At 40.9% G+C, this 117,606-nt stretch overlaps 3 protein-coding genes across 6 annotated transcripts; 2 read left to right on the top strand and 1 right to left on the bottom strand.

Moving 5' to 3' along the window:
* Positions 1-592: 592 nt before the first annotated feature.
* SCG3 (secretogranin III) lies at positions 593-37,997 on the top strand. The gene is made up of 12 exons (XM_059915542.1): positions 593-683; positions 1,373-1,425; positions 1,918-1,963; positions 2,059-2,274; positions 6,994-7,136; positions 7,964-8,113; positions 10,975-11,152; positions 13,652-13,768; positions 17,864-17,947; positions 20,128-20,265; positions 33,284-33,364; positions 37,739-37,997. The coding sequence occupies exons 1-12, from the start codon at positions 593-595 to the stop codon at positions 37,855-37,857; spliced, it is 1,416 nt and encodes a 471-aa protein (XP_059771525.1). The 3' UTR covers positions 37,858-37,997.
* A 3,165-nt stretch (positions 37,998-41,162) lies between these two features.
* On the bottom strand, positions 41,163-53,207 carry LYSMD2 (LysM domain containing 2). 2 transcript variants are annotated; one of them, XM_059915540.1, is made up of 3 exons: positions 52,935-53,207; positions 42,622-42,950; positions 41,163-41,595 (listed from the first exon to the last, which is right to left on the bottom strand). In XM_059915540.1, the coding sequence occupies exons 1-3, from the start codon at positions 53,205-53,207 to the stop codon at positions 41,553-41,555; spliced, it is 645 nt and encodes a 214-aa protein (XP_059771523.1). In that variant the 3' UTR covers positions 41,163-41,552. The 2 variants fall into 2 exon arrangements, with proteins under 2 accessions (XP_059771523.1, XP_059771524.1); XM_059915541.1 differs by lacking the exon at positions 52,935-53,207 and adding an exon at positions 52,591-52,708.
* A 15,440-nt stretch (positions 53,208-68,647) lies between these two features.
* TMOD2 (tropomodulin 2) lies at positions 68,648-114,398 on the top strand. Of its 3 annotated transcripts, none has more exons than XM_059915537.1 (10): positions 68,648-68,730; positions 82,064-82,258; positions 83,750-83,906; positions 89,109-89,231; positions 91,318-91,404; positions 97,189-97,319; positions 98,889-98,996; positions 106,068-106,211; positions 111,518-111,662; positions 113,592-113,715. In XM_059915537.1, exons 2-10 carry the CDS (start codon positions 82,133-82,135, stop codon positions 113,624-113,626), a joined length of 1,056 nt encoding a protein of 351 aa, XP_059771520.1. In that variant the 5' UTR covers positions 68,648-68,730; positions 82,064-82,132; the 3' UTR covers positions 113,627-113,715. The 3 variants fall into 3 exon arrangements, with proteins under 3 accessions (XP_059771520.1, XP_059771522.1, XP_059771521.1); XM_059915538.1 differs by lacking the exon at positions 68,648-68,730 and adding an exon at positions 81,208-81,223; XM_059915539.1 differs by lacking the exon at positions 111,518-111,662 and having other exon boundaries at positions 113,592-114,398.
* The last annotated feature ends 3,208 nt before the right edge of the window (positions 114,399-117,606 follow it).

Below are 117,606 nucleotides of genomic sequence, written 5' to 3'. Positions count from 1 at the left end.
TGTAGCTTTCCTTGACAGGTGCACGGGCAGAGAAGGCATTTGGTCCCTGAGGTAACGTTTACTTGGGAGGTTACGACAACGATGTCCACGCTTACAGCAATCCAGGTGACCGTGAGCGCAGGAGCACCCCTAGGACTGCGGCACAGAAAATACGCTAGCTTGTCTGTCGTCCTCCCCGCTTCCACTCGCTGTGGGGATTGGAGCTGCGTCGGAGTCGCTGACGCCATCCCTTCCCGCCTCTGGCTCGCAGGGAGCATGCGCTTCCATCCTCACTTCCTCTCAAGGAGGGAGCGAGAACAAGGCAACGCCCTAGCAGACCCGCTGCCCGCTCCGCGTCACAGGAACTTCAGCACCCACGGGGCGGACAGCGCTCTCCTCCACCTGAAGACCTGAGTCCCGAGCGCCCAGAGTCTTTCGAATCCCTTTACTCCCGAGCCCCAGAGAGCTCCACCAGCTCCGAGTCCCCGCCACTCGCCCTCCCCGCGCCCGCCCTCCTCGCTCTTCCTGTTTTTACGCCTCCTTTTCATTCATAACAAAAGCTATAGCTCCGGGAGCCCGGCGCCAGGCTGTTTCTGAAGCCAAGCGTGGAACAATGGGGTTCCTTTGGACCGGCACTTGGATTGTGGTGTTGGTGCTCCACAGCAGCCCAATTCAAGCTTTCCCCAAACCGGCAGGCAGCCAAGGTACGTGGACGCTTTTCTTCCCACCTCCCTTTTATTTCGCCATGAAAAGGTACAGCTTGGTATAATCCGCGAGCTGTAAATCACCGTGCCTCATTTTCTGATCACGTCATATCCGTGCATGTTGACAGAGAAATCAGTTCGAATTTAGAGCCAGAAGACAGATTTTCCTCCCTCACTTTTTACATGATAGAACAATAACATAAGTTGTTTTGAAAGATCTTATTTTGAAATTGGGAGGGGGTGGCTTTCCCGCCTAATATATGGCTTGTTTTTTGGTTTTGGGTTTTTTGTGTTTTTTTTTCCTAGTCATCTTACAACCTTTCTCAGATATTCTATTCATAAAACGTGCAGTGTATGAAGAAAGCTTTTAATGTGCCAATAATACCAATCCAGACTATGCTCTGTCTAGTTGAAAACAGCTGGTAAACCAAGTGTTAGAACAATATGTTAGATTTCTGGTCTAAAAAAAAGAAGTGTAATTCTATTAACTCAGGAAATACACCAAGATAATAAGCAAGGCAACACTGATAATCATCATTATTGTATAATCTTGATGATCTTTGTTAATATATATTTTTGTTTCACAGTCATCAAAAAATATTTCTCCTTTTTTTTGAAGATTTTATTTAATGAGACATATTGTCTTTCCAATGAACAATTAAATTTGTATTTGTGTGTGTTTATTCCAGACAAACCCCTACATAATAGAGAATTAAGTGCAGAAAGACCTCTGAATGAGCAGGTAGGTCAGAAGTAAAATGATAAATGCTATTCCATTTTATTTTAGTTATTATTATTTAATGTAATTATGCTGTGAATTTTTAGCCATTTTGAATTCACAAACCTCAGGAGCTTAATAATAAACATTGAAATTATGAAGGGAAATATAATTTTGGTAATCTCTCTGTCCCAACAGTTAAATATAGAGTTCAGTATAATACAAAAAGCATAATAACCCAGTAAGCTCAACATCACATCCATTCTATTGTAAGATTTCTTTATCAGAGATTTATCTTTTACCAATATTATCAGAGTGGTAATTAATATTTATAGACCATCTGCCCTTTATTTTATCTCATTTAATCCTTATGACATACTTTGAGATAGAAATTATTAACTACATTTTACAAACAAGAAAGCTAAATCCCACGGAGATTAAATTATTGAGCTGTCATATTTGGTAAGTGGTGGAGTAATGATTTAAAACCAGGTCTATCTCCTGTTTCTTTCACAGATTGCTGAAGCAGAAGCAGACAAGATTAAAAAAACATACCCTTCAGGTAATAAGAAATTACACTGATGTTAATTTAAATAATGCAGGCTATGAGAAGCTTAACTAAAATGGATGTGCCTGGCTCGGGGGCTTTTCTTCCAGAAAACAAGCCAGGTGAGAGCAATTATTCCTTTGTTGATAACTTGAACCTGCTAAAGGCTATAACCGAAAAGGAAAAGAATGACAAAGAAAGACAGTCCGTAAAAAGTTCTCCAAATGATAATAAATTGAACCTGGAAGATGTTGATTCAACCAAGAATCGAAGACTGATTGATGATTATGATTCTACTAAGAGTGGACTGGATCATAAATTTCAAGGTAAATGAAGAAAAAGAAGTTTTGCTACCTATTTTCTCTAATTTGGAGTTTCCCATTATGGGTTAAGAGAAAGTCCTATATTTTAAAAATATCTCTTACACACTTACAATCCTTTATTAGTCATGTCCAAAATTGAGATAAAGCCCAAACTTACTGATAATGTGCAAAGCTCCAGCTCCACAGAAGCCCAGATTTTATTTTCTCTTTAAAGGTTCCTTTACTGATGCTTTGAAAAAAATTTAAATCTACTCTCTATATTTTATGTTATTGAATTCATTTTAACATTCCAATTTAACTATTAGTACAAGCAAAATATCATAATTCTCAAACAATTAAATCAACAAAATACCACCCCTCCCCAAGTGGAATATTCGTTACTCCCTTTTCAGTGTTCTCTTCCTAGCTATATCCTTTCTCCCTAGGTCATTCTAACCTTTCCACGGCTTCAGTTACCATCTATATCCTGATGTTTCATATCACTAGCCCAGACTTCTCTGAACTATAGACCTGTATCTAGCTAACTACTGACTTATCTTCCCTTGGAAGTCTCAGATGCACCTCAAACTTAACCTGTCTAAGATTAAATTCATAATTTCTGTACACCTTACAACTTAGCCCTCTTTCCTGTAGGAAAGGCACTACTCTACATCCAGTTTGTCAATACGAATCTATGAGTCAAACTATTTCTTTTTCTCCTTACCTCTCAAATTCTAAGCCATCAGTCTTAGCAATTTTATCTCCTATGTATCTCTCAAAATTTTTTTCTCTATCCCCAGTCACCTCCATCTTTTTCCAAGCTCCAATCATGTCTCACTTGAACTAGAGCAAAATCTTCCAATGGATCTTCTAGCATTCGCTCTGACCCTTTCCATCTTATTCTTCATGTAGCAGCCAGAGTGATCTTTTCAACACACAAACATGAGCATGCCACTGTTTTGCATAAAACTGTTAATAGATTCCCATTTCTCTTAGGATAAAACCCCAAATCCTTAACATGGCTTCTACAGTCCTACATGGGTTGTCTACTTTTCTAGGTTCATCCAGCACACATGATCTGATAGAAACCTTATTTCCTTCCGTCATGGCACTTATTGCAGTTTGTCATTTTACATCCTTGAGTATGACTACTTATGATTTATCTTTTTCTCCTAAACTAAACTGAAAACTCCATGAGAACAGAGATGGTGTAGTCCAAGTGTCTGGAGCTCGTGAATTTGTTGCATGAATTGATAAATGAACAAATGCACAAATAAAAGAATACATGAGGGAATAAATTAACTATTGTACCTAGGCACTGAGGTCTTCCTCAGTGTGTCTTCCATTCTGAGTACTGGTGCTTAGGAGTGACTACAGGTTTTCTTATGTGTCTTAATTCTTTTCCACGGACCACAAGAGAATTATACTGATTATCTCTGTCAGAAAACAACTGCCAATTAAATTTGACTTTTATAGGCTAGTGTAGCCTGAGGAGAATTCAGAAGTGTGTTTTATATGTATGGGGTGGGGGAGATGGTCTATATTTTGACACATTTCATATTGTTTACTATTCAGGGAAATTTTTTTGGTTTTTTTTGTGTGAGGGTTTTGTTTTTGTTTTTGTTATTGTTGTTTTGTTTTGGCTGTGCTGTGCGTGGCTTGCGGGATATTAGTTCCCCAACCAGGGATTGAACGTGGACCCATGGGAGTGGAAGCGATGAGTCCTAACCACTGGACCACAAGGGAATTCCCAGGGAAATTTTTTTTTGAATTCTACTTTTTAAACTAAAGTATTTGGGCTAGAAATAAATAGGCACTGGGCATAGCCCCATGAAAAATAGATTTAACCGCTTTGATTGAATCGACCATTTGATTTAATAAAATAAAAAAATAGTCTAAAGTTTGTTTGACTGCATTTTTTGGTCAGATGGGCTGTACATGCAGACAGAGGCAGATCTGTTTGTGATCTGTCACTAACTTGAGCAACTTATGTTTAAATTGTTCAACATTTTATTAACATGCAAATAGGTTCAGAACTACCAAGTGCTAGTTTTGATGGTTCTAGGTTTACCCTAGGGGTCATTTTAAGACCACTTGAGTATACAGAAAAGATTCTTGGAGAGAATGATATGAGTGAATTGCTGATTTTCTCTCATACCCTGGTAATCCTGGAACCAGAAGCTTTGGGACCACTCAGGTGACTAGAACCTCAGAGGTATGCAGACTTACATCCCAGAAGGGAGGGCAAGGGGTCTAACTTCTGCAGGGTGCTTTTATACATTTAGGAAACCTGTAAATGGGCTTGTGCTACAGGACCCACCAATTCTCATTCTCAGTGTTTTCTACAGTATGTATGATTCAGGATTTTTTTAAGTTTCTTTTAGGAAATAGTGCTTTGTGGCTCCTGTGTGCATTCACCAAACAAATATTCATTGAGCAATTACTATGTATCAGTCTATGAGCTAGACAGTAAGCTCTGTGCAGTTAGGGACCACATCTAAACTCTTTATCACTCTATTTCCAGTCCTGGCCCATATTAAGACTTTAATACAAATATATTGAATAAATGAAGGTCAAGTGCCATATTAGATGCCTGGAGATTCAAATGTAACTGAGCAGACGACAACTTTGAACAAGGCCCTTTTGCATCCACTTAGAGTTGTAAATGCTTTAAAAACTTATAAATGTTGAACTCATGTTTGGTTTCCCTCTGAGGTCTGTATAGGAGGGTGAAACACCCCTTCACAAGCAGTAGAGAAGCCATTCTGAGTAATTCTGTCCATTGTAGAGGAGCAGGGGAAATCACTGGAAGGCAAGGAGCATTGCCCAACTGCTCAACTATCAACCCCAGCTAGCTAAGCTCTGCTAGGGGAGCCTGAAGTTCCTGGCTCAGGAGAATACAGCAATGCAGAGGAGGAGGCTATTTCTTCAGAGTGTTGCTAATGTTCTTCCTGTTGTGAAGTAAATGAACTGAAAAACAGTCATCTCGTTTATTTTCCAGCTTCAGCAGGCAACCACTATTCTTCCTTTTTCAGATCCCGAGGGATAAGTAGGAAGGGAAATAAATGCTTCCACCTCTGCATAGACCCAGGGAAGTTTCTGCTCCACATATTCCCGAGAGTCTGACTTGCAACCCACAAATGGAAAAATCAGACCTAAGTGATAGTGAGTCTCTGCTCCTGAAAAACATGGGTGATGAACCCAGTTTTCAGTCAGCCAGGAGGGGAATTGATTTTACAGGGTTTTCTAAGGGACTTTTCTGCTCATTCGTCACTCTGCTACACAGGACTCAAAGGGCTCACAGCTCATGGGTTGGCCAACAATTCAGCAATCATATACTGTCAGAGAACTTCCAGCCCTCTGTGTGTACTCACCCTGCTCATTTTCCTAAGCTTCTTTCCAAACACCAAGAAGAGGATATTCTGCCTGAGGCTGCACATACTTCCAGCTTCACAGAGTCTAGAAAAAGTCTATGAATCCCCAGGAGCTATGGAAGAAAAGGAGAGAATCAGAATAGAAATATGTACTAGGTTCTTCTTTCTTTGAGTGAATATGATCAGAATTATTAGGGTAGGATTTGGCTAGGGATGCAATGTCTATTTTCTCTAGAAGATAATTGTAGTTCCTTTATTTCAGGTACAAATCTACGGTCCATCATAATAAAACTACGTTAACTTTCATACGATACTTTGCAATTTAAAAGGTGCTTTTACATCTTATTCCATGTGATCCTCACAATCCCATGAAATAGATACTCTTATTAACTTCCTTTACAGTGGTCTAAGGATATATAGATAACAAGAGGGATCACTGGAGCTAAATTTCTGATCTTTCCAAGCTGCCTAGAAGTGACAGGTTAAATGCCTTGTAAACTTGCATATATGAATATACTGTTCCATGTGGCATAGATTGGAAAAGACCAATTAATTCCTGGGAGTGCTCTGTGGACATAGTGCAAAGCTTCCTTGCCACCAACCCTACTGTATCCTTCCTTTCCCTCAGGAAGGCCCTTGCTTTCTTTAGTCTGGAGTAGTGCTGCCAAATGTATTCCCAGGAAAGCCAAGGATACATATCTGCAAGCTTCTCTGCTGAGATTTACATAGATTTACATATTGCTTTGTGCAAACCTGTGATCACATTTTAAAAGCTTAAATTCCAGGCACATAAAATAAGTTCCCTATTCTCTGGAGAAAGAGGCTTGTCACATTAAGCTGCCTTACATAAAGGTGCCCTGACACATACAAGTAAACAGTTATTCCAGGTAAGTCATAAAATCTTCAGTACATACTCTCTGATTCTGGGTGTAAGGCAGATTTCCCCACCCTCAGCCCAGGAATTTGCCTGCAAAGGGAGTATATGTGCAGATAATACCAATCTACTCTTGTGGGGAAATGGAATATCAAATTATATAATAAATAGAAGAGTGCTTTGAACAATACTGCATACTATCTAACAGTATTTTACTTTCTGTACTATTAGTGCTACAAACGGAGAGGCCTTTTGGGTTGTTTTCAGATCTTCCTCTTATAATCACATAAGAAGCTTTCAGAATTTCCATTATCATCCTAGGTTCTTAACTTGAAGTCAAATTTTATTTTAAACCAAGCGTTTACATGGACTAAGCACCACCTTAAACGTATTCCAAACATATTTGAGTGTACAAGATATAGATTATAAATCTAATGTAATCCAAGAAATAGGTCTGTGATCACCACAACGTGAAGTTGTGATTGCTCTGTCTAGATGATCCAGATGGCCTTCATCAACTAGATGGAACTTCTTTAACTGCTGAAGACATTGTCCAGAAAATTGCTACCAGGATTTATGAGGAAAATGACAGAGGAGTATTTGACAAGATCGTTTCTAAACTGCTGAATCTTGGCCTAGTAAGTCATATGCATGAGAATAAACCAAATCTTAGGTTGGAATATGCTGAGAAGCCAAGCCACTTCATTCAAAGAGCCAAATGTTTATAATGCATCTACTTTATACCAGTCACCATGGGTCTTGAGGACAAGTAAGACACCATTCTTTCCCTCTAGGAATTTATGGTTTATCAGAGGCACTAGACAAGTACACAAGTGCTCACGATGCAAGGTGCCTAAGAACCATCTGAGTGGTTCAGTGTGCCAGAGGATGGATTATATCCAGTTGTGCAATAAGGAAAAGCTTCAGAGGAGGAGGTGTTTGAAGTGAGCTTAGAAGGATGCTTAGGATTTAACCAGCAGAAGTTTAAAAAAAAAAATGTGTTAGATGAGAAGGAAGTAAGATGTGCAAAGCCACGCAATGATTGGGAAGCCCTAAGCAATCCAAACTGACCCCGCCCCAGCTTGGCTCCCAGATACTAACACAGACCTGGCAGGCTTTAGGAGAGCACTAAATTTGCAGGTTTCAAAGGTTACCTACTATGATCTGCAGCTGAGGACTGAGAAACAACCCTCAAGTTGTTTCTCAAATTAAGTATTCTGTGGGTTCCAACAGACAGGACTGATGCTTGCACAATGGGCCCAAAGACACTTCTTCCCAGGAGTGCTGAGCAGTCACTGTGAAGGCCAACATGTAGTAGAGGCATAATCAAGGGATGTTCAGAAGAGGGGCCAGAACATTCTCTTGTCTTCTAAAAATAGGTGTTCAACTGAAGAGTTTAGTCTAGATTTTTTTTTAAATCACCAAAATGGGAATAACAGTTATATGTTTTGACTCTCTATAACAGATCACAGAAAGCCAGGCACACACACTGGAAGATGAAGTTGCAGAGGTTTTACAAAAACTGATCTCTAAGGAAGCCAACAGTTATGAAGAGGAACTCAGTAAGCCAACAAACAGGACTGAGAGTCAGGCCGGAAAAATACCAGAGAAAGTGGTATGTATATGCAAATGTATATGCATCTATTATGTATGTGTATATGCATGTGCATGGATGTGTGTGTATACTTGTATTTGTATATAATTAATACAATCTGTGTATAATTAATACTTCAGTTTGTGCCAAATAAGAACTGGGGTATGTGACATTTTTAGCCCCCTTAAAATATATACATTAATGAAATACCAATGAGTTAAAAGATATAAATGAACTCCACTTTGAAAATAATATAAAGATGCATGTTATATTACATAGTAAAGATTATGCCTTATACCCCAGAGTAAAATAACACATAATATATTGTGAAACGGTTATTTCACATAATAATTCGTATAATCACAGTGTGCTGGATCCAAGTATTTCACAGCAGAAGTTGGTATCCAACTTCTGTTCACAGTGGATGTCATCATCTGCTCCCAAAACCCCAAAAAAGAAACTTGGGCTGATTTGATCCTTTTCCACACCAGCTTTTATATTCCTCAGAGCTAGTTGCCTCATGCTGCCTCTCTGTCTACCCTGTGTTCTTCCACTTGCTCCTTCCTCTTTCCATTGGCTCAGAGGCCTGTCTGTCATCCTTTACTTAGACTTGCCATTCATTCGTCCTTGTCCTTGCTGGACTCCCTGCCTCTTCATCTTTTCTTTGGCCTCAGCCAAACTACTAAAATCATTCTCTCCTCCTTGAATTCTTTTTAAACTTCTAGATGGAGCTAACTATAGGAGGATATAAGAGGATATCAAACTCCTCACCTCTCCTTTCATTTTCTCCACCAGAGCACCCATACCCCATGGCTCTCCAACATCCTATCCCAAATACAAGGAAAAAGGGTGTATAGACTTATGGTCCTATTTTAGGGAAGGCTAGAAAACAGACATTGCTATGGATTGTTTTTGTTTTGTTTTTTACTGCTAGCCAAAAATTCTCCTTTGCTCTCCCTACTTCCAATCCCCACAATCTGCCATTTTTAAAAACAGCTTTTGAAGATCCACCCACCCTAAAAAAAACTATCTAGATTTATCACAGAACTCATGGCTTTTACTCAAACTTACCAAACTGAACTAAAACTGACATAGCAATTTTCATGATCCTTCACTCCCATTATGTACTCCTTACTTCCCATCTCTAAAATGTCCATATGCTTGACCTGCTCACTCATATTATCTAAATGCATAAATGCAAACAAAATATTCTTTCAGTAAATGTTTATTGAGGTACCACCTATGTACCAAACACTGGGGATACAATGCTCATTTAAAAAGATATAATCCCTGCTCTCATGATGCTTAAGGTCTAAGGGAAGAGGTAGATGGTCTTCAAATAGTCATGTATTTTATTTTTTTAATAAATAAATTTATTTATTTATTTATTTTTGGCTGTGTTGGGTCTTCATTGCTGCGCGCGGGCTTTCTCTAGTTGCGGCGAGTGGGGGCTACTCTTTGTTGCAGTGTGCGGGCTTCTTGTTGCGGTGGCTTCTCTTGTTGCAGAGCTCGGGCTCTAGGCACGTGTGCTTCAGTAGTTGTGGCACGTGTGCTCAGTAGTTGTGGTTCACAGGCTCTAGAGCTCAGGCTCAGTAGTTGTAGCACACAGGGTTAGTTGCTCCACGGCATGTGGGATCTTCCTGGACCAGGGCTCAAACTCGTGTCCCCTGCATTGGCAGGCAGATTCTTAACCACTGCACCACCAGGAAAGCCCAGTCATGTTTTTTAATTGTGACTACATTAAGTGCTCTGAGAAAAGAAACATGGTTCTACTAGACCTCATAAAAAAGGAACCTGTCTTGGACTTAGGCTTGGGGAAGGCTTCCCGGAGGAGGTGACTTGAGCCAAAAACTGAAGGCTGAATAGGAGTTAACTTGTGAATATGATAGGCAATATGTAGAGAAGGATGTGTGGAGTACCCAAGTAACTGAAACAAGGACAGTGTGGCTGAAACACAGAGAGAGCAATGAGAGATGAGACTGGGGAGGTGGACCCAGGCCAGATCAGCAGGGTCTTATCAGCCATGTACAGATTCTGATCTTTATCATAAGAGCAATGGGAAAACACTGAAGGATTTTAAGCAAAGGAGTTACATGATCATATTTTAAAAAAGATAACTGGCTAGAATGTGGAAAATGCAGGGTTGGGAATAGATTGGAAGGTGGGTGGAGTACCACTTAAAAAGTAAGGAGTGAAGGTAGCTTGGACTAGAGTGGGGTAGTGGAGAAAGTGAGAAATGTACAAATTTGGGATAAATTTAGACAGTATGGCCAATAAGGCTACTGATGGATCGAATGCAGGGAGATGAAGAGGAAGAGGCAAGAAAGGCTCTTACATTTCTGTCCAGTTCACTCAATGGAGAATGGATCATTAAGATAGGGAACACTGGACACACATCAGGTTTAGGAAAAAGAGTCTTATGTACCCTTCCAGCTGGCGTTTAAAATGTCACCCAGGAATCACTAAGGTATGACTGCTCTGCTAGTATTAGACATTGTGACAGGCTTTCCTGTATCTTGGCACCATCCCTCTTGGTAGATTCTATAAACTCAAAGCTCCCCTCCTTGGTGAAAGGCAGTTTTATGAAGAAACACTCATGAGAACTGGTGGAGGGAAACTTGGCCAGAGCAGGAACCTGTCTATTCTCCCCTGAGCAGGAGCCAGGGTCTTCAGGTCAAGCACCTGTCTCTAAATCCCAATGACCTTCCCATGTAACTAGATGCCCACACGCCTGCAATAGAGTTTGATCCTGCAGGAGCTTACAAAGGAAGAGATAATCTTGCACTTCACATTCAAGGGCATCACAGAGGAAAGAATCATCCTGGATTGTCATCAATTCTAACAAAAATGTTTATTTTGTATTGATTTTTCCCCCACTGGAGACTCCAATGGCAGCAATTCAAGATGGTTTTGCTAATGGAGAAAATGACGAAACAGTATCTAACACCTTAACCTTGACGAATGGCTTGGAAAGGAGAACTAAAACCTACAGTGAAGACAACTTTGAGGAACTCCAGTATTTCCCAAACTTCTATGCACTACTGAAAAGTATTGATTCAGGTAAACATTGTTTTCTGACCATGTGGAACAGAAACAGTAATTCCAGGAAATGTGTGGGTGGGTTTTTTTTCTTCCTGTTTTCAATTTCTAAATTCAACCATCAATGACATATATTATGGCCTCGGGGAAAATAGTTCACATTGATTTTTTTCAGAAGAAGTGTACTAGCCATGGAAATATTTAGGAAAGGGTAATCAGGAAAGGTGGAATTTCTGGATAATTTAATCTTCATGTTAACAGAGGGTTCATTTATTTGTTCAATAAACAGGTATTGAACACATGCTGTGTTCCTGGGATTGTAGTGAACCTTGTACCCATATAGAGATGAATCAGAGAGCGTTCCTGGCCTGACCCAGTTCAGCCTCAACTTTTATTGCAAGTCTCTTTTCAAAAAGGCTTTATTTTCCTCTCTTAGTAAGAAGTGTATGGAACATAATTTATTATTTTTAAATGATTCAGAATTTTGCTTTTTAGATATTTTCAACTTGTCTTCAAATGAATTGAACTAAACATTGGACTAATGAAGGTCAGGAGCCCAAAACACGCTTGGGAAATGTTCTGCTTTTTTTTTTAAAAAGTCCTTAATGTGTTGCGCTCTTTTCTTTTATATGTGCACCAAAATAAGTTGACTGAAGATTTCAGTTCATGTCTATTTTTGGTTAATCTGCAAGGAGGATAATAATGTGCCAATTTTCTGTTGTTATTGTCCAGATAGCTGCCCTGAGCTGCCTTATAGCTTTTCTTCTTTCTGTTTAAAGATTCATCCCCAGATTGAACATTTGTAATAAAGATTTCTGTAATTGTAACATCTTTCCCCAAGAAGTGACCTTAGAGTAGACTTCATTTCTGGGGAGCATCCTTTGGTCCTTCAATTCCAGACATTGGCCAGATGGCACCAGCCCTCCTGCTGGTGTCTGCAGGGCTTGTACATCTTGAGGGTCTATTCCAATCCATCTTGCCCCACTGGTTGGCAGATACCCAGCTCAGAACCTCTGTCATCCTGGTGAGTCATTTCTTGTCAGTGAAGTGTATCAGCAAAATACCAAATATTTATATGGATGTGACCTTGAGCAAATAATGTGATTGCTGAAGTTATTATTTACCTGCCCTTCTCCAGGATTTCTCTCCCCCACCTCTTCTCCCACCTTCCTCTCTCCCAACTTTGTGACTTTTGTGGTATTTTTAAGATTCCACTGTATGGAATATTCTTTATTTTGTGTGTTTTTATCTTTCAGTTTCCTTGACTCCATTCCTTATTGCCTTTATTTTTATAGACTTTTAATTTAAATACGTACACTGAGGTCTTTGATAGTACCCATCTTTTTTACCCAAGGTCTGAACCAATTGAGAAATTTTAAAACAGACAGAAAACCAAAATATCTTTGCTACTGATACAGACCGGGTTGTAGAATGTAGCTTGGTGTGAGAGCCAGCAGTGGGCTTGTCTACTCCCTACCCTCAGTCTAGCTCTTGGAACAGCCAATCCTGGAAGAGTTTGAGTCTGCACAGCAGGCACATTTTTCAGGTCCCTGCCTTCCATTGTTGCAGGGGAACGGAAAGAAGAAAGATTCCAAATCCCCATCCGTCAAGAAAAGTAGACTAATGGCTGTTGGCTACCAACCTCATCTGTGAGGAGGATGAAAAAATGGGGGGAAAGGCTAGAAGTATGTAGAGAAAATCCTTCCTGGCAGCTGAAAGAATAGGGAAGCTGTCCTCTAGCAACTTAGTTTTTCTTTCCTTCAAAAATGGAAATAGATTTTTTTTTCTGATTTTAGAATTAATATAGCCACTGAACTATTATGGAATCATTGGCCATCTTGTTCTATCAAGATACAGAACAGTATGTCAAATATGAAGAGTTTCCCAGAAACCGTTAATAGTGGTTGCCTATAGGAAGTAGGAGCTGTGGGGAGGGAGAGGAAGAGAATATTGCTTTCACTGTTCACTTCTGTACCATTGGAATATTTTCACTATATGCGTTTATTCTTTCAAATGAAATAAATGTTAGAAAGCAATATATACTACTGTTAAAAAATCAACATTGCATTTAAAAAATAAAGAAACATGTGTGTTCCTATTTCAAATATTAAGCTTGATTAATGAAAACAGGTCATTCCTTCCCTCAAAAACATACGACCAGAGTAGAGAAAGGTTGTTGGGTTACCAATCTTCTAACTTTCCTTTTGAGTTTATATTATCTCCGGTTGCAAACTGTCTTTATCATCTACTCTATCAATAAAATATTTTAGATTAAGGTAAACCTTTTTGGAGAAGTTATAATTACCCATTTCTGAAAAAGTTCAGTATACCTGTACATTGTTCTGTATTCCCAATCAAGTCTTGGGCTTTTCAGAAATTAAATATATTTTAGCTGTAAATGGTTTAGCTATAAATGTAGGGAGAACTATTTCAATAAGACGCTGTATTTCATAAATTAACATTGAAAGATGAAGCTATACTCCACTAGTTTTTAAAAAATTATTTTGTCCTTTTATATAGAAAAAGAGGCAAAAGAGAAAGAAACCCTGATTACTATCATGAAAACGTTGATTGACTTTGTGAAGATGATGGTAAAATATGGCACCATATCTCCAGAAGAAGGTGTTTCCTACCTTGGTGAGAGTCCTACCTCTTTTGTTTTCACAGTGGTTGGTTTTCATTGTCCAAAATGAATGAGAGATTTGGGAACAATTATTTTACTAATTTGATAATTTATGCCAAAGTAGCCTGAATCATCTGGGTAATCAGAATTGCCCAGCTTGACAACACATACAAATAAAATTAACCAGACGTTTTCAACTCTTTATATTTATAGATCCAGTTCAAATACAAACATTTCACCTTTGTTATATTTTGTCGTATTCACATGTTCGAATAATCTCCTCAGAGATAATATTATTAAAATTTGACTTTTTTTTTTTTTTTCCCAATTGTGTTTGCATGGTTGGGACAAAAAGAGTCTTGATTTTAACCAGTGCGGCCTGTGTGTGGTGAGGAGGAAGGAGCACTGGACTAGGCATCAGAAGTTCTGCTTCCTGGTCCCAGCTCTGCCTCAGACCAGGTCTGTCATGCTGGGGAAGGCACTCACCTTTCTGGGCCTCAGTTTCTGTATCTGTGAAATAAAGGACTCTGTTACCTCTAACCGGGGCTGGTAAACTACTGGCCAGGGGCCAATCTGTCCCATCACCTATCTTTGTATAGCACACAAGCTAAAAATAGCCTTTATATTTTTTTAATGGTTGAAAAAAAAATCAAAATAATAGTGTTTTGTGACATGAGAAAACTACATAAAATTCAAATTTCAGCATCCATAATCAAGTTTTATTGGAACACAGCTGTGCTTCTTTGTTTTAGTGTTGTCTATGGCTACTTTTGTGCTACCATGACAACGCTGAGTAGCTGCATATGGCCTGCAAAGCCAAAAATACTTACTAACTGGCCCTTTATAGAAAAATACTGACTGGCCCTTTGATTCCTTGAACTTTATATATCAGCTGAAACAATCTTTGATTCTGCATGTAGGTTGTTAAAAGAAGAAAAGCCTTTTGTTTTCCTGCTTGGTTTAGTTAATCACCAAATACCGTTTATCTCAGAGGTCCTCTGGGCAAGATGAACTCATGGCCCCTTACTCTGATCACTGATGGGGGAGGGAGAATTAAATGGAAGAGAAAATCTCATAGGATAGTGTAATCCAGAGTTGTTCTGTATAAATGCCATTTTTTTCTACATGAAAACTAGTTTTACTGTTTTTTTTCTGATTATAAAAGAACATATTTATTTTAAAAAATCAGTCAATGCAAAAAGATATTAAAAGACAGTGAAAAATCACTCATAATACTAGCATCCAGGTAACATTCTGATTTATATCCTTCCAGATGTTTCTGTGTGTGTGTGTGTGCGCGTGTGCACGCACATACACATACATACCTATGTCATTTTTATCTTTTATCTTATTTAACAAAAAATGGGCTTAAGTTACACACGGTGCTTTGTGGACTACTTTACCCACTTAATAGTAGATCTAAAACATTGTTTCAAATCAATCATTGTTTCATATCAATACCCTGTGACTCATATTTCACACTTAAGTCATTTATCCTATGGAAATAAATCAGAGATGCCGCAAAGGCTTGTGTGCAAGCCAGATATTTCCACTATTATTTATAGCTGTGCTGTCCAGTGTGATAGTCACATGTTGCTATTTAAATTAACAGTAATTAAAATTAAGCAAAATTAAAAATCTGGTTTCTCAGTTGCTCTAGGCATATTTCAAGTGCTCACTTGCCACAGGTAGCTTGTGGCTACCATACTGAACAGCACAGAAGTGAGTATTTCCATCATTGCAGAAAGTTCTATTGGACAGCACTGGCTTATAGAAACAAAACAATAGAAATAAACTTGCTACCCCACAAGAGGAGACTATATAAATTATTAATTCTTGGGCTTCCCTGGTGGCGCAGTGGTTGTCTGCCTGCCAATGCAGGGGACACGGGTTCGAGCCCTGGTCCGGGAAGATCCCACATGCCGCGGAGCAACTGGGCCCGTGAGCCACAATTACTGAGCCTGTGCGTCTGGAGCCTGTGCTCCGCAACAAGAGAGCCCGCGATAGTGAGAGGCCCGCGCACCGCGATGAAGAGTGGCCCCCGCTTGCCACAGCTAGAGAAAGCCCTCGCACAGAAATGAAGACCCAACACAGCCAAAGATAAATAAAATAAAATAAATTTTAAAAAAACCCACAAACTTTAAAAGAAATAAAATAAATAAAAAATAAATAAATTATTAATTCTTATTTAGACTAAATTTTATTTTTTAATGTTTGCGTTTTTAATCATTGTATGTTTATAAATTGTGTTTTAATATTGTTTATAAACAATATTTTATAAACAAATTTTTAATAATTATAGTGTTTATAAACAATAAATAAATAAATATTGTTTATAAAGACTAATGATGGGGGAAATGTTCATGATATACTATTGAATGCTTAAAGCCATTTAGAATATGACCTTAATTTTGGTGTTAAAAAATGGATATGCATAAAGAAAGAAAGTTGGAAGAAAAAAAAAAGTTGGAAAGAAATATACCAAAACATTATCTGGGCATAGTAAGTGTTATTTTTTCCTTATAATTTTCTGTTCATTTTCGTATATAACTTTTACAATCAGAAAATGAGTTGTATGTAGAGAATTTTTCTGTACAAGCATGTTGGCTTTTGACTGTCACTGCCATGAAGGTACACCCTCAGAGCCTCGAGGGCTCAGGGGCAGCATGGGTAGAAGACAGAGGATTAACTAACCTCCTCTCCTCCATCTCAGCATGTGACAAACAATGATCAGTGATCTACCCTTCTGTTCTGCTCCCAACAATGTATGGTGACTACAAAGTTTGCCAGCTGTGGTCGCTATTTCAAAGAAGAAAGCAGAATGTGTCACACAATAGGATATAGTGATTTTCTTCTCAAAAAGGGATGGGGTAGGGTAGAAGGAAGAATTTTCTTGGGGAGAAGTAATACAAAGTAATAATGGAATCTTTATAGACTAATTGCAAAGAAATGCTTGTTTGCAAATAGCCCTGTCCTATTAGTAAGATGGATATGTGACTGGTTAAATAACTGAATACCAGGGTTGTGGATTCTAATTCATTGACTGCCTTGAGGTGGTCACAGTCTAGATTCCTGCCTGGTAACACCTACAAGATGTTACTCCAAAGAGCAGAATTAGGACAAAGACAAGAATACAGATTTCAGCTTAATATGAATAGAGAAATTCTTGCCCTTAAGACATCGAACATGATGGAGGTGTTAGCTAACCATGGTAATCATTTTGCAGAATATAAGTGTATCAGATCAGTATGTTGTACTGTATCTTAAACTTACACAATGTTCTATCAGTGAAAAAAATATTTTTTAAGACTAACAATAGAACTGGCTGCCTCATGAATTAGCAAGAGCCCTGAATGACAGAAATCCAACTGTTTGGCTTAAGCAACAAGGGAATTTATTTCCTTATGTAACTGAAAAGTCCAGGGGTGGGGGTAGTCTGGCTTCAGGTTTGTGAAGCCCACCACAGTGTGAGGAATCTATCCCTCCCCATCTCACTGACTTTTTGTATGTTGATTCATTCCAGATAAACTGCTCCATTCTGGAAACAAGATGGCTGGTACAGCCCCAATCTCACATCCGCCCAGTATAGTAATCCTAGTGGAAAGAGAGCCTCTTTCTCTTAGCATTGAATCTCACTGGCCTGGCTTGAGTCATGTGCTCCTACTTGAACCAATCACCATAGCCTGAGGGCTGGAGGAGCCAGGCCTGGGTTATTCAGCCACCAGTGGAGCAAATATGCTGAAAGTGGGAGAGGTCTGGGTTCTCCAGAGGAAAATCAAGGTGTAGTTACCAGAAGGTGTTGAGTAGGCCAAAACCACAGCTGTCCATTATAGGCCCCAATCCTGGATGTTTTCTAACAGTGGTCACAGAAATGTGGAAGGGACTTCTGCAATTAACTGAGTAGGAAGCTGAACTTGAGGATCTCAAATTGTATGCCTTTCCATCTTGAGAGTCAATGAAATATAATCCATATCAAAGCCCCTTACTGGCAGTGCTAATATTGTGGAATTGCTGTTGTGCTATTTCTGGTGAGATTTAAACATTTTTAGTAAAACTTTGAAATCGTCTTTTAGGACATAAAATTTTATTTCTTCTCCTCCCCCCTCCAGAAAACTTGGATGAAACAATTGCTCTTCAGACCAAGAACAAGCTAGAAAAAAATGTTACTGACAATAAGAGCAAGCTTTTCCCAGGTATGATTTATTTTAGTATTCTTCCCCCAGCTTTTAGCAAAATAACCCTTTTGAGTGGTAAATCATGAACTTCAATAAACACTGATAAAGAATTACAGATTTTGGGGCTTCCCTGGTGGCGCAGTGGTTGAGAATCCGCCTGCCAATGCAGGGGACACGGGTTCGAGCCCTGGTCCGGGAAGATCCCACATGCCGCGGAGCAACTGGGCCCGTGAGCCACAACTACTGAGCCTGCGCGTCTGGAGCCTGTGCTCTTCAACAAGAGAGGCCGCGACAGTGAGAGGCCCGCGCACTGCGATGAAGAGTGGCCCCCGCTTGCCACAACTAGAGAAAGCCCTCGCACAGAAACGAAGACCCAACACAGCCATAAATAAATAAATAAAAAAAAAAAAAAAAAAGAATTACAGATTTCAAAAAGTTTGAAAACCTGAAATCCAACCATGGGATTAAGTAGCTATAACCTTGGCTAGTCAGCACAGAAATTTAATCCCAAGAAGCATTGAAAAGAAATGAGGACTTTGGGCTTCCCTGGTGGCGCAGTGGTTGAGAATCTGCCTGCCAATGCAGGGCACATGGGTTCGAGCCCTGGTCTGGGAAGATCCCACATGCCGCGGAGCAACTAGGCCCGTGAGCCACAACTACTGAGCCTGCGCGTCTGGAGCCTGTGCTCTGCAACAAGAGAGGCCGCGACAGTGAGAGGCCTGCGCACCGCGATGAAGAGTGGCCCCCACTTGCCGCAACTAGAGAAAGCCCTCGCACAGAAACGAAGACCCAACACAGCCATAAATAAATAACTAAATAACTAAAATAAATAAACCCCCCCAAAAAAAAGTTAAAAAAAAATAAAAAAAAAAGAAATGAGGACTTTACTGAAGTGGTGGCTGGTGGGCAAAGGTGAGAGCTATATCACAAGTTGAGCAATCCTTCCTAAAATTCTCCTTTAGGCATCTGTTTTCTCTCCCCAGATCACCACTGTCCCTGACCCTCTGTCCCCTCCTGCTGCTGCCTCCCATGCTCTCCCCTCCCAGCTCTTCTCTCTCCTCTGGGACAGTCTGTGCCCCCGTGTGGTATGATTTATGCCCTTCTCTTGGTTTCTTCACTTCTGCATCTCTACCCATCACCCTGCTTAGCGTGGCGAACACCATGGAGCAGAGCTGTCTGTGCAAAGGAGAATTTCAAGGATGAGGAAGGCGCAAAAAGAGAAAAGATCACAAACTCTTACACTTTAATTTTATGTCCCTATCACAGAAATTATGTACCTATATTTGATAGAATATACAGCCCTTTAAAATGTTTTCAAGCAGTTTTTAATAACCTGGAAACATTCTTCCATAATGATGCTAATGACAAAAGCAAGGAACAAAACTGTGCCACAAGTATGAAAAAAATATGCATCAAAAAAGTATATATATATATACTACAACACTAGTACTGGATGTTTAATGAGACAGTAACTGATTTTTCTTTTTTCCTATTTTTCTGTACTAATAAACCTTTTATTGAAAAAAGAAAAAAGCTTATTAGACTGCTTGACATTCCCTATTTTACTGACTACAGGCATGCATTACCATTGTTTTCAAGGGGTTACCTACTTCAAGTTTTATGATTCTTTAATTCAATATAGGCTTTCTAGAAGGAAGTATAGTTATTTTTAAGTGAGAAGTGAGCAAGCGTTATTATTGACAGCAAGGGTCCAGCTTAGGTGCTACTCTGAGTAACAGACTGTTCTTCAGAAACAACATCAAGGAGAGATGGGGCAACTACAGAGTTATTTTCATTTGGAATCAAGACTCAAATTTACTTTGGAAACTGACCTATCCCACTTGAATGCCAACATTGATTAAAAGAAGGAGAATAATCTACACTCTAATAACACAGTGTGGCAGAACAGAAAAAACGCAACCAGAATCCAGAAAGCTGGGGTTGGGGGGTGTTGGCCCAGCTCTTCTGCTAACTCAACGGGTGGCCTTCGGCACATCTCTCCCCACTTTGGGCCTCAGTTTCCTCTTCTGTGAAATGGTGGGGAGGGAGGAGTCACACTAGATAATCACTAACATCTCTTTCAGCTCAAAAAATGATCTGACCTCAAACTATACCTTTTTAATAAAATTTATTTCTACACTAGGAATTAATTAATAGATAGGAAATAGGGTTATAATAGTGCACAATTCTGATTACAGTGCCATCAGAGAAGACTCATGAAGAAACAGACAGTACCAAGGAAGAAGCTGCTAAGATGGAAAAGGAATATGGAACCTTGACGGATTCCACAAAAGATGATGACTCCAGCCCCAGAGGAAAGACAGATGAGCCAAAAGGTATGGAATTGACAGCTCTACGTTGACAATGAAATTGGGGAAGCAAAAACTTTTACTTGAAGGGTCATCCAAAAGCCAAGCCCCACCAAATCAGAGAAATTAACATCATCTGTAAACAGAAGATTCCGCACGTGGTACCTTTATTTGAATAGCAATTTTTTTAATGGTCTTGAGTCTCCTGGAATGGCAAACTGGTTTCATCTTTTGATGGACTTTAACGTCCAATGGGCTTTTGCACTTTGGGAGGAACACTCATGACCATTTGTGCATTGTTCAATGTCCAATTTATGATCTTATGAATTTATTAAGCAATATTCATTTAAACATAATTGACACTCCTCTTAATAGTCACATACTACTTATTTAACAAAGTCATCAAAATTTATGGATTTAACAAAGCAAGTTTTCTTAATCATTTATACTGATTGCAATCTGACACTTTCAAAGACTTGATTAAAAATCATAAATCAAATATATTACATTTCCTTAAATAACCTAAATACCTTAAAAAGCAAAAAAGCGCACACTAAACTAGCCCAGTAATTATAAAACTTGTTTTTATCCTTATTCTTACACATTCCTGGGGTCAAATTTTTACTCAGCTCTAGTAAGTCTATATGATATAAATTCACATCTTCCAAGGTTTGAGAAACTTTACTATACCCAAAGAAAAAGACCCTATGAAGTTGCAAGTTCAAAGTCATTAACCCTCTGATTTCAGGTCAGGATGCGGGATCTGGTTGCACAGTCCAGTGTTTCAAGCCCCTTTAATTACAAAGTGTGCTGGTTACATCACAGAACATTTATGTCTGTATCTCAGATAGATATTCTTTTTCTGAAACTCAGTGTCTTTACCAGAAGCTGTGAACAGATGGCTTAAACCTACTTTATTTTTTTGTCATGATATATTGAACTCTTTGGTATAACTGGAACCCTATTTATATCTTTTCTGTATCTCATTAGTAGGGTCATCTAGAGGTTTCCTTCCCTCATAGCTGAGGGAATGGGTCATTGCTCTCTTGGGGGAGGGGGTAGCAAGTGCGACATTCAGCTAATTTATCATCTGGAAACACACCATTGGGCTCCCTTTTCATTGTTCATTACATATAATCATTAGTGGCAATGAACTGAGAGACTTTGCTTATTCCTTGCTGTAATATGATATGAGACCACAAAAGCTGATCATGTTCATGGTATAGCTCTTAATTTTGAAGAGACTGCTTGGCCCACATACAAGTTCCCAATTTCTCTTGCTCATACAGATAGAAACAGGTTCACATTCGTACTTGATAATAGACCCATGCTTAACAGTGTCTATGTATTAAGTAGAAAAGAAAGAAGCTAGCTATGTATTTAATATCTTGTAACTTAATAACAGCAATAAAAGTACAAACTATTTCTCTCATATTACTACCCTTTGTTAACACTTTATATTAAATTTCTCCATTTATGTAAGTTGTTCCAGTTAATGATGATAATGACGACAATGATGATTTTTCTGTTTAAATTGGTGTAGCTTGGGCAGTAACCCTGCTTCCAAGTTTCTCCTTTGTCCTTTTTGCCCTGTACCCAGTGGTTTTTAAAGCAGCTATGCTCTCTGGCAACAACAGGCTATTTGTTTTTTAACTGAACTACAGAAAAATGTTGTATTAGTTTTAGGTATACAGCAAAATATATATATATATATATTTTTATTCAGATTCTTTTCCATTATAGGTTATTACAAGATACTGAGTATAGTTCCCTGTGCTATACAGTAGGTCCGTGTTGTTTATTTATATATAGCAGTGTGTATCTGTTAATCCCAAACTCCTAAACAGGCTATTCTAGACCTACTCCGAATTTTCCTGTCCCAAAACTTGAAATCAATTCTCCTTCAAAGAGTTCTGGTTCCTTTACGTAGAAAATATAGAAAATCCAACCTGAGTTACATGAGCTCAAATGAGTGGTGATATTGGCCAAAGGTACTGCTTGTATTCCAGTTATTGGGGCTTTTTGACACAGGGCCAAAAAAGAAATTTTTTCTTAATATATCAAGTTCATGTCGATTTTTCCTATATCATGAAGTTTTAGATTATTACACCCTTCTTCTCTCTAGGATGGATTTCATAGACCACCACAATTTTCTCCTATATTGACATTACTGACGTATGAACTCTAATTGTTTGCTAGTAGCCTATGTTGGGAAAGGTTATGAGGTTGCATCTGGACTCAGGAGGAAAGAATGTTGCGATGATTAATTAATAATGTTTGTCATGGGCATGGAAACGAGGAATTGGTGATATATGTGTCGCCTTTGCTGACCAGTCATGCTGCCTGGATACTTCCAATCAACCCTAGGCTCACTTTGGATGAGTGGTAAACTTTTTTTAATATCTTTTTAAAATTACAGTAAAATATACATAACATGAAATTTACCATTGTAGCATTTTTAAGTGTACAGTTCAGTGGCATTAAGTACATTCATATCATTGTGCTACCATCACCACCATCCATTTCCAGAACTCTTTTCATCTTGCAAAATTGAAACTCTAAACTCATTAAATAGTAACTCCCCATTCCCCATCCCTCTTCAGCCCCTGGCAACCACCATTCTACTTTCCGTCTCTATGAGTTTGATTACTCTAGGTACTTCAGATAAGTGGAATCATGCAGCATTTGTTCTTTTGCGACCAGCTTATTTCACTTAACATAATGTCCTCAAGCTTCATCTATGCTGTAACGAGTGTCAGAATTTCCTTCCTTTTTCAGGCTGAGTAATAGCCCATTGAATGTATATACCACATTTTGTTTATCCATCTATTTGCCTATGGACACTTGTGTTGCTTCCACATTTTGGCTATTGTAAATAATACTCCTCTGAACAAATATCTCAAGACTAAAAAATATTCAATTTGGTCAGGGGGAATATTCCTAGAAGTAGAATTTCTAGATCATATGATAATTCTATTTTTAATTTTTTGAGAAACCACTGTTTTCCATAGTGGTTTCACCCTTTTACATTCCCACCAACAGTGTGCAAAAGTTCCAGTTTCTCCATATCCTCACCAACACTTTTATTTTCTGGTGGTTTTTTGTTTTGTTTTGTTTTTATGGTGGCCATCCTAATGGATGTGAGGTGGAGGATGAGTAGTAAACTTTTGAAAGATAGCTAAGCAGGAAAAGAGTGGTCCTGTGGCCTGAGATAGAGAGCTAGGAATTGGGCAGCACAAAGGACTACAGCTCAGTGTGCCTGGATCATCTCCTCCGGGAGCAACCCACGTGTGATGACCATCCTTCCCTAGAACAGAGCAAGCCATATCTATCTAGGTCAACTGACTCGCCGAGGCAGTATACTCATTGCTTAGGACGACACCTTATGTCGCTGTGCAAATATCCCTAGGAATGGGTGCTACCAGGTCTCTTACTTGTTTTAGGAAAGCATTATGTAAAAAAGGAATATGAAGGAGTTGATTCTTGGTAGCCCACTACTTCCTATTTAGGGTGTGAGTGTGTGGAGACTAATGATGAGGTTGGATTTCTCATTAGGATTTCCATCAGGTAATAACGGGGAGAGAGAAGAGTAAAACTCCATCCAGTTAGTGTTAATCTTTGTAATGGCTCTCCTGAAACATTAGGAAAAGTGTAGGGATTGGGGCTAAAATTAGTCCCCCCCCCCATTATTTAGAGACTTAATTTACTCATGCTACCCCTGATCATATTTACTCTGGGATAAGAAAAACTGATTCTAGTATGGTTTAGAAAACACCAAACTGAGCTTAAGCCAAGGGCCAACATTTCTTGGAAAAGATGTAATTAATGCCCAAAAGGACATATTATGACATGTATCTTTGTATTCACAGTTGCTTTATTTGCACTTTTCTCAAAGGCTATTTTGCGTCTCTATTATAAAACCCAGGGAGAAAACACCTGTTGTCTCTAGGCAGAAAAATAAAAGAATCTACGTGGGTGAAGGCAGGGTTGGCTGGGTTTCTTGAGACATTTATTCAGCAATAAATAAACATTTATTCCAATGGCATGTCTGGCACTGTGCTCAGAAAGCTACAGAAGGAATTTAAGGACCAATGCCTGCCTTGAAGGACTCAGGCAAGCTCTGAAATGACCTAAGAATAGAACTTAAGTCATATGTAGGCAAATACAACACAAGCCACATATGTCTCTCCCTTACTGATGAGTCAGCAGCGTGCAGAAGAGGCTCCCTTCAGAGAGAAAGCTGGAGGACTTTACAGAGCAGAGCAAGAGATGAGGTAATAGCTAAAACCACTTAAGGAAATAATTATAAGCAGGACACATTGGCAGGAATATCTGTAGGGAGTCTGTTTTGGTCTTGCGATGTGAAGTGATGGCCCCATCCAACAAAAGCAAATATTGATTAACCATGCCAAGCATATGCTGAGGCCTGTGAGGAAGAGGAATAACAACAACAACAAACTACATTTATGTCACTCTTCAACTTACAAAGCAAGTTTACATGCATCTCACTTCAGGCTAAATGTAAAAAATCCAATTTAATTACCAGTGATGAAAAATGACACGTTCACCTTTGAAAATATTTTTAGACTATTTAAACCCTTGCTTTCTACAGGGACTCACACTAAGAATAATATTTTAAGATATCGATTTCTAGTTGGTGCAGTTATTTGAATGATTTGATAATTATTCCTAAATATAGGGATATGCCAATGAAGTCAAATTTACTCCAATTTCAACCATATCTATAATGGTGCTTAATTTTTCAAATAAATTGCTCTCTGGAGACCGAAGAACTTTAAAGTTTTATTCCATGATCTAAGTGGGGCTCTTTTTGCCAGTTTGATGTTTACTCATTCACTTCTGCTCTATGAGTCACTGAAAATCTTCTTAAAAAATCATCCAAGGGGTGAAATAAGCATTACAATACCCATAAACTCATTCCAATGCTATCATTTGTCAAGTTTATGGCTAGATAATGGAATTAAGATGAAAAGGTCATCGCTAAGATAACTTTCCCCTAAATATCCTATCATCCCCCCCCTTTTTTTTTTAATCTTTAAAAAAATTTATTTATTTATTTATTTTTGTCTGTGTTGGGTCTTCGTTGCTGCATGCGGGCTTTCTCTAGTTGCAGCGAGCAGGGGCTACTCTTCATTGCAGTGTGTGGCTTCTCATAGCAGTGGCTTCTCTTGTGGAGCATGGGCTCCAGGCATGCGGACTCACTAGTTGTGGCTCGCGGACTCTAGAGCACAGGCTCAGTAGTTGGGGCACACAGACTTAGTTGCTCTTCGGCATGTGGGATCTTCCCAGACCAGGGCTTGAACCCGTGTCCCCTGCACTGACAGGTGGATTCTTAACCACTGCGCCACCAGGGAAGTCCCCCCGTATCTTCTTTACAGAAGCCAGAAAAGAGAAAACAGCTTATTTAATTAATAAATTGATAATAAGTTGACTAACTCACGGGGATGCTTTTATTTTTAAAGCAACACAGGAGGGGAAAATTCGTGTCTTTATTCAAGCCCCAAGGCATTCTGTTGGAAATGTCCAAAAATAGTGAGGCCGTCTTCTTCCCTATGAGTCAGCAAGTGTGCCAGGAGCTAAGGCAGGCCAGAGACCTACCACCAACACAGGATTTTCCAGGACAGCAAAGGAGAATTTCTCCCCATATACAGAAACCGCGGATCTTCTTTTCAGAATTAACTCCTTAATTTACAAATAAGTAAACCAAGCCTTAGAAAATGAACAGTCTCGCCCAAGAGCTCATAGGCAAAGAGTGGCAGAGCTGGGGCTTGAACTTCTGTCCCTTGACTCCCACCAGCACTCATCCCAGCATCCCATGCTGCATCTCGCAGGCACGTCAAATGGCATCATTTTGCACAAGTTCTTTTTTTTTTGGCAGCGCCATTCGGCTTGTGGGATCATTATTATTATTTTTTTTGGGGGGGGGCTGCGTTGGGTTTTTGTTGCTGCCCGTGGGCTTTCTCTAGTTGTGCGAGTGGGGGCTACTCATTGTTGCAGTGCACGAGCTTCTCATTGCTGTGGCTTCTCTTGTTGCAGAGCATGGGCTCTAGGCTCGCAGGCTTCAGCAGTTGTGGCACGTGGGCTCAGTAGTTGTGGCTCGCGGGCTCTAGAGCGCAGGCTCAGTAGTTGTGGTACACGGGTTTAGTTGCTCTGCGGCATGTGGGATCTTCCTGGACCAGGGCTGGAACCCGTGTCCCCTGCATTAGCAGGCGTATTCTTAACCACTGTGCCACCAGGGAAGCCCAGCTTGTGAGATCTTATTTCCCTGACCAGGGATTGAACCCAGGCCCTCGGCAATGAAAGCGCCAAGTCCTAACCACTGGACCACCAGGGAATTCCCACAAAAATTCTTTAATTGAATGGCTCTGGGGCCCACCTTGACATCCATGATACCAGTATCAGTTGCTTTGTTCAAACCTATAATCATATAATCTTTACTATATGGAATTTTAAGCATTATATCAAACAATTTTCATAAGCACTCTTTTCAAACATCTAATATCTTTAGTATATCCAATATTCAGTAGGTTAAAGCTATTGATTTCTACAGAGTTGTTTGTTTTGTCTTGGTTTGGTTTGGTTTTTTTGAGGGGGATGTTTGCAGATCAGGGGAGCATATCAGGATCAGGACAAATTCATGTGTAATAAAGGATATTTCTCTTGCAGGGCTGAGAACCAGAACAGCCAGAAAAATAGGGCTGCATCTTGACTCTGGCCCTCTTCCCATCTGCTTCAGCATATGTTTTAAGGCTTGTGCCATATTACCTCAGCCATGAGCTATTTTTTTCCAAAGGAAGCTGAAATTAATTTGAAAAAAATAGGCCAGTTTTCCAAAGTGGACTCTCATGGGCTTTTAATGCACACTGTGTAAATAGAAGATTTGCTTTACAGCTCACGAGAAGAGAAAATGTAAACAGGAACCAGCTGCTTGTCTCTAAGAGCAGAGGAACACCTGCTTTTATTCCCGTTGTTTCCAGTGCCCCAGCAAATGTGTGGAGGTCCCACCACTGGTGGCAGTGGTTCCCAAACTTTGCCCCACATTCGAATCATCTCAGGATTGCTTTAAAAAAATCCTGATACTTAGTCCCTCCTCCAGATATTCTGATCTATTTGGTATGAGGAGTTACCCGGGCATCAGAACTTTTAAAGCTCCCCCAAGTGATTCCAATGTGCAGCCAAGCTTGAGAACCACTGCCTGTTGGCCAGTTTGGTAATGACAACAACAGTCACTAAATCTCTAGTCGAAAAGGTGAATTTTTACCCAGTTCCACTCATTAGAGGTTCCAGATTCATTCTGGTTCAAGATCAGGCTCTGACCCTTACTCAGCTGTCTGCTTGGGCACATCACTTAGCCTCTCTGAGCCTGAGTTCCCTCATGAGTAAAATGGGAACAATAATGCTTATTCCATAGAGCTCTGTGAAGATTAAGTGACACATGGATATAGTATGTTTAGCACATTGGTAGGTGTTTTATTTATTTATTTATTTATTCATTTTTGGCTGCGTTGGGTCTTCGTTGCTGCGCACGGGCTTTCTCTAGTAGCAGTGAGCAGCAGCTACTCTTTGTTGCGGTGCACAGGCTTCTCATTGTGGTGGCTTCTTGTGGAGCATGGGCTCTGGGTGCTTGGGCTTCAGTAGTTGTGGCACGTGGGCTCAGTAGCTGTGGCTCGCGGGCTTAGCTGCTCTGCGGCATGTGGGATCTTCCTGGACCAGGGCTCGAACCCGTGTCCCCTGCATTGGCAGGAGGATTCTGCCAATGCAGAATCCACCTGCCAATGTGCCACCAGGGAAGCCCTCGTAGGTGTTTTAAATTGTTTCTGATGTAATTATCATTTAAATTCAGAATCCATTGAATTTCAAGTCTTGTAAATAAACAATTCATTTTTTGAGGAAGGAGGGAAGGAAGGAAGGAAGGAAGGAAGGAAGGAAGGAAGGAAGGAAGGAAGGAAGGAAGGAAGGAAGACTTATACCATTTATTCTTTTTAAAAATTGTAGTTTCCCTAGTTTGGATTCCATGCTCACCAAACAATCTTCTGATTATGATTGGCTTCTATATAAGAAGCCTTCATCCATTTACTCACTCAACAAATATTTACTTAGTGCCTATTGTGTATTAGGCTTTATTCTAGGCATGGGAGTACATCAGCAAACAAGAAATATTTCTAAGGGAGGAAGACAAATAATAAGCTTAATAAATAAACTATGTGATACGGTAGAAAGTGATACATACTATGGATAAAACTAAAGCAGAAAATGGGAATGAGGGTGATGGGGGCGGGGGGATTCTATTTTAAGTTAGAGAAACAGCACTAATCATGTATGTTATGATCCACAAGATAGTAGTCTTTTAATGGATTACAGTCTAGCTTTCTTTAAGCTGCAGTAAACTCAGTCTTTATTGTGGAATGATAATGTTAATATGGTGAATAAAATTATTTTTCATGCACTTCATACTTCTAAAAATTCAACACCATTTTTATAGGTAATTGGTCACTGAGCAGAAAGCAACCTGACAAGATGACGCTGAGTCCCCTACTTCCAATTGTCTTAGGTTGGGTTCCCTCCAAAGCAGACCTAGAGGAGGACTTGAGGTGGAGTTTTTAATTGGCAGGTGACCCCAGGAAGCTCTACTGGAGGATAGGTCCATGAAACAGGGAAGGGAAAGAAGCCACTGTGGTGTGTTAATGAGCAGACTTCAGCTGTGGGTGTGGGGCTCAGTCCCGTGAGGACCTCTGGGGACCATGTGGACCGAGCCCGAGGAGTGAGGAAGCTGGGGTGTGTATCTGCCAATCCTGTCCATCACTGGCTGAGGGCTCCTCTATTAGCATATCTAAAATACGGGAAGCATGAGGGTGGGGAATCAACAGTGTCTGCTACACTATGGCCAAAACCTCATATTTATACTTTACCCTCCTAATTCAGAATTTTTAATATAGTGCCTAAACAGAGTCTAAGCTGGGATATTCCTTTTCCCAAATAAGCTCTCCACAGGGTGTGGAGAAAAGGGAACCCCCCTACGTTGTTGGTGGGAGTGTAAACTGGTGCAGCCACTATGGAGAACAGTATGGACGTTCCTTAAAAAACTAAAAATAGAACTACCATATGATCCAGCAATCCCACTCCTGGGCATATATCTGGAAAAAACCATAATTCGAAAAGATACATGCACCCCAATGTTCATTGCAGCACTATTTTCAATAGCCAAGACATGGAAACAACCTAAATGTCCATCGACAGATAAATGGATAAAGAAGATATGGTACATCACTCAGCCATAAAAAGGAACAAAATTGACTTATTTGTAATGAGGTGGATGGAACTAGAGTCTGTCATACAGAGTGAAGTAAGTCAGAAAAAGAAAAACAAGTACCGTATGCTAACGCATATAATATGGAATCTAAAAAACGGTATTGATGAACCTAGTGGCAGGGCAGGAATAAAGACGCAGACATAGAGAATGGACTTGAAGACACGGGGAGGGGGAAGGGGAAGCTGGGACAAAGTGAGAGAGTAGCATTGACATATATACACTACCAAATGTAAAATGGATGGCTAGTGGGAAGCAGCTGCATAGCACAGGGAGATCAGCTTGATGCTTAGTGACGACTTAGAGGGATGGGATAGGGAGGGTAGGAGGGAGGCTCAAGAGTGAGAGGATTTGGGGATATATGTATACATATAGCTGATTCACTTTGTTGTACAGCAGAAACTAACAACATTGTAAAGCAATTATACTCCAATAAAGATGTTTAAAAAAAAGATGTGGTATGTAAATGGAATACTACTCAGCCATAAAAAAAATGAAATAATGCCATTTGCAGCAACATGGATGGACCTAGAGATTATCATACTAAGTGAAGTAAGTCAGAAAGAGAAAGACAAATATCATATATCACTTATATGTGAAATCTAAAATATGACACAAATGAACTTATCTATGAAACAGAAACAGACTTATAGACATAGAAAACAGACTTGTGGTTGCCAGTGGCAGGGGAGGGGATGGATTGGGAGTTTGGGATTAGCAGAGGCAAACTATTATATATAGGATGGATAAACAACAAGGTCCTACTGTACAGCTCAGGGAACTCTATTCAGTATCCTGTGATAAACCATAATAGAAAAGAATATGAAAAAGAATGTTTATATATGTGTGCATATATATAACTGAATCATTTTGCTGTACAGCACAAATTAACACAACATTGTAAATCAACTATACTTCAATAAAATAAATTTTAAAACTTAAAAAAAATTAAAAATAAGGGGACTTCCCTGGTGGCACAGTGGTTAAGAATCCTCCTGCCAATGCAGGGGACAGGGGTTCGAGCCCTGGTCCAGGAGGATTCCACATGCCGTGGAGCAGCTAAGCCCGTGCTCCACAGCTACTGAGCCTGCAGTCTACAGCCCGCGAGCCACAACTACTGAGATCACGTACCACAACTACTGAAATCCGTGCACCTAGAGCCCGTGCTCCGCAGCAAGAGAAGCCACAGCAATGAGAAGCCCACGCACCGCAACAAAGTGTAGCCCCTGCTCGCTGCAACTAGAGAAAGCCCGCGCGCAGCAGTGAAGACCCAATGCAGCCAAAAATAAAAATAAATAAATAAATTTATTTAAAAAAATAAGCTCTCCATATTAGGATATAATATCATAGGTAAGATTGTGGGAAGAATGCTTAAAGTTACTCAAAGAGCAAGACTTTCTTTATTTTTTTTAACATCTTTATTGGAGTATAATTGCTTTACAATGGTGTGTTAGTTTCTGCTTTATAGCAAAGTGAATCAGCTATACATATACATATATCACCATATCTCCTCCCTCTTGCGTCTCCCTCCCACCCTCCCCATCCCACCCTTCTAGATGGTCACAAAGCACCGAGCTGATCTCCCTGTGCTATGTGGCTGCTTTCCACTTGCTATCTATTTTACATTTGGTAGTGTATATATGTCAATGCTACTCTCTCACTTTGTCCCAGCTTACCCTTCCCCCTCCCCGTGTCCTCAAGTCCATTCTGTACGTCTGCGTCTGCCATCTGCGTCTTTAGAGCAAGACTATTTTCACACATCCCCAAAAGTTTCAGAAGCCCTAATTACCTCATGTGCTAATGACAAATCATTATTATCTATTCATTAAAGCAAGCCCTATGAGAACCACTAATTTGATTTAAATTCTTTAAAAATAACGAAGTTGCATTCTTTAGAAATAGTCTAAGATTTCTTTCCTTCTTCAAAATGCTTTTTTCTAACCGAATTAATTTGAAATAATGCTGTGTTTTTTGGTTTTGCTTTTTGTTTGTTTTGTTGTTGTTACCAAATCTGATGACCTTCTTAGCAAATGGGCAACAGACTATGAAAATCTCTACATTCATTGTGCTGCAATGTTATAACATCAGTCAGGAGGACATTGGTCTTTCACATGCTCTAACATTCTTAAAAGCAAAGAATTAAAATCATTTACACAGGCAATTGAACTGAATAGGGGCTGAAAATTGTGGCTCTCTCCTTTTGTCCACTTACCCCTTTTTGCAAAGGAGTTTCTTTGTGCTTCACTGGGGACCAGGTAACATGGAACCCCAGTGGTGACGTAAGAGCTCACAAGATCAGGAAGAAAGATGCTCAGGAAGTCACTTAAGTAAATGTTGTGGTGGAAATTGGAACATCAGCAAATCTTAAGGCAATGTTACTGTTCATGGACTGTAGTCAGATGTACCCAGATTCAAGCCTGGCTCTACTACTTACTAGCCTTGTGATCTTACTTCACAAGGCTAGTAAGTAGTAGCCTTACTTCCTCTCTCTAAGCCTCAGTTTCTTCACCTCTAAAATGGGGATTAAATAGGACTGCGTCAAAAGGTTGTTGTGAAGAATGAAAGAGAGAATGTATTTTGGAGCACAAAACACAGCCCCTGGCACATAGTAAGCACACAGTACAGGTAGCTCAACCAAGAGGTCTGGGCAGTAGACTAGGGGTAACAGGGTTCAAAGGGGGTTCAGAACAGGTGGTCACCACACTGAGCTCTGACAGCCATTGCTTCTGCAAAGGCCCTGGACTTTAAAGGCCTCTTTTCTTAGGCCATCCGGTACTCTCCAGATCACCTGATCTCTTGGTGCAGACACTCTGAGCATTAGGGACCCACCTGATTAAGGGGATGGTTGATTTCTTTGAGACAGAACAAAGGTACATCAGTGCTCATGTCTGAGTACAAGTCTTATCTTTCAGATAGTGCAGGTAACAGAAACTTGGCCAGACTAGAGTCCAAATTTCACCTCTGTTATTTCCTGTATGGCCTCAGCCAAATCCCTTAGCTTCTCTGAGCCTTAGTTTCCTCATCTCTAAGTTAATGATCATACCCACTTGCAGACAACAAGGCATCTAAAGGGTGTCACAGGGCGGGTGCTTCAGTGATGCCTGGTATTCTCCTGCCACACTTAAAGCCCATCAGAGAATGTTTACATCCAGGGGAATTTTACTAGGAGTTCTAAGTTTTACTATCCAGCCTTGAAATGAGGTTCAGGTCTCTTCTTCATCTGAGTTTTTACATACTCCCTAACAGATTGGGCAGAAGACCTGTATAGCAGCTTACACAAAGCCACAAACTTGGACTTACTTATCATTTATTTGGTGATGGAGTCTTAAGTATCTGCCACTCTGATTCAGTTCTTGACCTGATAATACTCTTCAGTTTGAAAGAACCATCCCTAACTGGAAATGACCCAATCTGAGACTGGTAGGGACCCACCCATCCAGTGAACTGAATCAAAACTCTTCTCTGCCAGGACATCAAACTGTATTTATTTGTGTTGGCGGATAATGGCCTCTTGACATTGCCAGCCTGGATCTGCCTCCTGGACTCTTATCCCACCCACCCACAGAAATATTCACACCACCTACTTAGGGACGGTCCCCACCAAGTGCTTGATAAGTCCAATATTTGTTCATGGTCTCAAACATAAGTGTGGTCTTTAAAAAGGGATGCAGTGATATTTTTATGAGTGTTTAATATGGGTTCTCTTGCCTTTTCCAGGGAAAACAGAAGCCTATTTGGAAGCCATTAGAAAAAATATTGAATGGTTGAAGAAACACAACAAAAAAGAAAATAAAGAAGGTAAGGAATTAGTGTCATTATAAATTGCAAACTTCACCAATTTGTCAGGAGCTCTTAGTTTTTATTTTTTTATTTTATTTTATTTTTTTTTTGGCCGAGCGGCTTGTGGGATCTTAGTTCCCCAATCAGGGATTGAACCCGGGCCCACGGCAGTGAAAGCATGGAGTCCTAACCACTAGACCGCCAGGGAATTCCCAGGAGCTCTTATTAAAAATTCCCACAATCAAAGTAGGCTAAAGTCCCCTCTCAGAGCCCAAAAGACTCTAGGTGCTTCTCAGATGCGGAAGGGAATAGACCTCCATTTCTCTTATTTTTCAAATCAGCCTTTCAAGCAAAGGCATTTTCTTTTCTTTTCCATTTTATTATAAAAAATGTCAAACAGGAGCAGAGAACAGTATAATGAATTACCATGCATCCATTACCCACCGTCAATAATTATCAACATTTTGCCAATCTTGTTTTGTGTACCCACCCGCCCCCCTTCTCTTGGAGTATCTTAAACAATGATGTTTCCTGAGCACGTATTAGGTGCACCCTGCAGTCACAAAGGTAGCCGCTCACTTAGTTAAAACAAAACACAACCAGACTCTGTTCTGAGTGCCAGAGATGTGAAGGACCATAAGATGCAGCCCCTCACCCCCTGCCAGGTTGCTCACACCATCAATAAACCTCCGGCGGGCCCTGCTCAGGGCTAACACAGATAACATGGTGGTGCAAAAGAGATGAGAGGAGGGGGCACATCTCCTTACATCGGGAGAAAGAGCTGCAGGAAAGCCTTTGCTGGAAAGGCAAGGAAGAATTTACGAGTGAGGAGAGATAGAGGCAGAGGGAACACTGGTGCAAAGACATGAAGGGACAAAAGAGAGTGATGTATTACGGGAACTGGAGCCAGTTTTCCAGGAGCACTGAGGTCTGCAGACAGGGCTGGGGAGGTGGGCAGCGGCCAAGTCAGGAGGAGGCTTGTGCACCCTGCAAAGGAGGTTAATTTTAGCCCAAGGGCTTAAAATTAGGGCTTAATTAGGTTAAGGACTGAGAAATCTCTCTGGCAGCAGTATGGTTACAGATTGAAAAAATAAAACCCCAGAAACCAGGCAAGAGATGGGAAGTAAGGATCTGGAGCAGATATAATGCGGCTTAAACCAAGGCAAAGCAGAGGAAATAAAGAAGAAGGGAGAGGCTCAAGAGCTCTGTGGAGAGAGGATTCTAGTATGATTCCCAGGTGTCTGGCCAGAGCAGTTGCAAAGTGATGCTTTTTAAATGAGATTAGCAGTGCTTTTCAAACTTGAAAATGCATTCAAATCACCTGTGGAGCTTCCAAATATCCTAATGCCCACAAGACCACTAAATCAAACTTGAGGGGCAGGACCCAGGCATCAGTATTTTTTAAACTTTCAGGATTCCACTGGGCAACCAAGTTTGAAAACCAGTGAGACAGAACACAGTGGGAGCAAGAGGTATGTATTTTCAGCACCCCTTTAGCCTGTGATCGTACAAGTTGAGTGAGATGGAAACAATTATCAGGTCTTCACACATACTTTATTTGGTTCAAAATGATACGAATTTCTGGGCTATCAGTTCCATTAAAATTCACATGAACCATATTTCATCAAATCTGTCATTGATTGAAAAATGCACCATTGTTTCATGTACCACTACAGAAGAAAAATTAGAACATGCCATCAATTATGGCAAAGACTTTAAAAATTTTTTAAAGTTTATCTTAGTGTAATACAGTGTGTACCAAAATGCATTCTGAAACCAATGTAAATTGTAGGGACCAACCATTTAGAGTATTCATGTTATTTCTTTCACTGACTAACACATGAATCTGACTCCTGGTCATAATCAGCAACATCCTGCAATTCAGTCTTCCAGTTCCAGAAACGCCCAACCTAGTAAATCATGGAACTCTAGTGCATGCTTATTGAAGGCTCTGTGAGCAAGCTTCCGAATGACAGTGGTGGGTATGAGGCTCCCTTCTGCCTCCAGGAAGTGAGGGTGACATGCAGTTCACCCTTCTGAAGGCAGAAACAGAGAGCTCTTCTTCCCCTGCCTTCATATGTGCTCTGCCTGACTTGGGCCATCTGTCAAAGCCTGTGGGGACCCAGTCCTAGAGCCATACAGCTTCTGCAGCTGTGGGAGCAGGAAGTCTTACTATTAGTTCTGACCTTCCTTAACCTCTGCAGATGCCCTTTGCTTGACAGGGGCCTGGGTGACCTGAATCTCCTTCCCAAATCCAGGAAAGGGAAGTCCATGTGATGTGACAGTGAGGAAGATGATGAAATCTTATGGAGCCTTAAAAAGAAAGTCTGTACTTTTAGAAAAGTGAATTATAGCCCTTATCTCTTTTGAGCCTTACAGCCTTAAAACCTCTTTTAAGTAGAAAGTTAGCTACTCCTGGTGTACTCTAACAGCCAGCTAGGGCAGAGCTGGGATGGACTCCAATGGCCTTTCCTCTGCACCATGCCAGTTTTCCCATGGCACACAGTGACAGCCATGTCATCAAGAGACCATTTTTCCATTTCAAAAGAAAGCAAAATATTTTCCTGTTTGTCCATTCAAATCACCTGGACCACTTCACAGCTGTTTTGGGGAGTCTGCCTTTTGTCCCACTAAAGATACTGACCCAGAACCGATTCTGAAGAACCAGTGATGATTAAAAGGTGCCCCTTTGTGCCCTATGAGTCGGTGAGGAATCAGCTCGGGAGGTGCACACAGAATGTACACTCAGCCTGATTCTCTAACTCGCGCCTGAGAGAAAGGGAAAGTCAACAACCAAAACAAAACTGAGCCTCCAAACACTTATTGAATGTTCTGCACGTGTTAGATGCTTCATATTCACTACTTCAAGGCCGTAGAGTGGTCAAGGCAGTGACTACAGACAGACCTGAATTCAGAACCTGACTCTATTATGACCAGAGCAAGTGACTTACCTCCTCTGTCCTGTTTCTTCATCTCTGAAACGGGGACGCTAATGCTTTCCTCATGGGGTTTTGTGAGGAGCAAATAAGATGATGGTTGTAAAGTGTCCAGTGCTGGGAGTTCTCTCTTCCATTCTCATGGCCAAGCCCAAACTGAAAGGAGCAAATGCCCTCCTGGGTGGAGAGGAAACAACCTCTCTCTGAGCCTCAGCTCAGCGTGGTATGATAAACACCTGGTGCTTGTACAGAGGTCCTTCAAGTCTGGTTTTCCTTTCATGCAGGGGCTTAAAGATGCCCAAGTGACCCAGGTTCAGCTTCTATTCAGGGTAGCTAAAGGTGGCCATGGAATGCTCTGAGCTTTTGTATCCCCCTCTCTCCTTTCTCCTCCATAGGATGTATTGTATGTAGCCATTAAAAATGGTGTTTCTGAGGAATATCAATGCTCACTGTAAACTGAGTGAAAGGAATTAGGTATAAGGTTGAATGTACCCTGTGATCATAACCGTGTTGAGAAAGATACATCCAAAAGCTAAAAGGAAACAGAACAAAATATCCATTCTGGTTATCAATGATTCATAGAATTCAGGTGATTTAAATTTTATTTTCATGTTTCTGTATTTTCCATATTTTAAAACAATAAGCATATAACACTTAAAAGAATCAAGGGAAGATGTGGGGTTTTTTTCAAGCCTTCAGAAAGATGGCACCAGCAGCCTCCTTACTTGGTTGAGGATCTCTTTGTTTTTTGTGGACGGTTCAATGGTTTACCTAAATTTTTTGTTTAAGTAGGACAGAGGAACCACAAAGAGGTTATGGTTTCGTTTTTCACTCCATGCATGTAATTCAAACAACATGAAAATCAAGGTAATTCTTAATATGGAAAAAAAAAGTGGGTTGTCACAGCAACATGGGCTTAACCAGTGTAACAAGTTCAAGTCAGAACACCTGGTTCTGATCATAACTTTTACTAGCTGTGTGACCTTGAATAAGGCACTTAAGCTTTAGGGTCTTGTTACCCCAAGTGTGTTTCCTGAACCAGCAGCATCAACATCTCCTGGGACCTTGTTTAAAATGCAGAATCCGGGGCACCACCTCAGGCCTACTGAATACAAATTTGCAACTTTCCAAAAGCCCCAGGTGATTGGTATAAATATTAAAGTTGTCCAAGGCCTGGTTTATGAGCCTGTTCCCTCTCTGGTCAAATGAGGGCTGTTCTCCCCACCTGAACACCTCGAAAAGTTGTGATGAAGAGCAGATGGGATAACATAATGCGTGTAAACATGATTTGAAGCTGCAAACTACAGCACAAATGCCAAGAACTAAAATGCCTTCCAACGTGAAAGACAGGGCATGGTAATGATGTTCTACAAAATGCTTCTTCGTTAATGGTAATCACTGTAATGGGCTGTGCTTTCCTTATCTTTGCTCATGATACTCTAATGATATTTTCCAGATTATGACCTTTCAAAGATGAGGGACTTCATCAACCAACAAGCTGATGCTTATGTGGAGAAAGGCATCCTTGATAAAGAAGAAGCCGATGCCATTAAGCGTATTTACAGCACCCTGTAAAAATGGCAAATGACCCAAGAGTCTTTTAACTGTTTCAGAAAACATAGTGTAGCTTAAAACACTTCTAATTCTGTGATTAAAGTTATTTTGACCCAAGGATTATTAGAAAGTGCTGAATTTACAGTAGTTAATCTGTTAGAAGTGGTTAAAACATAGCTTTCTTGCCATAAAAACTATCCAAAAAGTAAAGTTGTACGTAAGCTGAGATTTTGTATATAGAATCCTTATTTCCTTATAGATTTACATTTTACAAGCAGATATATGTTGCTTTGGAAAAGCCTGTAATGGACTGAACTTAAAACTGAACCCTCATCCCACTGTGTCACACATACAAGCACCCCCTGAAGAATTAGAGGGTTCTGTTTTCAAGGCATGCTGCGTACCAAAGCACCTCATAGGATATCTCTGTTATGTCATTTCCATACCTCTTCGCTTTGGGGAGTTGAAATAAATTCACATTTCCTCATAGCCTCTATAGCTTAAAGTATAGCTATCTGCTTTTCGCCTGCTCCTGCTGGCTCTTTATCAGGCCCAATGGCACAGAAAGGAACCTGAAAAATGGGCATAGGATTTGCTGGATTTATTAACAATTCCCCCCCACTCTCAACATTTTCTATTAGTGAGTTTGCAGACATTGAGTTTTTCTCTTAAGAGGGATACCTACCTGTGTACTCTCCAAGATAAATGAGGTCATAAATGCTACATAAAGCAAGATAAAAATTGATGCCAGGCCTGAGTTATCTAAACGGAATTTGATCCAAGCCAAGATTTCTCAACAGAGAGCAAGAGGGCCAGGAAGCAGGGTAGATATAGAGATAAAAATCATTCCCTCCCCTGTGAACCACAGCTGGTAGATGAGTTTCCCTAGAGGACAGGGTTAATGAATGTCAGATCCCTGCAACCCCTCTTCCTCGGCCACCACCACCAACACAGTCCTGGAAACAACACACAGTGACCCAAGGTCCTCCGGAAGTGTTAATGCTTCGAATTAACAAACCAAAGAATGCTTTGAAAATGTTATTATTCAGTATAAATTAATTACATAAATATTTTTCTATACATTTCTGTTGAAAATCATAAAAATAACTTAATGCTTTGTATATCAGCTGTCACTACTTCAGATGGCTTCTGACACCTGTCTTGAACGTCCCTACCTCATATTCAGTTTTTGGAGAGGACCGGGGAACATACCGGGAAGCTACAAGAGGCTGTTTTCACAGGGAGGAGACCACTGCTGCTCTTCCCCACCCTCCCTAGAATTGCAAAAACAAAAACCACAGCCTGACACACACAGAAACAAAACTCAGTATGTTCTAGAGAAGCCAATACCCACTGGTGAATAGTGAGAGGGAACTAAAAACGTCTTTGCCGGAACTATACTTGCCAAAGCACAATGAGTCAGACTGTTTGAATGAGTCATCTTTGATAACATGGCTGACTCGACTTCACCATGGCCTGTAGTCCAAACACGCTGCTTCTACCTTAGAGAGAATTAACTGATTGTGACTCAAGCATTTTATCCATTCACTTTTCTATAGTTTATCTAAATATCTATGCAGTACTTTTTAAAATAAGACATTTACTAAGGGAGTTCATTGTAGCTTTCAGAGCACATTGACATTCATTAGCTCCTATTGATAAGGACAGAAGGGAGATCTTCAGTCCTGTTTCATACATGAGGTTCACAAAAAGAGCACTGGACATGCTCAAACTCTGATGGCCAAGAAGTGGTAAAGCCAGGATTAGAACCCATGTTCTTGTCTTAGTTCCCTCCTCCACAGCACTTCCGTGTGCAAGGCAGCGACTAAAGAACTCTAGTCCAGGACGTTTCAACTGTGGTCTCAGTGAATTCAGTTTTTAGTAACTTGAAGATGAGGGCAGAGATGTTTTGGCTAGGAATTGCTAAGAGAGACCTTAGGCAAAAATAAAATACTCAGAAAAATGTTTTTGAGATTGTGGTCTTCATTTCAAATTTGAACTTATGTCTTTTGGATAGTATTTTTGGATTTGTGTCTTTTGGATTACTCTCAAATTTCAGATTATTTTATGTTAAATAGCATAAAAACTATTAACATTAAAAAAAAATCCCTGGACTTTTTTTTAGAGGTCTTGACCTTTTCTTACATACATAACTGTTTCCCTTCCTTTATTTTTTTCTTTTAGCTTTCTGCTTTTCCAACTACCTCCCCATAGTTCAGGTAGTGGTGGATACAAGAAAATAGCAAAGCATGACAAGGAGACCACCCTATAGCAAAGATGATAATAACGTGAGGAAAAAAAACCATGAGAAATAAAAACAGGTTATCATGAGAAAAAATAATGAGGAAAAAAACCCAAAATACAAGGGATTGTGGACGTTATGAACAAACAAGAAATTCAAGACATGGGCAAACAGCTACTGTTTTCCCATTCATGTCCCTGTTAGTCTCAAGGGGTGGATGTACGCAGTTCTGGTTCTACAAGTTCTGCTGCACCAACACCTAAGGGCACTTGTTTCCTGCTTAATGGAAGACCTGGAGGAGCAAGGCAGGGAGAAGAAAATGAGGAAAAAGAAAAGAGGGAGAAGAGAAGGGTAACAAGGTCCTTCTTGCCTCACAAAAAGCAGACTCCTTTTGCGATGTTGGTGAGGGATAAATACAAGGAATTTTTGTGGAAGCTTAAAGATTTATTTAACCTGATACTTGAATAGAAATGGAGATCCAAAAAACTTTAATTGCAAATAATACATTGCTTAAACTTTACTGCTGTAACCTGTACATATAAAAAACTAAGACAAATTATGTGAATAAAAACCTAACCCTTCAATTCAAATGAGCATTTGACTGTAAAATGCTGTAAAACATTCTATAAAGTGACTTATCAATGAAATCTAAGCTAAAATTCACCAGTGTATCCAGTCATGGTGTTGTTTACTTCTTCTTTTGATATAGTCCATGTTTTCACTATATCTGAAATACACCAAGTCAGATATTATTTAAATGCAAAGGTTACTAGTAATTGCAATGTATTTGCTTTTAGATTATTGAAACCTTTTTCAAAACTGCAGTAATAATGATAAAGACCATTAAAGTAGAGGAGAAGCTGTCACCTATAAAACTATAATTTAAAAATCAATTTAATATTCCCATTTGTTGAAAAAAATTGAAGACTAAAATATGAAAACATAGTTTATTTTCTCATTCAGACTTTTGGAGTTTATTTTTACAAAATAGCAGACAAAATTTGTTTCTTTATAGTAATACAGAATATGTAATACATATCGAAATATATATATATATAGCACTTAAGTTATAAACACATAGCAAAATCAGCATCACTTAAACAGCAACCATGTTTTTCACATAAGTAGGATTTCTCAGGAAATAAACATTTTTACCTTGAATATGTAAACAGTCTTTGTGGCTTTATGTCAACTAGTATTTACAAAAGCTAGTCTAAAAACTACCACCGCTTGCAAAAGTGATGAGCTTTAAGATACAATTTTGCTATCATGCCATAATAAACACTGAAAATCATAGAAAGCCAGAGGGAGCTAGTCACTTCAGTGCAATTGCCGTAGGTGGAACTACTTAATCGTGATTTAAAGATGTATGCTATGAGAATCCAAAAGGGATGCTTTTGAATCATCATCAGTTGTTGGTTTCTTTATGATCTAACCATCTCTTAACCCAGGTTAGATTATGCCCCCTGATCATCTAACTGTGATAGAGGGAAGCTGCAAAGGGACTTTCTTCATCTCTGAAAAAAAGAAACACAGCATAAATCAGTGTTTAAAAACTGTACTCAGAAAACTAACACACATATCATTATACAACTTAATATCCACTTGCCAAAGAAGGGCAGGAGTTATATCAACTTATAATATCAAGCATGCCTTGAAAGTTGTACGAAATGCAAACACTCACTAAGGAATACTTCATTGTCCCCATTTTACTGCTGTCTCAGTTATTGGAATAAAGAATGGTACTTGTTATATATTTGTATTTGTTTATATTATATAAATTTATATTAAATTATAAATTAATTATATTCACATTTATATTTGTTTATATTTTTAATATTCTACCTCTTTCCCAAAAGGATTTGAGGTACCTACAACAAATGGCATACATATAATATGAATAAAATAGAAATTAAACATCACGACTAAGGAAAGGAGAAGGATACAAATATATTAACCATCAGCAATATTGTAGTAGTTGAACTGAGGACCAATTTTGGCTGCAAGCTTCCTGGTAGCCAGGGCAAAAAAGAAAACACAATAGGTTGTGCCATTCTTGGAATGATAAAGGAAGAAGGAAACCAATTCTGTAGGAGAGAGAAAGTTTTGCCCTAGTACCAAATTAAAGAACAAAGAAAAGCTCACATGAGATCTTATATAGGAAACACCTGGTAACAAGTAATAAATGTCTTTGGCAAGTTTTATAAAGAACGGTATTTTACAAGCATTCTCTAGGGCACTGCTTCCTCTGATGGTGTCAACTAGATGTCTACTTGGATGCTCTCCAGAACTGCTAGCTGGATAGTTATGCTATTAAAGCAAAGAAATAAACTTTTTATAAGAAGTAACAAAAACAAAAGCACTGCCACAGATAAAGCTTTATGCAGAATGCAGTGGCTCTGCTTAGACTTTATACATTAAAAATGCCTGTCTAGAATTAAAATCTAGCTTTTAAAGCAAAAAAAGAAAAGAGAATTTGACCAAGCAAGGACATCTTAAGAGTAATTTGTTCAGCCTCTGACATTTTTCCAGCATATTTTTACCTGCTCTCTTCCTTTAGTTTCTTGGCTGCCTGTGTTGATAACTTAATCTGCAAGTCCAGCCTCTGCAGGAAATCTCTGGCTGACACTTCCTCGGGCTGCATGGGCTGAGCATCAGATTCTTGAGGACTGGGAGGGGAAAGGTCTTCCCCAGCCGCTACCAGGTCTTCTTCATGAGAAAAACTATCAACAGTTTCATTTTCTGGAGAATCTATCGAGTTAAGTCCATTAAACAGCAAAGGCTTCTCTGATATAACTGGGATGTTCAAAGTTTTCTTCAGAAATATACAATCATTGGTAAACAGTTTATTTGCCCTTTTAATCTGCTCCATCTAAAATATTTTAAAAAAGCAACAGAGTTACATATAAATAAATCCAAAAGTAGGGTTTATTACACAACACAAAATAAAAATATTCGTAAGCAAAATGTGTGCAATGCTATCTCTGGATCTGAAATTCTTAATTCGGGGTTAGTCACCTCCCCAGATACCCCCGGTTATTTCAAGAGGTGCCAGAAAATTCTTTCACAATTTTATAAGAAGAAAGACTAGTTTTTCCCCTGCTATATTATTTCCCCTACAAGGCAGCTTTTACCAAGCAGCCTTAAATCCCTGAAGTTAAAAAATGTAGAATATTTAGCCCTTATTTAATACACTTCAATCTTATTTTAACATTTCTATTATCTGATTTAAAAAAACAAAATTCTTAGTGCTGTGATTTTCCTTATGGAGTGCTTCCCATCTCTAGAATTGTGTTTGGTAAATTTAATGGATACAGGGGGTGGTAAAGAAAAAAGTACAACGAGAATTAGGAAGAATGGTGTAGGCTGGGGCTGCAGTCATTAAGAAAGGCCTCATGGAGAAGGTGGGGTTCCGATTTTGATTCTTTTGACTTTAGATGGGCCTTGAAGAATGGGTAGAAGTAGGACAGGTAAGGAAAAGAGGTAGGGAGCACTTTACATAGAGTATCTTATTTTTTCTACCTTACGGATTAGGTATTTGAAGATCCACTTTTCAAATAAAAGAAACAAAACTCAAGGAGATTATGTACCATGGAATTATCATACAACCAGCAGATGAAGAAGCTAGAATTTAATACAGGTTTCAAAACTTCAAACTCTTTCATACCCTGTGAATTCCTCCAAACCAAAGAAATGGGGATAGCAGGTAGGGGTGAAAGGGGGAATGGAATTTACATATGTTACCTCATTTAACTTTGCTAACAGTACTGCAAGCTAGATATTATCACCTCCTTTTTACAGATGAAGAAAGGGAGACTCAAGGGAGTTAAGTGGCATGCCTAAACCCACAAATGTGGGTAAGTGCAGACAGGACTCCTGCAGAGTTGTCGGAGGAATACCTACCCTCATGTTCATCACACCGGACTATCATGCATCTGCAGACTTCTCCACCCAACTAGCCTGGGAACTCGCACCATGCTAGGTTCTTTACATGCACTGTACCATCTAATTTTCTTGTGAGGTATTGTCACCAAGACAGCTTGGTACAACAGCTAAGCACACAGGCTTGGGAATGTGACAGAGCTAGTTTCAAATCCCAGCTCCACCAACACGAACTGTCTGAACGTAAGCGTGTTACTCCTCTCATTGAGCCTATTTCCTCATGTGTAAAACAGGTATCATCTACCCTTCACAGGGTTGTTGGAAGGATTAAATGAGAGTTTATACATGTATATGCATAGAGGATATACATGTAGGTGTAAAGATATAGATGTGAAAGGGAGAGACAATTTAGCAGTAAATGGTACTTACTGTCCATTTTCCCATGAAGAAATTAAGGCACACAAGAGATGACTGATTTGACCAAGTGCATATGGCTCCGCAACTGTATAAGCCAGCATTTCCGTCTGACTCTAAAGTCCATACAACACCAAGATTAAAGTGCATGACTAATGGAACCCAGTTCTGGGAACCTTTAATGCCAAATCGACTGAGTGAAAAAATTAGATTTCCACTTCAAAGAGCCTGAAAAAATAATGGTTGAATAAAATGGGCCCTGTTCCTCCTGCTTTCTAGCTATAAGCTGAATCCACACAAATAGTACATTCAATGCTTTCTTTTTTCTTTTAAAGATACTACATTAAAGTATCTTTTGTGTAGGGTGGTCTTTTATGTTCTAGTTTCTAGTTAAAGGAGAGAAGGCAAGGGTGAGAAAGAACATGAATAGGCAGGTACATTTTTAGAGACAGAATTAACATCTAAAAATCCTAAGTATCTCTGGTCTAGTTTAGGCTTAGATTTGAGCGAATTAAAGAACTTGAAAACTTATCCATAGCAGGTTCAGGTATATCCTAGTCTGCCTTTAGTACCTCTTGTTTTCACCATCTCTCTTAGTATAAGGGCTTCCAGGGGCACGGAGCCCTCCCCTGGCTCCAGGGTGAGCACCTGACTCATTCCTGCCCTTTGAAGCATCACAGTGCCCAGGCTCCTGAAAGGTCACAGTCCCGTCTCAGAACAATTCAGAGATGCAAGGAGACTTCTGCTGAGTCTGGGAGGTGAAGGACCTCTATTTTTTTCTGTGAGAAAGAGATGGGCCTGGAGCTGCTGGCAGCCATCTTTCCACCACAAGGAACCTAACAACAACGCCACCTTGAAGGAGAGCGATCAGACCTCTGAATCAAAACCTGAAGCCAGAATACCCTCGCACCCTTCAGTTCCAGTAATGAGCCAGTAAATGCCACTCTGTTTCATTTTTATTGCTTAGGCCAACTTGAGTTTTCTGTCACTTGTAAACGAAAGAACCCTCACTGAAACAGTGCCCTTGAAATACTTATTGGCAGGGGCCTACAACTGCTAATAGACACTGTTTCCTGGGAATAATGATGGAAGACAGAAACAGCCAGGAACACCGGGATCTGATTGCGGAAGCTGGGCTGGGAACATCAACCATTAACTGTGAATTCCCTCAGGTCAAGACCTGTTATTTCTATAGCCTCCCAGGTTTAACAAAGATCTTATGCACACTAAGTGCTTAGGATGGATGGATTAATTAATTAATTAATTAATTAATACAGGTCAGAGAAACAGGCATAAAAGATGAACCCAGAGAAGTAACCAGAAAGGGATGGTAAGTTATCTGTTGTGTTGGTTATTCTCCCTTTAAACCCACCCTCCCCTCCCAATCCATTCCCCAGTCTTCTTGAACTTGTTCTAACCGCAGGAGGCTGACCTCTTCAGAACTGCACTCCCCAAACCCCCTCGCTCTTGGAATTCCAGTCAGTGTTCCCAAGGAAGGCACCAGCAGAACAACTACACCATGACTCTGGTGCCTGCATCCCTCCACAGCAGAGTTCCTACCAGGCAGCCCCTTGTCCACTCCTCCCGTTCTCCTCGGTGTCGGGTACCCCACTCCTTCCCCTGGCCCTCAGGCCTAGGGGTAATGTCTCCCTGCTGCTGCTAGTCTCGGGTGCTGCACCATCCCTTCCTGGTTCTCTTAATCCTATTCACACTTCTGTAAATGCCCCTGCATTAAACCCTCTCTGGCCACATCCTCTGAGTGTGCTAAACGTATTCTGTGGGGACCCTGATACATCCATCACTCAGAGAAAGACAGGCCATCATAGCCAGGCAAGGGGCCGAAGACAGGAAGCACAAGACAAATGGACTGAGTAAAAGGCTGGGTGTAGTCAGGGAGTCCATAGGGAGAGAAGGGCAGGGCTCTCCTAGCTCTCGTGCATGCCATTCTACCATTGATTCACCAATAGAACTGCCTCTTTTAACAAGTCTATGAGCTTCCCAATGTCAGGGACTGCTTCTTCTCCATCTCAGCATTGCCAGCAAGCATTTAAGGTGTATGTTGACCCTTATGGTGTAGACTCTAAGATGACACATGGTTGCCAGCATCAAGGACATCAGGGATATCCAGACATAGTTAGCATCAAGGTGGGAACCAATCTAAGGCTGGGCAGATTTGAAACTGAAGGTGAAAACAGATCAAAGAGGTTAATATAAGGTAGTAGCTAGAAACAAGGGCTCTGGGGCCATACTTTCTAGGTTCAAATCCTGGCTTTACCACTTTCTAATCATCCCCTATGTCTATTTTCTTTTCTGTAAAGTAAGGAAAATAGTACTGTCCACGCAATATGGTTATCATGAGAATTAAATGAGTTAATTCATGTAAAACACTTAGAACAATGCATGGCACACAGGAAGCACTCAAAACTGTGAGCAACTATCATTAAACTTGGTCAAAAGTGAGAAAGCAGCACGTAAGGGCCGATCCTAACATGTACTCAGCAAATGAGAAGGAAGGAGGTAGGAATGTTTTCTCCATAAAAAAATATTTCTCCCACAAAGTAAAAATATATAAAGAAAATTTCATATAAACAAGCCCAGATGAATAACATAATATCTTGTCACTGCCCTGAGGTGTGAGCGTTTTTTTCCATAAGGTATTTAATTTGATCTTAACTTGTTCTCCTTTACAACCATAGGCTCCAAACTCTATTACCAGTAGTGAAGTTAAGGAATGAAACCAGCCACGCAAAACGCCAGGGAAAAAGAAAAAAAAGGAGTCCTTCCAGAAAGAGTAGTTACAAGGCCCCAGAGCAGGAAAAAAATGGTGTGGCTGAAATAGGGAGTAATGAGCAAGCTGCAGGCCACTCATATAATAAATAAAATTTGGATTTTACTTTAAATGTGATGGGAAGCCATTGGAGGGTAAAGGAAGGGAGTGACATGATTTGAATATCACTCCAGCAGCTTTATGGAAAATGGATTGGTAAGAAAGAGGCATTAGTGGAAACAGGAAGCCCAGTTATGGAAGAAACTGCAATAGCACAGATAAGAAATATAAATAATCCCAAACAGTGAAATGATGTTTTAATTTGCTTTGGAATGTTTTATACTTTTATCTGAACTTGGATGGTTCTAGTGTTCTGAGAATTTCACCTCACATAAAACTAAGAAAAGTCATGATCCAATACAAGGAAGAGCTGAAAAACTCTACAGCTTTACCACCTGCCCTCTGTTCAATATTTCCTACTATCCAATGAACGCTGTGAATAGAAAGTGTGACCTTTTCAAAGTAATGCAGAACTACCCTCTGTTTCTTGAGAGCGAATGACTAGTGGGGGAGATACAGCAACAAAATGCTTTCATTTTAAAGCTCTCCTAATCAGGATTGAGTAGCATGATTCAGTGAAATTTACCATCTGCTTACTAAGAAACAATTTATGGAATAATCAAGTAAGAGCTGACAGGATGGCCACAAGGTCCACCGTGGTGAAATCAGGTAGAACAAATACCATCAACAACTTGTTTAAAATGACTCCCCTGTAAATACATTTGTAAAGGTGAATTCACTCTGGAGGGAACTCACAAAATGTCCCCCCGCCCCCAAGTTATCTCAATAGCTGCTGCTGGGCATGATCAAGAACTCTCCCCAAAGGCTACTTTCGATCAGCTTCGTTAGGCCACCTGCCTAACTGGGAATGCAACATTCAAAGCTTCTTTTTCTTCCTCTCCATTCCTTAAAAAAAGACAAACTGTTCTGAAAACATTTCAGGACCCATGATAACTAACATTTACACAGCACTGTGTTGCTTATGGAATATTTCCATACACACACAACTCTCATTTGATTATTATCATCATTATAGAGAAAAAGACTTAAACATTAAAGCATTCTCTCAAGATCATGTTCTAGTAAGTGCTGGATTCAACCTCCTCACCCCACTGTCTCCTGTTAAGTGCTAGGTGTTGGCGGCGATCAGCCTCCTCCATTGCCATGTGCTAATAAGGGAAAGGATTTTTTCTTCTCCATGCTATCTCAGAAGAATATATGAGATCCCATTTATGAAATGTCCAGAAAAGGCAAATCTATAGATTAGAAAGCTAATTCATGGTTATCTGGGACAATAGAAGAGAACGGGGAGTAAGGGATCTTTTCAGGGTGATGGAACTGTTCTAAAATTGGATTGTGGTGATGGTTGCACAACTCTGTAAATTTACTAAAAGTCCTTGAATTGTACACTTAAGATGGGTGAATTCTGTAATATGTAAATTATACATCAATAAAGCTGTTTTTAAATAAAGAATGCATGAGAATCTATTAAAACCTAAAACTACTAAGGGCTACTTTACCATACTTCTTACTACAGGTGGCACTATTTAGTTATGGTTCTCTTCCCTTTGACCAGCAAAGGTCAACAATTTCCAGCAAGAGCAGAAGCTAAAGTTATAAACACAAAAGATTTATATACACTTATATTTCTAACTCACTGCACTTGCTCCCCCTAAAATGATAATCATTTCACCTTTTCTCAGCAAGGTGACATCTGATAGGAGAAGTGTGAAGAAGCAAGTGGGCTTAGCAGCTCATTGGAGGAGAAAGAGAAGACCCCGGGAATAAAATTGGATAGGAAATGACTCAGGATATGGGGGGCAATGGTCTGGAGAGGGTAGAGGACAGGGAAGTTTCCAGGGGGGAACAAAAAGATGAAGAAAAAGTTTGTGCAAATAACAGTTTCCCTCACTGCCTTTCACCCACTTTCTGTTTATATATACAGGGCTTCCTAACAAAAAGTTCACAGCAGCTGCCTGGAGCTGGTCAGTTCCCTCCAGAGGCTTGCCTCCAGCTGAAAGGAGCAGGGATCACCACAAAAGCTGTAGCAAAATCTAGAATACTGGGTTGGGGGAGGAGACTTAATGTCTCAGTGGAGATAAGCAAAGCCCAGGAAATTCCAGCCCAACGTCTGTGTCTGAGATCTGAATTACATTTAATAGTTTCTCAATTCATCCCCAGCAGTTTCAGTTTCTCTCTGTGAGGTCTTCCACAGCCACACCATTTGAAATTGCAGCCACCTCCAGCAGCCCTGTCTCCTTTCCCTTCCTAAGTTTTTTTTCATTTTGCTTATCAATACCTGATATATAACATATTTGTTTGTTTACTGTCTCCACTGACTAAAATATAAGCTCCATGAGGGCATGGATTTTTATTTATTCACTAATGTATCACCAGAAAGGTAGAAGCTGGGAAAAAAGAGGAAAGAAAAATCAGATGAATGATAAACACTGTTGAGAAAACAAAACAGGAAAGGGGGGAGGGGCACTGGGATGAGGGAGGGTTGCAGTCTGACATGGAGTGGTCTGCATTTACGCAGACTTGAAGGCAGTGAGGGAGCAAGTCACACAGCCAATATCAGCTACGTGATTTGTAGGTCCCAGAGAAACGTGAAAATGTGGGGCATCTGTTCACAAATTATTAAAAATTTCAAGACAGCAACAGCAGAGCATTAAGTGCAGGGCTCTTCTAAGCATAGGGCCTATGTGACTACACAGGTCCCACATCTGCACGTACCTGTGGCCCTGCATGCAGCTATCAGGGAAAGTGTTCCCAACAGATGGATGCAACAGCAAAGGCAAAGACCCCAAGAAGGGGCAGTGCATTGGGAAAGAGCAAAGAGGCCCTGCTTGTAAAACAGGAACATTCCTGGGCTCCTTTACTGGATATTCTGATCCAGCAGGTTCAAGGTAGCCTCTAAATTTCCAACATCTCATCACCTACTCCTTTAAACACTAATTTAAATACAATGTGGGTGGGACTGCCCTGGTGGTCCAGTGGTTGGGACTCCCAGCTTCCACTGCAGGGGGCGTGGGCTGGATCCCTGGGGCTGGGAGGGGGGACTAGGATCCCCCATGCTGTGCAGCCAAAAAAAAAAACAAAAAACAGTCTAAATACGATGTGGGTGATCTTGGCAGTCAATATTAGAAACTTAACTCACTCAACTAATTTCTGTTCAGTCGGGGAATGAAAAAAACATTTCTGCCTTTTTAACTTCCACCTAAAATATCAATTTCAATGAGTAAATCCGATTAATGTCTGTAGTTAATATCTGCAAGAATATGACTTCACTGTTATGGTAATTATCTTCACTTTCACTAGTTCTATAGAACCAGTGGAAAGAGTCTCTAACAATTGCATCAACTAGAGTTCAGGGTCCAAAGTAAATGAGAACCAGTGATTCTCAACCAACAGTGAGTGCTTCTCAGGGAATATCTGGCCATTTCTGGATGGGGGGGAAGGGGGCAGTGCTACTGGTATCTAGTGGGCAGAGGCCAGAGATGCTGCTAAACATCCTACAATGCACAGAACAGCCCCCCAAGACAAAGAATTATCCAGTCCATAGTATCAATAGGGCTGCAGTTGAGAAACCCTGAAACAGACTGTCTGCGGCTACAGATTATAGTACCCAATTCATTACACTTGAGCTTAACATCTTAAAATCAAGTCTTTATAAAGGTAATGAAAAACCTGATTTACGCTTTAATGAAAAGGGATAAATTTATAAGTAACAGGATCTACATCAGTGAAAACAGGAATTAGAAAGCATTTGATCAGGACTTACCTGATGGCACAGTGGTTAAGAATCCTGGTTAAGAATCTTCCTGGTCTGGGAAGATCCCACATGCCACGGAGCAACTAAGCCCCTGCGCCACAACTACTAAGCCTGTGCTCTAGAGCTACTGAGCCTGCACTCTAGAGCCTTCGAGCCACAACTACTGAGTCTGCGAGCCACAACTACTGAAGCCTGTGCGCCTAGAGCCTGTGCTCCACAACAAGAGAAGCCACCGCAGTGAGAAGCCCGCGCACTGCAACGAAGCGTAGCTCCCGCTCGCCACAACTAGAGATAGCCCACACTCAGCAATGAAGACCCAACGCAGCCAAAAATAAATAAATAAATAAATAAATTTATTAAAAAAAAAAGAAAGAAAGCATTTGATCAAAGGTGGAGAACCGCAGTGAGCAGATGTTCGGGAGCTCTAAGCAACCCAAATGAAGTCATGGAGGGCAGTGGGATGCAGAGAGATTGCTGTGGGTAGGGACCAGGGAAACAACATTTCTCTGGGTATCATGGATTCCTAGGTGCAGTCAGCCTGGCCTAGTAGATAAGATGCACAGAAACCAGACAAAAAAGACCTCCCTTCTTCAGATGCTAAGAGAGCTCTTGATTAAGACTAGGATAAAAATAAGGATGGAAATCAGAAGTAATACCTAGGGCAAAGCAAATGCTTTGTCACTGTGCTAATTCAAGCTGGTCTCAATGAATAAGCATACTTGGAAAATATCCTACCTCTCATCCACCTTCACATCTGTAAAAAGGAGATTAATTACACCTATCTCCAAGGCTTACTAGGAAAATCAAATTGAATAAGAACAAGATGGAACAAGACAAATGCAATGCCTGGCACACAGCAGGCATTCAGCAGAAAGTAGCTGCTGATACTTCCCAACGCTGCTTTCCTCTGGCTCTGACTCAAACGAGGCCCCATGAATGCAAATACAAGAATTGAAGTTCTATGTTCACATTTAGAAACTCCCAAGAGGGCGGAATAGGACTAACCATGGCATGAAGTCTTCAGTACATGCCTGCACAGCAAGATCCCTGCTCTCAAAATGTTTAAAGGCTAGAAGGACCTGCCAGGTAAACACATACCAGCATGGGTGTGCAAAGGAGATGACTCAGTCTCTGTCACTGGTGAAGGGCCAGAAAGAGTTTCACTTAAAGAGAAAGATGAAGATAAGATCACCTTTCTTCCCATTGCTGTCTAGGTTGCTTCAGGAAAGAACATTGAAAACTGATATAGAACTCAAATGTAAAAAGGCCACCACATAGTTCAGAGTTAATTATAAGTAATTTTAATGAAACAGTATGTTCCCTCAGCTTTCCATGTTCTTCCTAGAGGTGTAATGCAATAGGCCCAAGACACACACATTTATAAATTTATAATAAACACAGCTCTTCAGCTCACCTAGACCACATTCTTGGCCGCTGCTTAGCGACAGGAGTCACATTCACAGTTGCCAGTGAGCCCAGGGGTGTAATTTCACTTCTAAATAAAGAAGCATAATCAATAGAAACAGAACCATCCTGCGGGAACAACTGTACCCTTCCTGACTCATCACAGCGCTTGTTTACCCAGAATACAAAATTCTCTGCCCAAGTCCGCACCTCAGTTCGGCTTTCAGGAAATATATAGCAGTACGACCGGGACTCAAAATCGGGCGAATTTGGCTCCCAGGGTGCCAACGCCCTGGTCCTCTTTGGCCTTCCTTCCTCACGCGGCAGATCCGGTCCGAGTGCGGGCAGGGCACCGAGAACTGGATGCACCCACCCGGGGAGGGAGCCTTGGCGGCCCGCCCCTCTGGCTGCAAGACAGGCTCTGGCGACCGTAGCTGTCCCGGCAGCGCGCGCTGGGCGAGCGCTCGGGGCCGAGCCGCCGGGGGACGGCTGGCTCCCTCCCCCACGCCCCGCTACTCGCTGCGCCCCCGCCCGCAGCCGCCAGCACTGCTCACCGAGACTCCGTACTTCAGCGCGATGCCCTGCAGCGTGTCGCCGGGGCGGACCCGGTGCTCCACATGGCGCTCGATGACGCCGGCGCCCAGCGGCGCCCGCACGCTGGCCGTGCTGCCGTACGAGCGGGTCTTGGTCCGCGCCAGGCTCAGCGACAGCTCGGCCTCCTCGGCCTCGGAGAGCGAGCGCGACGGCGGCGGCGGCGAGGGGGCCGAGGGCCGGGGCGCGCGGGGTCCGCCTGCCCGCAGGGACCGCGCGGGCGAGGAATCAGCCATGGGTCCTGCGGAGGCCGCTGGGTCGGGAAGCTCGCCAAGAGGGCGGCGCCTCGTCCGCCGCCGCCTCCTCTTCCTCCTCACAGGGGCTGCGGAAGGCCGTTCCGCGGGGGCGGCGGGCTGGAGGCCGCGGCGGAAAGCTGCGGGCCGGCCATGGCGGGCACCTGCTCCTACGCGTCCCGCCTTCCCCGGCGCACCTGCAGGGAGGAGAGCGAAACGAGCTCCGGCTGCTGCCCAGCCGACGCCCCGGCTCCACCCTGCGCGCCGGGACCCAGCTGGCCCTGCGGTGCGAGGAGCGGGGCGCGCTAAGGCCCCTCGCCGTGGATCTACGGGGCCTCATCCCTAGGCGCCCTCGGCCCCGGAGGGAACCCCACGCCGGGCCGACACAGCCTGGTTAGAGCTCTGCCCTGCACACAGCAAAACACCAAAGCTTTGCTCTGCCTACTTTATTGATTCCTCAGCAGGCGCCCGCTTTCTCAGACCTTCAAGCTCCCCCAGCCAAGGGTACTTCCCGCTCCCACCCGATTACCCCAGGACCTCACAGAAAACATTAAGACCATTAAACACACACAGTTTCTCCAGGCCCATCTCAACAGCCTGGAGGGTCCGGTGTACTCAACACTCCAGGGGGGATAGTGCTTCTAAGGCCGGGTGGCTGACCTCAAACTAACCCTCCAGTTGCTTTGCTTTCACTCTTCATTGCACACCAGTGCCAATTTTAGTCCTGTGCTGCCTTGAAAGTCTGCCTAGCTACCGTCCATTCTCCTGGCTCACTGCTTAGAATTTACTATCTGCACCCAATTTTTTCTTATGTTTCCTCTTTAATACCCTGAAATCATGACTCCCCAAAGTTTTGTCATTAACGCCATCAATGACCTCTTATTTGTAGTCTTTATCTGAACACCCTCTCCTCAACTTTCTGGCTTCCGATCGTATTCTACACAGGGTGGGTGTGCGTTTACTAGAATCTAGCGCTCAGGATTCTGTTGTACTCTGGACAGCTCTCCAGGAGGAAGTACCCTACAGGCAGGTTAGGAGACTGGAGGTTTGATTCATTGGCTGAAGTTTTGATATGTTGCTGTGCTGGACAGAGGCAGAGGAACTAGAGTTTAGGAGACAGGACGAGAGTGGGGGAGGAACACGTGGACCCCCAGTCACCCTCCCGCTCAAAAATTCTTCAGTGGCTCCCTGTGGACAGCAGTATTAACTCACACTGGCATTCAACTCTTATTTCCATTTTTATTATTCACGCTCTGGCCGTACCCCATCTACAACTCATCCTGCAAACTCCATATACTCCTGCCACTTGAACTTCTTACCCTCATGCCTTGCATATGCTATACCTTCCACCTGTAACCCCACTCTTCCAATACTCTCTGTCTACATTTAAGAAAATATTAAGGTCCATCCCAAATGAAACATCCCAAAATGAGATCTTTCCTGATTCTTCCCACCTGTCCCCCTCCCCCAACTGCCCAATTGTTATTGTTTCTCCATTGAATATCAAGGTGGTTTGTACCGCTTGTTTAGCATTTAACTCGTGTTTTGTGTCATGTACTTGTCTTATCTCCTCTATACATACTCCTGGGAGGTATAACTAGATCTTACTCATCCTTTTTAGCTCCAGCAGTGCCTACCTAGCTCAGTGCCTTGAATAAAGCATCAAAAGTGGTTGAATTGAGGTGTAGTAAAAAGATCCTGAAAGCTAAATTAGGTAATTTAGCAAGAGTCTGCCATAGATGAACTCTTGGGTGGTATCCAGTGTGCCTATCCCAGGGCCTAAGAAAGAGGCAGAACCCCAGAGTTTCAATATATAAATGAGATCAGGTAATACTTCAAGAAAACAGGAGAAATTGCCCTCAGAGTTGACAGTCTAGTAGAGAGATAGCATATAACATGTCTTCCACTAAAGAAAAGTTTACTGAAGAACTGGAAGTTTTTATTTGAAAATTAATGAACTGGGTTCTATAAAGTATTATTAGGTGTTGTTTGAAAAGGGTTCCATGATCAATTAATTGGAGAAACACTGCGATATATGCTTCCCTTTTGGAGATTCACAGTGCACATTAGGATACTGAAGGCTCTATAAGTCCTGTAGTAAAATAAGATATTGGATTTTGCTTGACACCATATTTCCCAAACTCATTTGACCATGGAACCCCTTTTTTTCTCAGAATTTTTACAATTTTGGAAATGCTGAATTAAAGTGGGGAAAAACAGGCCTAAATAAGGAACCAGGAAGATAGCTTTGGGAGTCAGAGATTCCCAAAAGGCAGAACAGTATACATAAGTAGGCAGAAAATGAGCCAGGAAGGAGAAAGGCTAGGTGATGATCACTTAATTCCTTTACAAAAAGACCAAGTCCTCTGTAAAAGTGCAAGGAAAAAGTTATCACCAGAAATGTATGGAGATTCGAAAGCCATCCCACTTCTCTCTTATCAGAGCTAATTTCTAAGCTGTCCCTAGTTATTTTCAATTTCTCCAGCCATAAGAAATCCTGGGTCAGAAAACACCTCCAGAACAATTCTAAAATGCTCTGAAATAAATTCAACACAGTTCTCAGAATTTTCTCCATGATTCCTTTCTGTGATCTTCACTAGCGTTTCCTCTAGCTCTCAGAAATTAATCGGCTGAAATAAGTACTTATTTGATGTTGCATGGTTAGGGTTCTTTGTGAGTTGTTTTTTCCTAGATAGATTTGAGCTGTTGTCAAATATCTAGTGTTCCTGTGAATTTTTTTTAATAAATTTATTTATTTATTTATTTATTTATTTATTTATTTATTTATTTATATTTTTGGCTGTGTTGGGTCTTCATTGCTGCACGCAGGCTTTCTGTAGTTGCTACGAGCAGGGGCTACTCTTCGTTTAGTGCACGGGCTTCTCATTGCGGTGGCTTCTCTTTGTTGCAGAGCACGGGCTCTAGGTGCGCGGGCTTCCGTAGCTGTGGCACACAGGCTCAGTAGTTGTGGCTCGCGGGCTCTAGAGCACAGGCTCAGTAGTTGTGGCATACAGGCTTAGTTGCTCCATGGCATGTGGGATCTTCCCAGACCAGGGCTCGAACCCGTGTCCCCTGCATTGGCAGGCAGATTCTCAACCACTGCGCCACCAAGGAAGCCCTGGCCGGAGGATTCTTAACCACTGCGCCACCAGGGAAGCCCCTGTGAATTTTATATCGATCTCTCCCTAATCCAAAGTTAATATCTACAATTTGTGGCTCAGATTGAATTTTTTGTACATTTATTTTTCCTTCTTCAATCAGAACTTCAAAATTAGTTTTATGTATATCTACCTACAACATAGAACAAACCTCATCATTAGTAGTGAACATTAGAAGCACTCCCTTTGAGATCAAGAATAAGAACAGGAAGGCTTCTGTTACTACTCCTGTTTAATTTTGTTCTGGAGGTCCTAGCCAATGCAATAAGAAAAAGAGGGAGAAAGGGAAATGAAGATTGAAAAGAAATAAACTGTTATTTGCCAATAATAATACTAAAATGTTTACAGATAACACAGATAATGTCTACATTGGAACTGTTCAAACTATAAGACATAAGACTATAAGACACATTATGCCAATATCAATTGCATCAATCAATCAGAAAATATTTTGTGGAAAAGACAACCTTTTAGATACCAAAAAAAAAAAAAAAAATTTAGGAATAAACTTAACAAAAGAGAAGCATGCTTTATATGGAAAAATTATTACATTCTATTAAAGGACATAAAAGAAGATTTAAACAAAAACAGATATACCATGTTTATAAATGGGGACATGCAAAATTTTCATTTCCTTCCCAAACTAATATATAAATTCATTGAAATTCCAACCAAAATCCCTATAGGATTCTTCAAAGGACATGACAGGCTTATCTTTTTTTTTTTTTTAAATGTAAGTGTCTTATTTATTTATTATTTTTTTAATAGTAATCTTTTATTTAGTTAGTTATTTTTATATTTATTTTTGGCTGTGTTGGGTCTTCGTTTCTGTGCGAGGGCTTTCTCCAGTTGCGGCAAGCGGGGGCCACTCTTCATCGCGGTGCGCGGGCCTCTTCACTATCGCGGCCTCTCTTCTTGTGGAGCACAGGCTCCAGACGCGCAGGTTCAGTAGTTGTGGCTCACGGGCCTAGTTGCTCCGCGGCATGTGGGATCTTCCCAGAACCAGGGCTCGAACCTGTGTCCCCTGCATTAGCAGGCAGATTCTCAACCACTGCGCCACCAGGGAAGCCCCATGACAGGCTTATCTTAAAATTCATATGGAAGATAAAGGCTAAGAAGAGCCAAGACATTCCTGAAGAAGAATGAGGAAGGGAGACTTAACTTTACAATCATCAAGATTTACAAAAAAAGTGATGAGAACTAAACTATTACAGTAGTGATGCTGGGAAAGACAAATAAATGTAAGAAGGGGACAATAAAGAAAGCCCAGAAGCAGACCCACACATACCAGAGAAATGAATCTATGACAATAAATGCTGCTGCCACAATTAGCCATCCACGTGGAAAAAAATTGTAGATCTCTACCTTATACCATATGCCAAAATCAATTATAGATTGATTAAATATATAATTGGGAAAAGCAAACTTTAACACTTTTAGAATATCTTTATAACCTTAGGATAGCAAAGAATTTCTTAAGCAAGATACCAAAAATACAAACTACAAAGAAAAAAACTGGCAAATTCTATATATAAACATAAAAACCTCTGTCCTGAAAAAGCACCTGAAAAATTTCGATAGACAAGGTGTAAAATGGGAAAATATATTTGAATACCTATAACTGACAAAGTATTACTATCCAGAGTATGTTAAAATGCCTACAAGTTATTAGAAGAAAAACACCCACTAGAAAAATGGTCAAAAGATATGAACAATTTACAGAAGATAAAACTCAAATGGCTAATGGAAAGATGCACAACCTTACCAAAAAGCAGAGAAATTCCATTTAAAACTACAATTTCATAGGCATTAGACTAGCAAAAATTAAAGAACTGGACAATTCTAAGTATTGGTAAGATTCCTGTTGAACAACGGAAATTCTCAAACAGTGTTGGTGGCAGTATAAATAGGTGCAACCACTTTGAAGAGCTGTGGGACAATATCTAGTAAAGTTGAAGAAATTCATATCTGGTTCTGGTTCTGGCAAGCTGGAAGTCTAAACTAACTTGAAGTCCTCCTAATATAAGTATTTATAATTTAATTTTTTAATGAAATTCATAATTGAGCTGGCAATAAAAAAGGGAGAGCCTTATGTATCAAAACAAGAGGGATTTGTAAGCTAGAACCATAAACAACTTGCCTAAACTAATACGTGGCAAAATAGAAAGTCTGAATGGTTCTATAACCATTAAAGAAACTGAATCAGTACTAGAGTTAAAAATCTTGTTACCAAAAAAAGTCAGCATCAGAAGATCTTATTGGAAGATTCTATCAACCTTTCAAAGAACAGATCAATCCAATTTTATGTGAACTCTTTCAGAGAAAAGAAGTAGCAGGAACAATCTTCAACTTAGCTCGTAATATAACCATACACCCAATCCCATATCTATCATGGTATAACCATGACCAAAACCAGTTGAGGAAGGTATCACGCTCATAAAGATGGATATAAGAATCTTAAAATATTATTAAGCCAAATCTAGCAGTGCATACAAAAGATAATCCATCATAAACAAGATGACTTTATCCCAGAAATTCAAGGGTGCCTTAATATTAAGACATTAATAGATTAAATGACAGAATAAATAGAACAAAGGAATGAATCTAATAAAGGATGGGCAAGACCTTTACAGAGAAAAAAATTTTAATATATGAAAATACATTAAAGAAGACTTAAATAAATGGAAAAACTACACCATGTTCACGGACAGGAAGACTCAATATCATACAAAATGTCAGTACTCTACAAATTGATCGTATATTCTATGCAACAGCAATGGGTTTGCAAGAAACATGACAAGCTAATTCTAAAGTTGATATGGAAAAGCAAAGACCCACAGACAGCCAAGATATTTTTGAAGAATAAGGAAAGGGAAACTGCCCTACCAGATAACAAGAATTATTATGAAGCTATAATAGTTAAGCCAGAGTGATAGTGATGCTGGGAAACCAATGGATAAGAGTAGTGCACCCAGAAACACAATCACAAATGTATAAGAACTTCATCTATGACAAAGGTTGCATTGTAGGTCACTGGGAAATGGTCTATAAAACACATGATGTCAGGACAGTTAGTTATCCACATGGTAGAATCTCTACTTCCTACCACACACAAAATTTAAGTTCAGTTGAATTACAGATTAAATGTGAAAGATAAAACTTTAAAACTTTTAGAAGAATATAGAGAAAAATATCTTTATGATCTCAGGACAAGAAAAGATTTCTTTAGCAGGATGAAAAAATGCTCTATTCATAAAACATTGATAAGCATGACAACGTTAAAATTAAGAACTTCTAACAAAAAAGATATCTTAAAGAAAATAAAGACAAATTAGAAACTAAGAGAAGAAACAGGTGTCCCAGGAACCAAAAATATTTGAAAAAAATGTTGAATTATCTCATTATCCAAATTCTAGCTAACTTTTATATGAAAATCAAGAATGAAATAGATTCTGAAAACTAGGTATTCTTCATTATTTGAACTCTGGTTATCTGAATTCAGAAACTTCATAAATTCTGGTAGCAAGGAATGTCTATTTGTAACATATGCAATCAACCAAAGATTAATATCTAGAATATTTAAAGAGCTAATTCCTACATAACAATAAGAAAAAGACATAATCCAATGGTATAACTAGAATTTTATAGAAGAAAATATCCTAATTGTGAATAAACATATGAAAAGATACTCAATCTCATTAAAATCAGAAAAATTCACATTAAGACCACAAAGAGTAACCCCTTTACACTCACCAGATGGGCAAAATCTAAGTTTGGCAAGACCAGTTACCAGTGAAGATAGGAATTCTGTGCACTGCTGGGAGGAGTACAATTGGGTACAGCCACTTTGAAAAACACTCTGCCACTATCTTGCAAAACTGTACATGCGCATTCCCTACAAACCAGAAATTCCAATACTAGACACTGTATATCCCCTGTTGAAAATCTCGTACCTATACACCAGGAGACATGTTGTGAAAACGTCCATAGCAGCATCATTCAGAACAACAAAAACTGGAAATAATCAATTATTCAGCAGCAGAACAGATAAGTAAATTGTGCTATAATTATATAATTGCATATTTTAACACGCTTATTGAGAAATAGTTCACATACCATACAATTCACCCATATAAAATGTTTCACATTCACATTGCATTATTAGTTTTTTAACCACTTTAACCATTTTTAAGTATACAATTTAGTGGCACAAAATACCATTCACAATGTGGTACCACCATCCCAACACTGTCTATCTCCAAAACATTTTCATCACTCCAAACAGAAACTATAAACACTAAGCAGTGACTTCCGATTCCTACTTCCCACAGCCCCTGGTAACCTCTAATCTACTTTCTATCTCTATGAATTTGCCTATTCTAGACATTTCTTACAAAAAGAAACTTACAATATTTGTCCTTTGTGTATGGTTTGTTTCACTTAACATAATGTCCTCAAGGTTCATCTATGTTGTAGCACGTGTCAGAACTTCATTCCTTTTTATGGTTGAATAATACTTCATTGTATGGATATATCACATTTTGTTTGTCCATTCATCGGCTGATGGATACTTGTTGGGTTGTTTCCATGTTTTGGCAATTGTAAATAATACTGCAGTAAACACTGGCATGTAAGTATCTGTTCAAGTCCTTACTTTAGATTTCTTTAGAGAGATACCTAGGACTGAAATTGCTGGGTCATATGTTTAGCTTTTTGAGAAACCACCAAACTGTTTTCCATAGCATCTGCACCGTTTCACATTCCCACTTGCAGCAATGTATGCAGGTTCCAATTTCTCCACATCTTTGCCAACAAATATTTTTCCCAGTCTGTGGCTTGCCTTTTCATTCTTTTAACAGTGTCTTTCTCAGAGCAGTTTTCAACTTTCATAAAGCCCAACTTATCAATTTTTTCTTTCCCGAATCTGCTTCTGGTGTTGTATCTAAAAAGTCATCATCAAATCCAAAGTCACCTGGATTTTGTCCTATGTTATTTCCTGTAAGTCTTATAGTTTTGTGTTTTGAAGTCAGGTCTATGATCCATCTTCAGTTAATATTTATGAATGGTGAGAATTCTGTGTTTAGATTTATTCTTTTGCGTGTGGATGTCCAGTTGCTAAGCACCACTGGTTGAAAAGACTATCCTTTCTCTATTGAATTGTCTTTGCTTCTTTGTCAAAGATAAGTTAACTGTATTTGCATGAGTCTATTTCTGGGCTCTCTATTCTGTTTCATTGATCTATTTGTCTATTTTTTCACTAATACCACACTGTCATGATTACTGTAGCTTTATAGTAAGTCTTGAAATTTGGTAGTGTAAGTCCTTTGACTTTGTTCTTCCTCTTCAGTATTGTATGACTAGTCTGGGTCCTTTACCTTTCCATATAAACTTTGGAATTAGTTGGTTGATATCTACAAAATAACTTGTTGATTTTGATTGGGATTGCCCTGAATCTATAGGTCAAGTTGGGAAGAAATGGCATCCTAACAACACTGAGTTTTTCTCTCTATAAACATGAAATATCTCACCATTTAAATTTTCTTTGACTCCTTTCATCAGAGCTTGTCGTTTCCCTCATATAGATACATATACCTAAGTATTCTTTTTCTTTCTTTCTTCCTTTTTTTGGTACTAAAATAAATGATATTGTGTTCTTAATTTACAATTACAGGAAAGCAATTGCCTTTGTCTATTGACCTTGTAACTTAACAACCTTGCTATAATCACTTATTAGTTCCAAAAGGTTTTTAAAATAATTCTTTGGGATTTTCTACATAGACAATCATGTCATCTATGAACAAAGACTTTCATTTCTTCCTTCCCAATCTGTATATACCTTCCCTCCCCTTCTAGTCTCGCTGCACTAACTAGGATTTTCAGTATGATGTTGAATAGGAATAATGAGAGGAGATATCCTTGCTTTGTTTCTGATCTTAGGGGGAAAGCATCCAGTTTCTCACCATTAAGTATGTCAGCTGTAGTTTTTATATATCTTCTTTATCATATCGAGGACGATCCCCTCTATTTCTAGTTTTCTGCGTGCTTTCTATCATGAATGAATGTTGGATTTTGTCAAATGCCTTTTCTATATCTATTGATATGATCATATAAGTTTTTTCTTCTTTAGCCTGCGGATGTGATGGATTAATTGATTTTTTAAATGGTGAACCAGCCTTGCATACCTGGAATAAACCCCACTTGCTAGTAATGTAAGATCCTTTTAATGCATTGCTGAACTCAATTTATTAATATTTTGTTGAAGACTTTTGCATCTATTTTCATGAGAGATACTGACCTTTAATTTTTCTTTCTTGTAATATCTTTGTCTGGTATTGGTATTAGGGTAATACTGGCCTCATAGAATGAGTTAGGAAGTGTTCCTCTGCTTCTATTTTCTGGAAGAGATTATAGAGAATTGGTATCATTTCTTCCTTAAATTCTTGGTAGAATTCACGAGTGAAACCATCTCAACCATAGTAAAGATAATAAGGATTATAGCAAAAATAAATGAAATGGAGACTAGAAAAACAATAGAGAAAATCAACAAAACCAAAAGTTGGTTCTTTGAAAAGATCAACAAAATTGACAAACCTTTAGGTAGACTGACCAAGAAAAAAAGAAAGAGATGCATATACTAAAATTAGGAATGAAGGAGGGAACATCTCCTAGATCTTCATATCTCTACTGATATTACAGAAAGAAAAAGGATAATAAAGAAATATTATGAACAACTGTTTGCCAACAAACAAGGTAACTTAGATGAAATGGATAAATTCCTAGAAAGACACAAACTAACAAAACTGACTCAAGAAGAAATACATAATCTGAATTCAACCAAAAAGACTGAATTAGTAAATTTTAAATTTCCAACAAAAAAAGCCAAGGCCCAGATGGTTTCATTGGTAAATTCTACCAAACATTTAAAGAATTTAAAGAATTAATACCAGTCCTTCATAAATGCTTCCCAAAATTAGAAGAGGAAGCGACACTTCCTAACTCATTCTATAAGGCTAGTATTACTCTGATACCAAAACTAGTCAAAGCATCAAAAGATAAGAAAACTACTGACCAATATTTCCTATGAATATGGACACAAAAGGTTTTCAACAAAATACTAGCAAACCAATTCCAACGATATATAAAGAGGATTATACACCATGACCAAGTAGGATTTATCTCAGGAATGAATAGTTAATTTAAGATCTGAAAATAAATGTAATACACCATATTAATAGAATAAATGAAAAAACCTACATGATCATCTTAACAGACACGGAAAAAGTCTTTGGTGCAATCTAACACCCTTTCATGATAAAAGCATTGAACAAAGTAGGAATAGACAGGAACCTCTTCAAACTGATAAATGGTGTTTACCAAAGGATACCATAAAGAAATTAGAAAAAAGAACAACCCACAGAATGGGAGAAAATATGTGCAAATAATATGTCTGATAAGGAATTTATAATCAGAACACATAAAAAACATTTATAGATCAATAATAAAAAGACAAATAGCCCAATTAAAAAGTAGGCAAAAGATTTTTAAATTTTTATTTATGTATTTATTTTTGGCTGCATTGGATCTTTGTTGCTGTGCGCGGGCTTTCTCTAGTTGCGGCGAGCGGGCGCTACTCTTCACTGCGGTGCGCGGGCTTCTCTTTGCGGTGGCTTCTCTTGTTGCAGAGCACGGGCTCTAGGTGCGCGGGCTTCAGTAGTTGTGGCTCACAGGCTCTAGAGCGCAGGCTCAGTAGTTGTGGCGCACGGGCTTAGCTGCTCTGCGGCATGTGGGATCTTCCCGGACCAGGGCTCGAACCCGTGTCCCCTGCCTTGGCAGGCAGATTCTCAACCACTGCGCTACCAGGGAAGCCCAGAATTGTACGCTTTAAGAGGGTAAATTTATGGTATGTGAAATATATCTCAGGGAAGCTGTATTTTAAAAATACAGAAATTATTTAGCCACAAAAAAGAATGAAATCTTGCCATTTGCGACAACATGGATGGACCTTGAGAGCATTATGCTTAGTGAAATAAGTCAGATGAGAAAGACAAGTACTGTGTGATCTCAGTTACATGTGGAATCTAAAACAAAAACAAAAACAAAAACCAAGTTTGTAGATACAGAGAACAGACCAGTGGTTGCCAGAGGCAAGGAGTGGGGAGTGGGTGAAATGGGCGTAGAGGGTCAAAAGATACAAACTTACAGTTATAAAATAAATCAGTCATGGGGATGTAATGTACAGCATGTGACTATAGTTAATAATACGGTATTGCATATTTGAAAGTTGTTAAGAGAATAGATCTTAAAAAGTTCTCATCACATGGAAGGGGGTCAAAAGGTACCAAAAAAAAAAATGCAGAGAGAATGGTTTAATAAAGTTCCATTACTCAGCTTCAACATTATCAACTCATGGGCTATCTTGTTTCATCGATACCTCCACCCTGCCACTCTACCACTACTCTCATGCTGGATTATTTGAAAAGCAAATCCCAGATATTATTTCTTCTGTAACTATTCAGTATTTTTTCAGTAATATTCAGTAGTATCTTTCCAAAAGATGACTCTTTTTTAAAAAATAACACGATACCATTATCACATCCAAACAGTTTTAAAATAATACCCTAATATAATCAAATATTCTGTGTTCACATTCCCCCCAGTTGTCTCATAAATGTAATTTTTTTTAATGGCTGCTTTGTTCAAATCAAGATCAACACACTACATTTGGTTATTTGCCTCTTCTATTTCTGTGTATCTATAAGCTCTCTTTCCTTTATTTTTCTTGCAATTTATTGAAGAACTGGGTTGTCATGTAGAGTTTCCCACATTCTGGAATTTGTTGCTTGCATCACTGTGGTGTCATTTAATATGATCACTATTATATAGTGATTCACTTTCAGATGCAGCACCAGGGCTGTTATAGTGTTATTTATTACACTATAAATAAGCTAATTCATAGTTCATCAAGATAGTCACCACTCCTTTAGTGCTTACTAGGCACCATATCCTTTGTAGCATACTTGACACAAATTATCCCATTTCATCTTCATAACAACCTCATGTGGTAAGTATTATTATCCCCAGCTTAGAGATGAAGAAAATGAGGCTTAGAAAGGTTAAAGAAACTTGGCCACAGTCAAGCAAGCAGTAAACATATGGGTTCGACCCAGGTCTGTCTGGATTGGAAACCACAGTTTAACCATAGTTAAAATGCATACTTCTATCCATTATGTGATAATATCCCTATCCTTTTCCTGGGTTGTGGTTGTTGTTTGTTTTTATTAACTCTGGGAAGTAGTCCTTCAGTCCATCCAAAGAACTTACTTTCACATTTCATCTGCAACACTTAGGATTCTTTCAGTTTCAAGTAACAGAAAACTCCATCTCAAATGGGCTCAACAATAAGGATATTTATTATCTCATATAATAATAAATCCAGAAGTAGGGCAGCACCAGGGCTAATTGGTTTACTGACTCAACAACAACATCACAGACCCAAGTTCATTCTATCTCTTTACTCTGCCATCATCAGTGTGTTGGCTTTGTCTTAAGGCTGGATCCCCTAAGATGGCTATTCCAGTTTGAGGTAACACGGCCAGGTGCAACAACATCCCATGGAGATGGTGGCATGTTTCCCTGTACGCCTCTATTTAAGAGCAAGAAAACCTTTCCTAGAAGGACTTCAGCTGACCCCTCCTCAGGCCTCACTGGTCAGAACTGGGTCACATGCCCATCCTTAATCTCTCAGTGGCCAGTCAAGAGGACTGTATTCCCCTTGCCCATGATAGGTTGGTATGGGATGGTAATAGGGTCAGGTTCCCTAGTGGGTGAACACCTTTACAGGCTTCTGCAAAGAAGAAGGAAAAGGGGGGAATGGATGTTGAGTAGGCAAGCAACAGTATCTACTATGTGTTCCAAATGATGTATGCTACATATTCCACTGCGAATTTACTGTCGACGTATCACCCTCCTCATTGCATGAAGAGGCTAGACAAGATGATCTGTCAGGTCCCTCCCAGCTCTAGGAGTTGTGTTTCAATTTTACATTTTCATATAAATGGGACTGGGACTGTTGGATAGCTCTTGTATCTCTGCTTTGGCTGCCACCTACGACTTTAACCTAAGAAATCATTTCTATGCCTGCTTCCGTTCACAATCTTCATCTGAAGCAGTGCTCCATTCATTTCATCACATGCAGACGTTTTCCTTTCAGGGAATCACAAGGAAGCCAATGAGAAAGATAGTACACCACTAAGTATCTTTGCTATATCAAACCTTTGCTATACTTTCTTCAAATCTGAATAAAATTGCTTTATTATTTTCAGCTTATGCCTACCATCAGCTTTCTCCAAGGAAGCTACTGTAAGCAGTCCTATTCTTATTTAACAGAAAGCTATAATTTGTGGCAAATGTACAACATAAAAAAGTCAAAGTCAAAGACATCTGGTCTGTTACATAGGATATTTGGAATAACAAACGTATAGTAAAACTTGGGAATGTGATTTAAATTGATTTGGTCACACTTCCATTTAAGTTCACTCCTTCCCTCTCAGATTAGTCATTCTGGTGAGGAGGTTAAAACTGTAGTCCATTACTATAGTGTTGATAGTGGAAACGACACTGGTATCTCAATCAGCAGCTACTGTATGCCATTGTTCATCTTTATAGTTCCAAGAACCTTTGAGAATTAACTTTATTTTCTGATTCAGCCCTCTTGCTGGGGAAGGTATGGCCCTGTTTTGAAATGTACAAAGGAAAGAGAGTGCTGTGAGTGCCTCTTTGGGGAAGGTCAGGGCTGAAGGAGAGAAGATAGGCTTAATGACCAGCTGGATGACCGAATAACTCATATCACCTCCCTGTGTCTCTTAGAACTCTAACTGAAGAAAATCCTCACTCTGCCTCTTACAGGGTTGTTGCAAAAATCAAGCGAGAACATGGATAGGAAAGTACTTCCACAAATGCAAAGTGATGCTACTATTTTCAAACATGGAATTCTCTGCGGCACTTTTTTTTTTGGTCACATGATTACTGCACAGGTCATGCCAGATTATGATACTGTTTCACCTCCATTCACCCTTTGCCTATTTCAGAGATTATGCCAGCAATGGTGCGTCCATCTCTTTGGTTCATTTTCCTTCCACCACATCTGGAAGATGCAAATCCCACCATAATGAGAAATATTGCACTGAAAATATGCAGCAAGGGTTCAAAAAGGAGAGATATCACATCTGATTAGAAAACGTTTCTGGAAGGTAATCCTATTATGCCATATATTTTCATAATTCCAATCTTTGTCCAATGTCACCCCACTCCACTTCATGCTTCAGAGACCAGACAGTATTTTCTCTATCTTTGTAGTTCCCAAGAACCTGGCATAGAGGACACATCACAGTTTACATTCCGGATGAAGTGAGCCTGCTAAACGGCTGACAATAGCAAACCCGGCGGGTTGTAACATTTATTTATCTAGACCAACGATGTCGACTATCTTTAGCTTAGCATTATACGTAGGGCTTTCGAGGCCGGAAGTGTGCCCGGCTCTCCCTTGCAACTCCCGAGGAAGGAACATTTATGGAGTATGTGCTAAGTGCCAGACACAGGTGCTTTCACCTATGCACCTAAAATGCGTTTAGTCCTCACAACATGTCTTCAAGCTTTAAGCCTACCTTACAGATAAGGATGCTAAGGCACAGAGAGGCTAAATTAGCCAGCCTCTCCTCTAGTGACGCCACTGCGTGTGCGTCGGCTCTCGAACATTCTCACCCACAAACTTTAGATCGGCCTCGCTACACGCCACCTCCCTACCCCCAGGCATGTACCCCAGCTACTCCTCCCCACGCCCCACCCTAGGCCGGCGTAAAGCCAATAAAGCCAATAAAGCCTAGGGCAGGCCTGCCCTGTCTCTGACCCGGTGTTAACAAGGCTTCCACTTAAAGATGCTCACTCACCCAACAGCTCTTCACAAGCTTGGAGAGCCTTTGCCACCCACCCTATCCGTAGCCCCGAGCTTCTCCAAAGAGCCCGCACAGCTTGGTCCCAAGGCTGAGGTCCTCCTCGCCTGCACAGCGGTTACGGGGTCGGGACGCAGATTCCGGGCGAGGACACCTTCAGGGGAGGGGTGAGGAAGCCCGGGGTGGCAGCCACGGGGCAGGGGGTCCCGCCTCCTCGCGGCCGCCGCACGCCGCCTCGAACTACGCTTCCCAGCCTGCTCCGCAGCAGCCGCGCGCCCCGGCGCCGCGCCCGGCCGGGAGCCGCCTGTTGATTGCCGCGCTCGCCCCGGCCACGGCGCCGCCCTGCTCGCCGGCCCCTCTACCTCGGGGCAGACGGACTGACGGCCAGCACCGCCGGCTCCGGGATGGGCACGCTGACGGGTGAGCGCGCCGGGGGGTGTGTGGGGGCCCGCCCGGGCGAGGCGCGGTCTGCAGCCCCCGGCCCGCAGCGTGGGGCGGCCGCGCCCTCCCTGCCCTCGGGAGGATGCTCCGCGGCGTCGGCGCTCGGCCGGGCGGGCGCTCGAGGCCGGGGCCGCCTCTGGCCTCCTCGGCTCGACGGGCGGTGCGGAGGAGAGGGCGGCGCGGGCCGGAGGCGCCCGGCGGGTGTGGGTCCCACGCCCTGCACTGCGGCTCCGCAGTCTCTGCAGCCCCCGGGCCGCCGCAGTGAGGGCGCGGTCTCTGTCCTCCCTGAGCTGCGGGGCCGGGTTTTTCCACGCTGGGCTTTGTTCCCCATTTTATCCTCTCCTGTTAACGTTTGACAAGCTCCTGGAGCCTAATGCTGTCACTGCAGCGTTAGAGCAGGCGACGGGGAAGGGTAGACTCCGGCTGGAGCTGTCACCCGCAGGGCGTTTCAGCCTCCGAGAAAGCAGCGTTCCGAGAGCGGCCTGATGCAGGTCCTCGGGACTCATTTTTTTTCTGGTTAAAGTAGTGGTAGCATGTGCTCCTTTGAGTCTTCCTAAATTTTCCCTGTTGACCTGCAGAAATGAAAATTGCTTTTTAATAATAATAATAATAATAATAATGGCTCCTAAAGGGAATTTTTATTTAACGTATTCAGAGGTGGGAAGGTGATGCGGGCAAAATGCAAATTAGCAATGAAGGAGGCTGTGAATGCTACGGGCTTCCTCTTGCCTACTAAACATCTGAATCACCAGGTCCTTGGGAAGGGAATGAAAAGACAATCGGAGAAGGTATTTACAAAACCCTTTTCCAGCTCTACCACTAAGGAGCTGAGGGACCCTGGACAAGTCCCTTCACCTCTCTTATCCTCTTTCTCCATGGTAAAACGGGGCATGCGGGTTACATGATTTCTAAACCTCTGTTCTTCCAAGACTCTCATTATCAGGGAACTGAGGAGATGAGGGGTGCTGGTGTTCAACACCATTACAAAAACCTGATTGTGACAGAACAAGCAGCTTTACCTAGTGAGGAGGAAAGATTTTTCAGGGTTTAGGCAACCTGATTTCTTAAAAAATAAAACCAATTTCCTCTATCTACTCTCTGCAGTCTAACCCAGTAAATATGCATTACAACTTTTATTTTTTGTAAATTACTATAAATTGGTAGACAGCAACAGGCTGTGGATGTTCCGTGTTTGTTTTTAATTTGCTGAAGGTGAAGTGATGGGATCAGCAGGTAAAGGGAGAAGCAAATGGCTCCCCCGTGCTGGGCAGAGCAGTCAGATGTGGAGGAGTCAAGGAGGAGGGGAGGAAACCGCAGCAAAAAGTAAGCAGAGAGTACAGACACTGAGGATAGAGAGGATGGGTACTGATGGGTCATTGTTTGAATAATAAATACACAATAGAAGGAATGAGAGAACCAGAAAACCAGTGCTATGCAACCCTAATGTAACTGATTCAGGCAAGGATTCATCCAGGGGTACAAAACCTTTGAGCAAAAGGTTGGGGAACAGGATTTTCACATCTTTTCAAAGTATCTCGGCACAGATTACCTAGGGAAAATGTGTCCTTATAATGGAGAGGTGAGGAAGTCATCACCTTAGCTGAATGATCAAGCTTACCAACACCTATCATGCATCTCTTGCTGGGATGCAATAAGAAGGTCATAACTTCACGTGTGTGGTGTTCCTCCCCAAAAGACGGTGGGAATGGGATACTGTAGATTAAAATATTCAAGTGATAACCAATCAGGATGTGTGAACTTTGTATCCTAGATTAGAAAAAATAAATTAAAAATAGCTATAAATGATGAGTTGGGGACAATTGGAGAGATTTGAATATGGACTGCATATTAGATAATATTATGGAATTACTTTTCATTTTCTTAGGTGCAGTGGTGGTACTGTGGTCATGTAGGACACTGTCTTTTTCTTTTGAGACGTGGGTATTTGAGGCACAGTGTCATGATGTCTGCAACTTTCAGCGGGTTCAGGGTGGAGGGGGATTAGAAGAGTTGGGGAGGATGCTCGAGAATGCAGCAAAATGATGACAGCTGGTGAATTAAAGAGAGTTGTATACAGGTGTTTATTGTACTATTTTACGTTTTCTGTAGATTTGAACTTTTTAAATAAAAATTGAGGTGATCAATAAAATAGATAAGTAAACAAAGGAAAGGATTGTAGAGGACAGCGTGGTTAGTGACAGAAAAAAGCAGTGGATCTGCGGGGGACTCACAGTGAGTCTGTGGCTTCAGGTTCCCAAGATTTAAATCCTATTGGAGGTGTGAGTTGGGTCAGGGGAAGTTCTCTTTTTTGGTTTCTCTTGGCTACTATGAATCATTTATTCTTAAGACATCTCATCCCCTAACTCCAACCTTAAAGTATTAATAATTCCCAAACCTTAGAAATTCTAGCCCTACCCAAGAACCATTCTGAAAGTGCTATCCCTTTCCTCTCTGAGTTCAAGATCTGCACCCATGTGGCTCAAAGAGGCTCATAGAAGGCAGATGCAGAAGAGAACTATTACCTATTACCAGACCAAGAAAACAGAACCAATTCTTAAGATAAAACACTTAATTTTATACAGAACCTTTTGCTGCAAGGATGTTTTTCCTATACCTGAAATATATATATATATGCTTTTATGTTCTGCCCCCCTGTTTTGGCATCAGGGCTACCCCATCTCTTTCCTGTGTGTCGCCAGTATTCCTGGGTTTCCCTGGTGACGGCTGAGTAGAGTAGGAATGAGAAGGTCAGCTCTAGGACTGTGGGTAATAGGAGCTCATGAAACGAGGTGCAAGGCCAGCCATGCCAAGCCAGGACATGAGGAGTAAGGAGCCAATCTGAGGCACCAGCCCAATGAAAGAACCAGGAGGCCTCTTGTCAGAGCAGTGGGAGGGGTCTTGAGGCTAGGGACCTGGGCTACTGTTCAGCCAGTGTATACAGGGTCAGCCATCCCTGTCGTTTATAGCTGACAACCATTCTTATAGGACAGTGCCCATTTCATACCAGTTAAATATTTTGCATATCATCTTGATAAGCAGTCATGAGTCAAGGTGCACATAGCACCTGTAAGTCATAACAAAGCTTTGATCAAAACCTAACTGGGATACAGCCAGAGAAGGAGAGAAGATAGGTGGGTCAAAGACGCATAAGCAGGCAGAAAAGACAAAAAGTAGAGAAACCATAGTGCCAGTCAAGAAGTGAGAAGCCCATAACTTCCTGAAGCCAAGATGAGGGGACATGGCTAGAACCAATAGGCAGTTGAAAACCAAAAAGACCCAGACACCCATGTGGAAGGCAAGGAGTTAGAAGTCAAGAAACAAGAACTCCTCAGAAAACAGAGAATAGGGCCAGACAAAGGGGTAGGGCAGCAGCAGGGAGTAGGACCTGCCAAGATAATTAGAAACCAGGTGGCAGTCTAGGCAGACAGTGAGACTTCCATGCTAGAGCCCTTCTGCCCCCGCCAGGAAGCTTCTTGGCAACTTCCTGCCCAGGTGGAAACCTATCTATACTTTGGCCAGCCTACCCATGGTGGCTTGCTACACCTGGCAGTGCTGACCCAGGGCTCCTATAGGGTGCTGCCTCTCCACGTTCAACAGATCGTGACAAGGTTAACGGAGGGAACCACCCTCTGAGATAAGTACTGCTCTTTGCCTGTTTTACAGAGGAAGGGACAGAGGCTTGGAGAGGTTGTCACTCGCACATGGATCTGTAACCATCAGTTCAAGGACTGGCTGACTCCAAGGCCCATGCTTTTTGTCTTCTGTGCTCTTCTGAACCTGGAGGGGGGTGGTTACTGGTGGGCACATTGTTTTAAAAGGAGACAGTTTTCAAGCACAGTTTGAGCTATGGCAACTTTTGCGTTGTAAGATTGGGAAGTTAAGAACAAATGGTCTCAGAGACAAACTCTTCATTCTGGTAAGATCTGTTCCTCATTCCCCATTCAGCTTGCCCCTTCCAATTGCCTTCTCATATTTTTTGCCTGAAATTCCTCCTTATCACACCCCATTCTCTGTCCTGCATCTCCTGCAGATATTTCCCAGGATATGGCAGGAGCCATTTGGTTATTTAAAAAAAAACAGACTTGAATGGGCCATCTTCAGATAGCTAGATTCCAAAACACAGGATGTGTTTTGTACACGTCTTTGTATTTTCCTGCAGCTAGAAAAGAATTAAATATATAGGATCAATTCCTGTTTTGTTGGAGGATATATCGATAAGCTGATTTTCTTGTAACTTACTAGTTTTAGAAAATGTAGGTTTGGCTCTTGTGCAAACTGGTTCGCTGATTGTTTAAAGATTACTATAAAATATTGACGATATATAATAAAGAATAATAACTTCTCACTTACTGACTGCCCCCCTTGGGACTAAATCATCATCAGTGCGGTGGAAGCCCAAGTCCTCCTTCCCCAATCAACTCCCCCTCCCCTTGCTATGTGGTGTCTGTCTTTTCCATGTGCAGTCCTTTGTAGCTTTCCCAGATATGTATGTATTCCAAAACAATTTATGGCACTGTTTTACCCATTTAAAAAACTTCTCACTAGGTTTTACAAGTATTTTTTTCTTACTCTTTTGTAAACATTGGTCTTTGGTTTGGATCAGATTTAATAAATAGGGCTGCTTGTTTTGGCTTTGGTTCTAATTGTGTGGGGAGGGAGGGCCAAATGCTGGGCACTTCGTGCTGTATCTGATTTTCCTCTTTCATGCCACAGTTATACAAATAAGGTAGCGGAAAGAGAAGCGAAGGAAACCACACTGCTTGTTTTCTTTCTCCGGGCTCGTATCTTTGGTAACAGGAAGAGTTATCAGAGGGCCCGAATCATCCTCCCTTCAGCTCAAGTCCTTGCTCCTCTTGTCCATTTTCTAACCGGTTGGTGTACATGCCCACCTGGACTCCTGGAAGCTCTGTTTGGCGCTTGCTTCACTGCAGTGTGCATATTAGTTTCTCGTTGCATGTTGAGAGCTTGCCATGGGACACACTCTGCTGGAGGTGAGGCTGCGGCAACTCTTTGGAAGCTTTCCGAAGAGGACAAATATGAACTCTGGGAGGCCTGGGTAGGGGCTAAAGTAGGCTAGCCATGAGCTAGAAATCTGTGATTTGACTTTAAAAGCTATGTGAATAATATATTCACATATATCTATATTTGTTATTAAAAATAAAACCAGCTTTCCCCCAAATCTTTATATCAGAGTTGTGCTCCCAGAGGATACACTGTTTTTTTCTCCTCTGGCTTTAATACTCCCGTGATGCACTGGCACAACATATGCAATTTGTTTTAACAGGTACTGTTACATAGTATTAACATGTTATTGTAACTACTTAATTAAAGTCTCTCTCACTGCCAAACTGTAAGCTTAGTTAGGGCACAAGACATCATCTGTTCTGTTCACCGCTTTTGTCCCAGCATTGGAAAAGGTGGGCTTTCAGTAGATATTTGTTGAATGTATATACAAGAAGCCCAGGAATATAAAGAATTATGACGTCATCCCTGTCCTCTACGAGTTGGTGGTGTAGTTGGAGAGAGAACCATTTATGTAGCATACATAAAAAATGAGAGAGAGATGAACACTCAACTGGTGACAAAGGCAACGAGATTTAGGAAACAGAGCAACTTCTGTGCGTTTAGGTGGCCTCAGAAAGTTCCGTGACAGGGTGCAGGCTGTGGATATGGTGGAATGATCTCTGGACCAACGGGTCACTTCACCTCTCTGAGCTCATTTCCTTCATTTGACATTTGTTGCACAATACTTGTTGGATGTCTTCTCTGGGTCAAGACCTGTGCTGAGAGCCAGGATTATAACAATGACTAAAACTGATACAGTCTCCACCCTCACAGAGCTTAGCAAGGAAGACAGAGATAAAACAAGCAATTGTAATAAAGTCAAGGAGAGGTCTGCATAAGGGGTGTGCCATAGGGTGGGGAGTGACTCAGACCTGCCTGGGGGTCTGAACATGGCCTCTCTGAGGAATTGAAGCTTACATTGAGACTGGAAGATGAGTTGGCTACCAGTCAGCCGGAGAAAGAGGGGGTAAGAGTGCTCTGAGCAGAGGAAACAACATAAGGCATGATCCAGGAGTTGGAAGTGGTCCAGGGGGCTGGAGCCAGGAGGAGATGGGGAGTGCAGTGCAGGATGAGGCTGATGAGGATGACAGAGGTCAGACTGTGAATTTGAACCTTACCCTCCAAGCAAAGGGAAGCCACTGGAGGATTTTAAGTAACTAGGGCAGAGTTGGTTAAAAAGATCACTTTGGCCGTTTGTATGGAGAATGGATGCAGATGGACTAAGGCTGGATGTGGCAGTGCAGGCAAGTGATGTAGGCGGATTCTCAACATGTTTAGGTATGGACCAGATTTGGTTATTGGTGGGCGGGGAGGAGACAAGGAAGAGAAGATGTCAAGGATGGCTCCCTGGTTTCTTGGCCAAATTCCTAAAATTGGAAATTCCAGTGGAGAAGCTATTTGGAAGGAAAGATGATGTGAATACTTCTGACATTTGAGCCTGATTCAGCGAAGTAGAGATGTTGGTTCGGCAATGGAAATATATGGACATAACCCTCAAGGAACAAAGTCTAGATCAAAGATATGGATTTGGGGGTCTTCAGGTAATGGATTATAATTAAAACTTTGGAGGGGATGAGTTTCCCCAGGGAAAGTGTACAGTGTAAGAAAAGAAATGCTAAGACAGGATCTTGTAACATGCCAGTATTTAAGGTAGAGGAAGAAGAATTGCCAAAAGAGACCAAGGAGTGATCAGAGAAGCAGGAGAAAAACCATCTGTGTTGCTGGACTGGATGATCGTTAAGGCCTCACTCAGCCCTGACGTTCTGTGGTCCTGCAGAGCTGGGATCTGAGCCAGGTCTCAAAAGCAGAGCACATGGATTGACCATGAGAATAGAGAAGGGCATTCCAAGTAATATTACTATATCAGCCAAGGTCCCAACAAGAAACAGAGGACACACTCAAACTGAATAATTTGAGGGAATTTTAATAAAGAGGCTATTTACAAAGTTGTAAGGAGGGTTTGAGGAATCCAACAAGGCAGAAATCTGGCACTAGCCACATAGGAACCCTTCACCACCCCCAGGCCTGAAGTCAGCAAGGGTGTAGGGGCAGCTGTGTAGAGGGGGCTTCCTGGTAGGCAATGTGGCCTTCTGGACCAACCTCCCTCTCCGCCTGCCCTCCATTTTCCTGCTAGTGCCTCCTGTTGGCCAAACAGAAGCCAGAGAGCAAGGGAGCCTTGATGCCGTGTAAATACAGCATCTTCCTAGGGTGCAGAGCAGGGTGGGAAGTGAATTGGGAGGGCAAACGAGATATCCAGAACAATTATCTTGGAAAACGGAAGTCTATGAATAAGAGAGTATATTAGTTTCCTGTTGCTGCTGTCACAAATGCAGGGGCCTAAAACAACACAAATTTATTATGGCACAGTTTTGGAGGTTGGAAGTCCAAAGCAGGTTTCTTTGGGCTAAAATCAGGGCATCAGCAGGGCTGCATTCCCTTCTGAAGGCTCTGAGGAGAATTCATTTCCAGGCCTTTTCCAGCTTCTAAAGGATGCACACATTTCTTGTCTCTCGGCCGCTTCCTCCATCTTCAAGGCCAGCAATTGCATCACTCTGTCCCTCTGCTTTGGTTATCACATCTCATTCTCTGACTCTTCTGCCTTCCTCTTCCATCTTTTAAGAGCCCTGTGATTACATTGCACCCACCCAGATAATCCAGGATAGTCTCCCTAGTTTAAGATCCTTGATTTAATCACACCCAGTCCCTTTTGCCATGTGAAATAACATATTCCCAGGTTCTGGGGATTAGCATGTGGACATCTTTAGGGGGCCATTATTCTGCCAACCACAGAGAGCGAATAAACAATTTTGGCTGGATTGGAGGGCTCCCTAGGAAAGTAATGAAGACAGAAAACAGAAAGTGCAGATCAAAGCCAAATAATAGGAGTTTGTGATGCTAGACTGTCTGAATTTCACTGTGTAGACAAGAGGGAGCCATTGTAAGTCCTTAATCAGGGAAGTGGCTTGTTAGCAGTGTGAAGAAAGATGATCTAACCATGGTGCTCTGGGTGGCTTGGAGGGAAGAATAGAATCCTTTCAAGATGCAATGAGAGTACTCCAGGTCTGAAAGAACAAAGATCTAAAGGAAGAGTGACAGGAAGGGATGGTGTGAAAAGTATTGTACAATAAGAATCCACAGGAGGTGGTAACCAACGAGACAGGGAAAGAAGGAAAAGAAACTCACGTGGTCTGAGTTTTGGCAGTGACTGACTGGTAGATTAATAGTATGATCCAGAAAACCAGGAGAGCAAGTCTGTTTCAGGGGAAGATAAGAAGTTGGGGTATGGTTGTAGAATCCTGGAATAGAACTGCAAATAGAATTTTATCAACTCTTAAGATACCATCAGTTGTAAAATGCACCAGTATTTTACATACCACCGAGAAGAAAAATGCTGCCAGTTAAAATGTGACCCTTCTTGGGAATTCCTTGGCGGTCCAGTGGTTAGGACTTGGCACTTTCACTGCCAGGGCCCAGGTTCAATCCCTGGTCGGGGAACTAAGATCCTGCAAACCACACAGTGTGGCCAAAAAGAAAAAAAAAAAGTGACCCTTCTTAAAAATATAATTTGTTTACTTTATTGAAGAACTGTTTTAGACTTACACATAGACTTTTTGAACTGACATTCAACAAATTGCACATATTTAAACCGATGCAATTTGATGAATTTTGACATATGCATGCACCTGTGAAGCCATCACCACAATCAAACCCCCAAAATTTCCTCATGCCCCTTCGTAAGCCTCTTCCCCTCCCTACCTCTCTCCCATCCCTAAGCAACTACTGTTTTGCTTGCTGTCGTATAGAGCAGTTTACATTTTCTAGAATTTTAGACAAATGGAATCATGCCATATACGTTCTTTTTGATCTGGCTTCTTTCATTCAGTATAATTGTTTTGAGGTTCATCATCCAAGTTACTGTGTGTATCAATAGTTCATTACTTTTTATTTCTGAGTAGATTCCATTATGTGGATATACCACAATTTGTTTATCCACTCACCTACTAATGATCATTCAGGTTATTTACGGTTTGGGCTATTACAAATAAAGCTGCTATGAATACACATACATTTTAAAAAATAATATATCACCTCTGTGCATACAGAAAAAGGGAAAATGGAAATGAATGGGTTAATATTCTTTTTTTAAAAAAACTAATTAATTAATTAATTAATTTTTGGCTACGTTGGGTCTTCTTTGTTGTGCATGGGCTTTCTCTACTTGCGGCCAGCAGGGGCTACTCTTTGTTGCGGTGCATGGGCTTCTCATCGCGGTGGCTTCTCTTGTTGCGGAGCACGGGCTCTAGGCGCGTGGGATTCAGTAGTTGTGGCGCACGGGTTTAGTTGCTCCACAGCATGTGGGATCTTCCCGGACCAGGGCTCCAACCCCTGTTCCCTGCATTGACAGGCGTATTCTTAACCACTGTACCACCAGGGAAGCCCCTGGTTAATATTCTTAAAGCTTCTTCATGTTCAGACTCCAACTTTTTGAATCACTCATATTCATCAGTGTCTGGTCTTTTCCACACAGTATCTCCTCTGTGCCATCAAGAGTGGTAATTAAAAAAAAAAAAATCTGTAAAAGAACTAAAAGCCTTTGATGTTGGCTCTTAAACCTACTCTGTAAATTATGTTAGGTTTTAAAAGAGTATTCCACTATTTTAAAAAGTCCCTGAGATATTTTCCAAAATCCTGACACCCCTTTTGCTACTTTTGAAGCTGGTGCTTTTGTTATTTATGCATACATAGGCAATGACAAGTATGACATCTTGACCGCTGCTGGGTCGGCAATAATTGTAGGACCATCAGTTGCAGGACACACAATTTCTGAGTGTTAAGTGTGGGAAACTGTGCATCTTAGAATCTATTGGATAGGGTAATTCAGTCAGTTCATTTGATGGCTAAGAGCCTGGCAGATATGCATCTTAACTATCTAGGGCCAGTATCCTGTTCTTTCTCATCCTGAGTCCCCTCAGGGTGCACTGTTGGGCATGGCTGTAAGTGGCTGAGGGCATCCTTTGCTGATATGGCAGGCGGCCTTCTTAGACTCACGCAATAAATTAGTGGTAGTTGGGACCAGAACAAAGTGTATATGACCCAGTTGGTTTCTTTGACTTTAGTGGGAGAGGATTTTTTTGTCTGTTTTGGTTTGGCTTTATTTTTTTTACTGGAATATTACAATTAAAGCTTAAAAGAAGGTGGACTGATGGAAGGGAAAGAGAGTTACATTGTATATGGAAAAGACACCAAAATAAAAAACCACAAACTGGAACGTGGTGAGCAGTTGAAGTAAGGACAGAGGAACAACATTCCAATAGCCCTTAAGTGGCCCCGCCTACAACCAATCTCTTTCCATGACAACCTGTTTTTCATTCTTACCGTTTGAATTACCTTATTGAAAACAGGTCTTCTCAGATCAATTCCTCTACTTTAAACATTTGTGGTGACTCCCCATCTCCAACAGAATAAAGCCCATGTTCTTTGGCAAGACGTATAGGAAAGGCCCTTCACTGTTGTCCCGTCCTCACCTTTAGTTGTTTCCTCTCCTCTTCCCCCTCCTCCCCTCTAGCCACACCAACCATTCACCAAGCATCATGTACTTTCTTATCTTTGTGCCTTTGTTTATGCTATTCCATTTTCCTGGAAGGAGCCTTCCCTGCCCACATCCACCTTAGGACCTCTTCCTTCAAGGCTCAAACACAACTTCTTTCAGTGTCAACTCAAAACCCCCATCCGCATCCAAGGATTATTTCCTCATGTGTTTTAAACCTACTGTGTACATGACTTCTGTTATAACACTTGTCAGCTGAAAAAAAAAAAAGCACAACCTAAAAGTTGAGAATTATGTTTTCTTCAGTGGACTTTCTGAGGACTCAAGCCCAGGAGGCAGTTTCTCAGAAAGCTGTGTACGACAGGAGCCAGGATGTATAGGGGTTTTTGCTACAAAACCCAGGGAGTCCGAACATCAAAAGAGTACTATTAGTTAAAACCAAACATCTCAAGTTAATGAATTCAGCACTTTTCTGTGTAGGGTGATAAATGGAATATTTATAAATGGAATATTTCCTGCCATATCAGTAAACAAAGGATGTCACAGTCACCAATGATTGCAGCCCTCCAACGTGAGCTGGTGAGCCCTGAGGAAACCATAGAGTCTGTCATACAGAGTGAAGTAAGTCAGAAAGAGAAAAACATATACGGTATGCTAACACATATATATGGAATCTAAGGAAAAAAAAAAAAAGGTCATGAAGAACCTAGGGGAAAGATGGGAATAAAGACACAGACCTACCTGAGAATGGACTTGAGGATATGGGGAGGGGGAAGGGTAAGCTGTGACAAAGTGAGAGAGTGACATGGACATATATACACTACCAAACGTAAAATAGATAGCTAGTGGGAAGCAGCCGCATAGCATAGGGAGATCAGCTCGGTGCTTTGTGACCACCTAGAGGGGCGGGATAGGGAGGGTGGGAGGGAGGGAGACGCAAGAGGGAAGAGATATGGGGACATATGTATATGTATAACTGATTCACTTTGTTATAAAGCAGAAACTGACACACCATTGTAAAGCAATTATACTCCAATAAAGATGTTAAAAAAGAAAAACAACATACAAAAAAAAAAAGAATACGTGCCATCTAGCAGCCAGCAGACTGCAGCCAGTCCCTGCGGTGAGCCCCGAGGAAACTCAGGATGTGAAAACACAGGCCCCAGATAGATAAGATACATATCAAAGGAATGATTTCAGTGAGCCCAGACTCTTTCATCTTCCCATACATAGAAAAGCACTAAATTCCTTAACTTGAGATGTCTGGTTTTCTTTATTTAACAATAATCTTTTGACGTTCCCAATTACCTGCTCTTTGTTGCAAAACTCCTACATATCCTAGCTCCTCCCCCCGCCTCCTTGGAGCAGTTTCTCGGAGTTATCTGAAACGCTCTCTCCCGGGCTGCAGTCCTCATTTTGCCCCAAATAAAATTTAACTCGCAACTCTCACGTTGTGCATGTATTTTTTTTTAAGTCGACTAGGGGAAGATGCAAAAGTCTGGGCTCACTGAAGTCATTCCTCTGATATAAACCTTAACTATCTAGGGCCAGTATTCTGTTCTTTGCCATCCTGAGTGCCCTGAGGGTGCACCATTGGGGGTGGCTGTAGTGTTTGAGGGTTGCATCCTTTGCTGATCTGGCAGGCGGCATTCTTAGTCCACACACGTATCCAGTGGTATTATCCCTATATATGTATGTCTCACTGAGTTGTGTTCTCCTTGGGGAAAGGGTCATATCTTGTTTTATCTGTGTATTCCTGTTTTTTAGAACCATACCTGGCAAATAGTAGGTTGACAGCAAGTATTCATTGCCTTGAAAGATGTGCTTGATATTAATACGGCCAAAGGAGAAACACAATCAGTTAAGTACATTGCTATTTCCTGAGTGCAGTATTATCTTTTGAGGGAAGATCTGTAAAATTCTCTGCCAGAAAGAAGGGATTGAGGAAAAATTTTGTTTTGAGTGGAAGTTTAGGAGGGAGGTGATATAAAAAGAGGAGGTTGAAAAAAAGAATGGACTAGGGGTGTAAAGAATTAGGGAGGATGGCTTAAGAAACAAAAAGGAAATGGGACTAGAAAGAGAATGGGAGATGAAGAAAGAAGAAAAGAGGGGAGAAAAGTGGAGAGAGTACCAGGATTTTAGACTCTTACTTAGCTTAATTGCAGGGGAGTTTCTGGACGAGGCTTTCTCACATGGACGTCCAAACTCTCTTTCCTGAATGAACCCCATTTTGTATTCTTCACATCACTCTCCCTCTGAAAAGACACAAGTCTGCTCCTTACACTGCCTTACAATTAGTGCATTGTTCTTCATTGTTCTCTGTGGAAAGCAGGAGGCAGAGTTGTCTGGTGGGAAAGGCACTCACTCCACAGGGACTCAAGGGCCTGGCACATCCCAGCTCCAGCCCCTCCAGCGATGCCCTCAGCCCCTTCGACCTGAGAATCTTCATCTGTAAAATGGGATATCGATATCTGTCCAGGCTTCCTTTCCAGGTCATTGTAAAGATCTAAATAAGTGAGATAACATATATGAAAATACTTTATAAGCAGTCAGGCTGCTCTGCGAATGAAGGTGATATTACTTACTTTGTTGAGTTATTCGTCAGGGGAGAGACCCCATTGGCACATAGCATAGCCCTGTCTCCTGCTAATAAGTCCTGTTTACCCAAAGGAGATAACAGTGTTTCTTTCTTCTCAGCAGTATTCTGAAGTCTCAGGAAGCTGGTGCGGTTAAATGTGCATGGCCCATGAGAAAGGCGTATAGGAAACCATGGCACTCCCCTTTCAAAAAGACCTGGAGAAATACAAGAACATTGATGAAGATGAGCTTCTTGGCAAACTCTCAGAAGACGAACTGAAACAGTTGGAAAATGTTCTTGATGACCTAGATCCCGAGGTTAGTGACCTGGAACTGAAGCAGGTGGTTAGTGATAGGATGGGATAAATGGTGTGGTGTGGTCCTTAAACAATAGTGTAGGAATTCCCGATCTCTAAATGCAAATTATGTGTTCTTCCCTGATTGGCTGTGGGTCGTTACTTTTATAAACCCATGGAGAACCTCAGTAGCCACACCTATGATACAGCAATTGTATTTCTCAAAAACCAGTTTAATGTAAATGGGGGAAAATGTTTTCCATTGGCTGAAAAAGGACTAGACTGACTTAGGGAAAAAGAAAGGGAGGAGGGAGAGGAAACAAATATGACTGAGTTTCTTCTATGATTCATACACTCTGCTGGGCCCAGCAGCGCTTGAGATAAATTGTATTATCCCCATTTCATAAATGAGGAGACACACCAGGAGAAGTAATTTACATAAGATCCTATACTGGTAAATGTCGGAGATGGTATTTAAACCAGATCTTTAACCACAAAGCAGATCTTTTTTATATCTTGTTTCTTTAACATGTATAAACAACTTGAAATCTTTGATGATCCCACAACAATGGATAGATTAGAGTAAATGTAACCAGGGAGTTCCCTGACGGTCCAGTGGTTAAGACTCCACGCTCCCAGTGCAGGGGGTGCGGGTTCGATCCCTGGTCGGGGAACTAAGATCCCACATACTACATGGTATGGCCAAAAACAAATTTTTTTTAAGTATTAAAAAATTAAAAAATAAAATAAAATAAAAATAAATAAATAAATGTAACCATAATATCAGGTAAATTTAAATGGAGCTTCTCATGTTTTTATGAACTCTTGAAAAGGTAATTAGCTTGTTATAGTGATTGTTTAGCAAGCACTTTCTTCAGTCCTGCTAATATTATCTCAAACATAGAATAGGAGGCATCTAAAATAGTGATTTTCCTATAAATAAAAATGTCACTAAAATATTTATATGATATTCCATTATGCCAGATAATTTGGATATTGTTTTTACTTTAAAAAAATACTAGTATCCTTTTTTTAATTTTTTAAACTTAAGAAAGATACCTCTATATTTAATCAAGCAGGTATCAACATCTACCATAATACTCACTTACCAGCTTGGATGTTTCCCAGGAGAGGTTAGAAATAACAGAGTGTGGTCGCATTGGCTCATCCACACGCCTGCCTGGGAGCACTTTGGGTGCAGACCTGGCCAAACCTAAGAGGGATCTACGAAGAAAAAGGTCGTGAAGGGCAGCTGGCCTTTTGCTACCACGTTCTTAGAAGGCAGCTGCAGGAGACAGGCCGCTCCAGCCGTGTGTGTTCTGCCTGAGCTCACCGGGAGCCCCCGTCTCAGCACAGAATGTTAGAGCAGGTGGGGCCTCAAAGATATGCCAGAGCCCTAGCCCACAGCTCACACCCACATCCCACATCTCCCCATACACAGCAGGGGTAGGGGAGGTAACAGGTATCAGTCAGGCACACACCCTGCTTCCTGCTCACGCCTCTGTCTTGTCAGAGCGCACTGCTGCCAGCTGGATTTCGACAGAAAGACCAGACACAGAAAGCAGCCACCGGCCCGTTTGACCGCGAGCACCTCCTCATGTACCTGGAGAAGGAGGCTTTAGAACAGAAAGACAGGGAAGACTTTGTGCCCTTCACTGGAGAAAAGAAAGGTAAGACCACAGGCAGCATCTGGGAATGCAGGTACTCCTAAGGTATTGTCATGGAAGGTCAAGTAACAGAACTGGCCTGAAAGGGGGAAATAAGACCACGAACTGGATTCAGTATTAAAAAGAACCGTGGCTGGTGGATACATGTCTGTGTACACTTGTCCAGACTCACAGACTGTACACCACCAAGAGTGAGCCCTAATGTAAACTGTAGATTTGGGGTGATAATGATGTCAGTGTGGGTTCATCAGTTGTAACAAATGTACACTGTGCTGTGGGCTGTCATTAGAGAGGAGGGTGTGAGTGTAGGGAAGGGGGAGGGGGGACACAGGAACTCTCTGTACTTTCCTCTGCTAACCTAAAGCTGCTCCAAAAAATAAAGTTTATTAATTAAAAAAAAAAAAAAAAAAGAACCATGGCAGAATATGAAGGCTGCAGGTATAGAGAACAAACTAGTGGTTACCAGAGGGGAGAGGGAGGAGAGGAAGGGTGAGACAGAGGTATGGGATTAAGAAACACAAACTACTATGTATAAAATAAGTAAGCAACAAGATCTATTGTACAGCACAGGGAAACAGAAACATTCTTTTTAATAACTTTAAATGGAATTAATCTATAAAAATATTGAATCACTGTGTTGTACACCTGAAACTAATATAATATTGTAAATCAACTATACTTCAGTAAAATTTTAAAACAACACAGACTGTTGTGCAGAGAAATTAAAGATCTGAATAGCAACAACAACAAAAAAGCTACCAGTTCAAAAGAAAGAAAACTGTCATTAAAAAGGTATGAATCTTGCTTCTGAAACACATGCAGGTAACCATAATTTGTAAAAATAATCTGCTTGAGTAAGGGGGAAAGAAAAAGGAATATGTAGGCTAATTAACTGAATACTTAGAGTGTAATGGTACTTACATTAGTTTTGTAAAAATAATCTTAAGCCCCAAGAAGCAGTTTTGGAAGTGTAAAGTAACGTCGGGCTTAAAAGAGGGTCTCACGGCATTGGCGTGTTCCTCTTAGCCCGGGGCTTTCCTAGCTGCAGGAGTCTACTCCAGGTCGAGGCGTTGCCTCTATTCCGTTGCTACCATTAGAGGCCAGTGCAGTCAATCATCCGTTCATCCAGCATGTACCAACCACCTCCTGGGTGCAGAGCCCTGTGCCATGTGCTGGGACCACAGGGAATGAGACCCTGCCCTGCCCTCAACGAGCATGTGGTCCGGCGAGAAACACTCTGATAGATCTGGAAAGGCCTGAGGAGTAAGGGGATGTTTCTCCACACAGGGGGTGAGCTCTGAACTAAGACAAGGAAAATCCTCCTCCCTAGCTCCTGACCCTGAGCTCCTCTTTGGAGGAAAAGTGGATACCAGTCACCTGTCCAGGTTCCTCAGCTATAAGCAGTGACTTGGGCCCAAAGATACGACTGGAATCCCTGATAACTTCATAGTAACTACGGTCTTTTTAAAACACAAATCAGATCATGTCAGTTCCCTGCTTAAAATCCCAAATCATTGCCGTGGTCCTCAGAGTCCTGGCAGAGCTCACCTTGTCCACCTCTCTGACTGCATCTCTCCTACCCTCACTAAGCCTGGGCCCCACTCTCCTCACTTCGTTCCCCAAACTTGTCAAGTTCTTCTCCCATCTCAGGGTCTTCTTCCCTCTGACCCACATCCCTGTTCTTCACCTCCTAAAAGCTCCGGCTTAAATGTCAGGGCCTCCAGCTTTCCCTGACCTCTCTGTCTAAAACAGACCCCATTTATTGCTTTCTTAGCACTGTGACAGAGTTCATCCTTTTGTTTACTTACTTTAGGATTTGTGTGTTTTCCATAGGAGACTGAGATTAACAGTGGGGCTGTGTCTCTCTTGCATCATGGCACAGAAACTGACACAGGGGAGGCACTAGATAAACGTAGATTGGAATAAATGCCATCTCTGAGCTTTTGTGCCGTGGCCACGGGGAGCAGGAGCACCGGCCGCTTGGCTGCTGTCTTCTCTATGCAGCCTCCTGGCTCCTCTGAATCATGCACATCCAATGGCTTGTGCACCACTCATAATGTCATTTTATTAAGAAGGTAAAGTTGGGCACTGACAAACTGGGCAAATAACCGAGGACTGCTGTAGGAATATGGAGCTGTTTCTATGGCAGCACGGTTATTGTTAGACTAATTTAATTGTGAAGGAAAAAATAAATTATAATGTCAGATCTTCAATAAAATCCCAGTTAACATCCAGTCTTAGGGTAGTGAAAGAATAATAAGAGGGAAGCTGCTGTCTTCTGTTCTCAGAGCAGTGGTCTGAGGAACAGCTATGGTAATTAATTAATTACCTGGATTAATTAATCTGGATTAGGTATTACCTCCTGATCCAGATTAATCTACAGATGGTTCTTAGGGCGTTAGGAGTACAGGAGCAGTCAGAGTAATAAGTGGGGGTACAGAAGGGGTGCACAGCTGCACCAGGGAGCTTAGGAGAAGGCTGAGAAGCAACACGATTGAGCTAAATGAGCAGAGAGCAAGTTTTCCAGAAAGAGCGGAAGGATCAGAGTGAGGCGTGTGCAGGGCCCCTGGAAGAACAGCGGTGATGCAGGAGCAGTGGCAGGCTGTGGTGAGGGCTTCGGGAGAGGGACTGCCCAGCCTCAGTTCTGAATGCCAGGTGCCCTGGGCCTTCAGGTTGTTGGGCTACATTATTCATTTAGAGCTTGTCGTTCGGTTGGACCCCAGGAATGGATATGCAGTAGCAGTTATCCTGAATAGTGATAGCTGGGCCACCTGTGCACCTAGTGTTCAGAGTAATCCTAAATGGTACCAGGAGTTAGGAGCTCAGAAACCCGGTTTTGACTCTGGATCCAAGATCTTGGCACCGGAAAGAAAATGCTTCGGGCTGCAGACGCTACGCAAAAGTCTGGGAGGAGCCTCACTGTCTGAGATGTTACTGATTGATGGATTGATTTGATTTTTTTTTCCTTTTCTATTCTCTGGCTATTTTCCTGTTTTGTTTCCCAGTCTGTTTCCCTTCTTTCTGGGAAATGTGGCAGCTTATGTGATGGTCAGTGAGAGAGACCTTGTGGTCAGGATACCCCAGACTGACCACAGCAGTGGTGCCTCTTTGGGGTGCCCAGTTCTGCCTGGCCCCTGTTTATGTATCCAGCCATTTGAAGGTCTGGTAAACCAGCCGGAAGTATGTAGCCCTGTAACCAGGGGAGTCTCCTGGAGAGTTTTCATGAGGGAGTACTTGACTTGGGTTATGAGCCTTTCCTTTCCCATGAGAGTGGGGATGGCCAGGCTAGCCCAGGAGACCTGGCAGGAGCTTGGGTTCTGATTGTCTGAAGCTGGAGCCAGCTGTCTGTTCTAAGGTGACAAAGAGGAAAAGCAATAGAGGGGTGAGTCTTTAGGGACCTCCAACGATCAAAATGGAAGAGGCCAATTTCAAACATCATGCCAAGAGGTAAGAGCAGCTCCAACAGAGGGAAACCAAGAGTCAAAGCTGGGAGGAGGGCTTCCCTGGTGGCGCAGTGGTTGAGAATCTGCCTGCCAATGCAGGGGACACGGGTTCGAGCCCTGGTCTGGGAATATCCCACATGCCGCGGAGCAACTAGGCCCGTGAGCCACACTACTGAGCCTGCGCGTCTGGAGCCTGTGCTCCGCAACAAGAGAGGCCGCGACAGTGAGAGGCCCGCGCACCGCGATGAAGAGTGGTCCCCGCTTGCCACAACTAGAGAAAGCCCTTGCACAGAAACAAAGACCCAACACAGCCAAAAATAAATAAATAAATAAATTTGGAAAAAAAAAAAAAAGCTGGGAGGAATTGGAAAAGAGTGTGAGTAGGTCTGGGGTCTCCTATGGTGGCTCTGTAGTGGCCTGGGTTTACCTTGAGGAGCCACTGCACACGTGGGATGTGGCTTTGTTGGCCTGGCTGGAAGTTAGGAGAAGGTCATGTGCCATCCTCCCAGAACTGTGATCATCAGTCCAGAGGTTTGGGCTGGGGGTGGGGGGGGGGGGGCGGTGGTGGTGGTGCTGTAGATTTCAGCATATTCAGAAGTGAGTAGGGGGCAAAATAAATGGAATCAGCCTGACAGGATGAAGTGGGAGGTGGTGGCAGAGAGTGCATATTTGGGTAGCACAGTGTGTTGCTGCTCAGAACTCCACATCTCTAAATATGACAACCCTGATGTTTCCTTTTAAGTCAGGCTGACTTTGATGTGCTCTAGAAAGGTGACTGTGTCCCCAAGTCACTACACTAGTCAGGTACCCTGGATATAGCACGCTCGTTGCCTACAATCTCAGTTGGTAGGAGGAAAACTCTAGGAGGGGGATCACCAGTTTGTCTCTCAGGAACCCCTGGGGCTGTTTGGACGCATCTGCCCCCCATATGCAGGATCCAAGGCAAGAATACAAATAGAGGTCCATGTGCCATTTTTATAAATATTTCAAAGCTAACAAACTGTTAAAGTATGTGCTGTCCTCCTACCTAGGCCAATATTCTTGGACTTCCAAGAGTTCCACATAGGGATATGGGTCCATCCTGCACTGCCAACGCCTCAAGCACCGTGGCTGACACCCCAGCCTACATATCACATATCCAAGCTTCATCCATACTCACTCACAGACAGCATCCTGTTGGCCCGTGGGTACACACCCCAGCAGTGTGACCTGCCTTCAGGAGGATGGACATGGGGAAGGGACTCATGCAGGCCCTGGAAGCAGGTTCAGGGCTCTTTGGCAGGGAATTGCAGGGCCCCAGGTGCCTGGGGTATAGTCTAGCAGGTGGCCTGTATTCTGGATGGGAATGTCCCTTTGTCCCCGTGAGTCCTCCCTCGGTGGGATGCAGGCGGTGAGGAGGGGTGTGCATCCAGAAGAGACCAGAGCTGGGCCCCTCTAGAGCAAAGGGCTCATGGCAGGGCCCCTCTTGCCCAGGTCTAAGGGCAGTGCTGCCCAGGATAGGGAGGTAGGAGCCACTGTTTCCCTCTCTGCCGCCTCAGGTCTCTGTGTTGCAGAATGCAGGATTCCTCCTCTGACCTTCCTTCCTCTAATAGTGGATTATTGATATTGGCATCATCCCAGAAATTAAGGAATCCCAGTTAGATGTGCAGTGGTCTAATGCTTCAGCTCTTAGTGGCCAGAGCTGCACATTCTCTGGTTAGTTCACTTACCCTACAACAAGGCAGCAGCACGCAATGGTTTTTGTTTTTCTTCTGATTTAAAGGGAGAGTCTTTATCCCCAAAGAAAAGCCCATAGAAACTCGTAAAGAAGAAAAAGTGACCCTTGACCCAGAACTGGAAGAAGCTTTGACCAGCGCCTCCGACAATGAACTCTACGATCTTGCAGGTTAGTCCTCAGCTCTGGGAAACTTTCCTGTCTGGCTCTGTGACCTCCAGATGGGCACTGACCCCCCTGGCAGCAGCCTTTGAGCTCCTGTGTAACTATTGATTGTTACTGTGATACCAGGTTGACTTCAGCCATTAGGCAGCTATAAGGCTGGATGCAGGTGACAAACCTCTCTGAGCAAACATTTTGCTGTATCTCAGCTGTAAAATGTAAAATCATATTTCAGCTGTAAAGTACTCCAAATAGTACCTGTCCTACAAAATCCGAGAGTTACTGTGAGAAATCAAAGAGAATAAATATGAAGGAGTATTCAGAACTTAATAAAATCACAGCCCTTATGCTTTCTAGAGAGCTTCACATTTGGCATTTTATCATCACAGAATTTCCGTTTCCATCACAAAATTTCTTGTTCTTCCCGACAGTCACTGTTCAGTTTTGATTCTGTTAGCCTAAGCATGGAACAGGACCATTTTACTGTTACATTTCCCCAGTAAAGTAAATCCATATTCAGCCCAATCTGCTGATTTTTTCTAGTTTTCTTAACAATAGCAACAATATAATAATTATGTGGACTGGTTATATGTGCAGATAGAAAAAAAACCCCAAATAGTACAAAAGAATATGTAATGAAAAGTCTCTCACCCTCTTTCCTAAGTCCCCTCCCATTTCTTACATTTCCTTCGAAAAAGATTCCATGCATGTCCCAGCATATTTGTGTACTAATTGGATGAAAATTTGGATTATTAGGGTCATTAGGTCCTCACAGGATAGAGGTGCTTTGAGAAACAGTCCACAGCTTTGGCAAGAATTCTCACATTGTTATTCCATTGGAATATTGGAATATGTAAGTAATAATAATCTCCTTCCTCCCAGGGGAACCAGCTATGCCTTATTCTAATAGCATGCTAACCATCTCAGCTACATTTTCATTCCTTCTGTGATGATTTCAGTGGTCAATATTAAGCTCACATATTTGAACCCCTCTCAGAAGTCACTGCAGGAGTTGAGGCACCTGCATCTAACACATAGGAAGTCATTTAACGTTTGTAATAGGTAAAGTGTAATTATTATCCCTATTTTACAGATGGGGAAACTGAGCCTCAGAGGCATTTAAAAACTTCTCAAGTCATACAGATAGTACATGACAGAGCTTGGATTTAAGCTCTGGCTGACTGCTCCTGACTGCCACTCTAAACCCCTAGACTCGCTGGTTCTGAACATTTGCCCTTTCTCAGCTGTACGGGCTGCCCCCCTCCTTCTAAGGTATAGATTACAGTGCATGAGGAGCTCAGGTGCGCCTCTGCCACCTGTTGGCAGACTATTCTGGGATCCTTGCCCAGGCGGCCACCTGTAATTTCTCACCTGGAATTTCCTTAGCAAAGGGAAAGCTGGGCAGTTGCAGTTAGAGCATGCTCAGTGTTGTCACCCCAGTGCTGTCCCCTGCATACTGTACTGCCCCCTGGTGTAAGTTCCATGTAGTACAAGAGACTCAAAAATCTCAGCCTGCTTATCTGACTTTCTATTGTTGACATCTCTTATCTCCCACCCTGGGATGTTCTAGATGGGAAAAGAACCACTCTTTTTGGTACTGAGAGATGGGAGAGATGGGGAGGCTTACATTGAAAAAGGCCTATGATCTTTCTGCTCTTTGTCTCTGAAAAAACTACATGCCATAGTCTGTATTATGTTAGATCTTAAACTATCCTTAGACTCAGTCCTACGTTCACATTTTACAGATGAGAAAACATAAGGGATGAATCTACTTAATTAACTAGGACGTCTATGCAGATTTTCAGTGTGGAGCTGTGACGAGACCATTGTCCCTCAGATCCTACATGATTCTACACGTATAGATGTAGAAAGACATGTGAAGATTGCTAGTGGTCTTGGGAGGAGGGTTTCTTTTTTTTTTTTAATAAGCTTATTTCATACTATACATGTGTCATGCACTTTGCAAGGCAAGAGGGTCTAGAGACTTATCTTTATGATATGAAGAATTGTTCTTCGAGGGGCAAATTAACAATGTGGACATCTTAACACGCTTTCTCAAACTTAAGGTTTATTCACTGATTATCTTTGCTTTCAGCTGTTCTTGGAGTACACAATTTGCTCAACAATCCCAAGTTTGATGAAGAAACAGCCAGCACGAAAGGCGGCAAAGGGCCTGTGAGAAGTAAGCTGACATGAAATCTGTGGTTTTATGAAACTTGGGAGCCTCCGGGTGTTGCTGGTAGGAAAGAGGCCTGTTGACTGGGCCCACTGGGGAGTCCAGAATTCTTTTAGGCTTTGAAGGTGGATTTTGCCAGTTTACCAAGGATCACTGGGCTCTGAGCAGTCAAACCAGGATAGACTAGCCAATACTGGGAGCTCTGTCTGGCAGCGTAACTAGTACCAATCAGTGTGTTTTGCCCAGAACACAGTCTTGATAGGTCTGTTCAGTCAAAAGAGAAAATTACTGATAAAAAAGGTTGCTTAGTCAGCACAAAATGCAGAGTTTTATGTTCTTAACGATGTTTTAATTAACTATATAGTATCAGATAAATTTCCTACTCTATTCGAGTGCCTTTTTGTCTCATAACGGATGTTTGTCATTAGAATTTGAATACCCGCTTCCCCCAGAGAGCATGAAAGACACACTGGCGTGGACTTGCTGGCACAGAATATACCAGAGCGCTATCTTCTATGTCACCATTTTCTGGAGAAACGTACAATTCACTGGACTCTCTCATTCATCAGTCATTTACTAAATACCTGCTGTTTCAGGAATGTTCTAGGCTTAGGTACAAAGGCAAAAAAGATGGTCCCTGCCCAAAGGAACTTATCTATCCATGGGAGGGACGGATCAGTAGAGAGGTAATTTCACTACAGTGTGATCCAGGTGCTATGAAAACTCACAGAAGATCACAGCTTTTCTTAGATTAATTATATTTTATTCTCTTTGATGGTGATTTGGGCAATGCTTTCTCGTCTCAGCAGTATATCAGTCGCTGTTTATACTGGGTAATTTACCCAATGAGCAATATTCCTTTTATTTACCTTCTGTTTTCTTATGCATACAGAGGAAAAGTATTCATCCTTTTAATTTCAGTATCAAAGGATAACATTCTGACAACATGTTTGTTATTAAAAGTCTGGTGGGCTTCCCTGGTGGCGCAGTGGTTGAGAATCTGCCTGCCAATGCAGGGGACACGGGTTCGAGCCCTGGTCTGGGGAGATCCCACATGCTGTGGAGCAACTGGGCCCGTGAGCCACAATTACTGAGCCTGCGCGTCTGGAGCCTGTGCTCCGCAACAAGGGAGGCCGTGATAGTGAGAAGCCCGCACACTGCGATGAAGAGTGGCCCCCGCTTGCCACAACTAGAGAAAGCCCTCGCACAGAAACAAAGACCCAACACAGCCATAAATAAATAAATAAATAAATTTTTAAAAAAATGGTCCACATCAAAAGTCTGGTGCATAACCTTCTGGGCTTTTATACATACACATACACACACATATCATTAACTTTTTAAAAGACTTCATTTTTTTAGAGCAGTTTTGTGTTCATGGCAAAATTGAGAGAAAGGCACAGAGATTTCCCATATACCCCCTGACCCTCCACATGCACAGCCTCCCCCATTATCAACATCCTGCACAGAGTGGTACAGTTGTTACAATTGACGAACTTACATTGAGGCATCGTTATCAGCGAGTCCATAGTTTACATTAGGGCTCACTCTTGGAGTTGTACATTCTCTGGGTTTGGACAAATGTACAATGACATATTTCCACCTTTACAGTATCAGGCAGAGTAGTTTCACTGCCCTAAAATTCTTCTGTGCTCTGCCTATTTACTTCTCCTTCCCCGCTAACCTCTGGCAACCCCTGATCTTTTAACTGTCTCCATAATTTTGCCTTTTCCAGAATGTCATATAGTTGGAATCATACAGTATGTAGCCTATTCAGACTGGCTTCTTTTACTTAATAATCTGCATTTAAGGTTGCTCTGTGTCTTTTCATGGCTTCATAGATCATTTATTTTTTTTATTGAGATATAGTTGATGTACAATATTGCATGTTACAGGTGTACAACATAGTGATTTGCAATTTTTAAAGGTTATACTCCATTTATAGTTATTATAAAATATTGGCTATATTCCCTGTGTTGTATAATATATCCCTATAGTTTATTTATTTGTACTTCTTAATCCCCTACCCCTGTCTTGCCCCTCCCCCCTTCCCTCTCCCCACTGGTAACTACTAGTTTGTTCTCTGTATCTGTGAGTCTGTCCTTTTTGTTACACTGACTAATTTGTTTTATTTTTTAGATTCCACATATAAGTGACATCATACAGGATTTGTCTTTCTCTGTCTGACTTATTTCACTTAACATAATACCCTCCAAGTTCATCCATGTTGTTGTAAATGGTAAAATTTCATTCTTTATTATGACTGAGTAGTATTCCGTATATATTATCCATTCATCTGTTGATGTACACTTAGGTTGCTTCCATATCTTGGCAGTTGTAAATAATGCTGCTATGAACATTGGGGTGCATGTATCTTTTCAAGTTAGTGTTTTTGTTTTTTTTCAGACATATACCCAGTAGTGGAATTGCTGAGTCATGTGGTAGAGATAGATCTTTTCTTTTTAATGCTGAATAGTATTCTGTTATCTGGATATACCACAGTTTATTTATCAATTCACCTACTGAAGGACATCTTGGTTGCTTCCAAATTTTGGAAATTATGAATAAAACTGCTATAAATGTCTGTGTTCAGGTTTTAGACATAAATTTCCTGCTCCTCTGGGTAAATATCAAGGAGCCTGATTGCTGGATCTTACGGCAAGATGTTTGGTTTTGTAAGAAACCACAAAACTGTCTTCCAAAGTGGCTGTACCATTTTGGATTCCCAGCAGCAAAGAATGAGAGTTCCTGTTGCTCCACATCCTCACCAGCATTTGGTTTTGCCAGTGTTCCAGATTTTGGGCATTCTGATAGATGTGTAGTGGTATCTCATTATTTTAATTTGCATTTCCCTGACAAATATGATGTGGAACATCTTTTCATATGCATATTTGTCACTTGTATATCTTCTTTGGTGAGATATCTGTTAAGTTCTTTGGCCCATTTTAAAAATCAGGTTGTTTTCTTATTGTTGAGTTTCAAGAGTTCTTTGTATATATTGGATAAGTCCTTTATCAGATGTGTCTTTTTTTCTGATTTTTTTTTTAATGTATGAAAGATTTTTAAAAATTCTATAGTGCTTTACAAATTTCAAAAGTTTCATACACACGATTTCAAATAATCCCATAATAACTCTTTTTTTCCCTCTACCCCTATATTGCCCCTCCCCTCTTCCCTCTCCCTACTGGTAACAACTAGTCTGTTCGCTATATCTGTGAGTCTATGAGATATGTCTTTTGCAAACATTTCTCCCAGTCTGTGGTTTATCTCCTCATTCTCTTGAGAGTATTTTTCGCAGAGTGGAAATTTTTTACTTTAATGCAATCCAGGTTATCAATTCTTCCTTTCATGGATTATGCCTTTGGGGCTGTGTCTAAAAATTCATCTCCAAACCCAAGGTCATCTAGATTTTATCCTATGTTATCTATCTGTCTCATAGTTTTGCATTTTATATTTAGGTCTGTGATCCATTTTGAGTTAATTTTTGTGAAGGGTGTAAGGTCTGTGCCTAGATTAACTTTTTTTTTATGTGGATGTCCAGTTGTTCCAGCACCATTTGTTGAAAGACTATTTTTTCTCCACTGTATTACCTTTGCTCCTTTGTCAAAGATCAGTTGACTATATTTATGTGGGTCTATTTATGGGTTCTCTATTCTGTTCCATTGATCTATTTGTATATTTTCACCAATACCACACTGTCTTGCTTTCTATAGCTTTAAGTCTTGAAGTTGGATAGTGTCAGTTCTCTAATTTTGTTCTTCTCTTTCAATATTGTGTTGGCTATTCTGAGTATTTTGCCTCTCTATATAACCTTTAGAATCAGTTTTTTGATAGCTACAAAATAACTTTCTGGGATTTTGATTGGGATTGCATTGAATCTATAGGTCAATTTGGGAAGAACTGACATCTTGACAATATTGAATCTTTCTATCCATGGAATATCTCTCCATTTAGTTCTTCTTTGATTTCTTTCAGTACAGGTTTGTAGTTTTCTTCATGCAGATTTTATATATATATATATATATATATATATAGTTAGATTTATACCTAAGCATTTAATTTTTTAAAAAATTTATTTATTTATTTATTTATTTTTGGCTGTGTTGGGTCTTCGTTGCTGCGCACAGGCTTTCTCCAGTTGCAGCGAGCGGGGGCTACTCTTCATTGCGGTGCGCGGGCTTCTCACTGCGGTGGCTTCCCTTGTTGCAGAGCATGGGCTCTAGGCGCGCGGGCTTCAGTAGTTGTGACGCACGGGCTCAGTAGTTGTGGCTCGCGGGCTCTAGAGTGCAGGCTCAGTAGTTGTGGCGCACGGGCTTAGTTGCTCAGCAGCATGTGGGATCTTCGCGGACCAGGGATCGAACCCGTGTCCCCTGCATTGGCAGGCGGATTCTCAATCACTGTGCCACCAGGGAAGTCCCTTTCATTTTTCATTAACATTTTTTTCAAGTTGTGATTCTCTTCTCTTATCAGTACCTGTAGGTTTACCTCATTCTTTTAATGAATAGATAGCATCATATTATGTGATTATGCTATAACTTGTTTAACATTTTTGCATTGATGGACATTTGTTTATCATGTTTTGCTGTCGCAAGTAACATGTCAGTGAACATCCATGTATATATATCTTCATATATTCATGCTACTTTTTCTGTAGATTAGACTTTTAGATATAGAATTGCTGGGTCATAAAGTATCCACATTTTATATTTGAATAGATAATGCCGGGCTTCCCTGGTGGCACAGTGGTTAAGAATCCGCCTGCCAATGCAGGGGACACGGGTTCGAGCCCTGGTCTGGGAAGATCCCACATGCCGCAGAGCAACTAAGCCCGTGCGCCACAACTACTGAAGCCCACGCGCTGTGCTCCGCAATAAGAGAAGCCACTGCAATGAGAAGCCCACGCACTGCAACGAAGACCCAACACAGCCAAAAATAAAAATAAATTAAATAAATTTTAAAAAAAAGATAATGCCAAATTACTCTTCCAGAAAATTTGTACCAGTTTACATTCCCACCAACAATGTATGAGGATGCTTTTTCCTCCACATTGTTGCTAACTCTGAATATTATCTTTTCACATTTTTTGGCTAATCAGATGATATCTCATTTTTAAATTTCAGAGTTTAATTACTTATTATATTTTTTGGTTGACTGATAGAGATTCCTCTGATCATTAGTTGTTCATTTTCAATTGGGTTGTCTTATTGACTTGTCGGAGCTCTTTGTATATTGGGATATGAACCCTTTGTATGTTACATATATTGCAAACATTTTCTGTTAACTGCTTTTGAGAATTCTTCCATTCTTCTTTTCTATTCCTTTCTCTTCCCATACCATCCTCAAAATTAAAGCTCCAAAATGGAACTCAAAGGAGGGTGGGCCAGGGGAGGATTAAGGTTTGGGAAATACAGAGACTCATTTTTTTGCATTTTAGATTCTTTGGTTTGGTTATTATAGTCTGAAAGAGGTCCATATGGAGCAGCAGTAACTACCCACGGATATTCTTTTGGGTGTTGGAGTTTGCTGTAGGGCCTCCTGCACTTTTGGCCCCATGGAGCATCAGCCACTGAGACTTCTCATTGCAGGTGAAAAACACCAACCTTTGAGGCTGTAACTCAGAACCATACCATTCCTGTGCTTGCTTAGTTGAGAGTAAGCTTACTGTCATTGATATCAGAGTATTATTGGAATCAGAGCATATGAAAGGAAGGTCATTTTGGGGGACGTCATCTCTGATTTTTATGGGAGAGCCCTTACATTTTATTTTTAAAATTAAAACTTGTGTCTTAGATGTGGTCAAAGGTGAAAAGGTCAAGCCAGTATTTGAGGAACCACCCAATCCCACAAATGTGGAAGTAAGTCTGCAGCAGATGAAAGCCAATGACCCCAGCCTGCAAGAAGTCAACCTCAACAACATTAAGGTATTTCATTACGATTGTTGTCCATTGAGGTCAGAAAACTTACTGGAGATGACTGATTGCCTGTTTTACAGCTGTTTAAAATTCTGTGTACTCACTGGATTTTGAGGCACAATATCCTATTTGAAAGAAATGGGTTTTAAAAAAAGAGTGATTCCTAGAATTCTTTGGAAAGAATCACAGTACTTGTGTTATACACAGTGTATTAGTTATCTACTGCTGAGTAACAAATTACTCCAAAACAACAAACAGTTATTATTTCACATAATTTCTGAGTGTCAGGAATCTGGGAGTGACTGGACTGGGGTGTTGTGGCTCAGGGTCTCAAATGAGGCTATAGTAAAGCTGTCAGCCAGAGCTGCACTTGTGTGAAGGCTTGACGAGGGCACAGAAATCCATTTCCAAGATGGCGCAGTCATGTGGCTGTTGGCAGGAGGCCTCAGTTTCTCAGAACGTGGATCTCTCAATAGGGCTGCCTGAGTGTCCTCACATCATGACAACTGGCTTCCCCCAGAGCAAGTGATCCAAAAGAAAAAAAGAGAGACTAAGCTGGAAGCCACAGTGCCTTTTATGACCTATTCTCTGAAGTCATACATTGTCACTTCTGCTTTGACCATAAGTCACGTCACTCTCAAAGGGAGGGTAAGATGTGTGTGTGTGTGTGTGAGAGAGAGAGAGAGAGAGAGAGAGAGAGAGAGAGCACTGCCTGACATCTTTTTTGCTCATTCTTTTTGGGCCAATTTCTAGCATTTAATAATATTAACTGATTTTTATTAAGTACTCGCTATGTGCCATATCCTTTGCTAAATACTTGAAATTCATTATTTCATTGAATCCTTAGTGGGACTTAAAGAGGTTCAGTTGCCCACAGTCACAGAGCTGGCCTGTAGTGCTCTGTGAACTCACATTAGCCTCTAGCTGTGCCCTGTATTGTCTGCCTCCCCAGTGCCCAGTACTAGGCTAAGTGCTGTGGAAGAGGAAGTAAGGGTCACGCAGTATTCATTCTGAAGAACTTAAATTACGAGAAAAACACTAAGCGAATAATTACAACACAATGTGGTCAGCCCCCACATGTGGAATTGCAGGTAAGGAAAATTTTGATCCTGCCTAGGAGAGCCAATAAACCAAGGAGGTGATAATTCTGCTGGGTCTTGAAGGCTGAGTAGGAATTAGAGCAAAGGATAAAGGAATTTCTAGGCAAAAGGAAAAGCATATCTAAAGGTATGGACGAAAGAAAGAAACCATGGGATGGTAAAAGAATGGCAAGCAGGTCAGTCTGACTAAAATATAGAGAATGAAAGAAGAAAAGAGGAAAGTGTGCTGTATGCATAATTTGGACAGTAGGGTAAACAGAGGTGATGCCAGAATGTCACATTGTGTTAGATTCCCTTATTGGACACTAAGTGGTGCTATTTGGCTTAGGATAGTTTGGTTGCTAGAGAATGGGTGATGAATGTCTTTTAGAGAGGCTAACATCTAAACATACAAGGTATTTAAAAGCTGTTGGTCCTTAGCTTGGGGTGAAGGTGCTGCAGAATGATTCATCAAGGATCTGTGTCTTCCTCATCTTAGAACATTCCAATTCCAACCCTGAAGGAATTTGCAAAGGCTCTGGAGACCAATACTCACGTGAAAAAGTTCAGCCTGGCCGCAACCCGCAGCAATGACCCTGTGGCGATTGTGAGTAAAATTCTTAGAAATATAACATGAAAATATTTAATTCATTAGAAGCTATTTTTAATTTGTTTTATCAATTAACAATGTTCAGATCGGGTAAATTTATTTTTTGTATAGTTAATAAACAAAATTAGTTATAATGAGACAGTAAAACAAGAACCCAACTGTCAGGCACCTTGAATTCACTAGAATTTTGTTAGCACTACACTTTTTGGAGAAAGGAACAAGATGAGATTTGGTATTTAGCTAAATAAATATTTAGATTTTGTTCTGCGCTTAGTACAAATTTTCTGAAACGTTTGTATCTACAGTAACATTCTGTCCCAGTAAATGGATATCATGAGACACCCCCCCCCAAAGCCTACAGGAACTCAGCCCATATAAAAAGTGTTAACATATATTTCATTTTAATCTTTGAAATGGATTAATGTGTCTCAAAAATATTTTGAACAACCAAATCTTTGAAACATTTTTTGTTTGATACTGTTAACCAGAATATGAAAAAAATAAAATAAATAACCAAAAGCCCTATTCCTTCTATGCACTTTAGATAATTCAGGTAAATAAGGAATCCCCTGGACCCAAGTAAATACTACTGCCATTGCCATCATCAGTGTTAACCCTCCTATTAATAGCTCCCATTTCTTGAGCAGTTAGTAAATGCCAGTGCTGATCTCTGTGCTTTACTCGCATCATCTCACCTAATCCTCACTATAATACAGTGAGGTATATACTATTATTAGTTCCCACTCTAACAAACGAGCAATTTGAGGCTCCGAAAGGTTAAGTAACTTTTCCAAAGTAACACAACCAGCAAGTGGCAGAGCCAGGATTCACCACCAGGTCTTTCTTGTTCCACAACCAGGATGCCTAACCACCAAGCTATGCTATATTTACATACTGGCTCACTGTTGTACATTTGCTAAACTATGGCAGTTGTCAGAAGCCTGAGCATCAGGCTACGTCAGTGGTTCTACAGCATCTGATTCTCAGCACTTGAATTAAGCTAGAAAAACGAAAGTTTTCTTGACTTGATGATGCGATTTAAAGTAACATGTCTTTTGGAAGATCTAAAAGAGCATTAGGGACTTCCCTGGTGGCGCAGTGGTTAAGAATCCGCCTGCCAACGCAGGGGACACGGGTTCGATCCCTGGTCCGGGAAGATCGCACATGCCGCGGAGCAACTAAGCCTGTGTGCCACAACTACTGAGCCTGTGCTCTAGAGCCCACGAGCCACAACTACTGAGCCCACGTGCCGCAACTACTGAAGCCTGCGCGCCTAGAGCCCATGCTTCGCAGCAAGAGAAGCCACCGCAATGAGAAGCCCGTGCACTGCAACAAAGAGTAGCCCCTGCTCGCTGCAACTAGAGAAAAGCCCGTGTGCGGCAATGAAGACCCAACGCAGCCAAAAATAAGTTAAAAAAAAATAGCATTAAAAACGGACAACATGAAAGTAATGACTACCCATCACAGTGTTGGCACAGAGTAGATGTTTGAAAAATACTTGTTAAATGAATGAATGAACATGCCCTCCAACCTCTCAGCATTAGACAATATTTCCATGATGACGATAGCAAATTTGAATTAAGCACTCATGTAAAAGAGGGGCTAAGCTACAGAACTGATGTTTTCACCAGCAATTCTTACATATCTAAATTAGTAGGTTGAAAGCAGTTTTGAATTTGAAACCTATCATTAAAATAGCAAAAGAGCAGAACTAGATTATTGGTAAGGTGAATTTAGCAATTTAAGGGTTCTTATCTATGTATGATTTTGTGTTATAATCTCTGCCCTTTAGTAGGCTTGTTTTCAATAAAGCAAAAATATTCACGGTACATTTTGTAAGTAAGTAACTAAAGGGATAAATAAATGATTTGTCGTTTCTGTTTAATATATTATTTACAGTAAAATGGCAGGGATGGAAATAGTGTATAGTTCATTGTCAGCACTACTAGTAAGCAGTCTAACTTCTACTCTAAGTCAAATAGATAACTTGCTAAATGGACTAAATAAATTTCAAATATAATAATCTCTTTGTTACTGTTTTTAATCCAACAACTATGTATTGAATGTATGCCATGTGACAAGCAAACCATACAACTGCAAGGAAAAACTATTATCCTTGAGGGTGTGAAAAGAAAAGCCTCTTTCAGCCTTATGCCTGGATGGCTTCACATGGTCCAGCCCTCACCTGGCTGACCTCAGGTAGTTCCCCTTTCAGCTGTGCTACAGTCAGGAAAGAACTTTTCTGTAGGTTGTAATTTGGTTGATTACCCCACAGGCAACAGAGATATTCAGACTGTGATTATGGCTGAACTTGCTGTTGAGAACTTGCTGTTGTCTCAACTTGCTGTTGAGAATTACAAATCAGCATTAAAGCAAGAGCTTCAAGAGACTTTTCTATGTAAGGTTCAGAAACAGATTCAACAAAGTACTTGTGGGATTATTGTGAATATAGGCCAGCTATGTGTATGTGAGATGACATTATCCCCATTTTACAGATGTGGCAACTGAGGCTCAGAGTTTGAGTAATTTAACTAAGATTACCCAGCATGTGGCCAAGCCAGGAAGCAAACTTAAGTGACCTGTAATCAAATTCAGTTTGCCATGCTCCAAGCACTTCCATATAATCACACCTATAGCAGGGAGTATTAATGAAACTTGCCACAGTAATGAATGCCGATGTAGAGAAAAGGCCCAAATATGTAAAAAAATGCTATTATGTATTATTAACAGATATGCCACATAAAAATCAGAAGTTTCGGACAGCACTGTCCAATAGGAATAAAATGAGAACCACAAATGTAAGCCACATGTGTAACTAAATTTTCCAGTAACCACATTAAAAAAAAAAACAAAAAAAAACGGTGAAATTAAACTTAATAATGTATTTTATTTAAACCACCATATCCAAAATATCATCATTTCAAAATGTAATGTGAAGATGTAATGAGGTCTTTTACAGTATTTTTCCATACTACATCTTTGAAATCCAATGCATGTTTTACATTTACAGCACATCTTGATTCAGAACAGACGCTTTTTAAGGGCTTCATAGCCACCTGTGTCCTGTGCCTACCACTGGGATGGTACAGGTTTGGACAGTGCGGGAAACTGCTTTTCCGGGCAATTCTATAAAGTACTGAAAGCAAAACCTTCTCTTTAAAAATGTATTTCTACTCTAATTATTTATGTAACCTTTAAGAAATCTAGTCTTTGTTTTACTAATGTTATTATCCCCAGCACGTGTAACAGATGCTCAAATATTCGCTGAACTGTGGTGAACCTGGGCCTACAGCCCAGCGTTATGTTTGGCTGGATCTCTCTTCCCTGTTTTGTTCAATATGTGAAAAGTGTTTTCTCAAGTTTAAAAGAAATTGGCAGGATCACGGCTACTTGCCAAGAGGTCCTGCAACTTTTTTACAAAGGCCTAATTGCTCTGACATTTTGTTAGTCTAGAAATAGAAGTAAATCCCAAAGCTTGGAGCGTCCATAAGGAAAGGCTTGATGCATTCCCTTCTGAGGCTCTAATTAAAATGCATACACTTAATTCTAACTAAAGACCTAGCACTGAATAAATGCACTTTAGTTTACATGGTGTACAATAACATCAGTCCAAATCCTTGAGCTTCCTGGTAGTTCAAGCAACTGCTTGACTAATACACAGGATTGATTATTCTTCTAGTCCAGTGATTGTCAACTCAGGGTGATTGTGCCCTCCAGGAACATTTGGCAGTGTCTGGATATATTTTGGGTTGTCATGACTGGGAGGGGTACTGTTGGCATTTCGTGGGTCTCGGAGACTGCTAAACCTCCTACAATACACAGGACAACCTCCCACAACAAAGAATTATCCAGCTTCATGTCAGTAGACCCGAGGTTGGAAACCCTGTTCTTGTCCCAAGTTGGATTCCTTCTCCTCTTCCTTCTTCTTGTCTTTTCTGCCATAAAAGCAGTTAAAATAGTTCAGAAGTTCCTTGTTCTACTCCCCAGAGCAATCACTGTTAGCAGTTTGTTTTTCATTCTTCTTATTGTCTGTATGACTTTAATTAAAGTGGTTTTCAATCCTTGCTGAACATTAGTCACCTGGAGAGCTTTTCAAAGATGCAGTTGTAAATCAACTACACTTCAATAACAAAAAACAAAACAAAACAAAAAAACAACTGTCCAGGCCACAGCCTGAGATTCTGATTTAATTCATCTGGGGTGGGGCCCACGCACTGCTATATTTTTTAAAGCTTCCAGGTCATTCTAATATGCAACCAGGGTAGAAAAGCACTAATATACATGCACTTATATTTTTGATTTCTTATCTTAGACAATTTTTGATTCTCCATTAGAAAAGATGAGGGCAGTTCTGTACTCACTCTCCCTTCTATTCCTCCTTCCTTTTCTACCTCTGAGTTGTAGTTATTCTATCATTTCACACATTTGAGCTTTATACATTTTATGTCATTATATTCTGTTATGTATATAGGTTGACTCCAAAAAAATTAAAACATCACCAGCATTTACAATTATCTGGCTGTATAAATATATAAATCTCTGTTCTCATGGGCCTTAAAATCTGGTGACTAATGGCAGTCTGATTCTTGTTCCTTTGTGAGTAAATTTTTCTTGCTAAAAACTTTTAGGACTCTCTCTTTTCTCCTGGAGTTCTGAAATTTCACCTGTATGTGCCCACATATGAGTCTTTTATTTAGTCTGCTGACCATCCAGCAGGTTCTTTCAAATAAAAACTTGAAGCTTTCTTCAACTCTGGGAAATTTTTCCCTATTATTTTATAGTTTCTTCCTTTCTGTTGTCTTTTTTTTTTTTTTGTGGTCCTTCTGAAACTCCAATAAGATGAATGTTGAGCTTCTGGATCTTTCCCTCCATACCTCCTAACATTTCTCTTGTATTTTCTCTTTGTCTTTCACTCTACATTTTTTAAAACATCCTCAGTTCCGTGTTCTAGATCACCAACTTGCTCTTCAGCAATGATCATTTTATAATTCTAAATGCCCATTGCTTTTTTAAAAGAATTTTTATTTATTTATTTATTTATGGCTGTGTTGGGTCTTCGTTTCTGTGCGAGGGCTTTCTCTAGTTGCGGCAAGCGGGGGCCACTCTTCATCGCGGTGCACGGGCCTCTCACTGTCGCGGCCTCTCTTGTTTCGGAGCACAGGCTCCAGATGCGCAGGCTCAGTAGTTATGGCTCACGGGCCTAGTTGCTCCGCGGCATGTGCGATCTTCCCAGACCAGGGCTCGAACCCGTGTCCCCTGCATTGGCAGGCAGATTCTCAACCACTGCACCACCAGGGAAGCCCTGCCCATTGCTTTTTAAAATTTCAATGTAGTACAGATTTTCAAAACTTTTTCTTGTTCTTTGTCCTCTTTTTTAAAATATATGTAATAGCCAGTCTTTATTTATTTCATGGCTACAATGTTTTTTTCTTTCTCCTTTTTCTTTTCTTTTCTTTTTTTTTTTGAAGTAGGGCAGGGTGGAGAGAGACTATAACAATTAGAAGTTTTACATATTTCTGTTTTCTGAATAATCTCTGTTCCCTGTATGGCATGTTCTCCTGTTTGGTCAACTTGGCTTTTCTCTTTCATGGTGTTGGTTTTCCTAATATGTCTAGTAATCATTGGTTGTCTGGTCATATTTCCAAACAGAGAGCAAAACTGATTTGTGTAAACCGGGACTATTTCCTCTCCTGTTATGTCGATCTGGTTCACCAACAGATCTCTCCCTTATAAGGGAAGCCCCTTTATGTTTCTCCATTTGTTACCAACTGACAGGCCACATATTTTATTTACTAATTATTGACTCTGCCCCTCCTACTCAAATATAAGCTCCCTAGAACAGGGATTTTTGTTTCTTCTACTGCTAGCACACAGTAGAAGCCTGATAAATAGTCTTTTTTGGTTGAATGAGTGAGTGCAGGCAGGTGAATTGATTGGCGGCCTTCCCTGCAGTGTGTGCATGAGAAGCTGGCAGGCAACCAGGGAGTCCTCTGCAAGTGCTCCAGTTAGTAGGGCTTCACTCTGCAAGGGATACATTTCAGTATATTTCCTTCCTGGGCAATCGCCGCCTCTCCTCTCCCTTCTCCGACACAGTATCTGGTGGAAGATCTGGAGGTGCCTCAGTTTCTGCACTGCTTCTCTCTTGGGACCTAGCACCCTCACTAGAGCCTCTTCCTGGGAGATTTCTCACTGATGGTTATGCAGGCAGTTGCTCTTTTTCAGGGAAGCCGCAGGGAGGGATGGTGTGCTCGCCACCTGCTCTAGCTGATCCACCTGTTCCTAAGGGAGTTCTTTAATGAGACACCCTAATCAGCTCTTACCTCTGGCATCTCAGGCAATTTTGTGCTAATTTCTCCACCAATCTTTCTGTTTTCTGTGTTTTAGCAATTCTTCAAGATAATGGCCCTCTTTTTTTGTTTTCTTGCACTGTGAGAGTTCCAGCCACTTAAAAATTATATCTTTTCTTCATGACAGTGGGAAACTTTGGGAATAAAGGGAGCAGACAGGTTCATGTGTACAGTCTGCTGTCTTGAACTGGGAGGAGTCTTTAGCAGTTCTGCCACTCTGAGTGTTGATTTTGTTCCAAAAGTTATCTTTGAAAAATCCTGATTTGTGATGACCTGAAGTAGTGCCCAAATGCTAGTCAATGATAAATTTTTATCCATTCATAGTAAAAGGGGAATAATTCTGAGACTATGTCGTTTCTACACTTTTCCTAATGTTAAAATGCCTTTTCTCAAAAAAAGAAAAAAATTGACAATGATAACAGATGGTAGTGAGTTTTTTTTTAATGTCCTTACTTAATAAAACAAAGTTGTTAATTCTATGTCAGTATCTTTTTTTTTTTTTTAGTTTTGCATGTATATGAAATTCATAAGTCTGGACTGCTGAACTGAACTATCTTTTTGCATTTTTAAATTATTATCTTTGTTACTTGGAGGTGAAAGTATGATTTAACTAAGGTTTTCTTTAAGTACTGTAAAAAATATTTATTTAATGTGGGGGTGGGAAGCTTAGTAAATAAATCTTCAGAAACCCTAATGGTTATTTTCTTTTTCACATAATAAGGCTTTTGCAGATATGCTAAAAGTAAACAAGACCTTGAAAAGTCTAAACATAGAATCCAATTTTATCACTGGTACTGGGATCCTGGCCCTTGTAGAGGCACTCAAAGAAAATAACACCTTGACAGAGATCAAGATCGACAACCAGGTGAGTTAACGCACAGGGTACATGTGAAAGGGAGGAATACCACAATGGAGGGAGTTAAAAGACAAAGTTCTGTGACTCGGTTTGATGTTCTGGCTTTCTGGTAAATTATGACAGCTTCCAGCATGTGGAGGGTGTGTGGGAGAGCATATTAATGATTAAACGGTGCACAGTGGGGAAGCCTGAGACAGAAAGCTCTCCCCAGCCCTGCGCTAGTCAGGCACCAGAGGAGGAAAAAGAGGAGATGGGGGCAGAGGTGTTGACAGCTGCTTTGTTCAGCCTTCATCATCCTTGCCTCTTAGCAGGAACTTCAGCGCAGTCCTGCCCCAGCCTTGCTGTTGCCTCTCGCTGGGACTATGAGAAAAGCAGAGTGGCCACACCCAGAAACAGACTCCTTGTCCTTGGTTGGAGGCTGCCAGAGCCAAAAGAGCAGTCCCGGGCTCCTGCTGTCTGGTGCTGGACACAGAGCCTTGTTTCAAGGACTCGGGGTTCTAGTAGATGGCCTGACTTAGAGTAGTAGTCCACACCCACAGTGTGATCACAGTCTCAGCTCTGTTGCAGCAAGCCTCCAGGTCCCACCAACAGCCAAAGCAAGCCGCTTTTCCCTGGAGCCACCCCCTCCTGTACCCTGAAGACCTCTTTTTCCCAGCGTCAGCCTACAGTGTTGCTGTAGTCGCTCTGCTGGTTTCAGCTGGTTCCTGCTCTCAGACAGCAGCTCTCAGTTCTCAGCATGATGCTGTGCCCTTCCCCTTTGGCTACAGGGACATGTCTGCAGTGGGATTCAGTGAATCTGCGAGGTCTAGAAACTGTATAGTTGGAATAAAGGGCCTTGGAATGGACCAGAAAGAGGAGAAAGCAAGGAGACTTGTGCTGTGAGCATTCCCCTGTGGGGTGACGGGACGGGCAATAGGGGAAGTGACCCCTGCATGGCTAGGAAAATCCCTGGTCTAGACCCTCCAAAATGTGATGAAACCCCAGGGTCCCACCCAAGACTATTGCCTAAGCCTGGAGACGCCCAGCAGATCCCATGAATAGTTCTACTCTCCTTTTTGTTTTTGTTTTTTTTTTGCTAACCGGAACAAGTGGGCTGTTTCAGTGCAGGTCCTCTGTCCCTAGACTCCTCCTGAGCCTTGTTGCCAGGGGAGCAGGGGAACCCCACCAGGAGACAGGTACTCCCTCACTCTCACCCTCCCTAGAAGGGATGCATTATCAAAACAGCTTTCCCTTGCAGAGGTGTGGAGTGAATCCCTGGGAATGTGCACACGTGGCTGTACACATTTAGGAAGCTCGCTCCTGTGTATCCTAATGTGTCCAGCTGCTAGTAAATTAGGGCGTGGGAGAGTAGGAAAACAAGCTAGAGGGAAATATTAAGTGAGTGAAAAGAAGTGATAGCTCAGGGATATATATCAAATAGGCTAGTATCAGGAAGAAGTTATGAGGACTCTTAGTAAATATTTCCAGGAGTGCTAAGACAGAATTGGATACCTCATTCCAAAGTATGTTTAACTTTCTGTGTTGGTTCAGGCCATTGTGAAACCCCATATCTGAAATAATGTTCACGTACTTTGTTACCAGTTCCTTGTAAGATACTACCTAGTTAGGGTTGCCAGATAAAATACAGTTAAATTTGAACTTCAGATAAACAATGAATTATTTTTAGTACAAGTATGTCCCATGAAACATTTGGGACATACTTATACTAAAAAATTATTTGTTATTTATTGAAATTCAAATTTAATTGTGTGTCCTGTATTTTTATTTACTACATCTAGCAACCTTATACCTATTAAATGAGCTGAAATCCTGAAAATTTAGAATAGAGTAGCTTTTTAGAATGCATGTGAAGAAGACCCTGAAATATAAAGTCTGCTCTCTTAAATCCCTCTGAAGCATCAAACCTCATCTCCCGTCCTCAGTCATCTAGGGATGGATTTGTGTAATTTTTCAACTTTCATCTTGCAATATGCTTCTGAAATGGCTTCTCTTTACTTGTGATAAGAAAGAGTGTTAAGTTCTAAAGCAACTGGAAAAATTATTTGCTTTATTCCAATGAAGGAAATTCAGACTCAAAACTTCTCTTCCATCCAAATTTTCTTCATTGACTCATAGAAGTAGACCTCAATTTCCTCATCTGTACAGTGAAGGGTTTGAAATAAAATAATCTCTAAGACAGTTTCCTCAGGAAGGGCCAGCAGCTGAGGCCAATTTAGCATCATTGCAGCAGGCAGCTGCACCAAAATGAAGGCCTGCTGAGAATCCAGCACTGGCGTGAGCTGCCATGACTAAGCTCCAGGTAAACAAGTGATGATTTAATCAGGTGCCCCTGTGAGAAGAACAATCAGTGATGCATATTAATGAAACAGATGGGTAACTGCTAAATAAATTTGAGTAGAGAAAAAAGGTCACAAAAAAGGTGATCTGAAGGACTGTGTGCTTTTGTTTCTTTTTCTTTGTATTTAGTGACTTAAAATAAAAAAGAGAAACATCCAAATTATAAGAAATTTTGGTGCCCATTTGCTGCCCTGGGTTTATACAACACAAAAGATCTCAAATCAAAAAAAAAAAGACTCAGACTAAGAAAGAAAGATGCTCTATGCTATACTACTTTCTCCCCTTCTTTTATATGCCCTCCTCCCAATATAATTTTCTTCGGCTCTTATATCCTTTTATCACCACAGCATGCTCAAGCTGTATATTACCCAAACCTAAGACTCCAAATGCCTAAGATTTGTGAGGGGAAATAGAGGGGTGTTATGTCATCCCCCTCAGTCAGCTACATCCATCTTGAGCTCCTTCTGCCCTTGGATAGCACCTTTGGCCGCCCCCGGGGGCATAAGCCATAACTACGGCAGCCCCGACCTTAGCTCAAGTCTCAATCTCTAATACAGCCCCGTTGTTTGAAAGTGTGTCATGAAGTAAAGTTGCTCATGAAACTTTAAGGTCAGTATCTCTTACCTTTTTTGCTGCCTCTCCCTCCCATGGCCCTACGCTACTGAGAACAGTAATCTCTATACTGTGGATACCCAGAATTGTTATTTTCTGACTGGAAATATCACATTTTGCTCATTTCTTGGGGAGAGACTCATTTGACAGGTTGCTGGATGAAAAGAAAGAAGAGGAACAGAGTTAAGCCTTAGAACTTGCCTAGAACACAAAAATTCCTCCATTAACTTTTCTTCTTCATCTGCTCAATACTTAAATTTTCCAAATTTAAAAGATATATATATATTTAAATATATCTTTTAATATATTACATATTTTAATATATTTAATATATTTAAAAGGTGTGTGTGTATATATATATATATTTAATATATTTAATCAAAATTGCATGATTCAGGCACAGACATAGACTTGGCAAAGCTATAGGGTCCAGAAACACACCCAAGTACACCTGAGAATTTTGCAGCAAGGTAGTATTTCAACTCAGTGGGGAAAGAATGAAGTAAAAGATGGTGGGAGTACTCACTAGCTTTTTTTTTTTTAATTTCTATTGGAGAATAGTTGATTTACAATGTTGTGACTCACTAGCATTTTGGAACAAAATTACGTTGGGGCTCTATCTTAATTCTTCTACTAAAATTCATTACAGGTAAAATGAAGATTTAAATATTAAAATATATGAAATCATAAAACAAATGAAAGAAATGAGAAGTAGAGAGGCTTCCTCAACGTGACATAAAATCTAAGAGACTAATAAATTTGACTATATGAAAATGAAAAAAGGTCTTAATCAGAAAGTCAAAAGACAAACTGAGCAAAGGTTTTTTAGCATGCTTGACAAAGGGCTAATTTCCTAATATATAAATTTTAAAAACAGGAACCACAAGCTGGTAGAAAAATATACAAATGACAGAGGTTGGTAGTTTCCAAACAAAGAAATATAAATGCATAAGAAAATTAATTGTTCTTAGTCATAATTTGAGAAATGCAAATTAAAGCAATTAAATAAATACAAGTGAAATAAATTTTTACCCCTTAGATTGAAAAAGGTGAAAAAGGTTCATAATATCCCATGTTGGCTAAAGTAGGGAACACTAGCTCTCCAACACTATCAGCAGGAATAAAAATCGTCACAACCTTTGACGGTAAGTCAGTAATTTATCAAAATTTGAAACATGCTTACTCTTGGGCCCAGCTATAATTTGCCCTACAGGCACACTGGCAGAAATGCCCCAGGACGTACTTTGTGTGCAAGGGAAGTTCACCATAGCATAGTTTGGAATAGGAATGGAAAGGAATGTAGCAGTCAGTAGAACATAGCTAAATAAATTATGATCACTTACTACAATACAATGCTGCGCAATTGTTTACAAGGATGAGGGAAACATACTTACCTACATGAAAAGATGTTCTTAATGTTAAATGAAGAATAAAAACATGTTTCAGAACAATATGCTAGTGTGACCCATTTATGTGAAAAAAAGCGTAGATGTGCATGTGATTACGTAGACATATGAATGCACAGAAAATGTTTCAAAGACTACATGCCAAACTGGCTTTCTCTATGGGGAATGGGAATACTGGGGAAAGGGAGCTTTTATATTTTATACACTTTTTTTGTTTGTCTTTTCTTTGTACTTTCTAAAAAAATTAATGAATATAGTATGAAAAAATATACTATGTTCCTTAACTTTAACGGTAAATTCCTAAATTTACATGCCCCATTTTTTAACTCTACTTTTTAAATTATTATTCGATGTCTCAACTTAAAAAGCAAACAGACAAAAAGCCTCTTTCCACCAACTTAAAAAACTTAGGGGATTTTCCTGGAGCCCAATAACCCCTTCAGTGTTCGATAATTCAACTAGCTACAGTTCAAACCACTTTAATAAAGCCTCTTGAGGATCTCCTAGTGAGACTGTTGGGAGAGAATGGCCCATCTTCAGTTATTTTTGGATATGGACCCCAGAACAGAAAATTCCATAATTGGATTGATTGCTATAAGACAGTGTCACTATTAAAAAAACACCCTTTGTTTAAACAGCAGGTACTGGGGTAATTGGAAACACCAAGTATTAGTTTTGCTTTAATTTTACATCTGGAATTGTCTTTTCCTTCATAAATAATTTGCTTAGTCTTTTCAGTTTAACATGCCAGCAGATTCAGCTGTCTGTTGGATTTTGCTTCTCCTCAAGGAACAGTTCTCAAATAACTGTATGAGAGAAAATACCTCAAGTGATTTTGTCCCTTTCAATTTGAGACTTTTGCCTTTTTATCCAACAAATAGCCATGCATCTTTCCCATGCGAGTAACTGTTTCCTCTTCCTTCTTGGCCATTCTCTGTATGTGTCCACACCTGCAATCAGAGGCAGCAGTTGGGAACAGCTGTAGAGATGGAAATTGCCCAGATGCTCGAGGAGAATTCAAGGATCCTCAAGTTTGGATATCAGTTTACCAAGCAAGGACCACGTACAAGAGTGGCAGCTGCCATCACAAAGAATAATGACCTGGGTAATGCAGCCATAATATGTGCTGTTAGCAATTAGAAGAGCAGGATGACCATTCATTTCTCCAGATATAACATCTCACAGATACCTTTCCACTGGCCTTTGGTGCCAGCCCTTCATCAGAAGCACATTATTACATGGTCATCAGAATCCTCATCATCTTCACAGTGTTTAAGTTTTATTGTAGCATTCTTTCAAGAGGAACTGTTTATTCTTTTTTTTCCAGACAGGCTTTGATTTTTGCTTGATTTCCTTTGTGCATTTACTTCTCCTTTACTTACTTCTTACACGTAATCACCCTCTGTTGTTATCTACACCACAAGATGGACACAGTGACATGGAAATTCCCAATTCACTTATGTTTGACTCCTGACTGTGCTTTTGTACTTGGGGTTAAATATGGTTATTGGTGATTTACATGTGAAATAACCTAACAGAGCTATGTTTTATAAAGGTTAAACTCAGAAGTAGCTTTTTCAGTTAGCCTCTCTTTAATCTTTCCTGCTACCCACTCTTTGCTGAGGACTTCTGTTAGAATGAGGTGAGGCATGTCCTGGTCAACCACAGCAAAGAAGAATGGGACTGATTGGGAAGGCTTGGTCTGGGGACATCCCAGCCACCTGAAGCAGTGTGGAGCAAGGCCATCCAGGTGCAGACAGTCCACTTGGCAAGCAGTCTGCCAATAACAGAGCTCAGTCCCCAGTCTGAGGTTCAGGGACAGAATGCCGGACCTTGGACAGGGAAACTGGACAAGGTGTCCCGCCACGTATAGTGCTGGCCATGGAGAGGGTTCAGATGGTGGACAAGATGGAAGCTAAGGGTTAGAACCAGAAGGGGGCAGGTACATGTTAGTGTCCTGTTTGCTGCCCAAGACCCTGAGGCCCAGCAAAGGTGCAGTGAATGGCACCCAGAGGCTGGCCAGGCATATGGCAATGCCTGCCTCCAAGGTGCAAAGGGTGAGGCTCAGGGGGCAGCCCAGCAAACAGGGCTTTGGGGAATGATTAGAGCAGCAGTTGGAAGATTCCTGGGAAAACATGTGGGTCCTCATCTGAACAACACGGAGAGCAAAGAAAAACAGGCAAAACAAGAGGTCTGAAGTAAATGGAGAGGCAGTCCTGAGACCAAGAGCGGCAGCTGTGGGCAACAGCTTTTGTTGAATTTTCTGCAGCCGAGCAGGAGCAGGCTGGGCTATTTAAAGTGGGAAGTTGAGGCAGGGCCACAGCCAGGGCACCTTTTCTTTTTTTTTTTTTTTGCCAAATCCAGGAAGATTGGAGCAGCCCTCTTCCTATCCACCAGAGGAGCCTGCAGGTGGGGAGGTGAAAGGGGGAAGAAGAGGGTTGCAGAAACTGGGAAGGCAGTCAGGGCAGCTTCTTTGATACTAAGTACCAGATTAAAGGAACCTTCATCTCTTGAGTTTGCTAGCCATCTGAATCATACCTTCCTTGGAGGTTGATACTTCGAAGTTTCCATTTAAAACAGATTTAGAAACTTTAAATTTCTGTTTGCAGCTCCTCCTGGTTTTCAATCCAGAATCAGAACTGTGAATGTGTCATCCTGGGGAGTTAGTTATAGCCAGTTGGTGACTGAGTTACACAGAAGCTGAGAAGATGTGTTGTGGATAAGTAAACATGAAAATATTTAGAAGTTCACTGTTTCGTGGGTTTGTTCTGGACCTTCTACTCCATAGAAATGGGAAGGCTCTAACATTCAAGTTCCCAACTATCAGACTTAGCTTTATATGAATGTAAATTACAAAAGGCACTAGACTATTCTATCATTTCCATTTATTGCCACGGGTAGTTAAATATTGAAATTTTTGATAACTGTATTCTCAAGTGTGTGAGATTGCTATTCTGTGTGATTATTGTTGTTTGTCTGAAGTTTAAGAAATATTCCTTCATTTTGTCTTTTTAAACCTTTCTTTCTCACCTAGTTCGTAAAAAGCGAGTTGAAGGAGACCGAAGATAAACTTCCACAAGAAGAGGAAGTTTCACCATGGTGGCAATTTCAAAACAAAAGCTCTTCTCCTTCTCCATTGGGACCATTTTATCAAAGGTTGTTCATTTCCGTTAACCACACAACTAATAATTTAATTGTTATTCTTTTTTAGCACTACGTATTTGTCTTGGATTTTTAAACGTATACAATTGTTTTATTTGCTCGTGGGCACCTCTGGCAACTTGCACCAATGGACTTATGCAGATCTTAGTGGGTGACAACAATTGAAAATGGTTTAGTGACTTTCATATTAGGTGGTCTTGCTTTCTTACATGAACTTTTTTTTTTAACCATTGAAAGGAACTTAGTATATAAATGTGTTTGTAACTGTGATTAAGATAGAGGCCTATCTCTGTTTACATGCATAGCTTTGAGTTAGGCTAAATACGTCAGAAGTGTTCTGCTGACCACATAAGAAGTTAGTATTGCCAATCTTTCACTGGGTGAAAAAATGTGACCAACTTAACACAAATTCTCCCTTAGTTCCAGAAAAATCACTAAATGCACATGCCCTACTGGTTGAAGATCAGTGGTGTCATCTTCATAAAAAGAAGACAGCATTATGATACATAAGCATAGCTTTAGCAAATAGGTATGAAATATTCTTTCACCCACAAAAATAGCTTCAAACCAGACTCACAAGTAGCAAAATGAATTAGCATGCCTACTTTTACTGATTATTCCACGTAAATTCGATCTTTAACATCACTCTATGGATAACTTTTTACAAAGATGTTTTAAAGTTTTCCAGCCATGATGGCAAATTTTTAAATTTTAGCAAGAGGGAAGCTTTTAAAATAGTACATTCCTAAAAAAAACAATAATAATCGCACCTTAAGGTTTTCTGTTACACATGATTGCATTATTTTGGCAAATTTTAGAAGCATTTATTGCTTTGTCTTTAGGGCAACAAGATCACAGGATGAAATGTGAACATTCAAGTTAATTATACAGATTTTGTCCACATGGCATGATCCATCCAGACATTTTCAAACATCAGGAAAAAATATGAATTATCGTTTATCCAGATGTTTGTCATCCCAAGGACAAAGCCTGTGAAAGTACGACTGAGATGATTGCATGGTAGATGCATGAATCTTTTCATCTAGCAGTGCACCGGTGCGATATTAAGCTAAGGAAACATGTGACTGCAGCCTTTGGCACCAGCTCACAGGTCGTTGGTAACTGTCAGTGCCTGAGGCTGGACTTGGTGACCCTCTGACACTGCCTTAGGCACCTCTGCCTCCCTTCCCCACCTCCTTTCCTTCCAATTCATTCTCCTTTTTTCTTCTTTTCCTTATAATTCTGAGCCTTGTAAAGGTGACATCCTTTGTCCTGGTGACAACTGGATCTAAAGAAGTTGCTGACTCAGGCAGAAGGTGGGCCCAATCCAGAATTTACTAAGTAATTGAGTGTTCCTGAGTTGCTTGATAGCAGTAAAACAAATAAATGAAAAAACAATTCATATGTTATTCTAGTTAGTTTATAAAGCACATGGAAACTGTTTAGGATGGAAAGCCCTTATAAAATTGAACATTTATTTACCTGTATTATAAGTGCCCACATCTCTATCTCTAAAATCCTTTGGAAAAGAAAATAGAAGAAAACAAAATAAAATCCTTTGAGACATAAGAATATTTTATACTTTTTGAGGGAATAATGAGCAGAGCATGTTGAATTTCGGAAACCCTAAAAATCCTTTAATTAGCTTTCTACTGCATCTCCCTATCTATCTATCTATCTATCTCTGTAGCAACTACTATTGGACAGTTTTCAGTCTGATTTTTTCTTTCCCTCTTACTCATTTAGGTGTGGTATGTTAGAGCCAACTCACAGGCTTACTCATTATTAAATTATCAAGAATTTTGTAAACTGGTTGTTAAACACAACCATTATTAAAAAGTAAATGACATGCACTTACAATTAAATAAATTATATTAAAAAACAAAAGTAATACTCAAAAATACACTTTACTATTTTTCATACTCTTGAGATTATTTGCACTTATTGTGTCTGTATGGCAGAAATACTATATCATGGTGTGCTCTTATACATCTCTGCCCAGCTCAGTAGTTCTTCCCAACTCAGTAGTTCTTCCCAACTCAGAAGTTCAGTACTTCTTGTTGGTAGTTTGAAATTGGCCATGGTGGGAGTATTTATACCATGGAAATTAGCAAATGTTACAAATCAGGGCTTTCACCCCTTTGATGGCTTTCAAATTTCACCCATCTCCCCTACCTCCAGTTTGCTGGTTAATAAACATTCAGCAGCACACCACTGGGTAAAATGTATACAGTTCTTCTCCTCCTTCTTCCTCTTCTTCCTCTCCCTCTCCCTTTCTCTCTCCCCCTCCCTCTCCCTCTTCTTCTTCTTCTTTTTGTATACATGTTTTGGTTACCATGTTGCCAGGGAAGACACATCTCTTAGTTGTCTTTCTCCTATCCCTTTAGATTTGTTGCAAATATGTTTAAGTGCAGAGTCACTGACATGCCCCTCTAAGTAAGGCTTCTTCCTTTCTTTTCTCATTTACTCTCTTTCTTGCCTTCACCCCTAAGAAGTATTGGATCCTACAGAGTGTTCCCTGCAGCCCCAAGGTGCTGTGGACCGGGGGCTAAAGCAATTCTTGGCAAACCCTGGCAGAAAGCAAGAAAAAAAATCAGGACTTGATAGTGACTGTGCTGCAGTTGTCGATAGTATTAAAGCAAGATAATGGGATATTGTCAAAATTTAGCACTGTTTTTAGCTTATAAAATAGTTGGGTCACATGTATATAGAGTCTATTAAATCAGATATTTATTATTAATCAGTTTATCTTATCATTACCTGTGTTTTTGTAGTAGCTCGAAAGGTGACATTTCCATGAGTATTCATATAACTATTAGAAGATAAACTTACATTTGGGGGAGCCTATAAATCATTTAATTCGCCTAGGACTTCATTTCCCTGTCTGCCAAGTGTGTGTAAGTAGAAGCTCTTTCGTGATCCTGAGCATGATTAATCCCTTACCATCCATCATGGTGGGGCATAATGTATATAAAATATTTTTATATGTATGCATTTTGCCAAATATTATATCGAGATATTTGGCAACATCTGGACAATTGATTGAAAGGAGATCATCTCTCCCCAGACCACCTTCTTTCCCCTTTTAGACTTGTACAGGCCCACCCTAAGTGTAAAATCACTCACCTGGACTTGCAGGCTCCTATCACCAACACCCATCACAGCATATGTGGAAGATGACTTTTACGAGGTACATTTTGGAAGTCTAGAGAGATCATATAATTAGTTTAGCACTACATCTCCCCATCTGCCAGAAGTGTATAAAGGAAACTTTTATCCTCATCAGCATGATTAAATCCCTTCCTTTCATCTCGGTAGGGCATAATGTAAATATGCGCGCGCGCGTATGGGTGCGTGTGTGTATGTTGCCAAATATCCAAATATCTAACTGGGTATTTGACTGCATCTGGACCACTGATTGAAGGGAGGTACTCTCTTCCCAGACCCATTTCCCTTGTCCTTTTTAGAGTTGCTTCAGGCCCAGGTGAAATGTGAAATCACTCCCTAGAGTTTGTGGCTTATGTCACCAACCACCAAATTTCACAGCATGTATGGAAGATAACTCTTAGGGAATGAATATCAGAAGCCTGGAAATCATTTCATTGTTCCAGCACCAAATCTCTCCATATGCCTAAAGTGTATGGGTGAAAGCACTTTCATCTTCATCCACATGATTAAGCCCCTTCCTTCCATCTTTGTAGGATATATTGTATATAAATATTTTGTACATAAAGATCGCCAAATACTGTAAGGAGGTGTTTGGCCAAAGCTGGACTCCTGATTGAAGGGAGATGCTGTCTCCCAGTCCCTCTCCCCTTTCCTTCTCAGAGTTGCTGCGGGCCTAGGTTAGGTAGAGAATCACTAACCTGGAGGGGCTCATGCAACTC

This window comes from Balaenoptera ricei, chromosome 2, assembly GCF_028023285.1.
Source record: "Balaenoptera ricei isolate mBalRic1 chromosome 2, mBalRic1.hap2, whole genome shotgun sequence".
NCBI lineage: Eukaryota > Metazoa > Chordata > Mammalia > Artiodactyla > Balaenopteridae > Balaenoptera > Balaenoptera ricei.
Note: the sequence above shows the minus strand (reverse complement) of the source record. Positions and strands in the feature narration are given on the sequence as shown.

Bases quoted from the DNA above. Each gene is read 5' to 3' on its own strand.
- SCG3 (XM_059915542.1), top strand. From the start codon at position 593: ATGGGGTTCCTTTGGACCGGCACTTGGATTGTGGTGTTGGTGCTCCAC. The intron at 2,275-6,993 runs GTAAATGAAGAA...TGCTCTGTCTAG, and splicing joins ACTGGATCATAAATTTCAAG to ATGATCCAGATGGCCTTCAT. The intron at 33,365-37,738 runs GTAAGGAATTAG...GATATTTTCCAG, and splicing joins CAAAAAAGAAAATAAAGAAG to ATTATGACCTTTCAAAGATG.
- LYSMD2 (XM_059915540.1), bottom strand. From the start codon at position 53,207: ATGGCTGATTCCTCGCCCGCGCGGTCCCTGCGGGCAGGCGGACCCCGC. The intron at 42,951-52,934 runs GTGAGCAGTGCT...AAAATATTTTAG, and splicing joins CGCTGAAGTACGGAGTCTCG to ATGGAGCAGATTAAAAGGGC. The intron at 41,596-42,621 runs GTAAAAATATGC...TCTTTTTTTCAG, and splicing joins AAACTAAAGGAAGAGAGCAG to AGATGAAGAAAGTCCCTTTG.
- TMOD2 (XM_059915537.1), top strand. From the start codon at position 82,133: ATGGCACTCCCCTTTCAAAAAGACCTGGAGAAATACAAGAACATTGAT. The intron at 82,259-83,749 runs GTTAGTGACCTG...CTGTCTTGTCAG, and splicing joins TTGATGACCTAGATCCCGAG to AGCGCACTGCTGCCAGCTGG. The intron at 106,212-111,517 runs GTGAGTTAACGC...ACCTGCAATCAG, and splicing joins AGATCAAGATCGACAACCAG to AGGCAGCAGTTGGGAACAGC.